General features: G+C 37.3%; 7 protein-coding genes and 1 pseudogene across 10 annotated transcripts; 6 read left to right on the forward strand and 2 right to left on the reverse strand.

Annotated features, from left to right (window-relative positions):
- Positions 1-39,411: 39,411 nt before the first annotated feature.
- Positions 39,412-46,078, forward strand: LOC125262824. 2 transcript variants are annotated; one of them, XM_048181686.1, is made up of 5 exons: positions 39,412-39,510; positions 41,924-42,250; positions 44,598-44,903; positions 45,121-45,255; positions 45,608-46,078. In XM_048181686.1, exons 1-5 carry the CDS (start codon positions 39,462-39,464, stop codon positions 45,793-45,795), a joined length of 1,005 nt encoding a protein of 334 aa, XP_048037643.1. In that variant the 5' UTR covers positions 39,412-39,461; the 3' UTR covers positions 45,796-46,078. The 2 variants fall into 2 exon arrangements, with proteins under 2 accessions (XP_048037643.1, XP_048037644.1); XM_048181687.1 differs by having other exon boundaries at positions 45,148-45,255; positions 45,608-46,077.
- A 1,991-nt stretch (positions 46,079-48,069) lies between these two features.
- LOC125263523 lies at positions 48,070-54,682 on the reverse strand. The gene is made up of 7 exons (XM_048182527.1): positions 54,524-54,682; positions 52,981-53,319; positions 51,903-52,229; positions 51,680-51,820; positions 51,146-51,487; positions 49,841-50,131; positions 48,070-49,250 (listed from the first exon to the last, which is right to left on the reverse strand). Exons 1-7 carry the CDS (start codon positions 54,564-54,566, stop codon positions 49,144-49,146), a joined length of 1,590 nt encoding a protein of 529 aa, XP_048038484.1. The 5' UTR covers positions 54,567-54,682; the 3' UTR covers positions 48,070-49,143.
- Positions 54,683-59,554: 4,872 nt separating this feature from the next.
- On the forward strand, positions 59,555-62,796 carry LOC125263524 (oocyte zinc finger protein XlCOF6-like). The gene is made up of 2 exons (XM_048182528.1): positions 59,555-59,793; positions 60,607-62,796. Exons 1-2 carry the CDS (start codon positions 59,685-59,687, stop codon positions 62,568-62,570), a joined length of 2,073 nt encoding a protein of 690 aa, XP_048038485.1. The 5' UTR covers positions 59,555-59,684; the 3' UTR covers positions 62,571-62,796.
- A 3,998-nt stretch (positions 62,797-66,794) lies between these two features.
- On the forward strand, positions 66,795-75,010 carry LOC125263525 (zinc finger protein 501-like). Of its 3 annotated transcripts, none has more exons than XM_048182529.1 (2): positions 66,795-67,110; positions 72,133-75,010. In XM_048182529.1, exons 1-2 carry the CDS (start codon positions 66,987-66,989, stop codon positions 73,440-73,442), a joined length of 1,434 nt encoding a protein of 477 aa, XP_048038486.1. In that variant the 5' UTR covers positions 66,795-66,986; the 3' UTR covers positions 73,443-75,010. The 3 variants fall into 3 exon arrangements, 2 of the variants coding, with proteins under 2 accessions (XP_048038486.1, XP_048038487.1); XR_007183837.1 differs by lacking the exon at positions 72,133-75,010 and adding an exon at positions 71,712-71,770 and having other exon boundaries at positions 66,972-67,110; XM_048182530.1 differs by lacking the exon at positions 66,795-67,110 and adding an exon at positions 71,755-71,815.
- Positions 75,011-77,435: 2,425 nt separating this feature from the next.
- On the forward strand, positions 77,436-81,706 carry LOC125263526 (zinc finger protein 239-like). Its single transcript, XM_048182531.1, has 2 exons — positions 77,436-77,936; positions 79,181-81,706. Exon 2 carries the CDS (start codon positions 79,747-79,749, stop codon positions 80,812-80,814), a length of 1,068 nt encoding a protein of 355 aa, XP_048038488.1. The 5' UTR covers positions 77,436-77,936; positions 79,181-79,746; the 3' UTR covers positions 80,815-81,706.
- Positions 81,707-91,848: 10,142 nt separating this feature from the next.
- On the forward strand, positions 91,849-99,492 carry LOC125263528 (gastrula zinc finger protein XlCGF57.1-like). Its single transcript, XM_048182532.1, has 2 exons — positions 91,849-92,375; positions 97,767-99,492. Exon 2 carries the CDS (start codon positions 97,812-97,814, stop codon positions 99,384-99,386), a length of 1,575 nt encoding a protein of 524 aa, XP_048038489.1. The 5' UTR covers positions 91,849-92,375; positions 97,767-97,811; the 3' UTR covers positions 99,387-99,492.
- Positions 99,493-103,543: 4,051 nt separating this feature from the next.
- Positions 103,544-112,135, reverse strand: LOC125263529. The gene is made up of 8 exons (XM_048182533.1): positions 111,877-112,135; positions 109,459-109,803; positions 107,909-108,232; positions 107,512-107,604; positions 106,630-106,947; positions 105,109-105,414; positions 104,593-104,916; positions 103,544-104,514 (listed from the first exon to the last, which is right to left on the reverse strand). The coding sequence occupies exons 1-8, from the start codon at positions 111,920-111,922 to the stop codon at positions 104,483-104,485; spliced, it is 1,788 nt and encodes a 595-aa protein (XP_048038490.1). The 5' UTR covers positions 111,923-112,135; the 3' UTR covers positions 103,544-104,482.
- Positions 112,136-115,121: 2,986 nt separating this feature from the next.
- Positions 115,122-119,664, forward strand: LOC125262825 (annotated as a pseudogene).
- The last annotated feature ends 24,515 nt before the right edge of the window (positions 119,665-144,179 follow it).

The following is a 144,179-nucleotide window of genomic DNA, read 5'->3' on the forward strand; positions in this document are numbered from 1 at the left end:
CACAGACATCAAGTATCAGCCTGTGAATCTCAACAACGGTGACAAGCAACATATTCTGATCAACAGATCAACTCTGAACATTAGAAAACAAGCTACTAAAAAGTCACAGAAAAACAGCAAAATTTTAATAGTGAGAATAAATGAAATTACTAAGACAATTTAGCTCATAATTTATTCATACAGCAATGCATGATGGGAGCCATGGATGAATTTTGATTGGTGGCTCCCAGAATGCACTGCAACATGCTTTATGATGGTCACCACTGTTGAGATTCACAGGATGATTCTTGATGTTTGTGTGTTTAAATGAGTGTGGTTTTTTTTTAAATCAGAACTCTAAAAAAAAAATAATAATAAAAAAAAAAAAATTGTATTGATAAAGCTGATCTTATGCTGTAAAATCACAGTGCTGCTATAATCAATAATGTAAATCTAACTCAGAGATTGGGCTCTAAATGAGTTCAGTGATTCAGATCAAATAATGATTATGTAAAAACATAACCAACAACTGATCATCTTTTAACTTTGCTTGTCTGTTTGGTTTTAATGCAGTTAAAACTGCCCAAACAAAATCTAATACTAAAAAGGCAAGGGTCAAGAGCTCAACAAAAAAAACCCTGACCTCGATGATGGTAACTTAAAAATTGTGATTTTCTCCTTTGGTGATTCTGCTTTTTATCATCAGGTGTCTTCAATAATGGTCAATCATCACTCAATTTATCACTTAATTATCTCATTAATGCTTCAGTGGATGAGATAAAAATATGGCAGGACTTTTACTTTCTGACCCCTGGAATGTCCACCTCTGGTGTAAAGTCCAGGGCTGCATTTCCCAAAAGCATCGTAAGCCGATCGTAGCTCCATTGCCACCAATATGAAAGGTCCTCCTCAGTATTTTGTTCCAATCACCTGGATTTGCTAATTAGCACAGTTTTTCAGCCAGAAGGTAGAACTAATTTGTGAAATCAGATGGCTGAGTTTATGGGTGACCATTGTTGAGATTCATACGCTGATTCTTGATGTCTGTGTGGGTCAGCAAAACCTTTTTTTTTTTTTTGCCTAATGACTTCATAAAATTGTTTATAGTATCACACCAATGTTTATATATCACAGTAATATATATATAAGCATGTGAAATTAACAACTAATATTCAACCTTTAAATCAAACTTTAGTATCTGAATCAGACAATTTCATGATGACTTTATCAACAGATCTGATTTTTTTTTTTTTTTTTTTTTTACAACAAACATCTAAACCTCTGTTAATTCTTAATAAGAACTTTAAAGAAATAAAGTATGGATTGCAATAAGTGAAGATGCTGAGATCTTGAGAGATCTGTTAGTGTTTCATGTTCTATTGGGATTTATAGGGGTGGTTTCCCGGACAGAGATTAAGCCTAGAATGAAATGGCCCTTTAAACCAGAAATCTGCTTTCTCTGTCATGGTTTAAAATAGTCCTAGACTTAGTATAGTCCAGAGTTTAATAAACTGATTTCCTGGAGGAAGATTAGAGCTACTCCAGGACTAAATTTGAGGCTTAAATTAAACCTACCAGGAGGCAGGTTTAACTTCAGATTAACATTGTGTTTCAAAGAAGATGTATTATTTGGAAATTTTCTAAAATAAGCGTTTTTATCAAGCTTGTATGTCTATGTTCAGTTATTTCACTTTAATGGCAAAGAAAATGACCTATTAATTGCCATTAAAGTGGAATTACTGAAACTAAACATACAAGCTTGATAAAAATGCTTATGCTTGTTGGTGATTTTAATATCCAGGTAATGAAACAGACACATTGGGATTTGCATTTACAGACATTCTAAACTCTATTGGAGTTAGACAAACATGTGATATGGGTGATATGCCAGCAGCCATATCACCCTGTAGACCAAGACTGGTTGCCCACTGAAGCTAAGCAGGGCTGAGCCTGGTTAGTACCTGGATGGGAGACCTCCTGGGAAAACCAGGTAGGTGCTGGAAGAGGTGTTAGTGAGGCCAGCAGGGGGTGCTCACTCTGTGGTCTGTGTGGGTCCTAACACCCCAGTATAGTGACAGGGACACTGTACTGTAACAAGCACCGTCCTACGGATGAGACGTTAAACCGAGGTCCTGACTCTCTGTGGTCATTAAAGATCCCATGGCACTTCTCGTAAAAGAGTAGGGGTGTAACTCCGGTGTCCTGGCCAGATTCCCTCCATAGGCCCTTACCAATCACAGCCTCCTAATAATCCCCATTCATTGAATTGGCTCTTTCACTCTCTCTCCTCTCCACCTACAACTGATGTGTGGTGAGCGCACTGGCGCTGTTGTACTGTGGCTGCCGTCGAATCATCCAAGTGGATGCTGCACACTGGTGGTGGATGAGGAGAGACCCCTGATATGATTGTAAAGCGCTTTGGGTGTACAGTTGTACATAGGAAAGCGCTATATAAATGCCTCATTCATTCATTCATTCATTCATGTGTCAGGACCCACTCATTGTCGTAATCATACTTTAGATCTAATATTGTCACATGGAATTGATATTGATTGCATTGAAATTCTGCAGCAGAGTGACGACATCTCAGATCATTATCTAGTCTTGTGTATACTACATTTAGTCAAGGCTGCAAAACTGCCTCCCTGCCATAAATATGGTAGAACCATCACTTCTACCACTAAAGATCATCTTATAAATAATATTCCAGTTTCATCAGTTTCATCGCCTTAGCATACGAGACAGCTTAGAAGACCTCGATGTTGCAACAGAAACTATTGCCTCTGTCTTTTCCAGCACATTAGACTCAGTTGCTCCTTTGCGCGTAAAAAAGATTAAGGAAATTAATCCAACACCATGGTACAACAAGCACACTCAGACCCTTAATGGGGCAGGCAGAAAAATGGAGCGCAGCTGGAAGAAAACAAAACTAGAAGTTTTTCACATTTCGTGGAGCGAGAGAATGATTGAGTACAGAAAGGCCTTAAAAACGGCTAGATCTGCCTATTTTTCAAAACTTTTAGAAGAAAATAAAAACAACCCTACCGTCTACTACAGTATCGCATCAAACAGTGCATTTTAGTATCCCTGAGGAAAAATTCAATTCATTCACTGCTTTAGGAGAGGAAGAATGTCTAAAATTGTTAAATCATCAAAATCAACCACATGTATGTTAGACCCTATACCGACTAAGCTATTGAAAGAGATGCTTCCAGAGGTCATAGATCCTCTTCTTTATATTGTTAATTCATCTTTATCACTAGGATATGTACCAAAAACCTTTAAGCTGGCTATTATTAAACCTCTTATTAAAAAAAACACAACTTGATCCTAAAGAATTTGTCAATTACAGGCCGATCTCAAATCTCACTTTTCTGTCAAAAATACTAGAAAAGGCAGTTTCATCACAACTATGTTCCTTTTTAGAAAGAAATAGTATCTGTGAGGATTTCCAGTCAGGATTTAGACTGTACCATAGTACTGAGACTGCTCTCAGAGTTACTAATGATTTGCTCTTATCATCAGATCGTGGTTGTATCTCTCTATTAGTGTTACTGGATCTTAGTGCTGTATTTGACACTACTGATCACAATATTCTTCTAAATAGACTCGAAAACTATGTTGGCATTAGTGGAATTGCATTGGCATGGTTCAAATGATACTTATCTGACCATTATCAGTTTGTAGTAGTAAACGATGAGATGTCATATCAATCACAAGTTAAATATGGAGTACCGCAAGGCTCAGTACTAGGACCATTGCTTTTCACTCTGTACATGCTACCCTTGAAGCATGGCATTAGTTTTCATTGTTACGCTGATGATACTCAGCTCTATATTTCTTCGCGCCCTGACGAAACTTACCAATTCACTAAATTAACAGAATGTATAGCCGATATAAAAAACTGGATGACCAGTAATTTCCTACTACTAAATTCAGAAAAACAGAGATTCTAATTTTTGGACCAAAAACTACTTCACGTAGTAACCTAGAATACTGTAACACTTGATGGCTGCTCTGTTAAGTCTTCGTCGTCAGTTAGGAACCTGGGTGTGCTCTTTGATACCAATCTTTCATTTGAAGGCCATGTTACTAGCATCTGTAAAACCGCATTCTTCCATCTTAAAAATATATCTAAACTGCGACATATGCTCTCAATGAAAAATGCAGAACAGTTAGTTCATGCGTTCATGACCTCAAGGCTAGATTACTGTAATGCTCTACTGGGTGGTTGTTCTGCTCGCTTGATAAATAAACTACAGCTCGTACAAAATGCAGCAGCTAGAGTTCTTACTAGAACTAGGAAGTATGACCATATTAGCCCAGTTCTGTGATCACTGCATTGGCTTCCTGTTAAACATCGTATAGATTTTAAAATCCTGCTAATTACTTACAAATCACTAAATGGTTTAGCTCCCCAGTACCTAAGTGAGCTCTTAATGCATTATAGTCCTTCACGTTTATTGTGATCTCAGAATTCAGGCCAGCTGATAATACCTAGAATATCAAAATCAACCGCAGGCGGTAGATCCTTCTCCTATTTGGCACCTAAACTGTGGAACAATCTTCCTAGCATTGTTCGGGATGCAGACACACTCTGTCAGTTTAAATCTAGACTAAAAACGCATCTCTTTAACCTGGCATACACATAACACATTATCAATTTATATTTTCAAATCCCTTAAAGGATTATTAGGCTGCATAAATTAGGTCAGCCGGAACCAGGAACACTTCCTATAACACCAGATGTGCTCGTTACATCAGAAAAACAATGGCATCTACGCTAATATTAGTCTTTCTGTTTATCCTGAGGTTGACCATAGTCAACTGGATCCGGGCCGTATCCAGGTGAGATCGAGGACCTGCACCTTGACACAACCACAACGCAGCCCTGAAGTATCAGCAGAGATCGAGTCGACTAGATCATCCATTGTGAAGGCCTTATCAACACAACAGCCAGTAGCACAGTTTCTCAACAGACCGTCTATACCGGCGTGATGAATACGATCCTCAACTGGACACGACCACAACGCAGCCCTGAAGTATCAGCAGAGATTGAGTAGACTAGATCATTCATTGTGAAGGCCTCATCAACACGACAGCCAGTAGCACAGTTTCTCAACAGACCGTCTATACCGGCGTGATGAATACGATCCTCAACTGGACACGACCACAACGCAGCCCTGAAGTATCAGCAGAGATCGAGTCGACTAGATCATCCATTGTGAAGGCCTTATCAACACGACAGCCAGTGCCGCAGTTTCTCAACAGACCGTCCATACCGGCGTGATGAATACGATCCTCAACTGGATTGAACTGGAATAAATACTTTGAATGTTGCGATCCCATCATACTTATGATAGCTGCCTGAATCATAACAAAGCACTGTTCGCCAGAGGAGAACTGGCCCCCCGACTAAACCTGGTTTCTCCCAAGATTTTTTTCTCCATTTTAACACGTTTGCCACCTGGTGTCACCTGTTGGAGTTTGTGATCCTTGCCGCTGTCGCCTTTGGCTTGCTTAGTTGGGGACACTTGACATTTGACTTGACATTTGATATTCAACAGTGTTTTGATCTGCCTGCACTGACACCATTGTATGTGAACTGAACTGAGCTTTATGATGACATCACTGTTTACTCCAGTGCTGATATAGATAAATTAACTAAATTAATAACTATTGTTTCTTACATTGGAATAAATCAATACTGATTTTACTTACGATGGATACTGACACCATTTTCTATAAGAGCTGGTGTGCAGCCAAAATTATGTACCACACAGCAAAATGCCCAGTGTTAAATGAACACCCAAAGTGTACATATGACTCCATCTTACTGGGAGTTAAAAAGTAACACTGAAGCAGTGTTAAAGTTAATGAGATAATTGATTGATAATTGATTGATGATTGAGTGATGATTGACAATTAGTGGAGACACCTGATGATAATAAGCAGAATCACTGAAGGAAAGAGAGAAAAAAGGTCTTAATTAATGATTTATGGAATGTTTTATTTCAAGTCACCATGAAAGAGGTCAGCGTTTGCTTTAGTTGGGCTCTTGACTCTTTACCTTTTATTATTAATTTTCTCTGACTGCTCCAACTTTGTGTTTGTAAAGCACATTTGTTATAGTCAGAGAAAAAAAGGATCTGGTCACAATATAATTTTATGAATGTTGAATTAAGCCAGTTGTCATTTAAAGTCTAAATCTCTGACTGTGTGCTTGATGTGTAGCTTTAGTGTTAATGATTGTAGTCATGTGAGTTTACAGCTTGAGATCCAACAGCAGGAAGACCTTTTTTTTCTCTTTTTTTAAGAATAATACATTATGCACTGAAGCTTCAGTGTTTAAACACACAGACATCAAGAATCAGCATCTGATTCTCAAGAACGGTGACGATAAATAAATACAAAATACTGACAAACAGATCGACTCTGAACATCACAAAACAAGCTACTGTCACAACAAAACAACAGAAAAATAAAGCAAACATGAACAATCTACGAAAATTACAGGACAATTCAGCTGCATAATTTATTCATGCAGCAATGCATGATGGGAGCCATGGATGAGTTTTGATTGGTGGCTCCCATCATGCACTGCAACATGAAGCACTTTGTTTGATTGTCACCATTGTTGAGGGTCATATGCTGATTCTTGATGTCTCTGTGTGTTTAAAAATAAAAACTTTTCAGATTGTAAGAGCTCTGCTGGATCTCAACAGATTTACTGTAAAGACATATAACATCTATATCACCAGTTAATGCTGGATGTCACCAATGAATCTGACCATTTCACAATGAGAAAACACAACCATTATGACTGTGATTCCCAAAGCATTGTAAACCTAAACTGATAACCTTTGGCTTACAGCACTATTGGGAAACACAGTATAGATCATAGTTTTTCTGACTATAACAAATGTGCTTTACAAACACAAAGTTGGAACAGCCAGAGATAAATTAATGTTAATAAAGAGAGTCAAGAGCCCAACTAAAGGAAATGCTTTTCACCATCATGGTGACTTCAAACTAAACTTTCATTCAAACATTAACATCTAAACATCTGTTAATTCTCAGTAAGAACTTTTGTTGATGTATGACAGAAATCAAATCAAACTGGTTAATAATAAGTGTAATAATGTTTAATGGCTGGAAGTCAGTTGTAGTTGTTGTGTCTCTCTCTTTTTCTCTTGTTGTTTCTTCAGTGATTCTGCTTATTATCATCAGGTGTCTCCACTAATTGTCAATCATCACTCAATCATCAATCAATTATCTCATTAACTTTAACACTGCTTCAGTGTTACTTTTTAACACCCGACAAGATGGAGTCATATGTACACTTTGGGTGTTCATTTAACACTGGGCATTTTGCTGTGCAGTTATCACTGTAAAGCTGCTTTGAAACAATCTGCATTGTAAAAGCGCTATATAAAGGTGACTTGATTTGACCTGACTTAGAAGAAATTTTCAGACGGCACACAGACATCTGAAGTCTTCATATATATATATATATATATATATATTTCAGTGATAACATCACTCACTAGTCACTACCTTTTACATTAGCTTTTACAGTTTTTGTTTGGCAACTGTTGTTGAAAGTCATTTGACCATTGTTTTAAAAGATGATTTTTTACAGCAAAGGGTTTTATTGTAATAATTCAGGGAATACCTGTAAAATAAGAGTGTTTTTCTCTTTTAATGTTTTTGCACTTTATTTAAATTAGAATATTTTACTTTAATTTTACAAATTGTGTTTGTCAGCCAGCTGACAGTCATCGACCATTTTTTATGATTGAATTTTTTACAGTGTACAAAGATAATCTAAAAAACAATTTATTGTAATATTCTATACCTGAACATTATTAACTGCCTTAAAACAATAAACGCATTATGGGTGATTCTGCTAAAACACTGTTAGTTCTTAGAAGTGTAGTGAAAAAAACACTGAGTGTGAAATGAGAAGCTGTGAAGAAAAGAAAAATGACCTCAGTCACGCAAACACAAAAAGTGTGAACTTTATTCTTCATGTTGTATTCCACCCTGTGCTTACTTTGATCTTTATCTCTCATTACTATTTCAGCATGTTTGCATTCGTGTCTGTTGAACCCCCTGATCCACAGATGTCTGGCCAGATCAAGTCTCTCTATTGTCCTGTTAAAATCAGATTCTTGTGTGTCTTTTAGTTCAGATCTGTCCACACAAACCACACTCAACAAAACCACTGACATCATCTGTTCCAGTCAACAGACTCGCCACATGAAAAGGTTTTCAGAAAGATGACAACCACAGATGAGTTCAATACAACAATTAATACAGTTTATTCTTTTAAATCAACTACATTTTTGTGCAAATATAATATCAAATGATCAACTGAGATCAGATAAGAGAAAAAAACTGTAACTGAGACACTTTAACCATAAACATGCTGTGGTTTAATGCGCTTCTGATGAAATACTGATAAGCATTCCTTCACGAAAAAGAAACTGTCAGGAGCTAAAAGTGTCAAAAAAGCTGCAGTTACTTCTGCTTTTATGCATGTGAATATGTGAGAGAGATGAAGTGTGAAAACCACAACAGAAACTGACCAGTGCAGTGGAAAGTTTCTTCTTAACACTGAACATTTACATTAAAGTATGCTTTATAACATAATCATATGTCAATACATCAAAATTTTACATGTACATGATCAACATTTCTGTGTTGACTGAAGAGACAAATTAATTCTGATGAATCAGTGATTCTCTTCTGCAGCAGTATTGAACACGAACCATTTGAACCATTTATAATTTCTGACATGTTTAAAGTGATCCTGAATGTCACTGTGTGATTAATTTAGACTAAAGGTCAAACATCACACAGAGAGAGCTGATCATCATAGTATATTAAACTCTTATGAGGAATTTACGAGTTATTTTAACTGAATTTGTTTAAGTTTAATGGTGTACACACAGTACATCTCTTCTAAAGACCCCGCTGGAGCGCCAACTAGTGACTGAACACGGAAAAACAACATGGTAATTTATGGAGTCAGAGGCCTCAAAGACTATTATGAAAACTTATTTTTTCAATTGTTCATTAACTCTTCAATATTTCAATAATCTGTTAAAATATAGTTATGTGATTTTGATTCAGATTTTATCTGATCATCATCACTAGATGCTCCTGTGAAAACTGTTCATATTTTCATTGATCTGCAGTGTGTTTGATGAAATATCAACAGACTATTATACAGCAGCTCCAATTCCTCACTGAACCATGATTAAACGTTTTTAATGTTTATCATATTGAAGGTTATCGAAATCCTTTCCAGAGATGGATTCAAATGGGTTGAATTGGTCTCCTCCCAGTTACTGTAAATACAAGGACATTCATAATACTTTACATAATACTTACATTTTGAGGATTTTCAGAGTATGTGTATTTTCATGGTCCATGGCTTGTTTGCCTCTGCTGGTAGATGTTGTAACTACACTTATCTGGGAACACAAGGCATCTTCCTTCTTTTAAGACCATTCAGAAGTAAATGTGTAGTCTGATAATACTAAAGTATTTTCAAGCAACATATAATATTGCAATATAAAATTTAAAAAAAAATTACTGTGATATTTTACCAGTAAATAATATGTTTGAATGCTTTCAGAGTGATGGTGTCCAGACGTTCCTCCTTGTGGCTGAATATGGAAACACATTCTGTTTTAACGGGTTTCTCAAGGAAAATGCACTTCTAGGACAGAAAAATAAGCAAAAGAAGAAAGCAGCACAAACATACTAGAGTTTTTTTACATAATTACACTAAATGTCAAAAGGTCACATATCACACAGTTGATCAAAGGTTTATATCAAGTAGATTTTTATCAGGAGTTTATGATCAGTCAACATGTCAGAATCATTTTTGATGTACATGGTGTACAGACAGTATGTTGCTCCTAAAGACCCTGCTGGAGCGCCAACTAGTGACAAAACATGGAAAAACAAGAGTGTGAAGGCCTTAAAGGGATAGTTCACACTAAAATGAAAATTCTGTCATCATTTGCTCAGACACAAGTTGTTCCAAACCTGTATAAATTTCTTTCTTCTGTTGAACATAAAGCAAGTTATTTTGAAGGAATGTTGGTGACCAAACAGTTTGTGGACCCCATTAACTTCAAAGGTTTCTGTGGAAGTTCAGTTGTTTTTGTATATTGCTGTTAGATCAAAATCTCAATCATAGGTAGAATATTTGTAGTCTCAGTCATCAGTTTAGAAACAAGCGCCTCAACCCCTGTGATGTGTGGCAGCAGCAGCGCGAGATCTCTAGAGAATGAGCAGACACAGATCAAGTGTGGTATAAAGCATTCTCAAATTTATTCAGGAAGAAGGGTCATATTTATAGACAAACAACAATCTACAGGATGGCTTGAGTATCCAATCATACGACTTAAGAACCAATGTATGGTATTTCAAGAAATATAATAACAAATAAGAAATGTATGTGCGTAAATGTGTGTGTGTGTGTGTGTTCACTTCTGGTTATTTGTGAGAGTGTCAGTGTGTCTAATACTACTTTTTGTTTTGTCTAGGTAGGTACATCCCAGCTAACAGAATTTTGTTATAAGAATGTTCTCTAAATATTCAGTGTTGGTTCTAGGAAAGTAAAAATCTTCCAGTTTTCTTGACGTTCCAGGAACGTTTTTATAAGGCATAATGTCCCTCAAACGTTCTTTCAACTTAATTTTGATGTAAAATTCAACATTGTAGGAACATTGATTTGTAACATTCCAAGAACATGAAAATGTCCAGTTTCCTTAATGTTAGTAGAATGTTATTTAAAGGTTAGTATGATGTTCCTCAAACATTCTTTCCATCATTCAAACACCTGCTGTGAACAAACACTGAAAGAAAGAGAAATAAGAACACAAACTACAACTTTCTTCAGCCACAGCCTTAGATGAACTGAAGATAAAAGACATTAAATCTCTGAAGATCTGATTAAACAACTCCACAAACAGCATTATCAGCTTCACTTATTACTAACCAGACTGACTTTATTTCTGTCACACGTCTACAGAAGATCATACTGAGAATTAACAGGTTTAGATGTTTCGTTTGAGGTCACCATCATGGAGATTAGTGTTTGCTTTAGTAGAGCTCTTGACCCCTGACTACTGTAATGTTGCTTCTTTATCAGAAATGACATGCTTTCAGAAAACATTTCTGCAAAATAAAAATAAAAAGTCCAGTTGCTATTCAGATTTTATTAATGATGTATGGGATATTTCAATTTAATGCTGGTAAATGACATTATTGACAAATGCTATTTTACCTTCCATAGACGTCACTAACGAAAGTCAGAGAGAGAAAAGACCTAGAGTGGACTTCGCTGAATGGGCTGATGATGCCGCTGATGTGGGCCTAACGAATGAATTGGAGCGGTACCGTGCTGCACACTTTACGCTGGATGACTGTGACGAGGACCGGTTGCTTGAATTTTGGGAGAGACAGGCATCCACCTTCCTGAGGCTTCGTGCATTGGCAAGGAGGATCCTCTGCATTCCAGCATCAAGTGCAGCCAGTGAGCGCACATTCAGCTCCGCAGGTCGTGTCATAGAGGCAAGAAGAAACCGTCTCAACCCAGGGACGGTTGATTCAATGTTATTTCTACACAGCGCGAGGAAAGCTAAAAATAAGTAGGCTAATCTTCTGTTTTAGGCCACCAACGGCACCTTATAGCCCTTTTAAGCCCAAGTTAGGCTTACTGTATCTGATTTAGGTTCCTGTTTTAGTTTTATGGATATTTTTGTGTAGGCTAAACAATGCAGCCTATTTTATTTTCTTATACAAATGCATATATTGCGTTTATCTTGTATTAGGCTACTTTTTTTCTTTCTTTTTTTTTTTACCAACAATTGGCACCCTTTAGCCTTCTTTTTAAGCCCAGGTTAAGTTTACTGTGTGTTTCAGTTTTCAGTTTTACTTTCATGGGTATTTGTGAACATTTATTTATGGATATTGTAGCCTCAGTCTTTGGCTTAGCCTACCTGTTTTTGTTCGTCTAAAAAGCGTTAATAAAGACTTTATTAACATATTCTATGCCTGCATTTTATGCTTGTGAGAGCTTCAATTGGGCATCCACTTGGCGAAATAGCCTAAGCCTGCTAATACAAGTGGGAAATCCTTATTTACCTTTTGAATAAATGCTGACGCGGGACAAAATGCCCGATTTCCCAACACGTTGAACTGAGCAATGTCATTGTACCATTTTAATAGGCTATTTTTAAACGCATATAGCTCAGTAATGTCAGTTTTATGTATTTTCTGAGAGGGGCGAGATTTTTGTTGGGAAAGTCGGGGGAGAGACGCACACTTCGATTAGTCTGGATAAACACATGCAGCATCTTAATTGTTAAGAAAATGAAACGAAATAAATGAATAAATCAAGCCTTTATTACATAACACTAGGCTATATCATACAACATTCAGAAAAAGAGCAGTTTGCGCTCCTAAGGGCTTTCACACTTTTCCAAAAGTGGGCCTTCTCTCAGTTGACCTGGTGATGAATTATTCAAGCAGGGTGGAAACATAAACATCGCATTCATCAATAATATGCAGCTGAAATGGAAAATGATGGGCCGCCTCAAGAACTGCCTGCTCTTGCCGCTGCACCTCTGAGCGCACCACATCAGCGTCACGTCGTAAAAAGCAGGTCGGGTACAATATTTTCTTTTTTTTTTTTGCGGTCCGAGTTGCGGGCGGGTTAGTTGAAAACGTCGGTCGGGTGCGGGTTGTTTATACATTGACCCGCGCATCACTGATAGTGACACTGATAGTGGCCTTATAATGGCAGTAAGTGATACCAACGAGTATGAAGCTAAAAAATTGCATCCATCCATCATAAACGTATTCCACATGGCTCCGGGGGGTTAATAAAGGCCTTCTGAAGCGAATCATTTAGACACAATCCTTTAATCCTTTCATTTCATTGAAAGTCTTTGGGTTGTGCTGGAGGAGACTTTACAGAGTGTTCGACTCTTGCATTGTCAATACACAAAACTGATGCACCTCTTGATGGAAATAATATGACAATATAATAGCAAATGATCGACTGAGATCAGAAGAGAAAAGAACTGTGAGAGACTTTAACCATAAACATGCTGTGGTTCTGATGAAATACTGATAAGCATTTCTTCACAAAAACTAAGCTGTTAGGAGCTAAAAGTGTCAAAAAGCTGCAGTTACTTCTGCTTTTATGCATGTGAATGTGTGAGAGAGAGAGATGAAGTGTGAAAACCACAACAGAAACTGACCAGTGCAGTGGAAAGTTTCTTCTTAATACTGAACATTTACATTAAAGTATATGCTTTATAACATAATCATATGTCGATACATCAAAATTTTACATGTACATGATCAACATTTCTGTGTTGACTGCAGAGACAAATTAATTCTGATGAATCAGTGATTCTCTTCTGCAGCATTACAGTATTGAACACGAACCATTTGAACCATTTATAATTTCTGACATGTATAAAGTGATCCTGAATGTCACTGTGTGATTAATTTAGACTAAAGGTCTAAAGGTCAAACATCACACAGAGAGAGCTGATCATCATAGTATTTAAAACTGACTCTTATCAGGGGTTTACGACCAATATGCATGTCAGAATTATTTTTAAACTTCAGATTCAGTCATTTTAACTGAATTTGTTTAAGTTTAATGGTGTGCACACAGTACATCTCTTCTAAAGACCCTGCTGGAGCGCCAACTAGTGACTGAACATGGAAAAACAAGTCAGAGGCCTCAAAGACTATTATGGAAACTTCTTTTTTCAATTGTTTATTAAATATTCAATATTTCAATAATCTGTTAAAATATAGTTATGTGATTTTGATTCGGATTTAATCTGATCATCATCACTAGATGCTCCTGTGAAAACTGTCAGTATATTATTCAGTGATCTGTGTGTGTTTGATCAGGAAATATCAACAGACTTTATTATACAGCAGCTCCATTTCCTCACTGAACTCTGATTAAGTGAAGTTCCTAAACGTAATTTAGGGAGGAGCGAGCCCATCTAATCTTCCAATCAACAGCCAGAGTATATAACCAGCTGCTTACCTCTCTTCAGTCTCAGCTGTTTCAGCATCCCTCCACCTCCCCAAACTCCACCTTCATCTCAGGTACCTTGCCCTATGTAATCATATCCTGTATTTACATATATATATATATATATATATATATATACACATATCAAAGCTCGAGTTGAAGCTGCTTCATCGAGCCCCTCCTCAGTGGACAGCAAGCCAAATTAGTTAACCTAATACCCTAAAGATTATATGGGCAAACAAACTGTTTTTAATGTTTATCATAGTGAAGGTTGTTGAAATCCTTTCCAGAGATGGAAAGGATTTGCAAGCAACATATAATATTGCAAATATTTCACTATGTCACATTTTACCAGTGACTAATATTGTTGAATGCTTTCAGAGTGATGGTGTGCAGTAACATGACTCTCCAGCTGCAGATGGTGCTGCTTTAGCTCCCCCTTGTGGCTGAATATGGAAACACATTCTGTTTTAGCCGGTTTCTCAAGGCCTTCAAGACCTGTTATATGGAAACTTTGTCAATCATCACTTATTTGCTTATTAGAATGTTAATATATAAATTAATATACACTTCACTTACCTAACGAATGTGTTGAATTTGCTGATGTAATTGTTGCTAAATGTTAGACTTTCACCTCTGCTGTATTTCACTCTCTCTCTCAGTCTAAGCCAATCACCATCGAGTATTTCACTTTCAAACACATTAGAGACGTTATTCTGAACACCTCATCAAGCAATTACCTAAGGATATATTAAATATTTGATCATTTAACTTGCTACTAAATAGCAGCTACAAATAAAAGAAGACTGTAAGTATACAAGAAACCAGTCTGCTCAAGATATGACCAGCAGCCTCATCTGATCCTCCACATTTCAGCAATGATGTTCAGCTCCATCAGTTACATTGTTTCTTGTTCAATGAGATTTTAGTAGCCACAAGATGGCGCACAGCCATTACTAAAGCACTGACAATACAATAATGAATTACCATGACAAGGGTCCTCATTTATTAAATGTTGCACAGAAACTGTCTTAAATTTGATGTTACGGTCATTTCTCAGATGTGTGTACATGTGATTCATAGAATGAATGTACACACAGAAAATAGTCAGGTATAAATATTGGGACATCGACACAATTTTAATCTTTTTGGCTCTATACACCACCACAATGGATTTGAAATGAAACAAACAAGATGTGCTTTAACTGCAGACTTTCAGCTTTAATTTGAGGGTATTTACATCCAAATCAGGTGAACGGTGTAGGAATTACAACAGTTTGTATATGTGCCTCCCACTTTTTAAGGGACCAAAAGTAATGGGACAATTGGCTGCTCAGCTGTTCCATGGCCAGGTGTGTGTTATTCCCTCATTATCCCATTTACAAGGAGCAGATAAAAGGTTCAGAGTTCATTTCAAGTGTGCTATTTGCATTTGGAAACTGTTGCTGTCAACTCTCAATATGAGATCCAAAGAGCTGTTACTATCAGTGAAGCAAGCCATCATTAGGCTGAAAAAACAAAACAAACCCATCAGAGGGATAGCAAAAACTTTAGGTGTGGCCAAATCAACTGTTTGGAACATCCTTAAAAAAAAAGAATGCACCGGTGAGCTCAGCAACACCAAAAGACCCGGAAGACCACGGACAACAACTGTGGTGGATGACCGAAGAATTCTTTCCCTGGTGAAGAAAACACACTTCACAACAGTTGGCCAGATCAAGAACACAAGATGTAAACCATTGGTGAGCCTCGAAAACAGGAAGGCCAGATTAGAACTTGCCAAACAACATCTAAAAAAGCCTTCACAGTTCTGGAACAACATTCTATGGACAGATGAGACCAAGATCAACTTGTACCAGAGTGATGGGAAGAGAAGAGTATGGAGAAGGAAAGGAACTGCTCATGATCCAAAGCATACCACCTCATCAGTGAAGCATGGTGGTGGTAGTGTCATGGCGTGGGCATGTATGGCTGCCAATGGAACTGGTTCTCTTGTATTTATTGATGATGTGACTGCTGACAAAAGCAGCAGGATGAATTCTGAAGTGTTTCGGGCAATATTATCTGCTCATATTCAGCCAAATGCTTCAGAACTCATTGAACGGCGCTTCACAGTGCAGATGGACAATGACCCGAAGCATACTGCGAAAGCAACCAAAGAGTTTTTTAAGGGAAAGAAGTGGAATGTTATGCAATGGCCAAGTCAATCACCTGACTTGAATCCGATTGAGCATGCATTTCACTTGCTGAAGACAAAATTGAAGGGAAAATGCCCCAAGAACAAGCAGGAACTGAAGACAGTTGCAGCAGAGGCCTGGCAGAGCATCACCAGGGATGAAACCCAGCGTCTGGTGATGTCTATGCATTCCAGACTTCAGGCTGTAATTGACTGCGAAGGATTTGCAACCAAGTATTAAAAAGTGAAAGTTTGATTTATGATTGTTAATCTGTCCCATTACTTTTGGTCCCTTAAAAAGTGGGAGGCACATATACAAACTGTTGTAATTCCTACACTGTTCACCTGATTTGGATGTAAATACCCTCAAATTAAAGCTGTAAGTCTGCAGTTAAAGCACATATTGTTCATTTCATTTCAAATCCATTGTGCTGGTGTATAGAGCCAAAAAGATTAGAACTGATCTTGAACTTGAGCGCAGCTGAATGGTTTCAGTTCTCTGCGTTGTAAACGACACCTAATTAATGTCATTTCCATATAAAAGATCCAAATCCTTAGCGAGCTGCAAGAATAGCTTAGATTTATAAACACCTGCAGTAATCTGACCAGGAAAAGTGCGTAGGCTTATGTCGGCACAGACCTCGATGTGGCTCTAAGCACTTTTTCCATGTCAAAGACCATTTTTATAAATATGAGCATTGGCTTGGATTTAAGTGTACACACAAGATCAAATCTGTGCATACACACGCTTTAGAAATGAGGCCCCTGATCCTTACTTTACTGTAAGTGTGTTTGGAGATGGGTCTGTGTTCCAGTGAGTTAATTTGAAGTTTTTAAATGAACATATAAAGTTTGAATAGACATTTGACCTCTGTAGAGGACATTAGCTATTTAGCAAATTTCTCAGAAAGCATAGCCTACACAGAAAAAAACAGGGTTTAAAATTGTACCTTTAGGGGTGCAACAGCTTGTCGCTGGGGCAGTACATTTAGAGGGACATTTCTGTACCTTTTTTACTCCCAAATGGTACTAATATCAGAGGTGTAAAGTCCAGGTTCAGAAAGTAAAAGTCCTCCTCAGTTTTTTGTTCCAGTCATCTGGATTTGCTAATTAGCACAGTTTTTCAGCCAGGAGATACACAGCAAAAACTCCAGTGTTAAATGAACTCTCCTGGGAGTATATGTGAAACCAAAGCCACCCCACTGAGCAAATTACGTCCAGAAGACGTCTTTTTTAGGTCTTGTCTCAGGTTGAAAAGACGTCCACTGAGGGGCCAGAATGAAAGTTTTTATGACGTCTTTTTTGGACGTCTTCTGGACATCCGATATAGACGAACACGCAGAATCACCAAAGGAGAAAAATCACAATTTTTAAGCCACCATCGTGGAGATGAGTGTTTGCTTTAGTTGGGCTCTTGACCCTTGCCTTATTAATATTAGAGTTTGTTTGGGCAGTTAACTGAGTCATAACAGCCAGACAAATAAAGAGAAATGATCAAGGTATTTGTTATGTTTTCACATAATCATTATTTGACCTGAATCATTTAGAGCCTAATCTCTGAGTTAGATTTATGTTATTGATTACAGCAGCACTGTGATTCTACAGCACAAGATCAGCTTTATCAATATAATCTGAAAGATTTCACATAATAAAAAAAATTTCTCTTAAGCACACACAGACATCAAGAATCAGCCTGTGAATCTCAACAACGGTGACAAGCAACATATTCTGACCAACAGATCAACTCTGAACATTAGAAAACAAGCTACTAAAAAGTCACATAAACAGAACAAAATAAAATATGAGAATAAAGGAAATTACTAAGACAATTAAGCTCATAATTTATTCATGCAGCAATGCATGATGGGAGCCGTGGATGAATTTTGATTGGTGGCTCCCAGAATGCACTGCAACATGCTTTATGATGGCCACCACTGTTGAGATACACAGGATGATTCTTGATGTCTGTGTGTGCCTAAAATGAGTATTTTTTTTGTTCAACATACCTTTTCTGAAATCATTTGAATCATATTGTAAAAGCTGATCTTCTGCTGTAGAATCACAGTGCTGCTGTAATCAACAATATAAATCTAACTCAGAGATTGGGCTCTTCATGAGTTCAGTGATTCAGATCAAATAATGGTTATTTGTGAGACCATAACCAATACCTGATCATTTCTCTTAACTTGTCCGGCTGTTATGGCTCAGTTAACTGCCCAAACAAACTCTTATATTAATAAGGCAAGGGTCAAGAGCCCAACTAAAGCAAACACTCATCTCCACGATGGTGGCTTAAAAATTGTGATTTTTCTCCTTTGGTGATTCTGCGTGTTCGTCTATATCGGATGTCCAGAAGACGTCCAAAAAAGACGTCATAAAAACTTTCATTCTGGCCCCTCAGTGGACGTCTTTTCAACCTGAGACAAGACATAAAAAAGACGTCTTCTGGACGTAATTTGCTCAGTGGGACTGGAAGGCAAGCCTGCAACTTTTAGCCAAAAAAGCGTAACGGCTGATGCTAAAAATATGGCAGGACTTTTACTTTTTGAACCCTGGAATTTCCACCTCTGCCAGAACTATCCATTTTATAATGTTGAATTTCAAATCAAAATTAAGTTGAAAGAAGGAACATCATGCCATATAAAAGTGTTCCTCTAATGTCAAGAAAACTGGACATTTTTTACATTCCCAGAACCAACACCAAATATTTGGAGAATGTTTTTATAACAAAATTCTGTTAGTAAGGATGTCAGAGTTGTGTTAATATATTTAAAGTTTTGTTTATTTTTATTTTTTTATGAATAAAAAATTGAGAGGTGCCCTTTTTTCCACTTGAGTCACTTCCTCACAAAATGTATGTGCATGTCTCTGCAAGAGTCAAATTATGAATCCTAAATAACACCGTGAAGCCAACAGACTTCCTGTGTGTCTGTATTTTAAATGACAAGACTGCTGTCAATTGAAATTATTGGCAGATTCTATGCAATTTTAGAAACGTATCATTGCGAAATCAAAAGCTGCCCTTTCTGTAGCTTTAAAGCAGCAGAAATCGCCACTGGTTTGGGAGGATTCACTTCATGAGTTTTTCTGACATTAACACTGTAACTGAGTGGTTTGCAAACGCTCAAGGATTATGGTTCATGCTTTTGTTTTGTTCTTTTTGTGCTTGTGGCGTCTGGTTGGTAAGTTGTGTATTTTTATGACTTCTTCTTGTATTTTTCTAGAATTAACCCAGCTAACAGAATTTTGTTATAAGAACATTCTCTAAATATTCAGTGTTGGTTCTGGGAACATAAAAAGCGACCAGTTTTTTACATTCCCAGAACCAACAAAATTGGTTGATATTTTTCAGATTATTTTTGACTGCATTACAGTATGACTATTATTTAAACATGTTGCTTTGGAATTATATTCATTAGAGAAAAAAAGTGATACATCTGTAATTAATGTTTAATTTTATTCAAGTGTGGTATATGTGTATATATATATATATATAAATATAAGACTTAATATGAAATAAAAATTTCCAGATAATATTTTTTTTAAAGATTTGCTTCGGCATTAGTGACAATATAAAATCCAATTATTCAAGGGTATAGTTTTAGGTGTGAACATTAAGTAAAAATTAGGAGTCTGAGTTTCACAAACAAAAACTGCAGCCAGAATGAAAATTTTAATCCACACTGTTAGACCTTGCCAGGCTTTTTACAGTAAAATACTGGCAACACTGTTGCCAGTAATTTACTGTTGATTGTACATTTATTTACTGTAATCTACAGTGTGTTACTGTAAAGATACCATACTCTAAATTAAAACTTGTGTTACCTCATTCCATTGGCAGAAACCAACTGCCTCAAATTGTCTGACTGCCATTTAAATGTACAAACTAGTATTATATGCTAATAAAGTGAACAGATTACCACTATGAACTTATTTCATTAGAGTTCAATAAAAACATTTTAAACAAAGAGATTTTCACTGAATCAGCAACTACACAGTCACCATCTGTTAAATAAAACAACATGCAGCATATCATCAATGTCTCTTGATCTTCTCCTGAACTTAAGCACAGGCTCTACTCATTCAGCACAATGGTGACCCACAAAACTCAATTTTACAGTAAACTACTGTCAACAGTGTTCCCAGTTTATTACTGTTTTTTAACTTACAGTTTGTTACTGTTAAAATACATTTTGTGGGTGTGTCTTTTTATCTTACATCTTTAACCCTTTCAGCCCTACAGGAACATCCTCTAGTGTCCACACTACAGAGTAAAAGTAACATTGACGCTGTGTTGCAGTGAGATAATTAAGTTAATATTTAAGTGATGATTGGGCATTAATGATGAACACCTGCTGTTAACAAGCAGAACCACTGAAAAGAGGAACAAGAATGAAGAAAAAACGAGCAGAAACACCAACTACGAGCAGAACTACAACTGTCTTCCATCTAAGATCTTTATTGAGAACTAACAGAAGTTTAGACGTTGATGTTTAACTGAAAATGTTTGGTTTTATGTCACCATTAAGGAGATCAGCATTTTCTTTAGTTGAGCTCTTTACCCTTGAATTCTAAACATCAGTCTTTCACTCTGGCTGTTTTAACTATTTTTGCAAGCCATGTTTAATATGAAGAAGAAAAAACAGATGTTGAGTGCTGATAATGATGTAACCGTTACAGCCTCTTGATTCACTGATCTCACACTGTTTAATCCCTTGTTACGTTATTAAAAAGCTTAAGTTTCAGTTGCATTGAAGGAATGTTTTTGAACACAAATGGAAAAAGAAAAAAAAACATCTGCAGCATTATGTAGATACGCCACACACAGATATCAAAAATCAGCATATCAATCTCAACAATGGTGGTAATAAAAAAGACCATTCAGATGCATAATTTATTCATGCTGCAGTGCATGTTGGGAGTTTTGCACTATGCTGGCACCCAGGATGCATTGCAACATTAAACTTTTAAATGTCACCAATTGTTGAGATTCATATGCTGATTGTTGATGTCTATGTCTCAGTTATGCAGGAGCTCCAAAAGTCTTATGCACTTATATGACTTTAATGTTTTTCTAAATAACCGATTACTGAGACATTGCTGCATTTCATTATTTTAAGACATAGACATAGAATAATAAATAAATATAAAATACCCATGAGATCAAAATTAGACATAGAAACTGATCAGTGAATTGCCCAAGTCTAAGATGATTACAGCATCATCATCATTGTGTCATAATAAATGTGTTTTATAAACACTCAGTTACAGCAGCTGCTAATGTTAAAGAGTCAAGAGCTCAACTAAAGCAGACACTGGTCACCACAATGGTGATTACAAACTTCAATACATTTTTATTTTCAGTGCTGCTGTAATCAATAATGTAAATCTAACTCAGAGATTGGGCTCTAAATGAGTTCAGTGATTCAGACCAAAAAAAGATTATGGTAAAAACATAATCAACAACACCTAATCATCTTTTAACTTTGCTTGTTTGGTTGGTTGGTTGGTTGGATTTAACACAGTTAAAACTACCCAAACAAAATCTAATATTAAATAGTCAAGGATCAAGAGCTCAACTAAAACAAACTCCTGACCTCGATGATGGTAACTTAAAAATTGTGATTTTCTCCTTTGGTGATTCTGCTTGTTATCATCAGGTGTCTTCAATAATGCTCAATCATCACTCAATTAATCACTTATTTATCTCATTAATGCTTCAGTGGGTGGAATAAAAATATGGCAGGACTTTTACTCTTTGACCCCTGGACTATACACCTCTGCCCTGGACTATACACCTCTGGAAGTATCTGCCAAAATAGCAGATGGTTTTCTTTAATTAAAAGGTCCAAACATGTCATGTCAAGCACATCAGGGCAGATTAGCAGCTGGTTGCCTCCCTCCTTTCACCTGCATCCAAATCCACCTTTATATTATCTCTAAAAACTTGCTTTAGTTATTTCAGGAGTGTATTTAGCCTGTGTTAAGTCAACTGCGTCTCATATTTGAGCCCATCCTTCAGACAGCAAGTCAAATGTGTTTAACCATAGCAATCTGTTTACCTTCACCATTTTCAAAGATTATGAACTCATGAAAGAAAGGAAGGAATTATTGAAAAATGTTTGTTGGCTTTCATGCTACAAGTTTTTGCATTATGGGATGTTTTAGTTGTTTTTTTCTGTCATAGCAAAGAAACAGATTGATTAAAAAAGACACAAAACAGCATCATTTTACGCTCTGTGTTTGTTAAGCTACTGTTATTTGTCATCACTACAATGAATATATGAAGTTTAGTCACCAATAAACAAACTTATTTGGGAGTTTGTTACAAAATAAGTTTCTGTTTGTTCTCTAGATGTGAAAGCTGAAGTGAAGTCAGTGTCAGTGATGGAGGGAGATTCTGTCACTCTGAACACTGATGTTGCTGAAGTACAGAAATATTTGTCGATAAAGTGGACGTTCAGAAGCACTCGAATAGCTCAAATCATCAATTCGACCCAAACCAGCTCTACATATGATGGTCCTGATGGGAGATTCAAAGACAGACTGAAGCTGGATCAAACTGGATCTCTGACCATCACAAACACCAGAACCACAGACTCTGGAGTTTATAATCTATCACTTACTAGAGAAAAGACCAAATACAAGAGTTTCAATGTTCAAGTCAATGGTAAGTGGAGAAAGTAACTTGCCATCACTATTGCTTTGAAATATTATCTCTTAGCCATTGTTATTTATGATTGACACTGACATTACTACATCTGTGTGGAAGTCTAGTGTGGAAATCCAGAGATGGAGATGGTGTAAAAAGCTTCTGTTTTACTTTTCCTTCTCACTCACACACCTCAACACTGCCTGTGTCAGAAATCTCCCCCTATTAAACAGGTCACTAACGGTGGTGAGAATAATAAAGCATGTTGCAGTGCATTCTGGGTGCCACCAATCAAAATCCATGGTTCCCATCATGCATTGCTGCATGAATAAATTATGAGCTGAATTGTCTTAGTAATTTCCTTTATTCTCGCTATTTTATTTTTTGCTGTTTTTATATGACTTTTTAGTAGCTTGTTTTCATAAAATCGTGCAGTCTGAACTCGGCTTTAGATGAAATCTACTGAAGATTAAAGACAAGATCTGATTAAACAACTCCACAAACAGCATTACCAGCTTCACTTATTACTAACCAGTTTGACTTTTTTATACATTTTTTTAATATATATTCAGCAATCAGATTTTAACAAATATGAGCAGACAAAAAATTGTCTAGCATGACACACACAAACATCAATAATCAGCACATGAATCTCAACGATGGTGACAATCAACAAAATATTCAGATAAACAGATCAACTCTGGACATCACAAAAAAAAAAAAACCTACTAAATGTCACAACAACAAAAAATAAAAGCAAATATTTACAGTTAAACAAAATAATAGTACATTTATTTATGCTATAAGGGCCCAACATTTTGCCAACGAGCAAATTCTCAGGGGCTCTATGCTGGCAGCCCTTAGTGGGCCCGTAAAGGGCCAGTGCAGGCTTTTTTGCAGGGAAGATTCTTACCAGACACCCTGCGGCAGGTTTCAAACCTATCTAGAAATATACTCAAATAAGAATGTGCTACCAATAGCTAATAGGTTTATACAAGGTTTCCAAGACAGAGTTCAAGATAAATTCTTTCATTACTGCAGCTGTGAGTTTGTTGTTTCAAATGATTATTAAACAGCAAGCGCAAACTATGCAAAATCATTGTATTGTATTGTTTTACAATACAATTTTTTTTTTTGAGAACACAGAACCTTCTGATTTAAACCTCTTGGGAAAAAAAAAAAAAAAAAAATCGGTGCAGTTAATGAGATAATGTAGGTGATAACGAGCAGAATCACTGAAGGACAGAGAAACAACAAGAACTATGACTTTAGCCACAGCCTTAGATGAAATCAACTGAAGATAAAAGACATTAAATCTCTCAAGATCTGATTAAAAAACTTAATTTCCAGCTTCACTTATTACTAACCAGACTGACTTTATTTCTGACAAACATCTACAAAAGTTGTTATTGAGAATGCAGAGGTGGGTAATCCAGGGGTCAAAGAGTAAAGCCTGCCATATTTTTATTCCACCCACTGAAGCGTTGCAGTGATTAATTGAGTGATGATTGAGCATTATTGAAGACTGGATAACAAGAGAATCCAAAGGAGAAAATCCAATTTTTAAGCAAAATCAGGGTTTGTTTTAGTTGAGCTCTTGATCCTTTTTATATTAGATTTTATTTGCTCCATTAAATCAACCAGACAAGCAAAGTTAAAAGATGGTCATGTTGGTTATGTTTTCACATAATTATTTGATCTGAACCACTATCTTTTAGAGCTCATCTTTGAGTTAATTTGCATTATTGATTACAGAAGCACAGTAAAGCACAAGATTGTCTACAGTAGTTTTTAAAAAAAAAGTTTATATATTTTAGGCACACACAGACATCAAGAATCAGCATATGAATCTCACAACGGTACAAGCAACATTTCTGAAAATCAACTTGAACATGAAAACAAGCTACTAAAAAGTCACAGAAAAACAGCTAAATTTAAATAGTGAGAATAAAGAAAATTACTGACAATGACTTTTTAGTAGCTTGCTTTCTAATGTTCAGAGTTGATCTGTTGATCAGAATATGTTGCTTGTCACCGTTGTTGAGATTCACAGGCTGATACTTGATGTCTGTGTGTGCCTAAGAGATTTTCTTTTTTCTTTTTTTTTGTGATAAGGAAAAAAAATTACAAAAAATTTCTGTATTGTATAAGCTGATCTTCTGCAGAATCACAGTGCTGCTATAATCAATAATGTAAATCTAACTAAGATTGGGCTCACATTTAAAGTACATTTTAAAGTTCATTCAGATCAAATAATGACTTTGAGAAAACATAACCAACAACACCAGATCATCTTTTAACTTTGCTTGTCTGGTTGGTTTTAACGCAGTTAAAACTGCCCAAACAAAATCTAACACTAAAAAGGCAAGGGTCAAGAGCTCAACTAAAACAAACCCTGACCTCGATGATGGTAACTTAAAAATTGTGATTTTCTCCTTTGGTGATTCTGCTTGTTATCATCAGGTGTCTTCAATAATGCTCAATCATCACTCAATTAATCACTTATTTATCTCATTAATGCTTCAGTGGGTGGAATAAAAATATGGCAGGACTTTTACTTTCTGACCCCTGGAATGTCCACCTCTGGCTATAAGCAATTATGGAGATATAAACACAATCGAAGCCCTTACAGGATTTTCATTCAGGATTTCACTCTTTGTGATGTCTCGTTTTGCCGCGTTTATCTAGTACGTGTCTGTGGGAGCACCACAACAACAATCTGTGACGCTGTACCCTGACAGCAACACAATGTCGGCCCAGATCTGGTCCACATCTGGTCCGTGTGTAATCCACATGTATCAGATGTGGGCCACTCGGCTAATAGCTGCCCTGATTGCTGCCTCGCGCTAGGAAATAAATTAATTACTGTTATAAATACAAAACGTCACTAAAACATATAATTTTCACAATCATTTTTAATGTAAAAATATATTTGTCAGGGACCCCCCAAAATCCAAAAATTAATTCTTATGGGGGGTCCCTAATGACTTATGGAGGGTCCGGGACCCCCCCAGACCCCCCTCATTTTGAACCCTGCATCTGCCCTTTCCAATGAACACAAGAACGCACAGTAATCTCAGGCAACTTAATCCAGATATTTTAATCCAATACGCAAAATTGTTTGAAAAAAAAACAAAAAAACAAATTAGCCAGAGTTCAGTTATAATGATTAGAAGATCTGGCATCTGTCAAATTATCTCAGATGTCTTAAACGAGGTACGAAGAACGGACCCCTGTGTGATGATACTAATGCCACTGTAACATCTGTCATTATTAGGGACTCCACAAACCTCCTCATCACCAGAAGGAACATCAAGCTCAAATTATGTGTTGTCTAGCAGCATGGTGAACAATTCGACCTTCAACCCGGATGAGGATTCCAAGACAGATCTAGCAGGTAGGTCAGCTGTGTACTAGTCCCTGCAAACAAGCCTGCACTGGCCCTTTACAGGCCCACTTAGGGTTGCCAGCGCAGGGCCCCTGAGAATTTGCTCATTGACAAAACACTGGCCCTTTAGCACTGGCCCTACACGGGCAGCCCTCACCCTTTATTGAAAATAATAAAGCTTGAAGTCACCGTTACGTAAGCGGGCCCGTAAAGGGCCAGAGCAGGCTTGTTTGCAGGGGTGCCTTCATTCAAACCCACATAGAAGGCGACATTCTCGTGACCTTGCACAACATTCCCTAGAATTTCTCTAAAGGTGACAAAAATTCTGAACCTTTACAGAACATCAGGGATGTTCCTAAAATGTCCTCTTTTGGTAATGAAAGTGCTGCAGCTCAAGGTTCCTTATATGACTTTAGAGGTACGTACCATTTTGGTTATTTTATGGTAACATAAGAATGTTACAAAGAGGATATTTGGGACATTAACTGAACGTTCCCACACGGTCCTCTGTTGGTCATTTAGTAACATTCCGATATATGAGTTTAGGGGGACGTTCTATTTTGGTTATTTTATGGTCACGCAAGAACATTACAAAGAGGACATTTGGGAAGTTTACAGAACGTCCTATAGTAATAGTCCCCTATACATTCCCAGGACGTCCTGAATGTTACCTGAAGGTCCACCAAATAACGTCCCCCAAATCATAAAAGAACTCCACATCGTGACCGTCTCTGAACGTTCTGGGAACGTTACTAGACAACGTCCTTAACACCAGTGGGAACATTCTGAGAATGTTCTGGGAACGTAAAATTTTTAGCAGGGAGGCCTCTTAAAGTTGCTCATATGTGTGTTTGCACATATAGGATAATTGTTTGGCTTAGCTAAAGGCTAAGGGGACGTTCTGTCACGAGGTTCTGTCATATTTTTATCTCATCCACTGATAATGAGATAATTAAGTGATAAATTGAGTGATGATTGAGCATTTTTTGATGATAAAAAGCTTAATGACCTCACTTTTGTTTTAGTTGAGCATAGCGGCCCAACCAGACAAGCTTCATTTTATTGATCACTCAATTTGAGTTAGATTTACCTTTGTTTATACAATACAGAATTTTTTTTTTTTTAAAAAGTCCATCACAAAAAAAAAAAAAAAAAATGACAGACAGAATGTGAATCTCAACAACGGTGACAAGCAACATATTCTGATCAACAGATCAACTCATAAGCACACAGAAAAACAGCAAAATTTAATAGTGAGAATAAATGAAATTACTGTTATTTATTCATACAGCTGCATGATGGGAGCCATGGATGAATTTTGATTGGTGGCCTGTAATTCATCACTGTGCACTCTGCTTTTTTTTTTTTTATAGCAAAAAAAAAAAAAAAGCTGATCTTGTGCTGCAGAATCACAGTGCTGCTGTAATCAATAATGTAAATCTAACTCAGAGATTGGGCTCTAAATGTCTTATGATTAATACATGCATTTCTTTGCTTGTCTGTTTGGTTTTATTCGGCCCAAACAAAATAGAAAAGGGAAACTTAAAAATTGTGATTTTCATGAAACTGTTATATCAATTAATCACTTATTTATCTCATTAATGGAATAAAAATATGTTTTACTTTCTGATGATACCTCTGTCTGTCATCTATTCTATAGCGGCCTTCAAAAAATTTCCTTTGTTGTCCAAAAGTTATTTTTCTTGATTTCTTTGATGAATAAAGATTCTGATTTCTTTCTTTTAAGTTTGTTCCAGACTCTGTCAAATTTTGTTAGTGTTGTTTAACCAAGCTCATCTCTCATGTCAACAGTCAGTGGTATTAGAAGGGACAAAATTACTTTTAAATATCATGTCGTATCTCAATCAAGTAATATAACGTTTCAAAAACTATGATTATACTTTCCTTCTTAGTTCATGGTGGCTTGATTAAAGTCTAAAAGTCACACTGATTGTTTTGTCCAAACACAGCGCTGCATTCATAGTATTACATTCATGGATGTTGATTCATATTAGTGCTGGGTGTCATAATTTTAAAGGACTTTCAATTATTTTTTTCTCTGGGAGCTGAGAATAAAGATGGGCAGAAGCCCTTAAACAGTGTAGATTTGCTTACATTACAAAAACAATCCTAGCTAATGTTATTTGGCCAAGCAAGGAAAATGTGCATGTTCAAATGAATGCTTGAGCTCATAATAACCCACCAAAACCACATCTGTTTGAAAGAGACTCTAAATGCACAATTCTTATTCAGTGCTCTTATTTTTGTATCCTCTGTTGTGATACTTTTGAAGCTGTGATCCGATTGGTCGTCGCTGCTCTGGTGGGCGTGGCTGCTGTTGCTGTGGTGGTTTATGACATCAGATCTACAAGAAGTGAATAACATGGTCTAGACATCGACATCAGACCCATGGAGTAAAATCAGACCAATGGTTTGAGTTTACAAGAAGTGGAGATACAGATAAGCTTGCTGAAGGTTGCTGTTTAATCCCCCAAAAGACAAAACATACATTAATGCTAGCACAGATGTTTATTAACATATTTTTGCATTCATATTTATTGTTCGAATCTGCACATAATGGGGCGGTTTCCCGGACAGTGATTAAGCCTAGTCCTAGAATAAAATGGCCCTTTAAACCAGATTAACAGAAATCTGCTTTCTCTGTCATGGTTTAAAATAGTCCCAGACTTAGTATAGTCCAGAGTTTAATAAGCTGATTTCCTGGAGGAAGACTAGAGCTACTCCTAAACTGTGGCTTGAATTAAACCTACCAGGAGGCAGGTTTAACTTCAGATAAACGTTGTTTCAAAGAAGATGCATGTATTACTTGGATATATATCGATATTGATATACACTGTGTGTGTGTGTGTGTGTGTGTGTGTGTATGTGTGTGTGTGTGTTTTTCTGATGCTGTTCACTTTAATTAAAACAATTTGTTTGTGTACAACACCATTGTTTTTGGTTCAAATGTGATTGCATCATGTTAAATTGACTTGAAATGGTTACTAAAACTTACTTGAAGTTTTCATTTTGAAATGACATGTTTCAGTCAAGTAACCCAATCAAACAGGACTTTCACTTCCCATCATGCTTTGCAGAATTGGGAGAGTAAATGTTGAAAAAGTGTTATTTTATGCATTTTTTTTAGAAAGATGAGAATATGGAGAGACTTCTTACTGTTTAATGTTCTATTATGTAAAAGTTTTTGACGTTAGTTTTTTTTGGAGATTACCGTTGTGGTGAAGTGTTGAGCTTGTGCTTGGGTTGAGGACCTGCTGATTTTTTTTTTTTTTTTTTTTAGTATATTGAAGCAGCTATTGTAATAGTGCTTTGAATCAAACCAGTGTTATTTCTAGACTGCTTATGTATTTTGCTTGCTTTAAAATAAATGTTTCTAGTTTAGTTTTTATATTGGAGTCTTTTTTGCAGCTATTGTTTTCCTTGGATTTGCTTCTCAGTTCTATGCAATTTTAAGCTTTTCTTGGTTCATTCCATGTTTTAAAGATAACCTCTCTCATGCTAATTCAGATTAGCACAGTTGGTTTTAAATTAATCTGGTTTATTTTAATTCAAGACTCCTGGCTTAATTTAAACCCTGTCCAGGAAACCACCCCAAAGTTACATTAATTTATGCATGTGTGTTTTTTCTGGTTGAATGCATGGCTCACATTTTACAGTGAATGTGCTTTGTTAGTAATAATTCAGTAAATACCTATAAAATTTTTTGCACTTTTTATTTCAGTTAGGATATTTTATCTTTACAGTTTTTGTTTGGCAGCCATTGCTGAAAGTCATTTGACCATTTTTTCTTTAAAAATGTTTGGGTTTTTTTTTTACAACAACAACGGGATTTTATTGTAATAATTCAGGAAATACCTGTAAAATAAGTGTTTTTCTGTATATAAAAAATAAAGTTTAATGAAAATTTCTGTTGACTTTTTTGCACTTTATTTAAATTAGAATGTTTTACTTTAAATTTTACAAATTGTGTTTGTCAGCCAGCTGACAGTCATTGACCATTTTTTATGATTTAATTTTTTACAGTGTACAAAGATAGAGAGTAATCTCAAAAACAATTTATTGTAATATTCTATACCTGAACATTATTAACTGCCTTAAAACAATAAACTCATTATGGGTGATTCTGCTAAAACACTGTTAGTTCTTAGAAGTGTAGTGGAAAAAACACTGAGCGTGAAATGAGAAGCTGTGAAGAAAAGAAAAATGACCTCAGTCATGCAAACACAAAAAGTGTGAACTTTATTCTTCACTTTGTATTCCACCCTGTGCTTACTTCGATCTTTATCTCTCATCACTATTTCTGCATTCATGTCTGTTGAACCCCCTGATCCACAGATGTCTGGCCAGATCAAGTCTCTCTATTGTATTGTCCTGTTAAAATCAGATTCTTGTGTGTCTTTTAGTTCAATTCAGTCCACACAAACCACACTCAACGAAACCACTGACATCCACTGTTCCAGTCGACAGACTCGCCACATGAAAAGGTTTTCAGAAAGATGACAACCACAGATGAGTTCAATATAACAATTAATACAGTTTATTCTTTTAAATCAACTACATTTTTGTGCAAATATAATAGCAAATGATCAACTGAGATCAGATGAGAGAAAAAAACTGTAACTGAGACACTTTAACCATAAACATGCTGTGGTTTAATGCGCTTCTGATGAAATACTGATAAGCATTCCTTCACGAAAACGAAACTGTCAGGAGCTAAAAGTGTCAAAAATCTGCAGTTACTTCTGCTTTTATGCATGTGAACGTGTGAGAGAGATGAAGTGTGAAAACCACAACAGAAACTGACCAGTGCAGTGGAAAGTTTCTTCTTAATACTGAACATTGACATTAAAGTATGCTTTATAAAATAATCATATGTCGATACATCAAAATTTTACATGTACATGATCAACATTTCTGTGTTGACTGAAGAGACAAATTAATTCTGATGAATCAGTGATTCTCTTCTGCAGCATTACAGTATTGAACACAAACCGTTTGAACCATTTAGAATTTTTGACATGTTTAAAGTGATCCTGAATGTCACTGTGTGATTCATTTAGACCAAAGGTCAAAAGGTCAAACATCACACAGAGAGAGCTGATCATCATAGTATATTAAACTGACTCTTATCAGGAATTTATGAGTTATTTTAACTTAATTTGTTTAAGTTTAATGGTGTGCACACAGTACATCTCTTCTAAAGACCCTGCTGGAGCGCCAACTAGTGACTGAACATGAAAAAACAACATGGTATTTTACAGTGTCAGAGGCCTCAAAGACTGCTATGGAAACTTCTTTTTTCAATTGTTTATTAAATATTCAATATTTCAATAATCTGTTAAAATATAGTTATGTGATTTTGATTCATATTTAATCTGATCATCATCACTAGATGCTCCTGTGAAAACTGTCAGTATATTATTCAGTGATCTGTGTGTGTTTGATCAGGAAATATCAACAGACTTTATTATACAGCAGCTCCATTTCCTCACTGAACTCTGATTAAGTGAAGTTCCTTAACGTAATTTAGGGAGGAGCGAGCCCATCTAATCTTCCAATCAACAGCCAGAGTATATAAGCAGCTGCTTACCTCTCTTCAGTCTCAGCTGTTCCAGCATCCCTCCACCTCCCCAAACTCCACCTTCATCTTAGGTACCTTGCTCTATGTAATCGTATCCTATATTTATTCACTGGAGGTTGTATATCAGAGCTCGATTTGAAGCTGCTTCATCAAGCCCCTCCTCAGTGGACAGCAAGCCAAATTAGCTAACCTAATACCCTAAAGATTATATGAGCAAACAAACTTGTTAAATGTTTTTAATGTTTATCATAGTGAAGGTTATTGAAATCCTTTCCAGAGATGGATTCAAATGTGTTGAATTAGTCTCCTCCCAGTTACTGTAAATACAAGGACATTCATAATACTTTACATAATATTTGCATTTTGAGGATTTTTAGAGTATATGAATTTTCATGGTTCATGGTCTGTTTGCCTCTGCTGGTAGATGTTGTAACTACACTTATCTGGGAACACAAGGCATCTTCCTTCTTTGAAGACCATTCAGAAGTAAATGTGTAGTCTGATAATACTAAAGTATTTGCAAGCAACATATAATATTGCAAATATTTCACTATGTCATATTTTACCAGTGACTAATATTTTTGAATGCTTTCAGAGTGATGGTGTGCAGTAACATGACTCTCCAGCTGCAGATGGCGCTGCTTTAGCTCCCCCTTGTGACTGAATATGGAAACATATTCTGTTTTAACCGGTTTCTCAAGGCCTTCAAGACCTATTATATGGAAACTTTGTCAATGATCACTTATTTGCTTATTAGAATGTTTCTATATAAATGAATGTACGCTTCACTTACCTAATGAACGTGTTGAATTTGCTGATGTAATTACAGCTGTTGCTAAACGATAGACTTTTATATCCGCTGTATTTGACTCTCTCTCTCAGCTTAAACCAACCACCATCAAGTATTTCACTTTCAAACACATTAGAGACGTGATTTTGAACACCTCATCTAGCAATTACCTAAGGATATATTAAATATTGATCATTTAACTTGATACTAAATTGCAGCTAAAAATAAAGGAAGACTGTAAGTATACAAGAAACCAGTCTGCTAAACAAGATATGACCAGCAGCCTCATCTGATCCTATATAAATATCTGAACTTAATATATTAAAATATCTGAAATATCTGAACTTTTTTTCATTACTAAAGCACTGACAATGTAATAATGAATAGCAGACAAGGGCCTCATTTATTAAATGTTGCGCAGAAACCGGCTTAAATTTGATGTTACAATCATTTCTCAGATGTGTGTGTGATACATAGAATGAACATACACAAAGAAAACGAATGTACGCCTCTCTTTCAGATGTGAAATCTATAAATCACAAATTATTTTGAACTTGTGTGCAGCTGAATGGTTTCAGTTCTCTGCATTGTAAACAACACCTAATTAATGTAATTTCCATATAAAAAAGATTGTCCAAGGTGGACATTATCTATATTTTAGCAAATTTCTCAGAAAGCATACACTGGAGGAAAAAGAAAAAAAAAAGAAAAAGGGTTTAAAATTGTACCTTTACTGGTGCAACAGCTTGTCACTGGGGCAGTACCTTTAGAGGCATATTTTTGTACCTTTTTACTCCAAAATGGTACTAATATCAGAGGTGCAAAGTCCAGGTTCAGAAAGTAAAAGTCCTCCTCAGTTTTTTGTTCCAGTCACATGGATTTGCTAATTAGCAAAGTTTTTCAATCAGGAGGTACACAGCAAAAACTCCAGTGTTAAACGAACTCTCCTGGGAGTATATGTGAAACCACACTCAAGAGTGTTAAAGTGTTAAAATAAGAGTGTTAAATGAAGTAATAAAATTAATTAGATAATTAAGAGATTAATTGAGTGATGATTGAGCATTATTGAAGACACCTGATGATAACAAGCAGAATCACCAAAAGAGAAAATCACAATTTTTAAGACACCATCACAGAGATCAGGGTTTGCTTTAGTTGAGCTCTTGACCTTTGACTTTTTAATGTTAAATATTTTTTGCCTGCTGTAACTAAATTATGACAACCAGACAAGCAAAGAGAAAAGGTGATCAGGTGGTGTTGGTTATGTTTTCACATAATCATTATTTGATCTGAATCACTGAACTCATTTAGAGCCCAATCTCTGAGTTAGATTTACATTATTGATTACAGCAGAAAAATGCAGATTGCTGTATTATAGCACCATCTAGTGTTGGAAGGGTGTGTGTGCACCTGACACGATTGGGACCATCCTGCCAAGTTTGGGGTCTCTATGATTTACAGTCTTTGACACCCATACACTTCTAGGACAGAAAAATAAGCAAAAGAAGAAAGCAGCACAAACATAATAGAGTTTTTTTTTTACATAATTACACTAAATGTCAAAAGGTCACATATCACACAGGTTTATATTAAGTAGATTTTTATCAGGAGTTTATGATCAGTCAACATGTCGGAATCATTTTTGATGTACATGGTGTACAGACAGTATATTGCTCCTAAAGACCCTGCTGGAGCGCCAACTAGTGACAAAACACGGAAAAACAAGTGTGTGAAGGCCTTAAAGGGATAGTTCACCCTAAAATGAAAATTCTGTCATCATTTGCTCAGCCACAAGTTGCTCCAAACCTGTATAAATTTCTTTCTTCTGTTGAACATAAAGCAAGTTATTTTGAAGGAATGTTGGTAACCAAACAGTTTCTGGACCCATTAACTTCAATAGTATTTTTTTTCATCAGTGGAAGTCAATGGAAGTTCAGTTGTTTTTTGTATATTGCTGTTAGATTAAAATTTCAATCATAGGTAGAATATTTGTAGCCTCAGTCATCAGTTTAGAAACAGGCGCCTCAACCCCTGTGATGTGTGGCAGCAGGCCTCGGGAGAATGAGCAGACACAGATCAAGTGTGGTACAAAGCATTCTCAGATTTATTCAGGAAGAAGGGTCATATTTATAGACATAGGTCAAACAACAATCTCCAGGATGGCTTGAGCATCCAATCATACGACTTAAAGGTGATAGAGAGGATTTTTTCGTCGACTGAGAATCCAAAGACTGTTACTGAGTTTTTTAAATGAGCGCATGCGTAAGAACAGCCCCCCTCCTTCACAGCTCATTTCAAAGGAACGCCTCCCAAAACTCGGAACACGAGTGTTTACCACCGGCATTCGCTGTGTCGTGTTTTTTGGATTCATTATGTCGGACTCACCGCAAGTAACTCATAATCTGCAGTTGTTACTCCTGTCTCCTGACAAAAACATTGCATGCGGCGCCTGTAGAGTGTGGAAAGTTACTGGAACGCGCAGCCGCGCTTGTCTCTCACAAGGAACGTCACGGCAGTGATTGACAAGCCAGAGGGCCAATCGTTTACGCGATGATCACACAAACGATTGGCTGATGTTTTTAAGGCCCTACCTCGTGCACAGATGATGTATATTAATATTATTCCTTTCAGTGCACCTAATAAATAGTCTTTTATCAGTTAGTAAAGACAGTTTCAAGTAATATTGCAAAAATGTATAAAACAAAACATCCTCTTTAGCACCTTTAATAATCAAACCTTACCATGTATGGCATTTCAAAAAATATAATAACAAATAAGAAATGTATGTGCGTAAATGTGTGTGTGTGTCTTCAACGTCTGGTTACGTGTGAGAGTGTCAGTGTGTCCAAGGACTACTACTTTTTGTTTTGTCTAGGTAGGTACATCCCAGCGAACAGAATTTTGTTTATAAACGTCCAGTTTTCTTGATGTTACAGGGTTTTACAAGGTATAATGTTCCTCAAACATTGTTTCAACTTAATTTTGATCTAAGTTTCAACATTCTAATAACGCTGATTTGTAACATTCCAAGAACATGAAAAAGTTCAGTTTCCTTAATGTTAGTAGAATGTTATTTAAAGGTTAGTATGATGTTCATGAAACATTCTTTCAATCATTCAAACACCTGCTGTGAACAAACACTGAAAGAAAGAGAAATAAGAACACAAACTACAACTTTCTTCAGCCACAGCCTTAGATGAACTGAAGATAAAAGACATTAAATCTCTGAAGATCTGATTAAACAACTCCACAAACAGCATTACCAGCTTCACTTATTACTAACCAGACTGACTTTATTTCTGTCACACGTCTACAGAAGATCATACTGAGAATTAACAGGTTTAGATGTTTCGTTTGAGGTCACCATCATGGAGATTAGTGTTTGCTTTAGTAGAGCTCTTGACCCCTGACTACTGTAATGTTGCTTCTTTATCAACAATCACATGTTCTCAGAAAACATTTCTGCAAAAAATAAATAAATAAATAAAGTCCAGTTGCTGATCAGAATTTAATATGCATATACTTGAGAGTCTATGGATGGATCATTATTACAGTGATTATAATGTTTCTAGCATGTTATACTGTATCATGGCTATATTCCAGGATGACAATGTCGAGATTGATGAGACTCAGATTGTGAAAGAATGTTTGGGAGGGAGCATGAAGACTCATTTTCACACATGAATTGACATCTCTAAGTCCAGACCTTAAAGGATGGCGACGAGCTTACTGACAGCCCACAGCAGCGTCAAGGAAGGGAGGAGCCGAGATTGTGTAGAGGTATCTGACGGCATCTGGGGACGACTGACAGAGACTCAGCAGATGGATCCAAGGGCACAGACGGAGAGCTGATGAACTCCCTTGACATCACTGGCTTGGGAGACCACGGCGAAGTCACGGTGATGATCGACGTAGGCGGAACCCGAGGGCTGCGTAGGTGGGAGGAGCCAAGATGGAGCCGGCAGGTCGACAGGCTGCAATGGAGCAAAGTGGTCTAAGGCGGGAGGCGGAGCCACAGGATCCTCTCGCACGGACGCAGCAAGACATCACAGGGACTCTCCGGAGACAGCGCAGGGCTGTAGACATCCATGGTGACTGATGAGTGGTGGCAATGTGGAACAGGGAACACGAACAAAAACAGAACATAATACTGACACGAGCCTTATAATGGCAGTAAGTGATACCAACGAGTATGAAGCTAAAAAATTGCATCCATCCATCATAAACATATTCCACATGGCTCCGGGGGGTTAATTAAGGCCTTCTGAAGCGAATCATTTAGACACAATCCTTTAATCCTTTCATTTCATTGAAAGTCTTTGGGTTGTGCTGGAGGAGACTTTACAGAGTGTTCGACTCTTGCATTGTCAATACACAAAAATGATGCACCTCTTGATGGAAATAATATGACAATATTATTTGGTAATGTGATAGATAGTCCTGACTCAAGTTAAATGGGTTCATCGACAACAAGTGTCTATACTAATCGACACTTATAAAATCACCCTATAGTGCACATCTCTTAGTTAACACCCTGTTGAGCACCACTATCACTTCGTAATAAGGTGTCTTGAGTGAGAGAGAATTCACCAACAAAAAGAATACAACAGTTAATATAGAATAAGTGTATGGCAGTGGTTACATGATCCATTACATAATTTTTCTCTATTATGATTGGTTCATCATATGTTTAATACATCAAACCCCCTAGTTTTTAAAGCAAATCTGGATTTCTTGATTACTGCAGCTTGTTAGTCACGTCATGAGTTTTAGCTGTCTAGTTTTGTTTCCTTTTTTGTTGTTGTTATATTTAGCACAAACTAATTTTGGCCAAAGAGTTGGGGACATTTTGTACATAAAAGCATATAAATGTTAATCCCTGCAAGGAAAAGGAACGTCAGTTATGTTTAATTAAAAAATTCTCCCTCATAAGTCTTGTTCCAAGGGTCATTTGAAATAGTCATTGAGATGATCAGGATAACAAGATATAGCTGAGAGTTTTAGTGCAGACAAAGCGACCAAAATTTTATTATCACATTTTTTATAATGCATACAACTTCACTTTGATCTGAGGTAAACAAACATACTCTCATCTCTCTTTCTAGTGTGTACTGAAAAGTCAAATTCATTCTAGTAAACTGGTTTGTTTTAAACTGCCCCCCTCTGTCATATTAGATTCATTCTATCGAATCAGTTTGTTTGGACATTTCTTGTAAATAAACAGATTTCATGAATACACATTTAAAACTTAATACGTTTTTAAAAAGTGACATTAAAGTCATAATTTCTGCAGGTTTTAAATTTTTTTAACTGGATGAATGAAAACATTATTTCAGTGTATAGGCACAACTTGCATACACAAACAGGCAGCACACAAACATGCAAAATATTAAAAATAAAAGGATTACAATGTAAAAGATTATTATTGTGTATATAAAAATAAAATATGTCATAATGGATAGTTATTGCATATATCAGAATTACCTATTTGCAGTAATGACGAATGAGGCCTCACGAAGCCATCAGATTTCAACTAAAATATTTTAATTTGTGTTCCGAAGATTAACAAAGGTCTTACGGGTGTGGAACGGCATGAGGGTGAGTAATAAACGAATAAACTAACCCTTTAATGTAGTAATGACCTCATCCTCGGTTAAGGATCTGGCTGTGCTTTTTTTTTAACATAACACTGTAAAAGTGTAGACTATGCTTTCAAATTTGCCTTGATCTTTTGACATATAAGAGGTGTTTGTACCATTAAAACATCCTTCAAGTTTCATAACTTAAAATGTCCTCCTCATTATAAATGAAGAATTTAATCAAACTCCTCGTTTTGATGTTGTGACATCACACAGGCAAATACATTTACATATGACCACCTCACATCGACCAATAATTATACATAGGCTCCGCCTACTAGTCATTTAACAGCTGCCATTTCTGGATGTGAGCGTCGCGCCAAAAGAAAACAGAAGCCATTATAATCAGTGTTGCTGTCTACATTGAATAGAGCATTTGGTTTCTGACTCTGTGCACTTGAGTCAGCCGATAACACGACACATGAAGAGTGAAAGAACGTTCGCTTTGAGGCGTCCAGTTTAAACAGCTTGTCTGCATCTCTATACAGACATCAGAAGGATCCCAGTGTTGGAAAGAAGTGGATGGTTTATTTTAATGCCGTCCTGGATCATGCCAGATGATTATGTTTGTTCGGAGCATTTGACTGCAGATTGATTTGTAATCAAGGTACAGTGTAATGGAGAGTTCTCAAAGAAACTTTGTTTAATGATAAAGCTGCGACTGTATTTGATCTGACAGCAGCTGCATGACAAACTGTAAGTAAATGATTTTATAATGCTTTGTCTGTAAATGACAATTTTATATGGATGTTTTCGAAACACTCACATGCAATAGCGAGTGGATATTGATACATTTCATGCAGTGTTGTTAGTGATGTTCATCTCAGCTTTGTTGCTTTGTTTAATAAAGTATTATTTTGACTTCTGGAACACTGCCTCTTAAACTTCATTTGCAAGAAAGAGAAGACTTTTCCCCAAACCTCGCAATTCTGAGGGAAAAAAGTCAGAATTTGAATTTGAAATTTGAAAACTTGAAATTACCTTTTTATTCCATAAACTGATACTGCAGAACTGTCACATTCTGCCACTAGGTAGGCTCCGCCCACAAAACACATCATCGCTGTTTGTAAACACCCAAATGCTCTACTCAACAAAATCGCCTGTGGTGTTTTTAGAGTAAGAGTGGTGGGCAAACGGCCAGGGAATATGGTTCTAGCTTTTATTTTGTTCTCGTTGTGCTTGTGGCATCTGGTTGGTAAGTTATAAATGTGTTTTTATGACTTCACTTCTTGCTGTTTTAGTAGAGTTTCACTGTTACAGTTATTTTCACAAAAAGCTTCTCAGACAGTATATACGTTGAGTCATTTATCTGAAGGGCCTTTTTATTTGAAGGACTTCTAGAAATGTAGCAAAACAAAATTTGTAATCTTGTTTTAAAACACTGATCATTAATTACACAAATTGAAATCACTGTTATGTTTCAACATGCATTAAGCTCATTTAAGGCCATTTATAGCATTTCATTTTCTCAGTATAAAAAATAAATTAGTCCATGAGCCAATCAGTAATGGTAATTAGTCAGCTGAATAAGATTAAAGCAGTCTGATCCACAGATGATGGTTTACGTTTCACTTCTGTTTGCACATGAAAATGAGTGCAGAAAAAAACAAATCAGTTCAGCACTGCTCATCCTCTTTTCAGTTTTGTTCTGCACAAACTCTGATCTACCATGTGCAGAGTTTTTTCTCCCATTATAATCAAAAGTGGCCTAGACCAGATATTTATTATGCACAGAAATGGATTATGAATTGAGGCCATAGCCCAGGGGCCCAGGTTCTCATTTTGTTGCATCTTTTATTTAGCATCTTTAGAGTGCGTTGCACCAAAAAGGATTAAATTAAGCAAAGTTTAGAGCTAATCTAGGATTTGTTGATCTGGGTTTTATTTTAAATCGAGTTGTGTTGCAGCACTTAATTTTTAACTCAGATAACCCAGTAGTAATAGTATTTATTCACTGAATAAATGTTTGAATTTGGATTGAATTTGAATTTGAGGTTGAATTTTCTGTTCCTGTCATAACTTGAGAGAGAATTAAAGATTGATCATTTACTGAGTGAGTTCAACAGCAGCAGTGCAATCAGCCACATCACAGGTGGATCCACATCCACAAACAACAGCTTTTTCTTTGCTGCTTTTTAAGCTAAGTTGAACTGCATTAGACTGTCATAAATATTCACATACAACTCTTCAACAGTTCCTTACACAAAACATCACATCCTGAATATTTGGATTAAATGATCACAGAAATTTTAATCAATTCAATATTTTAAACTGTGTTTAAAATTAATGTTTGAAATGCCAAGTCATAACAGATGTAATGTTATTATTTCAAATTAAGTAATTTGTAAATCAGTCAAATCAACTGCATTAAAGTACACCTAATTGGCCCAAGGTCACAATCTCGGTTTGGAGCAGATGATCACTGGATTGCCCTTACGAAAAAGAAGTTTATTCAAGTGTGCAATTAGTATACTTCTTTTAAACTAAAAATAAGAAAGTATACTTTCAGTCTACTCTTTATATACTTCTCAGAAATATACTTTATGTACTTCTGAGATATATACTCAAAATTGCACTAAAGTATACTTGACAAAAGTCTAAGTATATTTGGCCTATACGTGGACTTGTTTATGGACTCGGTCTACTTTAAATAAAAAATTAAAAAAAATTAAACTTACTTATATTTAAGTGTTGATAAAAAGGATTCATGAAGTTAGAATAAAATGTTTTTAAAATGGAAAGAGTTAAAGTACAGTTCAAGGTATTTCAAGTATAAAAAATAATACCTAAATAGAAGTATGCTTAAAGTGCAAAAATAATATATAAAAAGTAAACTATAAGTGTGATGTCATGTTCACTTAAAGAAAACTTAAAAGTATACTTGCACTAAACTAGCAGTTTACTGAGAGTATATTTCAAAGTGTACTTTCGTATACTAAAAATGTAGCTACTACTAGTATTAAAATAGTAAACTACTAGTATGCTAGTATAAGTTCACGTTTAGTACAGATGCAGTACAAATGAGAAACGTAGCTGTGAACTAGTTACTGTTACACTTATAGTACACTTAAGAGTATACTTCAATTGGGCCAATTTAGTCCCAAGCGGAATTAAAATAGTACACTTACAAGTTTACTACTAGTACATTGATATTATACTTACTACATAAAGTATACTTAAAAAATATACTTGAACATTACTTTAGTATACTTGATCAAATGAACTTGAAGTATACTAGTTTTTCGTAAGTGTGATCAGGGGAGCGTTTCCCAAAACCATAGTTGCTAACTAAGTTAGCAATTTTGTTGGTTGCAATACAATATCCCATTGCCAACCAACTAAGATGCTAACAGGTTAGCAACTATGCTTTTGGGAAACGCACCCCTGGGTCACACTCCTCCCACCAACAATCGATTACCCATGCTGTGCCATCACTGCCACACATGGCCCAGCTCTGGCTGACAGGATACATGACATTGATGACAGGAGGCCAGCAGTGCCAGCTTGAGGCTTATATTTGGGCCAAGCTCGCTTGCTATGTGGTATTTGTAATTTAATTTGAATTTTTTATAGTCTTTAATAATAACACATTTCTGCTTTTTCATCAGGTGTGTTTGGTGATGATGCAGATGAAGTGAAGTCAGTGTCAGTGATGAAGGGAGATTCTGTCACGCTAAACATTGATGTTACTGAAGTACATAAATACTTGTTGATTCAATGGGCATTTGGAAGCACACGAATAGCTGAATTCAACAGACTCACGCAAACCAACTCAACGTATGATGGTCCTGATGAGAGATTCAGAGACAGACTGAAACTGGATCAAACCGGATCTCTGACCATCACAAACACCACAACCACAGACTCTGGACTTTATCAACTAACAATTGTCAGCAGAGGGTCAAGTTACATTAATTTCAATCTTACAGTTTATGGTAAGAGAATTAAAGCATAATTTGCCCTTCATGTCAATATATCTGCATTATAATGGTTCTTTTCTATTTATTTCAATATTCCTTAGTGATGTCTTTAACTCCATCTGAACAAATGAACTGTCACAATTGCTGTGTAATCCAACATGAATGACATAAAATGTTAATTTCATTATAATAGTCGTTAATCCAAGGAATCAAAATACTCAGGATTGTGATCTTGGGCCAATTAAGTGCACTTCAATGCAGTTGACTTGGCTGATTTAAAATGTACTTAAAATGATAGATTTGAAATGATAGCATTTCATCTGTTATGACTTTTTAAAGATTCATTTTAAACACACAAACAATACAGTTTAAAATATTGAACTGATTAAAAATTCTGTGATCATTTAATCCAAATCTTCAGCATGCGATGCTTTGTGTGAAGAACTGTTGTAGAGTGAGATGTATGTGAAAATTTATGAGAGTCTAATGCAGTTTGACTAAAAAAGCAGCAAAGAAGAAGCTGTTGTTTGTGCATGTGAACACACCTGTGATGTGGCTGATTGTACTGCTGCTGTTGAACTCACTCAGTAAATGATCAATCTTAAAAAGGTGCTAAAGAGGATCTTTTCGTCAACTGAGAAACCAATAACTGTTAGTGAGTTTTTGAAATGAGCGCATGCGTAAGAACAACCCCCTCCTTCACAGCTCATTTCGAGGGAACGCCTCCCAAAACTCGTGCACGAGTATTGGAACATGAGTGTTTGTTTACCACCGGCATTCGCTGTGTCGTGTTAGTGGATTCATTATGTCAGACTCACCGCAGGTAACTCATAATCTGCAGTTGTTATTCCTGTCTCCTGACAAAAACATTGCATGCGGCGCCTGTGGAGTGTGGAAAGTTACTGGAGCGCGCAGCCGCGCTCGTCTCTCACAAGGAACGTCACGGCAGTGATTGACAAGCCAGAGGGCCAATCGTTTACGCGATGATCACGTAAATGATTGGTTGATGTTTTTAAGGCCCTACCTCGTGCACAGATGATGTATATTAATATTATTCCTTTCAGTGCACCTAATAAATAGTCTTTTATCAGTTAGTAAAGACAGTTTCAAGTAATATTGCAAAAATGTATAAAACAAAACATCCTCTTTAGTACCTTTAATTCTCAGACCTATCTCTCTCAAGTTATGACAGGAATAAATACTAATTCAAAAATGTTGTTATGGGACATTTATCTCCTAGTGATATTAAAATAATGGTCAAATGACTGGCAGCAGTGCCTGCCAAACAAAAAAATGTAAAATTAAAGTAAAATGCCCTAATTTAAATGCCCAACTAAATCAAACACTGATCTCAATAATGATGACAGATCAACTTTAAAAAAATAAATAAAATAAAACATAAACATCTAAATCTCTGTTTATTCTCAATAATAATTTTTAGTATGAAAAAAAAAATAATAATAAAGTCTGGATTGTAATAATTGAAGATGCTGAGATCTTGAGAGATATGTTAGTGTTTAATGTTCTGTTGGGATTTAAAGAGTTTCTTGTTGAATTTTGTGGGTCACCATTGAGCTGAAGAGTAGAGCCTGTGCTTCAGTCTAGGATGAGCCAGAAAACACTGATTTTATGCTGCGCATTGCTTTATTTAAAGGCAGTAAGTGTGTAGTTGCTGATGCAGTGACATATAATTACATTAATTTATACATGTAGTTAATTCAGTATATACCTATAAAAAAGTGCTTTTCTCTAAAAAGTTTAATACATTTTATTGTAAATGTTTTTTGCACTAAATTAGGATACTTTAATTTTGCGGTTTATGTTTTGCAACTGTAGCTGTCAGTTCTGGTTTATTTAAGGCTGAGAATCGGTACCAACACTAAAACCTTTTCAGGCCCAGTGCTGGGCCAGTTATGGGCCATGTGTGACCCTTGTCTTTAATCCATATCTGGGACACTCCAAGGCCGTCATTCTATGCAGCATGTGGGCCGAGGGAAATGGGGCTGTGTGGACCAGAGCTGGGCCAGAAAAACATTGCTATGTGGGTAATCACAAACTGTAACTGGTCCACTGAACAAGGTTTAGTGACCGCTCTAGTCTAATCCACAGATGAGTGTTTTATGTTTCACTTCTGTTTGCACATGAAAGTGAGTGCTGAAGAAACCTCACCTGATACTGAACTCCTGAACACTCATTATTATTCATCTCTTATAAGATCCCATTTCAAAGTCTTGGTTCACTGAAAATCATTCAACATCCATGCTAGAGGAAAACATCTGCATAATACAATTGTAATTTGGTCATTAATGATCAACATAATGATCTTAGTTTTTGACAAAACATGTGTCTGTTTGTTTTCTAGATGTGACAAATGAAGTGAAGTCAGTGTCAGTGATGAAGGGAGATTCTGTCACTCTAAACACTGATGTTACTGAATCACATAAATATTTGTTGATACAGTGGACGTTCGGAGGCACTCGAATAGCTGAAGTCAGCAGGCTCATGCAAACCAGCTCTACATATGATGAGAGATTCAGAGACAGACTGAAAGTGGATCAGACCGGATCTCTGACCATCACAAACACCAGAACCACAGACTCTGGACTTTATCAACTAACAATTGTCAGCAGAGAGACCAGCTACATGAGTTTTAATGTTAAAGTCTTAGGTAGGAGAATTACAGAATAATTTTCCATTCATTTAAATTATATCTTTGTCATATTAATATGTTAAAACGTTTCTTTTCGTTTATTTTCAATATTCCTTAAATCCATGATATTGACTGCTTTAATTACATTTCACATATGAATCTATTATAAAGCTCAGTATAATCAGCACTGATCTGTATATGTGATGAGACTGACGCCACAATTTGTCATTATCAGTGACTCCACAATATTCTTCATCATCAGAAAGATCATCAAGCTCAAACTGTGTGTCGTCCAGCTCTGCTGTGAACAATTCCACCATCAACCAGACTGAGGATGCCAACATTACTGATCTCTATCAGCCAAGTTCAGGTACGTCACTGAGCATTTATGGGGCACATTTGCTTACATTTTCTTGTGTGATTTCACAGAAACAGAAAACAGATAGCAGACAGAAGTCAGAGAAGTGAATTGCAGGTCTCAGAGTAGTGTGTGTGGCGCCTCATGCTGCACTATGCAGAGAACATTAACACTCTCTAGGCAATAATCATGGAGAAAGAATCAAAAGATCACACAGATTCCTCAAGGAACCCTTTAAAGAGTTTTGAATTGCTTCTGTTAACCATACAATAGGCCTACTAGCTAAGATTATTTGGCTAAGCAAGGGAAGTGTGCATAGCAAATCTATATGAAAGAGCTCTAAATTCAGTGTTTTTCATTTCAGATCACATCCACTGTTGTGGTTTTACTGAAGCTGTGATCCGATTGGTCGTCTCTGCTCTGGTGGGTGTGGCTACTGTTGCTGTGCTGGTTTATGACATCAGATCTACAAGAAGTGAGCTGATCAGAACAAACAATACCAGACATCACCATCAGACTCATCAAATAAATCAGACCAACAGTGTGAATTGAGCAGAAGGTTTAGTTCCAGATATATCAATATATAAAGCATAACATATACTAATGCTTATTAAAGCTCTGCACATTTCCTGTTCCTTGCACAGCTATTTATTGACATATCATTTTTACATTCTTTGATTAATTTGATCTATTAAATACATCACTCTAATTAATTACTAAATATAATTACTGTAAGCAAAATAATAACTAGCAACACAAATAATGGCATAGAATGATCTCATAAGCTCAATCAGAGGTGACTGATCTGCATTTTTGGTGACTTTTAATAAAAATTTGGTTTTACAACAGGGTGTAGAGCTTGTGTATTTCTCTGTTCTCCTGTCACTAAACAATTCATTCAAATAGCAGTTGTGTGTGGGTATGTAATTCACTGAATGCACGATACACTAGCAGCTCAGTTTGTGAGGCAGAAACCTGCTGTGCTCTCAGTTATTTACATAATTTAAATAGTTATTTACTAATTAAGGTCAATGGGTAAAAGAAAACCTACGTCAAATTCTCCTATATATTCAAAACTGTTTTAATTTACTTAAAGGTAACAGGTCTGATTAATAGGATTTAAAGCGGAACTCAGTAAGATTTGTGAAGCTCCCCCTACAGGTTCCTTCAGTGAATCACAGTGTCGTAAATACTCCAAGCGCAGCTCTGGACTACAACGACTACAACGCTCACCAGCGTAGTAGTTTTGCAAATACAGTACAAGAAAGAGGAGGTGGGTAATTTGCAAATACAGTACACTCGATGGAGGTGGGTAATTCTCGAAATTGTCTTGTAAAGTCATAATATATACATTGTGTTTGAATTACCGTAAAGCATTTTGTCACTCTCGCGTGAACGTGAACATGAGGCGAGATTGTGTCGGGTTGGCGCAGCTCAACTTGCAAGTGCTGTTTTCTGGCGTAGACGTGCCAGAGGGGGTTAGTGCACCTCAAACACACCACTACAAGTCAATTAACCATCTTAAGGACTTAGAAAGCTATTTATAAAGGTAAAAAAAGTTACTTAGTTCTGCTTTAAGCAAACTGTCCAACAGCAATGATTCTAATGAACATGATGCTGCTTTGGCTCCCCCTTGTGACTGAATATGGAAGCAAATAAATAGTCATTATAGTAAATAAACGTACTACTCACCAGTGATAGTCACATTTAATCTCCTAAATGTGGTCTGTTTGCTGATTTTTGCTGTTTATCTGAATGATGCCATAGTTAAAATATGTTTTGTAAATTATTTATAAAAAAGTTTAAAAATCCTTTTTATCTGATTGCTCAGCACTGCTTGATCACATGCTACAGTAGCACAGTGTTGGCAATATAAAATTACATTTATTTACAAACAACAACAACAAAAAAAAAACATTTCTGATAATGGATTTGACACTGGACGACTGAACCAAACATTATATGACGATTACAATCGAAACATAGCCAACACCTGAGCACAATTATTCTTGGCTTTTATGCCACAACAAATGTGTCTTAAAAACATGGTTACAGCAGCAAAAAACTATTATTAAAACTATTAGAAAAACTAATGTTAAAAAGTCAAGGGTCAAGAGCCAAACTAAAGCAAACTCTGACCTCCATCATGGTAATGTCAAGTCACCTTTATTTATATTTACACTTATTTACACTTTTTACAATGCAGATTGTGTCAAAGCAGCTTTACAGTGATGACTGGTATATAATTTTGGCTGCACAGCAGCTCTTAAAGAAAATGGTGTCATTGTCTATCCTAAGTAAATTCAGTATTGATTCATTCCGTTTTAAGAATCAATAGTTATTAGTTTAGTTCATTTATCTATATCAGCACTGGAGTAAACAGCGACGTCATCATCCAGCTCAGTTCGGTTCGCATACAAGGGTGTCGATGCAGGCAGATTAAAACATTGTTGAATATCAAATGTCAATTAAGCAAGCCAAAGGCGATGGCTGCAAGGAACGCAAACTCCAATAGGCTCAGTCGGGGGGCCAGTTCTCCTCTGGCCAACAGCGAACAGTGCATGATTATGATTCAGGCAGCTTCCATAAGTCCGATTGGGATCGCAACAGTCAAAGTATTTATTCCAGTTCCATCTAGTTGAGGAACTTCTGAAGCTCTGTTAATTCTCAGTAACAACTTCTGTAGATGTCTGACAGAAATAAAGTCAATCTGGTTAGTAATAAGTGAAGCTGGTAATACTTTTTGTTGTTGTTGTTGTTGTTTAATCCTCCTCTGCTGAGATCTTGCGAGATTTAATGTCTTTTTTCTTCAGTTGATTTCAGGCTGTGGCTGGAAGGCTGGAAGGCTGTTGTAGTTATTGTGTTTCTGCTTGTCTTTTTTTCTGTTCTTGTTGTTTCTTTTCTTTCAGATGCTTGTTAACAGCAGGTGTTCATCATTCATTCTCAATTATCAATTAATCACTTAATTATCTTATTATCTTCAACACTGCTTTAATGTTACTCGAACACTCTGTAGTGTGGACACATACAAGTGTTCATTTAAAACTGAAGATTTTGCTCTGGGGTTAAAAGGGTTAAAGGTTTAAGATAAAAAAAACAGAGGGAAATGTAATTTAACAGTAATCAACTGTAAAATAATTTATGGTAACATACTGTAAAAAAAAAACACAGCTGCCAGTAGATTACTGTAAAATCAAGGGGGGAAAACAATAATATACTGTAAAATGTAAAAGTCAGATTTTCTAAATTAAACAAGAGTGGTTCACAAATCACAATCAGTGAATAGCGCACATTTATGCCAAGCGATTGCTTATGAACTAATGTTGATGAATTATGACAATGTCTACTTTACAATATTTATATAATAACATGTTTTAGATGATTGTAAGAATGCATATTTTATCTCCCTCATCTGAACTTGAACGAGCAGCCTGCATCCTAGCCTGGATCCTAAAGGAGACTCGATTGCTGTGGGGGACTTGATTTCTCATGACACCAGTGGAGAGAAATCCCTCACAACTGACTACAAACTGGCATTCAGAGCTGCCTCCATTTTGTTAGCAATGCCCAACTTCCAATGATCCAATCAATTCCCGAAGGACTCCCGTCCCGCCCTCTCATTTCAAATGCTCGTTTTACCCATTTCAGACGTCACAGTGGAGAAGAAAACAGAATGACAACTTCTGTTTCATGCCAACTTCAAGGCTCGAATCTCTTTCTGCTCATGCCACATCAGTTATTGAGTCTTCTGTAACCAGCTGTTAAACATGCTCATCACACAAGAATTCATTCAAACTATATCCAGCATGTGGGTTCATTTTTCACATTTTTTAACAACAGCAGAATTGTTGTTGGGCTTGATTGTCGATGATGTCGCAGTGGTGGGCGTGTCTTATCTAATCAAACTTGACTTGCTGCCTGCAGCTCATTCGTTCCGTCAGTAACTTCCTCATTCAACAGTGGTGTCACTACAGTTGTTTGTCCATTCACCTGTTCGCCTGTAGAATCTGAAAGAAAATACAGAGACAATCGTAGTAATTAAAGCAGTTAATCTTCCTGTTGATTTCAGATTATACAAAAAGATTATCAGTGAATAAAGACTAACTTGTTCCTCACAAACAGCATCTTTAGGACTATTTTTGTGGTGGTTTGACCATTTGAAACACTTAACAGATGTGGTCACTGAACCTGAACAGGTTTATTTTGTTATAATAACCAGCTGACTGTACATTTTACCTTACATAATACATACAGACACTCAAAAAATAATAACACTTATTTTTCATTAAATGTGCAATAAGAATAAACACTGTAAAATCACAGAATAAAGTTTTATCTGAACAATTTAAAAAAAAAAGGAAACTAATGCAAAAACTCTATTGACATGACCCCCGGATATAGAAAAATGCAGAGAGATGCTTTTTCACATTTTTGAAATGTTATAAAATTATTTTCCTTGCAACATTTTTGCAAGTTCTTAAAACTTGAATTTAAAAAAACTTTATATATATATATATATATATATATATATATATATACACACATATATACATATACACACACACACACATGAATGCTGTTCTACTGTTCTACTCACCAGTGACAGTCACATTGAATCTTCTGAATGTGGTCTGTTCGCTGTTGATGATCTGTAGTTTAAAATGTCCAGAGTCTGTGGTTCCGATGTTTCTGATGGTCAGCGATCCAGTCATCTGGTTCAGATCCAGTCGGTCTCTAAATCGCTTACCATTATTCATCTTTCCCGATTCACTTTTAACAACAAGACGGTTTTTAGGTCCAAATGTCCACAGTATTATATCATCGGTCTGAATTTCAGTACCAGTCTGGAGAAGGACAGGATTTCCCTCCTTCACAGACACTGACTTCACTTCATGTCAAAACAACACACAGAAACAGAGAAATACAGAAAAACAAGTGAATGAATGAATTTTGTTTGTATTTTCAATATCACATACATTTACATGAGATTGTTTTAAAAAGTAATGGCTAATGCTACAGGTAATCATCTCAGTCCAGATTTATTTTTTAGATAAAATAATCAACAGTCAAATTTAAACTGATTTTTAAACAATGTTTTATTTATTTTTTTTAAATCATTTTTGTTACTATAATTATAATTACGACTGAAAACACTGTATTATGCTACCAAGCCAGTAGATGGCAATGTCGCTTTGTAAAGAAACACTACTGCACATGTAATATGCATGTATATGACATGAACATTTTCACAAATTCATGCATTTGTATTTTACACAGAGATCATAATGGTATCGTTATCAAGAACGTTGCACTTTAAAACCTGTTTTCAAGTTTGCATTTTCAGGCCCCCAAAATATTGCTGTTGTGTAAAATGAAAGGCCAAAATGCATACAATTTTATGTTTTTAGTTGAAAACGGTGTCATGTAAATGGCTCATAAATGGTATCATCTCGTGAGCTTTTATGTTTTAAGCATACACAGTAAAGCGATTTAAGCATTTTCAGATCAGTCTCAATGTGGATGAGCAACTTCTGGAAAATGCTTACAAAGCTAGTGTGGACGGGTTAGCATTTTTAAATAAAATCGCAGTTTTCAAATGTATCTCGATTAATGTAGACGTAGCCTCAAGAAATCAATCTATTAAAATTGGGTAAATCGATATTGACAAACCAGCGTAAATCGATTATCCATGTTTCCTGAACATGCCTTTTATTGTTTTGCGACTTACTTGTTCTCGAAATATGCCTATTTATTCCTGCAATATTACAACTTTAATCTCCTAATTGTATATAGGCTTTATTCTCATGTCATCTAAGAGAAATTTTATATTTGAGCACTCTGAGCATGTGTTAGTGTGGATGTGTTTCAAATCATTTGGTACATGAAGAGTTGATATACTTACCATTGACAGTCAGAATGAATCTCTTGTGTTTGGTTTTTATGGTGCTTTTGCTGCTGCTGCTGCTGATCTTGAGTTTATAGAGTCCAGAGTGAATGGTTCTGACGTTACTGATAGTGAGATCTCCGGTTCTCTCATCCAGCGTCAGTTTGCTTCTGAATCTCCCATCAGTACCCGCCAATGTAGATGGCTTTCTGTTTCCTCCACTGATTTCAGCAATGTGATTGTCTTCAGCTTCATAGCACCACTCTATTGCATCGTTACCATGTATTTCAGTAAGACCAGTGTGTAGAGTTGGAGAATCTCCCTCTGTCACGATCTCTTCCTTCTCTTCACATGCCACAGCTTCACATAGAAAGAGAACAGAAATGTGTTCATGAGTGTCAAAGTTCCTTTCACAGTCCTCATTTAAGTTTCTCAGGCAGCTATTTCAGTCATGCACGTGCAGCTTTTATCTCTCTGAATGGGGACATTAAATTCTCCAAAGCTGTTCACCAAGCTTACAATTAAATCCTGTTTAAAGTATATAACACTTACCCATTTCCTTTTTTAATTTAGAGATCCTGTGGCGATAGTAAATCATACCAAAGGCTACAGCCACAAGCAGCAGAACAGGAATTAAAACACCAAAAAAAATTCCTGCTATAGCACCTGAAGAAAGACCTGGATCTGGGAGGGCTATTAAAGAGAGACAGTGAAGAGACGTTGAAGTTATATATACTAATAATACTTGCTCTTTCATCTATTCAGAGTTACTCACCATTGACTGAAAGAAGGAATCGCTGTGAGCTCTCACTGCCTCTGATTTGTAGCTCATAGAGTCCAGAGTCTGTGGTTCTGGTGTTCTTGATAGTCAGAGACCCAGTCTGATTCAGCTGCAGCCGATCTCTGAATCTCTCATCGGCATTGTTTAATGAGATTTCATTCGTTTCAACATCGATTTTAGCTAGGAGGATGCCCTTATCTCCAAACCTCCACAGCATCAGAGCATCTTTGTGCATTTCAGCATCCATGAGTAAAGTAACAGATTGTCCCTCTGTCACTGATATTGACACTGACTTCACTCCATCCGTCTCACCGACCACACCTGCAAAATGAGCAGAATGTGAACAATATGTATTTCACAACATTTCACAAATTTGGAAAGAGAGTGGATCATGAAAACCTGCTTGTGTGGTGCAGAATCAAGAAACTCTTACTCAATTATTGCTTACACACAGATATTCAAATGTTTGAGTTGAAATCATGAAACCTGAATAATCATAATTACATTATATTTCTAAATCCGGATCATTAGCTGCAGTTCTAACAAGGGTAAGGAATGGTTCCAGTTACATTTCCACTTGAGCATGGTTCAGCATGGCAAGATTACAAACTCTTCTCGGTCTGGAATTCTCAGTACAGTTGGCTAAATTGCATATAGGTACTTATTACTAACGCGCTCCTTAAATTAAACAAAACAATACTGTGCCATTTTCCTTTTAGACCAGGTTTCAGTTGCCTCTCGCCAACAATGTGCCTGAACACAGCAGAAACATGCTTCAATGTGCAATTTGAGCAAAGTTAATAATAAAATTTGAAGAAATATCTGATCATCATCCATAACATGGTTATTATTTACATCTTATTGTCTGTAAACTCATGTGTTGCAAGGTAATGACTGTAGCATTTATATGACATGCCAAAGAGCTCTTTTACCAGCCCTGCAGTAAAAAATAAGACCATATCCGTACCGGCTGGGCTGGATCAGCACGGAATGGAATGGTTAAGCAATGGAAGAGCAGCTAATGTTATGAAATTATAATATAATAATAAAATGAAAGACTTGAGATACTCACCATTGACAGTAAGTCTAAATATCTTTATTATTGTAGTCTTTTCTCTAGAGATGGTGACTTTATATTGTCCTGAGAGTCTGATTCTGGTGTTTCTGATGGTGAGAGATCCAGTCTTTTGGTCCACTTGCAATCTGCCTCTGAATCTCTCATCATCAGTGACAAAAAATGAGGTCAGGTCATCCTTTCTCTTTATCTGAGATATGAGAAAGTCTTTAGGTCCAAACATCCACAGTATCGTATCATCGTTCAGTAGTTCAGAAAGGTTAGTGTGTAGAGAGATAGAATCTCCTTCAATCACGGTCACTGGTTCAGTTTCATCCACCGCTGCACCAAACACTCCTGGAAAACAAACAGAATACTAACTTCAGCACATTCAACTCATTGTGTGAGCTGCTGAAAAGACAAACAGATATGGAATTACTGTTCAGATTGTGAAGGTAAAAAAAAAAAAAAGACATTCTTTATTCAATACCAACATTCTTCAAATTATCTTATTGTATTTATAACAGAGCAAAGAACCAGATGGAAATATAGTGTTTTCTAGTACATTATATTTCAACAAGAACTTTTGATACTTTTAATAATTAACTTCTAAATGCACCATTATGCAAACACATGAGGATAGTTATCAGCATGAAAGACGTGATCAACGTGCAATACATTTCTCTCCAATAAAATGGAATGTGGGAGATTTTAACTGTGACAAGATGATTGACAGACAGGCCAGTAAACTGTGTCAGAATGCATGAAGCTAAGCGGCGCAATTATGACGAAGGAGGCTAGTATATCCCAAAGCCTGCCTACTATTTGGTGTTCAAGTCATGTCTGAAAGATCGTATTTACGAGCTGAACGCACATGAACACCATCACGATGTCGTAAATACGAGTGGGAAGCTCGGGATTGTCTTTAATGCTGTCTTCGCGTGCTCTAGGAATTATCATAATTACAAGTTTCCTAGGTAAAAATTGCACATGAATGCCTCCTATTTCAACGAAAGTGACTTGAACACACCTGCAGTCGTAAAACACTTGGGTAAAGTTGGTTTTATATTCGCACATTCGTATTCAATAGCCTTGTTAATCACACTACATTGGACATTCAGTGGACATTCACAAGTAAATATGCCATTAAAACAATACTTGCCTATTTTGATCGACTGTGAAAAATGTTGTAAGTTGACAATCGTTGGTTGTCAATATCATGTCGCTGCTTAAAATTCGCAAACATTAATATATTGCACATTTATTGGAAAGCCTGAATTTATCAGAAGTCTGAATGTGCGAATATAAAACCAACTTTACCGAAGTTCGTAAAACTTCGCAGGAGGACTTGAACGCACCTGCTACACAGTCAAAAGTATACGCAAATATTGCTTCTCAAATATAGGCTAGCCTACCTAAATGCATCGTATACTTATCAAGAATAAAAAAAAAAATGTCAGTATGCTATCTGGATTTGTTAGTTCTTCTGTCATCAAGTCAACCTCAAATCTAGAAATCTCCATACAAACAAACATGTCTATAAATCGAAACGAAAACTTACCGTGAATCAATAATAAAAACAGAAACAGTAACCAGTTGCACATGTTGTTGTTGAGCTGTGAAGAATCTGAATTTAATAAAGATGATCAAATGTTTTTTTGTGTTCCGCCGAATCTCCACTGTTTGTCGTCTTAAAGCCGCACCCACTGATACTGAACTTGTCACATGACACCCACCTGGAGGCTTTTGCTCTATTGCCCGACAGTCGTTTTTACCAGGTACTGAGAACCAGTGGCGTAACTTTGTTTTAAAAAGTGGGTGGGACAGGAATGTGTGTGGTGGGGGGTGGGGGTATTGTAATTGTATCATTACAATAATAAATGCACAAAATTTATCGATATAGACCTCATGTTTAAAGGTGCCATAGAATTGAAAATTGAATTTACCTTGGCATAGTTGAATAACACAGACATCCCAACCTGCAAAAAGTCATTTCAGGGAGGTACCCCCCACCCCCCCCCCCCCCCCCCCAAAAAAAAAAAAAAAAAAAAAGAGGAAGGAGCTATAAGCTATAGGCATATGCAATTATTTGTTAATTGTTTAAATATGTAGATTACTTTTACTATTTATATAAGCTGCTTATACTATTTATGTAAACTGCTTTTATTTATTTTCCATTGCAACTTTAAACAGGTCTAAGGAGTTTGCTGTTTTCATGTAGCCTTGGCAACTTTCCTGAATAACATGCACATGAAATGAAACTTGTCAACTCACCTCACTGATAATTGATTGGTTGATTTGCAGAAAAAGGCCATTCGGGATGCTCTCTGTCATACATGCGCTTCGCACACACACGCAAGGTCTCTCTCTCGCTCCCTCTCCCTCTCTGCCGTGCGCGCGCTGGTTTGAAACACAGTCTCTATGCGCGCTCTTGCTCGCTCGCTCTAGATTCCGGGAGATTTTAACTAATTTGCGGGCATCAGGGAGCCGCTATCAATATGCGGGAGACTCCCGGAACTTCCGGGAGACTTGGGATGTCTGAATAACAAGAGTTCAGTACATGGAAATGACAAACAGTGAGTCTCAAACACATTGTTTCCTCCTTCTTATGTAAATCTCATTTGTTTAAAAGACTTCTAAAGGCGATTCTCAATATAACACTGACTGTTACGCCCCCAATATTTGCATATGTCAGCCCATGTTCAAGGGCAGTATGTATTAACGTCTGGAGCTGTGCTCAGCTGAATCAACAGACTAGGTAAGCAAGCAAGGACAATAGTGAAAAATGGCAGATGGAGCAATAATTACTGACATGATCCATGATATCATGATATTTTCAGTGATATTTGTAAACTGTCTTTCTAAATGTTTCGTTAGCATGTTGCTAATGTACTGTTAAATGTGGTTAAAGTTACCATCGATTCTTACAGTATTCACAGAGACAAGAGCCGTTGTTATTTTCATTATTAAACACTTGCAGTCTGTATAATTCATAAACACAACTTCATTCTTTATAAATCTCTCCAACAGTGTGTAATGTTAGCTTTAGCCACGGAGCACTATCAAACTCATTCAGAATCAAATGTAAACATCCAAATAAATACTATACTTACGCGAATTGTGTGAACTTTGTTTATGCAATGTGTTATAGAGTCGCGAGCTCGGGGGCAGGGAGCGCGAGGATTTAAAGGGGAAGCACGCTGAATTGGCGCATTTATAATGATGCCCCAAAATAGGCAGTTAAAAAAATTAATTAAAAAAAATCTATGGGGTATTTTGAGCTTGAAACTTCACAGACACATTCAGGGGACACCTTAGACTTATATTACATCTTGTGTAAAAACATTCTAGGGCACCTTTAATATGATAGTTACATCCTTACATCTGTTGTTAGTCCTGAGAGCATTTACATTAGTCAATAAATCCGCTGCTATTGTTAGATTGGCCACATGGACGAGGGTTAGGATTTTTGTTCAGCATGCCAGTGGTTCTGGGTGCTAATCCGCCCTCGCGTAATTTATTTATTTATTTATTTTTCTCATTAAAACCAAAGATGTTCATCAGTGATTGTATATCAAGAGCAGGGACACATTTATGTGTATTTTATTTAGTGATTTCACAGGAAAGAATAGAGTCTCTGGCCGCAACAGCGTTAGCGATAGATTGAAGTGCTTGTCCGTGTGAAGACTAGGTTTGGGTATCGTTTTAATTTTAACGATTCTGATTCTGATTCTGTTATTGAATCCGGTTCTTATCAATTCTCGATTCCAATTCCAATTCAGAGAAAATAATGTTTTTACCTTTTATTCTTGCCACATAGGCTATAACCAGTAGGCTTTAACTGTTTTTGTACCTGAGTGTGATACGCTGCTATTGCTAATATTAGCTGTATCTGGTGCTTTAGGACTCGCGGCTGGGTTAGAGTTCACATATCGCGTCTTTTGCACGCGCAAGTTCGTTATTATGTAGGCGCGTTATTTCAAATGTTTCCAGGCATGCCTATATGCTTTTTAGAATGCCTCAAGCGCACCGCAGGTCATGTGACAAGAACCAACCGATCAGCTTTGGCCTTTCCGTATAAACATCAGAAGCTCAGCCGGGTTTTATTTCTCATCTCCATAAATATATATCTTGTAAAGCTAATGCAAGGGCTATAAATCAACAAAGACTATAGTATAACACAAGACGTGTCACTCGTATTGTTTTGAATGGGAGAAAGTGCAACACACAATATGGCGGAATAAGTCCCACCTTCTAAATAAGAGCCAATCGCCGACTGGTAAAGTCATCACGTCACTGCAGCGGCCATTAGAAGCACCGGTTTCTATAGAAAAAGTCAGACGCGCGCCTCCGAAATGAGACACAAAAGATGCGCATTTAAGTCTGCGCATGTTCATTAGCTTGATCCAGCCTAAAAAAAGACTGTTTTTTTGCCATGATTCGAGCGTTTGGGAAAAAAAAATTTATGAGACAGTTGTTGTTAGATTTCATTGGTGATTACAAATATGAAATTTAATCGAAAGCTTGGCAAACAGCTTTCCACACGTTTTTAAGGCAGGAACACACCAAGCTGACGGTCGGCCATTGGGCAGTTTTTCTTCGTCGGACGACGTTTTCTCAGTGTGTTCCATACCGTCGGCTGAAGTTGGTCCTTGTCGCCTTTTTATCGGCCGATTCGAAATGTTGAATCGCCATCAGATCTCGTCGGTCTGTCGGGCCATCTGATTCTGATTGGTTGTTCAGATACTGCCACCTGCTGGTTCGGAAAGGCATTTCATCTTGCGCAGGCGCAGAACTGACATGCTACTTGGCTGTTGGCTGTTTAGCGTTGGTTTGGTGTGTCAGGGCAACTTTGGACACATGACGCTGTCGACGTGAGCCAACCCCACAGTCTGCTTTCGTCACCACTAGTTTGTCGGCGTCGGCTTGGTATGTTCTGGCCTTTAGACGCGACATGTGAACGGCCCCAAACTCGGTGCATTCCTTCAGATTAATGCCGCGTTGAAGCAAAAGTCAGTGCCGATTGTAATGAACTGCGTATGTGCGTGATGAGGTCCTTGTCGCAGGTCCTAGCAGATAGATACAACTGTAAAATGCTCACTGCTGTTCACCGTGCGAGAATGACTGGGAAAAAAAGTCAGGAATCAATAAACAGAATCGAAATGCGCGCATCATATCGAATACTCGGTTCTTTGAAATTTGGAACCGGTTCTACAATGGACCCGGTTCTCGATACCCAACCCTAGTGAAGACTGCGCAGTGTACACGAGCGCCAAGAGCACACTGTTGTGCAAATGATAACAGCTGCAACGAACACTCATGATTTCAAAAACAACACATCCCAGTGACAGATCGCCTATTATTTATCATAAACGAATGAATTGCTAATCATCTAGAGATGTTTTTTTTGTATTAGTATACATACGTGCCGCAAGATGTTTCAAAAAGTGGTGGGGACAATATCGACCCTGGCAAAAAGTGGTGGGGACATGTCCCACCTGCAAATTACGCCTATGCTAAGAACTAATGTAAAAGTGATATTAAAAGACCGAATTTACCGTAGTAATGATGTTTTTTTTGTTGTTGTTTGTTTTTTTGTTTTTTTTGTAGACATTTAATAACACAATATATAATACAAAGAGTTGTAAAAGTCTCTTATTGGTCTGATAACCAAACTCTCCATAAATAAAGAAAACAAGCCAAACAATTTAATAGCACATACTCTGAAGACACTTCATGTTAAATGGTATTATATTATTTCTTTATATCTTTTAATAGATTACACTTTCAATAAAACATTGCAATTGTTGTAAAAGGTGTTTTTTCTTACAGTGCATTTACACTGTTTTGACCAGCAGGCATCATCCGTGTATGGCGGAGCGCTTCCCAGATAGCAAGAACATTTGGGCCAAATTTGAGCACATATGGGCCAAAAGTTTTGAGGGAGTTTTCTTTTGGCTCACTGTTTGTATTGAGGTATATGGCCCAGATGACCACACACAACTGCAGATCATTTGTGGCTTAGTTATGGCAACACAATGGAATATTTTAACTTATGGTTAACGGCATACTTGGAGAAAACATATGTAACCTGTGCAGCAGTTCTGTGGCAGCCCACAATTTTTTTTTTTTTTTTTGAACCAGGAGCTATTTTATCATTTTTCTATTTTTAATATTAAATCAAAAAAGGAATGAACGAATAATACACGGATTCATAAGATATGGGATAATTAGAATTAGATATGGCAATAGAAAGAAGGATAGCATTTCAAGAATGGGAGATATGGGTAAATTACAGTTTGCACAAAATAAATAAAAAATAATTGTGACAAATATGGACACTTAGAAACGAATAAAACATATTCTTATACAATGCATGTGAAAGAGAAAGCCCTAAAAATTAAGTCCAATGGAAATAAAAGGCAAATTTGAAGTATATGAGGAAATGTTTACATATTTTAAAAATACTACAGAAAGCATTTATCTGTTTTCTCCTTTTTCTCTCTCCACTTTTCTCTTTTCTTTACCCCCTTATTAAAATGTACTGTATGTGCTCTTCACTCTGCAGACCAGTAGGTGGCGGAAAGGCAACTTTTACGTTGGTTTCCACCAAAAGCAGAAGAAGAGACGCGCTCTGTATTGCTGTTTCAAAACAAAAGATTTGTCAAGTATTTGAAACTTCACGAATCAGTTTTAAGCGATCACTATTTACAAAAAAAGACATGCATTCAGACCAGCAGGAAGAGCAGAAATTTGTAAAGATGTTTATTGAAGATTACAGCGAAAACTGGACTGATCCAGTGAAACAAGAAGAGACTAAAGAACAGAGAGGTTGGTGTTTATTATCTTCATAATGCTGTGAAACATGAAGCTTATAAAACTTTAGCAGTTCTCAGCCTATATAAAATTAAAGTTTCATATGGAATTTGACTGACGCTAAAGATGCTAAAGATGTTAGGTTAGTTGACTTGGGTAAAGTTGGTTTTATATTCGCACATTCGGACATCCGTATTCAATAGCCTTGTTAATCACACTACATTGGACATTCAGTGGACATTCACAAGTAAATATGCCATTAAAACAATACTTGCCTATTTTGATCGACTGTGAAAAATGTTGTAAGTTGACAATCGTTGGTTGTCAATATCATGTCGCTGCTTAAATTCGCAAACATTAATTTATTGCACATTTATTGGAAAGTCTGAATTTATCAGAAGTCCGAAATGTGCGAATATAAAACCAACTTTACCCAAGTGGTTAGTTGTAAGGGTTAGTTTAACGTTACCCAAAAATGAAAATTCTGTCATTAAAAGATAGTTCACCTAAAAAATGAAAATTATCCCATTCTAAATCTTGGAGGACTAAGGATGTTTTTAAATATATCTCTGATTGTGTTCGTCTGAAAGAATATAGTCATATACACCTAGGATGGCTTGAAGGTGAGTAAATCATGGGATAATTTTCATTTTTGGGTTAACTATCCCTTTAAGTACTCACCCTCATGTCGTTCCTCACCTGTAAGACCTTTGTTCATCTTCGGAACACACATTAAGATATTTTTGATGAAATCTGAGAGCAAATGTTTAATATCAAATATTTTGTGATGATTTAGTGAAAATTAAACCTTTTTAACTTTCATTTTAGACCTGATGGAAGGAATTAAGGAGAGTGAACTGAATGAAGCGGAGGAGGAACATCATGTCAAAACTGAAGATAAACCATTGAGTTGCTCAGAGGCTGAAAGTAAATGTGTACAGAGAGGAGCCATCAAAAATTTCACTTGTCCTCAGTGCGGGAAAACATTCCCATACAAACAAAGTCTTAAACGTCACATGACTGTTCATACTGGAGAGAAGCCTTTCACATGTGATCAATGTGGGAAGAGTTTTACACTAAAAGGAAACCTTATGGAACACATGAAGATCCACACTGGAGAGAAGCCGCACACATGTGATCAGTGCGGGAAAACATTCTTATACAAACAAAGTCTTAAACATCATATGAGTGTTCATACTGGAGGGAAGCCGCACACATGTGATCAATGTGGGAAGAGTTTCACAGTAAAAGGAGCCCTTATGGAACACACAAATATCCACACTGGAGAGAAGCTGTACACATGTGATCAGTGCGGGAAAACATTCTTATACAAACAAAGTCTTAAACGTCACATGAGTTTTCATACTGGAGAGAAGCCGCACACATGTGATCAATGTGAGAAGAGTTTCTCACAAAAACGAAGCCTTACAGATCACATGAAAATCCACACTGGAGAGAAGCCACACACATGTGATCAATGCGGGAAGTGTTTTATACAAAAAGGAACCCTTATGGGACACATGAGGATCCACACTGGAGAGAAGCCTCACACATGTGATCAGTGCGGGAAGAGTTTCACACAAAAAGGAAACCTTAATGATCACCTGAAAATCCACACTGGAGAGAATCAGCACACATGTGATCAGTGTGGGAAGAGTTTCACAGTGAAAAGAGCCTTTGAAGGACACATGAAAATCCACACTGGAGAGAATCTGCACACATGTGATCAGTGTGGGAAGAGTTTTACACTAAAAAAACTGCTTAAGAGACATGTAAAAATCCACACCGGAGAGAAGCCGCACACATGTGATCAGTGTGGGAAGAGTTTTACACTAAAAGACCAGCTTATGAGACACATAAAAATCCACACCGGAGAGAAGCCGCACACATGTGATCAGTGTGGGAAGAGTTTTATACAAAAATCAGGCTTTAAGGAACATATGAAAATCCACACTGGAGAGAAGCAGCACACATGTGATCAGTGTGGGAAGAGCTTCACACTAAAAAAACAGCTTAAGAGACACCAAAAAATCCACACTGGAGAGAAGCCACACACATGTGATCAGTGTGGGAGGAGTTTTACACTGAAAGACCAGCTTAAGAGACATATCGAAATCCACACCGGAGAGAAGCCGCACACATGTGATCAGTGTGGGAAGAGTTTCACACTAAAACAAACCCTTAAGGATCACACGAGGATTCACACTGGAGAGAAGCCGCACACATGTGATCAGTGTGGGAAGAGTTTCACACTAAAACAAACCCTTAAGGATCACATGAGGATCCACACTGGAGAGAAGCCGTACACGTGTGATCAGTGCGGGAAGAGTTTCAGATTGGCAGATTCTTTTAGAGTACATATGCGTTCTCATTCTAGAGAAAAAACATTTAACTGTGATCAATGCGGTAAAAATTTTATTTGGGCAGTTTCCCTGAAGAAGCACCTCAATGTTCATACAAAGGAGCTTCACATGTGTTCTCTGTGTGGAAAGGGGTTTTTACAGCTGAGTGCTTTAAAATTACACCAAAAAAGACACAGCGGTGTGAAGAATTATGTGTGCTATATGTGTGGAAAAACCTATTTTGGAGAGGGTGAACTGAATAGGCACCAGAAAAGAAGCTGCACACAAAAAAGAACCCTTAATGATCACATGAAAATCCACATGGGAGAGAAGCTGCACACTTGCAATAAGTGCAGGAAGAGCTTCAGAAGTGTTCGAGCTTTGAAATTACATCTGTGTTCTCATTCTGGAGAAAGAAAGAAGCATGAAAAAAATCTTTTACTCGACTGAGCACTCTTAAAATACACAAGAAAACACATACCAGTGTGAAAAGACACTTGCTACAGCTGACAAAACGTCCCCAAAGAATTCACTTTGGAGAAAAACCTTACAAGTGTTCACATTGTGACAAGAAATTCAGTCCATCAGGACAACTGAAAATACTCAAGGGCATCCACACTGAAGAGAAGCCATTTCACTGTCCTTCGTGTGAGAAATAAATGAGCTTCTCTACTCACTTATAATGTCTGAAATCATAGTTCCTGTTCAGATCCAGAACTTTTAGGTTCAAACGTAACACAATATGTCGAGCAGTAAGAGTTGTTTCTTCTTTGAGATTGAGATTTACTCAAAGCTTCTCCCAGAGGAATAATATCTAAGAAATTTACTTTCATTTATGAAAAATTAATTAATTTATTAATTTATTAATTTATTTATTTTTTACATCTGTACAAAATGTTTGTGTGCTCAAGTGTACTTCAGGAAGCTGAAGAAGAGGCTATAACATTTTTAAGAGAGACATGTCTCTGAGATTTTTTATTAACTTGTTCTTCATTGATGTGCTTAGAATAGAATATCTAGTTGCTCTCCAACTTTTGATGTATTTTAGGGCTGCACGAATTGGAGAAAAAATCTAATTGCGATTTTTTTTTTTTTGGTTAAAATTGCGATTTGCTATTTAAAATGTGATTTTATAAAACAAATGAAAAAATATATATAAACAATACCAGGCTTGTTTTGCTTGTTTGTAGGGCTGCACAATTTGGCCCAAAATTTTGTACTAATATATTATTTTGACTAATTATTTTTATTATTATTATCATTATTGCTACATAAATATTCTAAACCAAATAAGAAATATTACTGTTGTAATAACTTTCATTATTAAAGTATTTAGCATTAGTATTTAATTATAAATATGACTATAAATAAAATTAAAACTTGTATGACAAAATGTGGTTAACGTGGTTACCTGTTAACATGCAAGCAGTATGTCTAAATCATTAGAAAGGTCTAAGGATTTATTATCAAATATTATATTATTATGATAAAAATCTGTCTCAATAATTTCTTTATTTTTGTCAGGAGTCCATGTATTTAATATGAGCCTCTTATGCATCCACCATGGGGAAAAAAACCCTGTACACTTATGTACGCTGGAGAAAAACATTTTGATTATATGTTTCCCTCAAAGTTCTTTAGAGAGGAATTATTTTTCCTATTTTTATCCTGAATAGAATTGACTGAGCTTTATTTTGGCACTAAACATGTCTGTTTCATACTGAGTAGATACTCCAAATACACGCAATATAACAAATGTTGTTCCAGGAAATCCCCAATGGGCATCATGATATCGCTATATTGACTATAGTCGCTATAGTGACTGAATAAAAAGAAGGTAGAATAAATATAAATATAGGTATGAATAAAATAAACAGACAACTACAACAATACGTGATTTATATGTTTTCTTCATGGGTATGGGTATATGGGTATTTCCGTAATAATAAAGTATATAATCCAATGCTAATCAAAATGCTATGTCAAACGCTCAACTGACGTTATGAAGTGAGTTTGGAGTAAAAACACATTAAATGTTGTCTTTTATTAGAAAAGAAGTTCATAAAGGCTTCTCATGTTTGGAAAGTTTGGTATATTTGACGTGTGTTTTTTTCTAATGCAGTGCTCTCAGATGGAGTGTCATTTACTACTGATCACAGAGCAGCTCTTCACTAACACGCTGTGTACATATTTATATCATTAAAAAGCGCACCCTTTGCTATGTCATAATCGCACTAAAGCCAAATCGCGATTTCGATTCGATTACGATTAATCGTGCAGCCCTAATACAGGTGCTGGTCATATAATTAGAATATCATCAAAAAGTTCATTTTTTTTTTTAATTGTAAATTATTTTTAAAAATGAAACTTTCATATATTCTAGATTCCCTACATGTAAAGTAAAACATTTCAAAAGTTTTTTTTTTTTTTTTTTTTTTTTTGATGGTTAGAACTTGCAGCTCATGAAAGTCCAAAATCCAGTACCTCTCAAAATATTAGAATATTTCCTAAGATCAATCAAAAAATGGATTTGCAAAACAGAAACAGTTCAAGTTCTTTAAAGTATGTTCATTTGTGCACTCAATACTGTTCGGCATTTACAGCAAATAACTTGCTCCTAGCACAAATTACAGCATCAGTGAAGTGTGGCATGGACGTGATCAGCCTGTGGCACTGCTGAGGCACTATTGAGCCTTCAGATCATCTGTATATTGTTGGATCGACTGTTTCTCATCTTTTCTCTTGAAAATGTCCCATAGATTCAGGGGTCAGGCATGTTGGCTGGCCAATAAAGCACAGTAATATCATGGTCAGCAAACCACTTGGAAGTGGTTTTTGGACTGTGGGCAGGTGCTAAAGTCCTGCTGGAAAAGGAAATCAGCATCTCCATAAAGCTTGTCAGCAGATGGAAGCATAAAGCTCCTGGAAGATGGATGCATTGAATTTGCACTTGATAAAACACAATGAACAAATCATTACTGAACTTCAGAAACTTCCACTAGACTTCAAGCAGCTTGGATTCTGTGCCTCTCCAGTCTTCCTTCAGACTCTGGGACCATGATTTCAACATGAAATGCAAAATTTACTTTTATCTGAAAAGAGGACTTTCGACCACTGTTCACTGTCCAGTTCTTTTTCTCCTTAGCCCAGGTAAGATGCTTCTGATGTTGTTTCTGTTTCAGAAGTGGCTTGGTAGTCCTTTTCCTGAAGATGTCTGAGTGTGGTGACTCTTGATGCGCTGACTCCAGGCTTCATTCTACTCATTGTGAAGCTCTCCCAAGTGTCTTGAATCGTCTTTACTTGACAGTATTCTCAAGCTTGCAGGTCATCCCTGTTGCTTGTGCACCTTTGCCTACCCAATTTCTTCCTTCCAATCAACTTTGCATTCAATATGCTTTGATACATCACTCTGTAAACAGCCACCCCATTCAGTAATGACCTTCTGTGACTTACTCTCTTTGTGGAGGGTGTCAATGATTGTCTCCTGGACCATTGCCAAGTCAGCAGTCTTCCACATTAGTGTGGTTTCAAAGAACAAGAGATACCCGGAATTTATACTGTAGGGATGGTCATTTAATGAAACTCAAATGTAAATATTCTAATATTTTGAGATACTGGAATTTGGACTTTCATGAGCTGTACGCTCTAATCAACAAATTAAAAAAAAAAAACTTTTGAAATGTTTTACTTTACATGTAGGGAATCTAGAATAAATGAAAGTTTAATTTTTTTAAATAATTTACAATAAATTATTTACAATGAACTTTTTCACAATATTGTAATTATATGACCAGCACCTGTATTTGCCAAAATAATGTAAAATAAACTATCATGTAAGCTTTGCAGCTGTATGCTTCTTTAATTCTCTCCTTGTCTCCTTGTTGGACACCTTTTAAGTCAATAAAGAGAGAAAAATCTAATTTGTTTTCATTTTCCCTCAAAACAGCCTTTGGGCATGACGTCAGAGGCTGAAACTAGCAACGGAAGATTTATTTATTTTTTTGCAGAAATGCACCTCAAGTTGGTCTCCAACTGCAAACAAACAGAAAAGGAGACACCATCACCACTAGTGCCCTCACTTTCACTCACGCACTCACAATGTTGAGGGTGATGCATTACAAGTAACTTGGAAGCAGCTGCAGATTAAGGGAGACATCCAGATGCACAAAGGAACAGTTAAAAACCAGCCGATCTTTGCTATTGTAGTGTACAAGGTGATGTGGTATGAACCAAAACTTACTGATACATTGAAGGCTAAGTTGGGCATAGTGAATGTGCAAAATTGTTGAGTGATGGAAGTGTGTTGGTGTTTTTAAGAGAGATATAGCAAACGTTATGACATGGCTTTATGACTAAAATTGATGATAGGGAAAACAGTTAAATGTCAGTAGTGTGACAGGAGTAATTTTATATTCCATGTAATAAACTCAAAAAGAGACTCTTGAAAATTGTAATGTGTTTTCACTTTATTTTTTTTGAGGAAATAATGGATGAACTGGGATTTTACATGAAAGTGTTTCTTCATTCGGCAGTCCTGCAGCCAGCCTTACAGTGTTTCCCTGGTCCTTTGAAGAATTATCAGTAAGAAATCAGAAACCACAACTGACGTTTTTTCTCCAATGATCCACCTCTTAGCTACTCAACTATTGCAATGTGCGCTCTATACTCCAGACCAGTGGGTGGCGGAAATGCGCTTACCAAGAAGCCAAAAACATCCAAGAAGATGAAGAGACGCGCTCCGAACTGCCCATTCAAAACAAAAGACTTGCAGCGTTTTTGAAGCATCACGAATCAGTTTTAACATAATAATAATAATAATAATAATAATAATAATAATAATAAATAAAAAACGATCAAAGTAAAAACATGCATTCAGACTATGAGGAAGAGCAGAAACCTGTAAAGATGGAGTTTATTGAAGATTACAGCGAGTACAGGACTGATCCAGAACCATTCAGAGTGAAACAAGAAGATACTGAAGAACAGAGAGGTTAGTGTTTATTCTTGGTTCTTCATCAATGATGATGCTGTGAAACATGAAGGTTATAAAACTTAAAGCAGTTCAACAGACTGTCAGTTAGTATAACGGAGCTTGTCCAATCATTAGGCCTTTATATAAACGTGAGGTACTTTACTTGGGTAAAGTTGGTTTTATATTTGCACATTCGGACTTCTGATAAATTCAGACTTTACCAATAAATGTGCAATAAATTAATGTTTGCGAATTTTAAGCAGCGACATGATATGACAACCAACACTTCGGTAAAGTTGGTTTTATATTCGCATATTCGGACATCCGTATTCAATAGCCTTGTTAATCACACTACATTGGACAGTCAGTGGACATTCACATGTAAATATGCCATTAAAACAATACTTGCCTATTTTGATCGACTGTGAAAAATGTTGTAAGTTGACAATCGTTGGTTGTCAATATCATGTCGCTACTTAAAATTCGCAAACATTAATTTATTGCACATTTATTGGAAAGTTTGAATTTATCAGAAGTCCGAATGTGCGAATATAAAACCAACTTTACCGAAGTACAACACACGTTCATTACAACATTTTTCACAGTGATCAAAATGCAGTTTGTTTTAATGGCATATTTACTTGTGAATGTCATGAATGTCCAATTTTGATTAACAAGGCTTTAAACGGATTCCGAATTGCGAATATAAAACCAACTTTACCCAAGCTGTGCTGCATTTAGTCATCTTTTGCTTTAAATTCTTGAGCTCTATGAAGTCTGGTGAATTCTGATAGATTGTCAATGTTTTAATCATTTATCACCTGAAAAAGTTCATTCCAGAATATTGCTCCTGTGTCATGATCCCAGCCTGTGTTCCCCTGTCTGGTGTAAGGACCTTTGTGTTATTTCCTGTCTTGTGTCACGTTTTGTAGTCCTTTGTAGTTTTTCTTGTTGATTAGTTCTTGATTGTTCCCATGTGTGTCTTGTTTGCCAGTCACCTCTTGTGTATAAATACCCCAGTGTTTCTCATGTTTCTTATGTAGCATTGCCATTATATGGTTGTAGTGATGGGAAACCAAGGCTTTCTGACGCATTTGAGGCTCTCATCAAATTGTGCCGAAAAACTGTTCATTACTCAAAGCTTTTAACACAGTGCAGATTAGCGACATCTGGAGGTCAGACTCGTTTTCTCCACCATGTCTAAATCATCGCGGAGCAGATCTACGGTTTGAAAAAGCACGTGACCAAACAAAGCTTCGGAAGTCTGTGACATTCACATATTGATCGATAATATAAAATATACAATGATGTATGAAAATAATATTTTGGGTGAGCTGTTTAACCCTTATATTCTGTTTGGGGTCTCTGAGACCCCAGCAATAAAACACTTGGGTAAAGTTGGTTTTATATTCGCACATTCGGACATCCGTATTCAATAGCCTTGTTAATCACACTACATTGGACATTCAGTGGACATTCACAAGTAATATGCCATTAAAACAATACTTGCCTATTTTGATCGACTGTGAAAAATGTACTTGGGTAAAGTTGGTTTTATATTCGCACATTCGGACTTCTGATAAATTCAGACTTTCCAATAAATGTGCAATAAATTAATGTTTGCGAATTTTAAGCAGCGACATGATATTGACAACCAACGATTGTCAACTTACAACATTTTTCACAGTCGATCAAAATAGACAAGTATTGTTTTAATGGCATATTTACTTGTGAATGTCCACTGAATGTCCAATGTAGTGTGATTAACAAGGCTATTGAATACGGATGTCCGAATATGCGAATATAAAACCAACTTTACCCAAGTGAAAAATGTTGTAAGTTGACAATCGTTGGTTGTCAATATCATGTCGCTGCTTAAAATTCGCAAACATTAATTTATTGCACATTTATTGGAAAGTTTGAATTTATCAGAAGTCCGAATGTGCGAATATAAAACCAACTTTACCGAAGTCAATAAAACATGATTAAATGCATTTTCCTTTGATGCATCAGGTGAAGTGCCAATTTTTTCACACCAGCTGTCTCGACTTTCCGATACTGCATGACGTTCGAAGCTTCAAACGTCATCAATCACGTGGTTTTGTCATTTCGATACAAGCATCGGTACAGTGTGTGAAACAATAGTGCTTTGAAAACTGTGTCGGAGCATCGGAGCCCCGGTATCAACCGTCCCATCACTATATGGTTGTATTGTGTGCATTTGTTTCAGCTTCATGTTCATGTGCCTGGGTTTTTCTTGTTCCTTGTCTAAAGTTATTTCAGTTATTTTTGTTTCAATCATTTCTACTGCATTTGGATCCAATGGTCCTGCTGCAGCCGCTTTACAGTTATCATTATAGTTGTGGACGATTCTATTCTTTTAAATTTAGAACGATTTTTTAAACTTTATAGTTAACTTATCATTCTTGGTGTGATTCTTTACTCTGTTTACCCACAAATTAACAATAACGGCTGCTTAAGTATTTAGCAAATAGCATGTGCACATTATGTTTTAAAGGTGCCCTAGAACCCTTTTTCACAAGATGACAAGTCTAAGGTGTCCCCTGAATGTGTTTGTAAAGTTTCAGCTCAAAATACTCCATAGATTTTTTATTATTAATTTTTTAACTGCCTATTTTGGGCCATCATTATAAATGCGCCGATTCAGCGTGCTTCCCCTTTAAATCCTCGCGCTCCCTGCCCCCAAGCTCGCAACTCTATAATACATTGCATAAACAAAGTTCACACAGCTAATATAACCCTTAAAATGGATCTTTACAAAGTGTTCATCATGCAGCATATCAGATATAGTATATAGTATTTATTTGGATGTTTACATTTGATTCTGAATTAGTTTGATGGTGCTCTGTGGCTAAAGCTAACATTATACGCTGTTGGAGAGATTTATAAAGAATGAAGTTGTGTTTATGAATTATACAGACTGCAAGTGTTTAATAATGAAAATAGCGACGGCTCTTGTCTCCGTGAATAAAGTAAGAAACGATGGTAACTTTAACCACATTTAACAGTACATTAGCAACATGCTAATGAAACATTTAGAAAGACAATTTACAAGTATCACTAAAAATATCATGATATCATGCATGGATCATGTCAGTTATTATTGCTCCATCTGCCATTTTTCGCTATTGTCCTTGCTTGCTTACCTGCATAAAGTCTGATGATTCGCTGTGCAGCTCCAGACTTTAATACTGGCTTGTCTAATGCCTTGAACATGGGCTGGCATATGCAAATATTGGGGGCGTACATATTAATGATCCCGACTGTTGCGTCACAGTCGGTGTTATGTTGAGATTTGCCTGTTCTTTAGAGGTCTTTTGCACAAATCAAATTTACATAAGAAGGAGGAAACAATGGTGTTTGAGACTCACTGTACACTACCGTTCAAAAGTTTGGGGTCAGTAAGATTTTTTTAATGTTTTAAAAGAAGTATCTTCTGCTCACCAAGCCTGCATTTATTTGATTAAAAATACAAAGAAAAACAGTAATATTGTGAAATATTATTCCAATTTAAAACAGCTGTTTTCTATGTCAATGTACAGTAAAGTGTAATTTATTCCTGTGATCAAAGCTGAATTTTCAGCATCATTATTCCAGTCTTCAGTGTCACATGATTCTTCAGAAATCAATCTAATATTTGATGCTCAATAAACATTTATGATTATTATCAATGTTGAAAACAGTTATTTACATTTTTATTTCATGATGCTATGATGAATAGAAAGTTCTGACCCCAAACTTTTGAACGGTAGTGTATGTCATTTCCATGTACAGAACTCTAATTATTTAACTATGCCAAGCAGGGCTTGACATTAACATCCACCAACCCGCCAAATGCGGGTAGATTTCAGCTGAGGCGGGTAAGACAGCCACTCCCACTAGCCACTTTGGCAGGTTAAATATAATTTCAGCCTACAGCCTAATCAAAGGTAGCCAAGCTCGTCGTAGCACAAAATTACAATCCAATCATAATTCATTATCGATTAACTTGCAGTTAGTGAAGGCGGGATCGCGTTGAATGACACACAACAAAAGCGCTCTCTCTCTGTCCGAGCACACGCAATCAGATCTCTGCGCGTCAAATACACGCACACACACACACAGATGTCAAAATGTCCATTGTGTGGAGTATCTCGTGTATATACAGTCGGTTATGGCTTAAGTGGATGTAAACAGGTTGGTAAAAACTGGATATGTGTCAGTATATTACATGCATTCAGCAGCCCAATTAAATACCTGTCTGTCATTAATGTTAATCAAACAACAAAAGATGTTAAATGAAATGTTAAATAAACTTACTGTATCTGAAAAAAAGTTTAGGCTATTTCATTTACTATTGTATTTGTAATTTGCTAATTTGCTTCTTTGTTCTTTTTATATAGCCTTACAAAAATAACTTTTGTTGTTATTGTTATTGTCATATTACCCACCCCTTGCCCACCTGTACATATTGCCCTTGTCTTGATTTTGGTGGTCAGTCTGCATTTGAAAGTTTGAAATGGTTTTAAATCTAGCTAATCAAGTACAATGACTTAAAATCAAGTAATTTAAGCATGCCAGAGTCAACTTTAATCATATAAAATGTAATTTTCCAACAGCAAAATTGTGGCCAGTGAAAATGCTGAGTGGCTAGTAACTTTGGAAAACCACTAGCCACAGTGGCTGGTGAGCAAAAAAGTTATTGTCAAGCCCTGATGCCAAGGTAAATTCAATTTTCAATTCTAGGGCACCTTTAATAATGTCTTTTTCTTCAATAAAGTCATTACTGATTCATATGTGACACCTTGATTACATGTATGGTAATGAGATTTATTTAACTTTTTTAACACTAATTTGCTATTACAAATCAGGGTAGTTGCTAGGGTTGGAAGAAGTTAAATTGCATATAATTAAATTATTTTAAAAACACGCCAATTATTTTGTACAGAAATTGTAGCAAATATCCTTGACCTTCACATTTCTGTCTTTGATATTTTTTATGTGTGACTTCAAATTACATATTTGTTTCTTTCATTTTAGACCTGATGGAAGAAAATGGGGAGAGTGAAGAACTGAATGAAGTGGAGGATAAATATCATGTCAAAACTGCAGAAACTTGCACACAGACTGAAAGTAAATGTGTAGAGAGAAGAGCCATCAAAAATTTCAACTGCCCTCTGTGTGGAAAAAGATTCTCATACAAACAAAATCTTAAATGTCACATGAGAACTCATAGTAGAGAGAAGCCGCACACATGTGATCAGTGTGGGAGTGCTTTTGCCACAGCAGCTGTATTGAATCGGCACCAGAGGATTCACACCGGAGAAAAACCTTACAAGTGTTCACAATGTGACAAGAGATTCAGTCAGTCACAACATCTGAAAAGACATGAGATGATCCATGCTGGGGAGAAACCGCACACGTGTGATCAATGCGGGAAGAATTTTGCACAAGCAAACTGTCCTAAACTATATCCGTGTTCTCACTCTGGAAAAAGACCATTTAACTGTGATCAATGTGGTAAAACATTTTATAGGGCAGATCACCTGAAGGACCACCTGAAAGTTCATACAAAGGAGAAGCCTTACATGTGTTCTTTGTGTGGAAAGAGTTATTCAAAGCGAGGTTATTTTAAAATACACCAGAAAACACACTGTGGTGTGAAGGATCATATGTGCTTTGATTGTGGGAAGACCTTTACTAGATCTGACATATTGAAACAGCACCAGAGAATTCACACTGGAGAAAAACCTTACAAGTGTTCGTACTGTGACAAGAGATTCAATCTGTCAGGAAATCTGAAAACACATGAGAGGACCCACACTGGAGAGAGGCCTTTCACATGTGATCAGTGCGGGAAAAGTTTTAAAGAAAAAGGAACCCTTAAGTCACACATGAAAATCCACACTGGAGTGAAGCCGTACACGTGTGATCAGTGCGGGAAGAGTTTCACACATTCTAACACTCTTAAGTTACATCTGCGTTCTCACTCTGGAGAAAGACCATTTAACTGCGATCAATGTGGTAAATCATATTTTTCGTCATCATCCCTGAAGATCCACCTGAAAGTTCACACAAAGGAGAAGCCTTACACTTGTTCTTTGTGTGGAAAGAGTTTTACTCAGATGGGTACTTTAAAAATACACCAGAAAAGTCACACCGGTGTAAAGAATCACATGTGCTTTGATTGTGGGAAGACCTTTTTTACAGATGCCGTATTGAAACAGCACCAGAAAATTCACACTGGAGAAAAACCTTACAAGTGTTCACACTGTGACAAGAGATTCAGGCAGTCAGGAAACCTGAAAAGACATGAGAAGATCCACACTGGAGAAAAGCCGCATACCTGATCAGTGTGGGAAGAGTTTTACTCTCTCAGGTTCTCTACTGCGTCATACTAAAAACAAATGTGGTATACTGTTGGTGAACATTGAGACCATTAATCCAGCTCCTTCTGGTTGAAGATCGAGTGAAAGCAACAATGTTCTATATGAATTATTTTTGATTTTGGCAGATCTGGTCTTACTACACAGCAGTAACTTATATGGAGATAGAATTGTTCCGTTATTCCAAATAAATAGATTATAATCCACAAATAAATAAAGAGATTCACAAAAAAATAATCATATGCAATTATGCACAAACATATAGAATGAGATCCAGAAATATATGTTAGGAGTTTCACAAAAAAATTAATTTAAGACAAAGAAGGGAAGATAATGTTGAATAAAGTCGTTATTTTTGTTTTGTTTTTGTGCACAAAAGTATTCTCGTCACTTCATAACATTAAGGTTGAACCACTGCAGTCATGTGGACTATTTTAACAATGTCTTTAATACCTTTCTGGACCTTGAAATTGGTCTATCGAGGATAAAAATAACCTCTTGAATTACATCAAAAATACCTTAATTTGTTTTCCGAAGATGAACTAACCCTTTAAAACACTAAAACTGTGCTTATATATTTAGTTAATTTGTGTTCATTTGTTTAGTTCAAATGTTTCCAAGAATGTTTAAATCCAGAGAAATGAGCAATTTTAGTGCCCCGACCCATCTCCTGTCAATGACATTATACCCACGTTACCCTCAATTACCGACAGGTGACCAACTGTATACGAACAGAAAACTAATCATATAGCTCAACACTGTTACTGTACTCGTTTTCTTGATTTACCATGTTTTTACTATGCATCAGAGACAACACTATTTTGTCAAGAATCAGATGCAATTAATTTGCAGTAATAGTAGGCTAATACAGCATTTTATTCATCATACAATATATTTTAAAATTAATTGCATGCCATTCAGAAACACAAGCCATCCAGTATTTATTAATATGATATTCTAATATCGATCTTGCTTACTGCAGCATGCAACAAGTGTCTCAAAGCAGCCGCCGAGTGAACGCTTAGAGTAGCATTATAGCAGAACTTTCAACACACTCAAATGTATCTAGTATGATAAACAGCATTGCGTTAACCCAGATATGCCTGACCGGTTACAAGATATTTGGTTTCTAAGATTTTCAGTTTCAGTGGGTGGAGCTTACATGAATATTCACGAGTTTCCCGGACATGCGTGTGGAACTGTGAATTTTATTTCAGCTCCTCTTTGTATCTCAGCAGGTTTAATAAATTATTTCAAAAAGGTAAATAGTTTCAGTGTTGCATGAACAAATGGGTAAACTTTAACTGTTTATTGTTTCGTAATCCTTTTATGTTTTTAATTAGTTTGCACTGTTTTGTGCAGTCATCCCTGACTTGATATGACTGCAGGCATTAAATTAGGGTAAAGCAGCAAGTTAAACTAGTTGTATGCATTGATTTTCATTGTGCTCTTCCTTTGTACTTTATGATGCTTTAAAACTGTCTTATTTGTTGAATGCAATGACTGAAATAAACCTGTATGATGTAGACTAAGTTCTTAAGTTCTTTTTCATTTTGTAAATATAAGCCAAATAACCCAATACCATACACAAGCATGAAGCATTTAATACTGAAGTAAAATTAAACAAAATTGTATAAGTGTAAAAATTACATTTGGTACAACTACTGTAAGTGAGAAAAGTACTTCACATATTTTTACAGAACAGCAACCAGATTGATGTTTACATAGTTTTATTTACAAATATGCGTACTGTCAAAATAATATGAAATATATATTCTTAAAAAGGTTTTGAATTGATAAGTGTGAAAATATTTTTTACCAACTGTTTTGATAAAATAATATGAATACATTTCAAAATGGTTTTTTTTTTTCTGATTATTATCACAGTTGAAAATGTTTGTGCTGCGGAGAGTGGAAACCATTTTACAGTGTCTGTTTTTTCATTATGAATAGCAAGTTCAGAAGAACAGCATTTATTTCAAATAGAAATATTTTGTAAAATGTCTTCATGTGTCATTTTTGATCAATTTAAAAATGACACATTGTGCATCCTTGCACAATAAAAGTATATTTCAAAGTGTATTTAAAATTTCTCAAATCATAGTGATAAAAAAAACAAAAATGCCAGAATCAAGTTGACAGAAATGATCAGACAGAGTTGACAGAGATGTCATAAATGTTTTAACATAGATCCAACAGTTTAGAGAAGTTTCATTTTTCAAGATGTCAAGTCAAAAGTGCTATTCTAATTGAACCCAATTAAGAACATATATGTTTATGAAACTTTGACTTGAAAAAATGTTGAATGAGTGTTTGTTGTTCATCAAGATGATGCATTTGTATCAGTGAACATCAGTGTGTTATCATGTACACACTGTGCAAAGAAAGAACGAAACAGATGACAGAGTAACAGTGTAGGTTGCAAAATGTTTATTAGGCCACTGATATGGTTGTGGACATTATTTCAGTAATTCCGGGATGACACAGTTTTAAAGCTTCAAAAGGTAATAGAAGAGCATTGCAATAGATAAATTAAATGGTAGAAGGTTAATGTATTTAAGAATACTCTATATCTGCTCTTCGATTGGAAATCAGTAAATCAGTCAGGTGTTCTTGGAGTTATTGGTTTCACAGTGCAAGTGGAACCTTAAACCTTGTGATAATTTTAATTTGTAAATTTACATTTGTTTGTAAAAAAAAAAAAAAAAAAGAAGAAATTTCAGCAACATTTTTTAGCACTCTATGACTTTTACAACCAGACAGTTCACAGCCAGAGAACATGGAGAATGTTGAATATGGCTTGGAAAAGGGTAAGTTAAACATCATATGGATCATCACACCAGTAGCCTATGTTACAAAAAAAAAAAAAAAAAAATAATAATAATAATATATATATATATATATATATATATATATATATATATATATATATATATATATATATATATATATATATATATATATATATATATATATATATATATATACATACACTCAGCAAAAAAAGAAACGTTTGACTTTCAACTGTTTTTACTTTCAGTAAACTTAATGTGTAAATATTTGTATGAACACTAAAAGAGTCAACACCATAAGACATAAACTAAAAATGTTTGACAATGTGTCCCTGAATGAAGGGAGGCTCAAAATCAAAAGTACCAGTCAGTATCTGGTGTGGCCACCAGCTGCTTGAAGTACTGCAGTGCATCTCCTCCTCATGGACTGGACCAGATTTGTCAGTTCTTGCTGTGAGATGTTACCCCACTCTTCCACCAAGGCACCTGCAAGTTCCTGGACATTTCTGGGGGGAATGGCCCTAGCCCTCACCCTGCGATCCAACAGGTCCCAGACGTGCTCAACACGTGTCTTCCACTGCGAGGATGATCAGCTGTCCTTCCTGTCTCCCTGTAGCGCTGTCTCAGGCATCTCACAGTGCGGACATGGCAATTTATTGCCCTAGCCACATCAGCAGTCCTCATGCCTCCCTGCAGCATGCCTAATGCACGTTCACGCAGATGAGCAGGGACCCTGGGCATCTTTCTTTGGGTGTTTTTCACAGTCGGTAGACAAGTCTCTTTAGTGTCCTGCGTTTTTAGAACTGTGACCTTAAATGCCTACTTTTTGTAAGCTGTTAAGGTCTTAACGACCATTCCACAGGTGCATGTTAATTAATTGATTATGGTTAATTGAACATGCATGGAAACATTGTTTAAACCCTTTACAATGAAGACCTGTAAAGTTATTTGGATTTTTACAACATTATTGTTGAAATGCACAGTCCTGAAAAAGGGACGTTTCTTTTTTGCTGAGTATATATATATATATATATATATATATATATAGCCTATATATATATATATATATATATATATATATATATATATATATATATATATATATATATATATATATGTCCACAGATACATTTAGGCTACAGGTTTATTTCAGGTGTTATGGCAGGTAATGTATTCAACAAATGATAACAACTAATAGACACCATTTTAAAGCATTTGCAAGGTTAAAAGTAACAGCACAACTAAATGAAATCAATGTATATGCTCATACATACATGCTGTGCTTTATCCTAACATTACACGAAGTGAATGTCTGCATTCAGCCAGGCGACGACATAATGCACAAAACGTGCAAACTAATAAAAACATAAACGGTTACAAAAAAGATAAACAATTTTAGTTTAGGCATAAGTTCGTACTTTAATTATCCACTGAGATATGAGGAGCAAGCTCCACCCACTGGAACCGAAAATCTCGTAACGGAAGCGGTCGACTGGCATAATAAAAGCTCCGCTGGTCGATTGTGTCTCCGGTGAAGCTGAACTCTCTTCCTGTCACGTTCACCTCGCGCGGACCGACCGTTTATTTACATACAGTCACACGTTCACACAGTAAACTAATGCACACTTCTGAAGATCTGACTGCTGGATTCGATTAAGTCTGCAAGGTTTGTGAAATTAAAAGTTTATGATATATTCAGAGATTTGGTTAAGTTAGATGTTGAATATATTTTCTGAATGTTGACGGTAAATGAGAAGGTTTGCCTTTCTGTACCTATAATAATATCAAAGCAAATGTTATACACTTTCGCATACTCTGCTGTTTAACAGTTATGTCTAAAGATGTATTAATTATATATAACTGTTAAACATAAATCTTAAACTATAAAGACCAGCTGCATGTTTGAGCTGTTTTAACTGAAAGTAGCTTGTACTGACAGATCTTAAAATATGTCAGTGTCATTGTTTTGTCTCGAGATGCAGCACACCAGTAATGATTTTTTTTTTTTTTAGTAAACGTTCATAAAAGCTACTTAAATGCCATAAATGAACTAAAGCCTAATCCTGGCTAAGGAAAGCCCTGCCTGTGAAACACGGCCCAAGTGTTTTTCGGAAAAACTTATCGGCCAATACTGATTTTTAAAAAAAAATACCAAATATCAGCCGATATATCATCCTTGATGATATATCAGTGGACCACTACCTGTCCATTCTGCTTTCTGTTTGTTCTGTTGTCATTATTTATTTGTGTATGCTGCACACACTTTATTTTTTTATTAATTTATAGTTAATCAAAATTATCATAATTGACCCTTTGCTGGGAGTTTGATTGACAAGCGATGTAACCAATCATAACGCTGAATCCACCATTTTGTCTGACAAAGCAGTCAGGAGTTGGAAGATTAACCTCGGTGGACTTGAACTTGAAAAATGGTGTACTGACATCTTTCTGTGTTTTAAACAACATTCCTTCTCATGTTCATTCATGTTTATTTGAGGCTATAAATTAAGAGATGATCGGTTCACGAGCTGCTTGAGCTGAGGTGCTACAGCGATCTGTCACGACACAATAAAGAGCCACAAAACGGGTTTTCTTTATTGAAATTACACAATTTGAAAGCTGGGACTTTATTTAATATCATAAGTAACCTGTTCTGTCTTGTCTGTCGACGTGTTGTCAGTGTCCTCTTTGCTCCGCGATGTATTTTTTACACTATTGTGTGGCATGACAGAGCCATGGCTTATCAGACAAAACAACAGTATCTAAGCGGGGCGGGTCTTTGTGAAGGGTCAATTTTGCAAAGCATTTGTCTACTTTCTGTTATTACATCTTTTATGTCCTTTCCCTTCATGTTCCCATCTTTTAATTTTTTTTCTTCTTAAAATTTAACCTTTTTATCTTTTATTTTAGACATATTGGAGGAGAAAGAGGAGAGCGAATAACAGCATCATCATCATGACAAAACTGGAGAAATCTTTGAGTTGCTCATTGAAAGGAGGAGCTAAAAAATCTTTCACCTGCCCTCAGTGTGGAAAGAGTTTCCTGTACAAAAAAAGTCTTAAACCTCACATGAAAATCCACACTGTAGAGAAGGCGCACACATGTGATCAATGTGGAAAGAGTTTTTCACAAGCAAACGCTCTTAAATTACATCTGCGTTCTCATTGTGGAGAAAGACAATTTAACTCTGATCAATGCGGCAAAACAATTCTTAGTGCAGAATCCCTGAATGTTCATGCAAAGCGGAAGCGTTACGCGTGTTCTTTGTGTGGAAAGAGTTTTTCACGAATGAGTAATTTAAGACTTACACCAGAAAAGACACAGTGGTGTGAAGGATCATGTGTGCTTTGATTGTGGGAAGACCTTTACTAGATCTGACACATTGAAAGAGCACCAAAGAATTCACACTGGAGAAAAACCTTACAAGTGTTCGTACTGTGACAAGAGATTCAGTCGGCCAGGACATCTGAAAAGACATGAAAGGACCCACACTGGAGAGAAACCTTATAAATGTGATCGAATGTGGGAAAAGTTTTACACAAAAAGGAAGCTTAAATGATCACCTAAAAATCCACACTGGAGAGAAGCCGTACACGTGTGATCAGTGTGGGAAGAGTTTTGCATGTGCAAAAACTCTTAAATTACATCTGCGTTCTCATTCTGGAGAAAGGCCATTTAACTGTGATCAGTGCGGGAAAAAATTTCTTTGGGCAGATCATCTGAAGAGGCACCTGAAAGTTCATACAAAACTGAAGCCTTACGTTTGTTTGTGTGGAAAGAGTTTTTCACGAATGGATTATTTTAAAATACACCAGAAAAGTCACAGCATTGTTAAGGATCATATGTGCTTTGATTGTGGAAGTACTTTTACAACAGCAGCTGTATTGAATCGGCACCAGAGGATTCACACTGGAGAAAAACCTTACAAGTGTTCACACTGTGACAAGAGATTCAGTCAGTCTGGAGCTCTGAAAAATCATGAAATGATCCACTCTGGAGAGAAGCCGCACACATGTGATCAGTGTGGGAAGAGTTTCACACTAAAAGGATCTCTTAAGTCACACATGAAAATCCACACTGGAGAGAAGCCATATAAATGTGATCAATGTGAGAAGAGTTTCACACATGCATACACTCTTAAAGTACATCTGCATATTCACTCTGGAGAAAGACCCTTTAACTGTGATCAGTGTGGTAAAACATTTCCTGTTGCAGAAAATCTGAAGAAGCACCTGAAAGTTCATACAAAGGAGAAGCCTTACACGTGTTCTTCATGTGGAAAGGGTTTTAGCCAGCTGGGTAATTTAAAAGTACACCAGAAAAGACACAGTGGTGTGAAGAATCATATGTGCTTTGAATGTGGGAAGACCTTCACTGTAGCCGAGACACTGAGAAAGCACCAGAGGATTCACACTGGAGAAGAAACGCATGAGAGGATCCACACCGGAGAGAAGCCGCACACATGTGATCAGTGCGGGAAGAGTTTCACTCAGTTAGGATCGCTACATCGTCATACTAGAAACAGCTGTCTGAAATTAAACTAGTTCATGTTCAGATCCAGCACATTTAAAGTGTTGCTGCGTCATCACCGAATGTGAGCCAATAACACACTTGGCAATAAAGGCTATCTTTCATAACTATCTTAATCTGTCCCAACCAGCCTCATTAAAACATTGTTAAGCTTTAAGACCAGCTTCAAATAATATTTCTAAAGATGTTTTCTACAGAAGAAGTGACACAAATCAAAGATGTCCTTCTGTATGGATTAAAGCTGAATGTTATTACTGTGGACCATGGTTTCATAGACAAAATTCATCTGCATTCTCATTCTGGTCTTTTCGAATTCAGTAGCTTCTTTTTGACTTAAAGAAAAAAAGACAAACATTTTGGATGACATGAGGGTGAGAAAATTATCAGGGAATTTGAACTTGAAATGAACTGATCCTTTAATCAGTTAATTGGTGAAGCAACTACAAAAATCAGATGAAAGACCAGAGTGAGAATGCAGATGAATTTTGTCTATGAAACCATGGTCCACAGTAATAACATTCAGCTTTAGTCCATACAGAAGGACCTCTTAGATTTGTGTCACTTCTTCTGTAGAAAACGTCTTTAGAAATATTAATTGAAGCTGGTCTTAAAGCTTAACAATGCTTTCATTCGAAAAGAATAGCTTTAAATTTTGATAAATGGATATAAATATAATACATAAATGCCTCTGGAGCATTTTGCATTTGGAGCATTTTGAAGGTGAGTAAATAGGCCTAATGGATTTTTCTTTCTTTTTTTTTTTTTTTTTTTTTTTTTTTTTTGGTGAACTAAATCTGTATATAATTACAAACCATGGGGTTAGCGCCATCTAGTGTGCGTAAAGATGACGTAGCTCTTACTGCATCTGTTTTGTTATTCAAAATAAATACTAAAACTATATTGTCAGTCATGTATGTGTATTTCTGACAAAGTGTGTATAGCCTACTAAATGACCAAAGGCTATGTTGTACAAACGAAAGTGTTGAAGACGAACGCAGTGTAGGCCTATATAATCTTGAAGTAATGAAAAATAAATTAAAATGAGCTTCGTGTTATTTTATGGTTTAGGCTAGTACAGATTCAGTCAAATTAGCCTGCTGCTTATTAAACCTTATCCCTATGGAGGCACCAGAACATCTCCAAGGCAGGTGATTTTTTTTTTTTTTTTTTTTTTTTTTTTTGACATAAAAAACTATTTGGTGAGAGGATATTCTGTTATTCTGTCACTTCTCAAATGAACGCATCTAATAACTGCATGATTTGCACTTGATAAGGATCTTGATGAAGACATAAAAGTTATGCTTTTCTGATTTATTAAGGCTTAAAAATGAGGATGTATAACCCTTTATGGATTCTTCCTCAGCCAATAGTAGATTTAACATTACTGAGGATAAGAGAGTAATGAGATAAGTAATGAGAGCAAAGTAATTTTTAGGATTTAAGTCCTAGGGAAATAATATAGCCTACGGATATACACAGATGCTTCCAAAAAAGGAAGAAAAGTAGGAATGGCAGTCAGTGTTCCAAAGTTAATGATAAAGAAAAAAGCAAGAATAAGAGATCAACTGTCTACAGGTGAACTGATGGCTATTCTGCTAGCTGTACAGCTGGAAAGAGAAATACAAAATGCGGTCATATGTTCAGATTCATATTCAGCAATAGTCAGTATTGATAACCAAAAGTCAGAATCAAGGCCAGATTTAGTCATGGAAGCCCTTCAAATTTCATTGAGTTAAAACAAAGTCTATGGGTTCCAGCACATTAAGGGAATGAACAAGCAGATAAATTTGTTAAACAAGAAGTAGATGCTGAAATGGTAGAAACTGAGCTACCACACAGTATAAGAGAAATAAAATCAGTAATAAAAGAGAAAGTGATTGGAAAGTGGAGCAGTACTAGGATAATGAGACTAAAGGGAGACATTTATATGCATTAAGAAAATGGGAAAAAGTAAAAAGAGTGGGAGGAATATATAATTAAGGGTTAAGAATGGGACATACAGGTTTGAATAAAATATGATTGTGTTACAAGTGTTGATAGAGTGAAAATGTTTAAAGCTGCAGTCCGCAACTTTTTTGTGTTAAACATTTACAAAAATATATAATGAGAATATACAACATGAATCCATTTTCCAAACCGTGTTGTTGTCTTATCCTGAATCATTATTACGGTGGCCCAGTAGTGCACAACACAGCGAAATTAAAAAAGCAAACATAAGTTCACAACACAACGAAATCGAGCCACAACGCAACGGAATAAAGCCACAACACAACGGAATAAAGCCACAACACAACGGAAATGCTCCCGACCACTAGGGGGCTCTCAGAGCTCGGTAAAGTTAGTTTTCCTTGCCAATGTTCTATAGAGCCGGCAGTAATCATAGACATATATACGTAGACGCCTCATGACGTGCTGGAGCGTGATCCGGCGTCGCCGCCATATTGGTTGGGTCTCTCCACTCAACGCTAGCATCGGAGTCAACGGAGAGCGAGACATTATGCCCGTATTTTGTGCAGCTTACGGTTGCAATAACCGACGCAGTATTGATACCAGATCGCATGGGATTACATTTCACAAGTAAGATTGAACAATGATTTAGGTTATTTTACCATTTATAAAATTATGTCATCTCTTGCTGTTTTTTTTCTCTTCACACTTTGAAGGTTTCCCAGTGATACAGGCTTGAGGAGGCAATGGGAAGTTGCTATAAGACGGAGGGTTTTGTTGTGACTGAGTCTTCAAAGCTCTGTAGTGAGCACTTCAAGCCTGATGATTTTGACAGGACGGGTCAGATTGTCAGGCTTAGAGAGGGTGCGACCCCATCTGTCTTCAACTTCCCATGTCATCTCCAAAGAGTAGGTGTATTTTACTCTACATGCTAACAGAGATGTCTATGATTCATATGTAAAACAAAAACGGTAAAACCGTTAGATATTTCTGCATGTATAGGAATTAGTGATGTATTGTGTATTAAAATACACTGTGGGATACTAAAACCTTTTCAAGCGTTTTTAATGAAGTTGTTTTTAAGTATTATGTTTATGATATTTTAGCCTGTAGTGACAAGGAACACAAAAACTTCAAGGAAAGCTGAAGAGAGCCTACCAGTGGACCTTTCTCAGCATTTTCCTGAAAGAAAGCCTCAGCCCAATGATGTGAGTATTTGTAGGCTATTTGATATGTCCCATACAGCTGTGAGCGTCATGGCTGTGGTCATATCAAAATCTCTCCCTTGCTTTCTGCAACTCTTTTCAGAAATACTCATACACTTATATGTGTATGAGTATATGTTATAAATAAATACCCACATGGAAAGAACCAATATGTGGATATATGCGCATATATGAAACCTAAATGCAGTGTATATGTACATATATGCTGCATATATGCACATATATGATAATATATATGCTGCATATGCACATATATGCTCCATATATGCTTATATATATACTGCATATATACTGCATATATGCTGCATGCGTATATATATATGCGTATATATGCCACATATAGGCAAAATTGAGGTGTATATATGTGCATATACAGGAAATATAGGTCTCCTGTATTGCTTCTTCATATCCACATATAAGCCCTATACATACAAGATATGTCTTCTATATAGCTAATGGCAGGATCTGGTCATTTTGTAGCTCATATCTCATTTTTGACTGTCATGCATGATGCCTAGCTCATATTTTCTATTATTAAGGCAAAAACTAAGAATTAACGAAAAAAATTATGCAAGAACTTCTGTATGTGTGAACACGTGAAATTGTTATCACATGTAATTGGCATGTTATGGAATTTAACTATGGCAATATATTAACCCACATGGAAAAAACCTATATAAACATATATGTTTCAATATAGGTTTTGATATAGGTTTTAAATATATGTGACATATATAAAATTGGCCGTTTTCCTATATTATATGTACATATATGCACACATATATATGCACACATATATGTACATATAATATAGGAAAATGGCCAATTTTATATATGTCACATATATTTAAAACCTATATCAAAACCTATATTGAAACATATGTTTATATAGGTTTTTTCCATGTGGGTACACACCTTCTTTCACTGACATTCTCTCATACACGCACCCTTTCTCTCTTTCCCATACTCATGGTGCTGGCAGTGATATTACGGGTAAGAAATTAAGAATGTGTGCCTGCACATATGCAGTGCTATGCACCAAACAACTGTGAGTGGTATGATATAAACATCACTGAAAATATTTTCATCCTTCTTTCTACTAGGACCACTCCTATGCATTGCCCAATTCTCCTACTCATCTAAAGGCCATACTCTGTGAAGCTTTGGCTAGAGTGGAGAGTCTAGAGCGGGAGAAGCAAAATGCAAAGACCCGGGAACGGAGAGCAAAGAAAACCGTAAAGAGTCTTCTGGAAGATCTGAAAGAAAAGAACCTTATAAATGAAGAGTTGAATGAAAGGCTTGGCTTCCACTCTGGTAAAAATAAATTGATAATACAACCTTGAATTGTATGTTGTTTACACTCTTTGTCAGACTTTATAAAGGTATTATTTCAAGGGAACTTTCTAACTAGTTTGGCTAACTAGTTTAACTGAATTTCAGATCTTCAGGTAGACCTCTTTTCAAAGCGGGGCCATGAATACACCAAGGACCAGAGAGAGTTTGCCCTCACACTGCACCTCCATGGTCCGAAAGCCTATAGTTACCTGAGGGATTCTCTGCATCTTCCCCTGCCACATCCACATACATTGCAACGGTGTAGTACATGTTTTTTTTTTATTACACTTTTTAAACATACTGGTTAAAATACTTAAAACACTTCAGCCCTACATAATGTACAACAAACAGGGAACTGATGTAGAAGTTTTGAGCGTATATGTGCTATTTTCACTATTTTTTTCTTGGAAAATGTCTTCCAAAGTATTGGAAAAAAGAACAATCATAGAAAAAAATGAAAAAGTGCCCAAAATAGGGATCCAAGGGTTGAAGCACTTAAATAGCTATTTATTTTCTTTTTGTAAAGGTGGATGCAATCAGTGGATGCCAGGCCTGGGCTCAACACAATGATGTTGGACATGTTGAAGAGAAGACGTGAAGAAGACCCTGCTAAATATGGCTCTGTGGCCCTCATGTTGGATGCCATGGCCATCAAAAAACATGTCCAGTACAATCCCCATACCCAGAAAATGTCTGGATATGTGGATATGGGGAATGGCATGGATGAGACCGATTTAGCCACAGAGGTGCTTGTTTTTATGGTGGTAGGAATACAGGGTCATTGGAAAGCTCCAATTGCCTACTACCTCACAAAGTCTCTGTCTCCAGACACACAGAAGGTCCTGGTTGTCCATGCTCTGGAGGAATTGCATGCACGTGGCATAAAAGTGGTCTGCATGACAATGGATGGACATGCCTCCAATGTCAACATGTGCAACCAGCTCGGGTGTCAGCTAAAGGGAAACCCCCATGAGCCGTTAAAAACCTTCTTTGAACATCCAGTGACCGCTGACAGGGTGTTTGTGTTGATGGACGCTTGTCACATGTTGAAACTGGCACGCAACATGTTGCAGGCTTACAGCCCGATAACCAGCGCCACTCGAGAAATCAGCTGGTCATACATCGTTGAGCTCAACAATGTGCAAACAAAAGATGGACTGCATGCGGCCAACAAGATAACAAACAAGCATGTTCAATTTGATGGCCAGAAGATGAAGGTGTCCTTGGCTGCTCAAACATTGAGTCACTCTGTAGTGGTAGCACTGCGCACACTGAGGGACCTTGGTTATTCACAGTTTAAAAACTGTGAAGCAACAGCAGAATTCATTGAGGTAACATAACATGCAAACATTGTTATATAACACTGCATATTCTGCATGAAAGCCATCTCTGTTTATACTTACCTGTAGAGGGAAATCCAAGCAGAGCTGTGTACTAAATAAAAGATTATAATTTGATTTCCATGATACGATACTACTGTTATGGGTGATATATCAGTTAACAGAGCCTTATGCTTTTTTTTAAGATGATTGACAGGTTGTTTGACATCCTGAACAGCCGCAATCCCCGTGCCAAGGGATACAAAGCTCCTCTGGGTGCTTTGAATTGGACAGAGAGAGTAGAGCTCTTGTTGAGAGGCAGGGAATACTTGCTCAGTTTGGTGATGAAAGATGGCACACCCCTCCACCAAACAAAGAGGTTTTTTTTTAAAATATCGAATGGTTTCCACGAAAAGTTCACAACATCATAAGTTAATATGATGCTCTGTTCTCTTGCTACGCATCGAGTTCATAAGATGCTCTTTCTCTGGTTTGGATCGTTTTGCTGTCTGCAGTTTTGTTTCTGTTGACTTCTGTTCAGTATTTTTCAGGTCATACAGGACAGGTGTCAAATATGGTATGTATGTTCATATGATGTTGCTGTTTGCAAAACCAGAGGCAGGAGGTGATGTGAGTCCCTCCTGCTTTAAGGAGCATATCTTGTATTGCACTTCTTGTTTATGATGTTTGTCTCTGCATGTTGGAATCTTCTTGTGTTCAGTGTTTTTCAGGTTATAGAGGTGTCAAATGGTATGTATGACATGTTCTTGTTTTTAATCTATCCTTGTTCAGTTTTAATATAGTTCCTAGTTGTTCCTGACACTGACTTATACTCTCAAGAAGCACCCAGTAATTTTGCACCCAGTAGATTTGTACTGCACTTAAATCATTTACCATTCAGGGACTTTATTGGAGCAAAACATGTATTGCTGCCGCTATCTCTGTCACCATGTGTTGAGTTACATGTTATGAATATTTATAGAGAAGTGAATTAATGTCTTTCAATAACTGCAATTACTAGGTGCTCTTGAGGTGTCTTGTTTTGCCATGATCTTTTTGATGAAACGTTTTCTTTTGAAGGTATCTGTCAGTCATTGGCTTTGTCATCAACGTGGACACATTGTTGATGATGATTCCTGACCTGCTCCAAGTTCAGCGTTATGTCTGCACATACCGCTTCAGTCAGGATCACTTGGAGCTTTTGTTCAATTCTGTCAGGGCTTCAGGTATAATTTTCATATTTATAATTAGTTTTTTTAGTCCATGGGCCAGACCGGATATTAGTACCTTCTGGGTGGGCAAATTATAGTAGAAGTTTTTTATATATATATATATATATATATATATATATATATATATATATATATATATATATATATATATATATATATATATATATATATATATATATATATATACATACATATATATATACACAGTACCTATACATCCCTAGTTTACAGTATGTTTTGATGTGATAGACCTCTCAGACTGGTCACTTATTGGTGGCTATCACTTCATGAAGTAATCCACCCCCTAAAGTAAATGGCACATCAGACACCAGTGTGTATCTTTTTTATAGCCTACCTTTGGAAGAAACACGGTTATACAGTTTCCTTACTTACCTTTTATAGCCTACCTGTGGGAAAAAAATGGTTATACAGTTTCCTTACTTACCTTTTATAGCCTACCTGTGGGAAAATAATGGTTATACAGTTTCCTTACTTACCTTTTATAGCCTACCTGTGGGAAAAAATGGTTATACAGTTTCCTTACTTACCTTTTATAGCCTACCTGTGGGAAAAAAATGGTTATACAGTTTCCTTACTTACCTTTTATAGCCTACCTGTGGGAAAAAATGGTTATACAGTTTCCTTACTTACCTTTTATAGCCTACCTGTGGGAAAAAAATGGTTATACAGTTTCCTTACTTACCTTTTATAGCCTACCTGTGGGAAAAAAAAATGGTTATACAGTTTCCTTACTTACCTTTTATAGCCTACCTGTGGGAAAAAAAATGGTTATACAGTTTCCTTACTTACCTTTTATAGCCTACCTGTGGGAAAAAATGGTTATACAGTTTCCTTACTTACCTTTTATAGCCTACCTGTGGGAAAAAAATGGTTATACAGTTTCCTTACTTACCTTTTATAGCCTACCTGTGGGAAAAAAAATGGTTATACAGTTTCCTCACTTACCTTTTATAGCCTACCTGTGGGAAAAAAATGGTTATACAGTTTCCTTACTTACCTTTTATAGCCTACCTGTGGGAAAAAAATGGTTATACAGTTTCCTTACTTACCTTTTATAGCCTACCTGTGGGAAAAAAATGGTTATACAGTTTCCTTACTTACCTTTTATAGCCTACCTGTGGGAAAAAAATGGTTATACAGTTTCCTTACTTACCTTTTATAGCCTACCTGTGGGAAAAAAATGGTTATACAGTTTCCTTACTTACCTTTTATAGCCTACCTGTGGGAAAAAAATGGTTATACAGTTTCCTTACTTACCTTTTATAGCCTACCTGTGGGAAAAAAATGGTTATACAGTTTCCTTACTTACCTTTTATAGCCTACCTGTGGGAAAAAAATGGTTATACAGTTTCCTTACTTAACCTCAGAAGATATATCTATTATGACTCTGACTGTCCTCATTAAACATCTCTGTAATCTAAGTGTGTAAAGGTTTTTTGTTTTTTTTTTTTAGGAGGCTGGAATAACAATCCAACTGCAGGGCAGTTCCAAGGCATTTTCCGTCGTCTGATGGTCCGTTGTGGTGTCTCACCAAGTGGGTCAGGCAACGTGGCAGCACAAGATGAAACTGTGTCCCTATCAGCTGCAGACATGCACTCTGTTTTAATGGCAGAGGAAGAGCTTCTGTCCCCATTTGCAAACATTCCTGCAGTCATATGTGACCACAGTTACCTGCCCACCCGCTTTGGTGGTCTTGTGGACAATGCCCTTGTCTACATTTCAGGGTTTGTTGTCAGAAAAATTCTGAAAAAACTGTCCTGTGAGGTGTGCCGTGCAAGCCTCGTCACAGCTGCTGTACCCTCATCTTTTGACCAGAGCTACCACCTGCTTGAACTTAAAAACAATGGTGGGCTGATGATCCCCTCAGAGGGAACAGTGAAGGTGGTCAGAGCAGCAGAGCGTGTGATTCGACAAAACTCAAAGGAACAAGGTGTCCGTGTGTCCTTCGTCAACCGTTTCGTTCGGGCGGAGATTGGTTCAGAGGATGTGTTCTTACTCGGGGAGCACATTGCAGACACCCAATTCGGAATTGAGAACCATCATTTCATGCTTGTGTCATTTGTGGTGTCTGTATTTCACAAAGTAAGGCTGCACCACATCGCAAAATTAACTACCCTGGAGTTACAGAGTGCAAGCATACGAAAGAAGCTGTGCAAAACAGTTCTTTTTAAAGGATTTTAGCTCCCCAGTCCCAGTTGCAAGCCTGACAGGGTAATGTAAGATGTTGGAATGACCTGGAATTATAACGTTTACTTTTCCAGGCCTTTAAAAAAAAATTCTGAGCTGGTACAGTATATATGGGAGCTTGTGTGAGTGAGTGAGTGTGAGTGAGTGTTGAATTCAAATGAACAATCAAACTTGTTTCTTTATTAAAATATAAAATTCATTCATTTATACATTTATCAATATGCCATTGTGTGTGTGAGTGTGTGTGTGTGTGTGTGAGAGAGAAAAATAAATTCAAATGAACAATCAAACTTGTTTCTTTAAATAAAATATAAAATTCATTAATTTATACATTTATCAATATGCCATTGTGTGTGTGTGTGAGAGAGAGAAAAATAAATTCAAATGAACAATCAAACTTGTTTCTTTATTAAAATATAAAATTCATTCATTTATACATTTATCAATATGCCATAGCCTACCATATGTCTTTGTTAGAGCGTAACACAAAGTCTTTCAACATGAAAGCAGAATTTTTCAATGTGTGACAGCGTCCTGTATCATAACTAAGTCTCTGCCGTTTGTAACAAACCAAACCGTGTGAAAATCCGGTAAAAACTCGGGGAGTTATAATTATTGTAGTTGAGGATAAATCTTCCTCAGTAGAAATAAATGCGGGGGGCGGCGCATTGGGGACCCATCCAAGATGGCGCCGCGCTGATACGTCCGCTCCAATAGGCAGCCTCAGTCTATGAGGCGTCTACGTATATTATGTCTATGGCAGTAATATCAATACCACGATTACAGTATGTAACCACCGTATATCTACATGAAATATTAATTCAAAATCACCTACGTGCAAATAGCTTCATATTTATATGAATGATTTGACGCGATACCACGGCGCATGATGAAGGGAACGTCTGCCAATTCCACCAAGTGGTTAAAACGTATAATTTGTATTCATTAAAATTACTTTTAAGTTTTAACATTTAAAAACAGACATATTCATATTCCAAAGCTTGTCAGTCTTACCAACAGGAACAAGCTTTGGAATTTGAACATGTCTGTTTTTAAATGTTAAACAAAGTCATTGTAGTTAATACAAATTATACATTTTAACCACTTGGTGGATGTTCCCTTCACCATGCGCCGTGGTATCGCGTCAAATATGAATATGAAGCTATTATTGTGCACATAGGTGTTTTTTAATTAATATTTCATGTCGATATACAATGATTACATACTTAAAACTAATCATGGTATTGATATCTTTGTAAGACTGTCGACTTTATAGAACAGTAGCAAGGAATATTTAATATTACCGAGCTCTGAGAGCCCCCAAGTGGTCGGGAGCATTTCCGTTGTGTTGTGGCTTTATTCCGTAGTGTTGTGACTTCATTTCGTTGTGTTGTGGCTTCATTTCGTTGTGTTGTGGCTTTATTCCGTAGTGTTGTGGCTTCATTTCGTTGTGTTGTGGCTTCATTTCGTTGTGTTGTGGCTTTATTCCGTAGTGTTGTGGCTTCATTTCGTAGTGTTGTGGCTTCATTTCGTTGTGTTGTGGCTTTATTTCGTTGTGTTGTCGCTTGTTTCCGTTGTGTTGTGCACTACTGGGCCACCGTACATTATGGTACACTTATAATAAGTGTTCATATTCGGACTATTTCAGACCGGACTGGTAGGACTCGCCGCAGAGTATCACAGCAACTGCGTGATTCACCATAGACATACACGGAGAAAAGTAGCTCCGGCTAGAATGTTCCTCCGCAAGACGCGTGCAGTTCTGTTTATTAACCTTATTAACTGACAAAAATCGCGGACAGCAGCTTTAACGTGATTATTAATTGTAAGGATTATGATGAAGAAAGAGAGGTGCAAAGAGAAGTAGCAGCTATGGAAGAATGAATGAAAAGAGTTAACATTAAAGAATATATTAGTATTAGGCATAGGGCACATGTTTACTGCGGTTTCCAAAACAAGAAAAGAAGAAGAAGACCAAAAAGACGAGTGTAAGGTCTCTGCGGAACAAAAGTGGGCATTTCTGTATTTGTGGGTGTTTTCAAACTGGTGGGTGTTTATATATCATGCAATGAAAATGATCCCCTTCACCCGTTCCCACCCCTAAACCCTACCCACACTCTGAGGTGGGCAAACCAGGTAACGCTCTCAAAAACGGTCGTGTTTATGGCCTCGCCCACTGATCATGACTGTCCTGCAGACTTGAAAAAGCGCGGACCGACCGTTACACACAGACACATGTTCACACAGGAAACAAATGCTCACTTATGCTTCTGAAGATCTGACTGCTGGATTCGATTAAGTCTTCAAGGTTTGTTAAATTAATGTTTATGAGATATTAAGAGATTTGTTAAAATGATATAGATGCGTATTTGCTGAATGTTGACGGTAAATGAGAAAGTAGCCTATTATATTATTTGCCTTCTGTCACTAATAATAATGCTGTTCACTTCCGCAAAATCGTCAACTTTCTTTGTTTAACAGTTCTGTCAAAGGCCTGTCGCAATAATCAATAGATCAACTTACAGTGTAATACACTCAGTAATATCATTTGGTGGCGATACAATAATTTTTGGTGACGCAATATTGTTTATATGATAATAAATGTCATCAACATTTTGCCAATCATGATGTCATCTGCAGTTCCTTCACAAAGCAGTCATTGACAGGTGAAATAAAGCGTTATTTGCGGCGTTATAGTGTTTTCCTGACAACTACAGACAGTTTGGTCCGAATTCTCTCGATTTCACAGCCACAATCCACTGTTCCGGTGCAAATATGAATGTCTTTGTTCATACGGACATGTGACTGCTTAGGGTTTGTGTTTTCAGCAATAGTGCATCGCTGCACCCTTACTTTATGAGAGAAGAAGGGCAGGGAAAAATCTGTAAATGGAAAATCTCCATAGTGCCTTTTGAGCATGTTTTTTTTTTTTTTTTTTTTTTTTTTCATTTAAATAACCATTTATTCAGGTTTTTTTTTTTATTTATGATATTACATGTTTGATTCTTCATTTGCATGATATAAAGAATTAAATGGTTGTTATTTGAAAGTGTGTAGGCCTACTTGCATTATTAGGCTTTTATATTATGATTATATATTCAGTGGCATAAAATGGTCTTAAAATGACAATAATATTGTTTATCACAATTATTTCTGGAACAATATATCACACAATAGAAATTAGTTATCGTGTCAGGCCTAATCTAACGATGTATTGGTTGTTTGCACATGACTTCATTGCTGTGGTGCGAAATGTAGTTGGAGTGCAGGAAGTGAATATTCTGTGGGCCATTCTACAGAAATGTCCACTTTTGGTATGGCAAGATGTCTTAAAATGTATTTCTTTTTCTTTTTCATAAATGACAGCTTAATTATTTTTTGTGTGTGCATTTATTTAAAGACTGCATGTACCATTTTTTTTTGTCACTGGTGTTACCTTATTTATTTGACCTAACTGCTTTAACTTCCTTCACTACTGTAAATGTGTTTTTAACAAACACAATTTCAGAGAAGACAAGAGCCAGAAAAGACAAATATAGAATAAGAGCCGAAATAATAGAACAACTATTCACCATTATGGTGACTTCAAATGAAACACATTAGAGTTAAACCTCTGTTAATTCTCAATAACAACCTTTGTTGATGTCTAACATAAATAAAGTCAGTCTGGTTAGTAATAAGTGAAGCTGGTAATGCTGTTTGTGGAGTTGTTTAATCATCCTCTGTTGAGATCTTGAGAGGTTTAATGTTTTTCATCTTCAGTTGATTTCATCTAAGGCTGTGGCTGAAGTCAGTTCTAGTTCTTGTGTTTCTGCTCGTCTCTTTTTCTGTTCTCTTCTTTCCTCCAGTGATTCTGCTTGATAACAGGTTTATTAAGGCTCAGATGACTCCATATTTAATATACACAGATTTTGTGGCTCAGATAAGGTCCAATTTAGGTTTATTTCTTTTCCCTAGGCTGACATGTGGCATTGCTATGGCTTGCATGGCCCAGATCTGGCAAACAAAAGCGGCCCACACAATGACCATAATTCAGTGCAGCATGTGGGCCAGATCATCATGCCACATGTGCCAGATGTGGGCCGGATCAGGGTCAACACAATGTTGCTGCACTTTTAAAGCCAAATGATAATTCTTTAATGAAGTCACCTCATTGTGGAACAAGTAATTCATTAACATGACCAGAAGCATGACAAAACAGGCTAGGAGCCTGATTATCTGCAATAGGTGGAGCATCAAGGTTACGTCTTAAAAAAAAGCCACTTTTAATTTTGCATGCAGAGAGCTCACTCGCTGCTGATTTCAACTCACCGTCATCATGATCTGAACTCTGTGAACTGCTTGAATGCAATGATAAACATAAGTAATAATAAGCCATAAATCATAATGAATGATTAATATACAGTAGGATATCAATAAAATGCATGAATATGAATATTGACCATTTTGAATCCACCAGTCTCTAAAAAATTATCTAATGGTCAGATGCACCATGCTGCTCGCCAACATGCCCAAACACAACAATATTAAGCCCGGGATACGATTTCTGGGATCATGACTCTTAATTGGTGGTCCTGTGACTTACAGTGAGAGAGGTTCAAAGACAGCTGTTTTCCCAGTCTTACAACCAAAGATAGCCTACGATAGTTTTCTGACAGTGTCAGAAATTCAGCCTGATGAAAGAACTTCTCCGCAAAGATGAGAATCGGAAAGAGAACGGACATGATGTAATGGTGTGCCTTACACCTGAGCGCCAAGGTCACGGGGTGACGACATTTGATATCTATGCTGCGTTCACTCCACCTCGTATTTACTGGAATCTTGAGATGATAACACGTAATGTAATATTCAGAGATGTTTTATAATTATGCATTTCTGAGGCACCACTATCGACGCCTAAATGAACCTATAGCGGTCAGCAGGGGAGGAGCCAGACATTGTAAACATTCAGGGCTTAGCCCCAATCTATATTTGTCCAAAGACATTTGAATTTTCTATTAACAGCTTTACTGACATGAAAGGAGCTTTTGTTGTCGTATTCTTGTTCCGAAAATGTACATTACTTGACACTGTAATTTGTAAAACTTTGTTGGATGTACCAGCTCTAGGGGGGTCCGGGCACATGCCCCCCCGGAAGAAAATTTTGTACATTTTAAGGTTAAATGCATCAATCTGTTGCACTCTGGAAACTCAAAATTAAGAGCTTTAACCCATGTACAGAATGCAAATTGAACAAAGAAACAGCTTTGACTTGTACCTGGACATTAAAAAGGTTCAAACATCTTTTTTACAAACTCATTTCTTTTTAAAAGATAAATCCTTGGGCTTTTAAAGTTTTGCAGCCCATCCTCAACCTAACCACATGGTCTACTCTTCACCACAGTGGTAACCCTACAAAACTGACATAACAGAACCCCCTGTCAATCCCAACATAACACAACACTAAACACTAACTTATGTCTCCCTATGTTAATCTTATGCAAAAACACACAAAATAACACTTAATTTCAACATTTATACAGTCTGATGCAAAGCATGCTGGGAATTAGAAATCTGCTGCAACTAAAACAGTTTAGTTTACTTGAAATATGTCAGTGCTGTGAACTCAAAAGTAAAAGAAAGTTTTAAATACTCATAACAGTTAATTTAACTGAACTAATTTGTTTAATTTAAGTTTGTCCTACTCAAACGAATTTAAGTATTAAGCTATTGTCCAGTTTCATATTTGCTCAGTGACAGTCATTAAATAGAATTAAGAATCGGGGCTTGACTCAAAACATTCGGGGCTGAAGCCCCAGCAAAATGGGCTGGCGCCGCCCCTGGCAGTCAGGTGGTACAGCGGCAACGTGGTACATGTGGGAGCTTTCAAAAAACTCCCAGCTTACAAGCTGTAATTATGAGCTCTATGAGGACGTGAACACTTTTTACAAGCCAGAATCTCATAGTAACAGGAATTACGATGTGGCATGAATGCACCTTTATACTCATGGGCAAAGGAGTTTCTTTGAAAGGCTCACACGTGAGACTGAGCGGAACGCGGGAAATTAAGTATACAAGGGCCCTGAATTATAATGGACTGGAGCTCACGGTTCACATCGAGAGAAATAGGAACACGGGGGCACCGCGATGCGACCGCAAAGGGCACTTAAAAGTGCACGCCACTGATAAGTATTGTAAATGCAGTACTACAGTATACACACTCCTCTCGTGCGTCCTTACCACTGTGTCGATGATCGAGGCAATAACTTTAGTTTCTCTTTCAGATATCTCTTTTATAGATGCCATCAATGCTTTTAACTTTCTAGATGTAATTACCGAGATCAAATCAGTCCATAAATTATAAATCGCCACAAAAACTTCAGTCAAGCCAGCTCGCGCGTCAACCTCCTTACCTTAAAGGATTAGTTCACTTTTAAATAAACTTTTCCTGATAATTTACTCACCCCCATGTCATCCAAGATGTCCATGTCTTTCTTTCTTCAGTTGAAAAGAAATTAAAGTTTTTGATGAAAACATTCCAGGATTTTTCTGCTTATAGTGTTCTTCAATGGGCACCAAACTATTGAAGGTCAAAACTAGTTTCACTGCAGCTTCAAATTGTTCTACACGATCCCAGATGAGAAATAAGGGTCTTATCTAGTGAAACCATCGCGCATTTTCGGAAAAAATTTGAAAATTATATAAGTTTTAACCAGAAATTCTCATCTTGAACATCTTGAACTAGCTCTCTTCTTCTTCTCCTCTATTTGAATTCCAGCAGTGTAGACGCTGCTAAGAGTAATACTGCCCTCCACAGGCCAAAGTTTGAACTAATTTTATATGCAATATGCTAGTTCAATAGTATATAACAATTAGTTAAAATTTTGACCTGTGGAGGGCAGTAATACGCTTAGTAGCGTCTACACTGCTGGATTTCAAATAGAGAAGAAGAAGAGAGCTAGTTCAAGATGAGCATTTAAGGTTAAAACTTATATAATTTTAAATTTTTTTTTCAGAAAATGAGCGATGGTTTCACTAGATAAGACCCTTAGTTCTCATCTGGGATTGTGTAGAACAATTTGAAGCTGCAGTGAAACTAGTTTTGACCTTCAATAGTTTGGTGCCCATTGAAGAACACTATAAGCAGAAAAATCCTGGAATGTTTTCATCAAAAACTTCAATTTCTTTTCAACTGAAGAAAGAAAGACATGGACATCTTGGATGACATGGGGGTGAGTAAATTATCAGGAAAAGTTTATTTAAAAGTGAACTAATCCTTTAAAGTGTCAAATTTCTTGGTTTCTGAATGGATGGTTTAGCTTGATTGACAAATGCTAATGTTCGGGCATGATTTATATACCATCGACCTGTCTTACACGTTATCACGCTTTGATCGATGGTTTGGAGATCGCGTGTTTCTCCGTTTGAGAGCGCATTTCCTCTTCTTCACATCCGCGACAAAACAGTTGATCATTTGCAAACAAAAGCTCACAAAAACGTGAAAATGGTCTCATTTGAAAGAAAATATCCTAAGCTAAAAGATAATATATTGTGACTGATTGAAGCAGTCATTATCAAAGGTGCGGGGGTCGATTTCTTTTCAAAACTGTGGGGGTCCTGACCCCCCTGTCCCCCGTGTCAAAGGCGCACCTGCTTTCTGCTATTACATTTTTTATGTCCTTTCCCTTCACATTTCTGTCCGTTTTATCTTTAATTTTAGACCTGTTGGCGGAGAAAGACGAGAGCGAATAACTGAATCATCATCATGACAAAACTGGAGACATCTTTGAGTTGCTCATTGAAAGGAAGGGCCAAAAAATCTTTCACCTGTCCTCAGTGTGGAAAGAGTTTCCTGTACAAAAAAGGTCTTAAATGTCACATGAGGATCCACACTGGAGAGAAGCCGTACGCATGTGATCAATGCGGGATGAGTTTTGCACAAAAAGGATCTCTTAAATCACACATGAAAATCCACACTGGAGAGAAGCCGTATAAATGTGATCAATGTGGGAAGAGTTTCAGACATGCAAGCACTCTTAAATCACATCTGCGTTCTCACTCTGGAGAAAGACCATTCAACTCTGATCAATGCAGCAAAATAAATCAGAGTGCAGAATCCCTGAAGGTCCACCTGAAAGTTCATGCACAGCGGAAGCGTCACGTGTGTTCTCTGTGTGGAAAGAGTTTTTCATGGCTGGGTAATTTAAAAGTACACCAGAAAATACACAGCGGTGTGAAGGATCATATGTGCTTTGATTGTGGGAAGACCTTCACTAGATCTGACACACTGAAAGACCACCAAAGAATTCACACTGGAGAAAAACCTTACAAGTGTTCATACTGTGACAAGAGATTCAGTCTGTCAGGAGCTCTGAAAACACACGAGAGGATCCACACCGGAGAGAAGCCGCACACATGTGATCAATGCGGGAAGAGTTTTATACTAAAAGGATCTCTTAAGTCACACATGAAAATCCACACTGGAGTGAAGCCGTACACGTGCGATCAGTGTGGGAAGAGTTTCAGACATGCATACACTCTTAAATTACATCTGCGTTCTCACTCTGGAGAAAAACCATTTACCTGTGATCAATGTGGGAAACAATTTAAGTGGTTAGGAAACCTGAAGAGTCACATGAAAGTCCATATAAAGGAGAAGCCTTACATGTGTTCTACATGTGGAAAGTGTTTTAGTCGGCTGAGTTATTTAAAAGTACACCAGAAAAATCACAGCACTCTAAAGGATCATATGTGCTTTGATTGTGGTAATACTTTTACAACAGCAGATATATTAAAACAGCACCAGAGGATTCACACTGGAGAAAAACCTTACAAGTGTTCACACTGTGACAAGAGATTCAGTCAGTCTTCAAACTTGAAAAGACATGAGATGATCCACACTGAAGAGAAACCGCACTCATGTGATCAATGCGGGAAGAGTTTTACACTAAAAGAATCTCTTAAGTCACACATGAAAATCCACACTGGAGAGAAGCCTCATAAATGTGATCAATGTGGGAAGAGTTTCACACAGTCAGGCACTCTTAAATCACATCTGCGTTCTCACTCTGGAGAAAGACCATATAACTGTGATCAATGTGGTAAAACATTTCTTAGGGGAGATCACCTGAAGAGGCACCTGAATGTTCATACAAAGGAGAAGCCTTACATGTGTTCTTCGTGTGGAAAGTGTTTTAGTCAGCTGAATACTTTAAAAAGACACAGAAAAGACCTTCACGGCAGCCAAGACACTGAAAAAGCACTAGAGGAGAAGAAACACATGAGAGGATCCACACCAGAGAGAAGCTGCACACATGTGATCAGTGCGGGAAGAGTTTAACTCATTTAGGATCTCTGCGTCGTCATAATAAAAACAGCTGTCTGAAATTAAACTAGTTCAGATCCAGCACATTAAAAGTGTGTTGCTGCGTGCACGCCAAATGTGAGCCAATAACGTAATAAAAGCTCTCTTTTATTAAATTTGTCTCAACCAGCCTCATTAAAACATCACTAAGTTGTTACATTGAACAAAGTTCATCTTTAAGACCAGCTTCAATTAATATTTCTAAAGAAGTTTTTTTCTGCAGGAAAACTGGCACGGATCTAAGATGTCCTTCTGTTTGGACTAAAGCTAGCCTGACGTGGTCATACTCAATTCTAGTTCGAATATGAGTCTGATACTGCTCCATTGGGCTTTGATTATGGGGGCGTATTTCAACCGATCCAGGAAAGACCTCAATTGGATAGACCTACAACCAATCAGAGCTACAGAGTAAGTGACGTATGTTGAGCGACGCATAGTTGTCAACAGACTCTTCTTAGCAACCATCGGGGCCAGCTGATAAATCAAACTTTTGCCGAATCCCGTAGGAAGGACGGCAAAGACATCTTTCCCATCGACAAATGCCTTGATCGCGGTCCTCTGTTCCTTTTTTAAAATTAATGCGCTGTCGATATCTTCTATAACGGACGCGATGGCGGAATCTACACATCTCAGTTCTTCAACAGCCATCATTGTTGTAAACTAATTGACCTTTCGCAAAGACCCGCCCCCCTTAGTTACTGTTGCTTTGTCCGACAAGCCGTGGCGCTGTCACGTCACACAGAGTGGAAAATACATCGCGGAGCAAAGAGGAAACTGACAACACATCGACAGACGAGGCAGAGCAGGTTACTTATGATATTAAACAAAGTCCCAGCTTTCAAACTGTGTAGTTATTAAAAAAAATTCAAACAATAAAAACCGTTTTGTGGCTCTTTAATGGGTTGTGACCATGATCGTGACAGATTGCTGTAGCGCCTCAGCTCAAGAGGCTCGTGAACCGATAATCTCTTCCTACTAATCCATTTATAGCATCAAATAAACATGAATGAACATGAGAATGAATGTTGTTTCAAACGCGGAAAGACGTCAATATGCACAATTTTTCAAGTTTAACTCCACTGAGGTTAATCTTCTAACTCCTGACTGCTTTGTCGGACAAAATGGCAGATGCAGCGTTCTGATTGGTTAGATCGCTTGTCAATCAAACTCCCCAAGCACTCTTTGATGACGTGGCTGATTACGTTTTTGGTGATAATCTGTCAATCATCGCCCTGACAATGTGATTGGTCCGAACAGTTTCTGTTCGGGAATAATTACTCCTCTACGGATCGAGTCCAGACCGAACTCCCCGACCTCAAAATGTTGTGGGCGGGGCTAAGTTCGGCTGGCATCCAGTCTAGACTAAAGCTGAATATAATTATGGACAGTTTCATGGACTTGATGTCTCAAAATTCATTTGCATCCTCACTCTGGTCTTTCTTCTGATTTTTGTAATTGATTAAATAAATTTCTTATTTCATCATCAACATTTGATTGCTAATTTTTTATTGCTAGCTGATTCTACTTTCATCAAGCAGTCTCGTAATTTTTCTTGTGGTGATAATGCCATTGACACTATCCCATGTATAATTCTTCTGAGGTGATCTGAGAAGTTCATGTATTTACCATAAAATACACTTTACAGTTTTATCAATATTTTCAGCATCTTTAATATTTTAATATTTGTTAGGAGGGTGGTACAATGTTATTCATGCCTATTTTCTGGTGTGTTCTGATTTAAATAAAGGTTTAAAAGGGCATGATAATTGCCATTTTCACATACAAAAGTGAAAGATGTAAATGATCGAATTCCCTTATTGATAGTAATTAGAAAATTTAACTATATACCCTTACAGTAACATAGTGTTGGCCCAGATCCGGGCCACATCTGGTCTGCATTTAATCCACATATGCTGGATCTGGGCCAACAGCAACACTAAAACTGTTCTAAAATGCTTTTATAACAATTACTGTATAAGGAGCATACAATATCTATATATATGCTCATGAGTTGAATCAGGTGTGATAGATATAAATCAGATGTTTGACAAGGCCATGGTGTTAAGGATGTCACATTATGTCTCTCCTGCAGATGCTGCTGGAGTGCCAACTAATGACTGAACTTGGTAAAACAACAGTGTTGAAAGCCTTAAAGGTGCCCTTGATTCAAAAATTGAATTTACCTTGGCATAGTTAAATAACAAGAGTTCAGTACATGGAAATGACATACAGTGAGTCTCAAACACCATTGTTTCCTCCTTCCTTATATAAATCTAATTTGTTTAAAAGACCTCTGAAGAACAGGCGAATCCTAAACATAACACCGACTGTTACGTAACAGTTGGGGTGTATGCCCCCAATATTTGCATATGCCAGCCCATGTTCCCAACATTATGAAAGGGATTACACGTCTGGATCTGCACAGCTGAATCATCAGACTAGGTAAGCAAGCAAGAACTATAGCGAAAAATGGCAGATGGAGCAATAATAACAGACATGAATCCATGATATCATGATATTTTTAGTTATATTTGTAAACTTGTCTTTCTAAATGTTTCGTTAGCATGTTGCTAATGTACTGTTGAAATGTGGTTAAAGTTACCATCGTTTCTTACTGAATTCACAGAGACAAGAGCCGTCGCTATATTCATTTTTAAACACTTGCAGTCTGTATAATTCATAAACACAACTTCATTCTTTATAATCTCTCCAACAGTGTATAATGTTAGCTTTAGCCACGGAGCACTATCAAACTCATTCAACCAAATGTAAACATTCCAAATAAACACTGTACTTACGCGATTAGACATGCTGCATGACGAACACTTTGTAAAGATCCATCTTGAGGGTTATATTAGCTGTTTGAACTTTTTTTATGTTGTTTAAGGTAAGCGCGAGCTCTTGGGGCGTGGAGCACGAGATTTAAAGGGCCACACACCCTGAATCGGCTCATTTATAATGATGCCCCAAAATAGGCAGTTAAAAAAATGAATTAAAAAAAATCTATGGGGTATTTTGAGCTGAAACTTCACAGACACATTCAGGGGACACCTTAGACTTATATTACATCTTTTTTTTAAAAAAGTTCTAGGGCACTTTTAAGCTTTTCAAATCGCACTTTAGTTTGGAGATTTTTCACAGTATATGTATTTTCAGAGGCTCATGTATTCTCTTTTGGTTAGCATGGCCTGTTTGTTTCTGCTGGTAGAGGTCATAACAATACAAAATACACATCTTTTGTGTCCTGATGACATAAGAGTATTTGCAAGCAACATATAAATTGCAAATATTATGTTATAATAGATATTTTACCAGTGACTGATTCTTTTTGTATGCTTTCAAAGTGATGGTGTGATGGTGACTCTCATAATGCAGATGATGCTGCTTTGGCTCCCCCTTGTGACTGAATATGAAAACACATTCGCTCTCTCAGTGATTTGCTTCATTGAAAATTATAGTACATTAATCAATCGATCAACCAGACAAGTCTGGGAAAGAGCAGGAGGAAGGAGAAGAAGTGATGGTAAAAATTTGTTTATTAAATAATCTTAGTTGCGTCTTTCTCAGTGATCAGTCGGATTTTATCTGACCAGCACAAATTCAACAAGTGCTATTATACCAAAGCAAATTACTGCTTCACAACTTGTGAAGTTACAAACCTTGAGGTGGAGACATTTTATCATTAACTTTTAAAGACAACACAGCATAAAACTAACAGAAAAAATATAATTGAAAAGCAATAAGTGAACGAATAATAAAAATGTAATACATAATTATATACAGGTATATACAAAAAGAGAAAGATGAAGTAATAAGAAAGAGATTTTTCATTGAAGCCACAAACATGCACAAACCGTTCATTTCCATATTATAAAACATTTGATTGCATTGAAGCAAACCTTCATAATCACAAACATTCCCAACTACAAGTCTTCACAGTAAATTCCCCGGGGTTAAATCAACACCGCTCAGTGTGAACCACCTAACCCCCAATCGCTCAAAAATCAGCATATGAATCTTAATAATGGTGACCCAGGGTGGGGGGAGTGAATGAACAGCGATCGCCTCCACTCTTATTACCTACAACTGAGGTGCCCTTGAGCAAGGCACCTAACCCCCAATCGCTCACTGCTGCCCACTGCTCTGGGTGTGTGTTCACGGTGTGTGTATGTTCAATACTCACTGCTGTGTGTGTGCACTTGGATGAAATGCAGGGCACAAATTCAGAGTATGTAACATCATACTTAGCTACACATCACTTTACTTTCACTTTCACTTCACCAACAGCAATTATTCTAATGCAGAAGATGCTACTTTGGCTCCCCCTATAGTTCAATGAGAGTCTATTACCACTTACAGTCACTAGGTAAAGCTCCAGCAGTGTCATTACAGCAGTATTCATCATTACAGTACAGCACTGACAACACAATACTGAAAAGCAGACAAGAGCCTTACATTACACTAAATGTTTTTTTATATATTAGACTTTATGTTTAGATATAAAGGTATATATAGGTTAATCTGTGCTAACATAGATGTAGACCATCACTGTGTGGGTTTCCGTTGATTTCTATATAAATATTTAACCTACTAATTAAGATAAAATACTTTTTTTTTTGTCTTTGCTGGTAGATGTCTAGATGTTATGATGCTTTTGATGTTTGAACAATATGATCAATCAGAAAGCAGAAACCATTTTGTCATATATCATATAATCTTTAGTAGCTTTCTGGGCATTGACTGCATTGCAGTTATTTTAAAACAATTTTAAACCTAAATATGAATGGCAAATTACAATAACATAATGTGCACAATGTTACTCCAGTGTAAATCTATGTTCATTTCAATGCAATGATTGCTTCAGATTGCTTTAAAACTGATCTAACGTGCATGCGGGTCAGCGACTCAACAGGTTTTAGCTAAATTTGATAATTCAGACAAACTGTAACACTGAAAACAGATGGAGATTCACAACAATATTATTTTCAATGCTGAGTGAAGTGAAATGCATCCTATACAGAAAAGATCTGATTTCGTGCAAGAAATGCACCTTTAGCTTTTCAACTTCAACTCTAAAACCAACTCCACCAGCTCGTCTTGTGCTCTGAAAAAGAAAAAGAAAAACTGAATGTATGAGGAAGAATGGTGAACATTATTACATGGAAAAACTTGAAATACTCACGTCTGAAAGAAACAGTGAATCTCAAATACTTGTTTTTTCTGCCACTGCTTCTGTTGATCCATACTTGATAAAGTCCAGCGTCTGTGGTCCTGATGTTTGTGATGGTCAGAGATCCAGTCTCCTTGTCCAGCTTCAGTCTGTCTCTGAATCTCCCAACAGCAGCACCACCATATGTAATGATCTCTCCTGTCCCACCTTTGATTTCAGCTATGAGAGAGTTTTCTTCTCCAAACAGCCACCATACCTGATTGTTTTTCTGCATTTCATCATCAGTGTTTAGAGTGATAGTCTTTCCCTCCTTTCCTGACACTTCCTTCTCTTCATCTGCCACAGCAAGATATAAAAACAGAGAAATGAGGAGTTTATAACTTTTGGTGAGGAGTTTATAAGTCAGTAAAGCTCCATTGGATGTAAAGAGACAGAAGGTGTGTGTGTGTGTGTGTGTGTGTGTGTGTGTGTGTGCAAGAACAAACTGCAAAGATGACTTGCACTTCAATTATGTGATACTATACTTACCATAGATACCAACTCTGAATCTCTTGTTTGTGGCTCCTTTAACACTTCTGATCTTCAGTTTATAAACTTCATTGTCTTCAGTTTCAGTGTTTTTGATGGTCAGAGATCCAGTCATATTGTCCAGCTCCAGTCTGCCTCTGAATCTCTTATCAGCAACATTAGTGATCTCTCCGGTCCCTCCTTTGATTTCAGCTATGATAGTGTTTTCATCTCCAAACAGCCACTGTATCTGATCATCTCTCTGTATTTCAGTATCAGTCTTCAGAGTGACAGATTCTCCCTTCTTCACTGGCATCTTCTCTTCATCTGTTACAGCAGCACATAGAAACAGAAATGAGGAGATTGTAAGTGAGTATCAAAGACTTGCATTTTCGAAAGACCAGTGACCAAACTCTGCCTCTTACTGGAAATTGAGGAAGACATAACCTATAAATGAATAGCCAAGCCATATTGGATAAAAACTTCCCTCCACCTCCCCAAACTCCACCTTCATCTCAGGTACCTTGCCCTATGTAATCATATCCTATATTTATTCACTGGGAGGTATATCGGGGTTCGAGTTGAAGCTACTTCATCAAGCCCCTCCTCAGTGGACAGCAAGCCAAATTAGCTAACCTAATACCCTAAAGATTATATGGGCAAACGAACTCGTTAAGTGAAGTTCCTAAATGTAATTTAGGGAGGAGCGAGCCCATCTAATCTTCCAATCAACAGCCAGAGTATATAAGCAGCTGCTTACCTCTCTTCAGTCTCAGCTGTTTCAGCATCCCTCCACCTCCCCAAACTCCACCTTCATTTCAGGTACCTTGCCCTATATAATCATATCCTATATTTATTCACTGGGGGGGTGTATCAGAGCTCGAGTTGAAGATGCTTCATCGAGCCCCTCCTCAGTGGACAGCAAGCCAAATTAGCTAACCTAATACCCTAAAGATTATATGGGCAAACGAACTCGTTAAAGATTATATGGGCAAACAAACTCATTAAAGGCTGTAATTTCAGTCCAGCAGGGGGTGCTGATACCAGCGTATCAGTCATTGACCACAAGATGAGTGCAGATGAACGTTTGGAAGTGTGTTGTTGGAGTGATTAATCTTGCTTACTTGATTAAACTTGATTAAACTTTGTGGCAAAACTTAAGACAACTTAAAGACAACTTTTACCTAAGAAGAGTGTATGAATTTTTAGATTTTCTTTTATATATTTTGGTAAAGTTGTCCACGATTGCCTGAAATCACAGACACCTGCTGAAATTTATGTCAAACTGGCAAAAACATTTAAATATTAATCAATAGGAAGTAAATATTTCATATTAATAATGCTTAAATCATACCTAACAAAAACATATCTGAATTATATTTTAATTTTTGCTAAACTAGGTTTAACTACATGTAATACATTGATGCAAATTAATCCAATAAAAAAAAACCCAGATTTTCTTAATTGCAAATAAAATTTGGGTTAATTTTGAGCACTTTGAGAACTTCATTATTAACACAATAAAAGACTTGATCTACTCACTATTGACGGTAAGAATGAATCTCTTGAATTGGGCGATGCCGGTGCATGTGTTGCTGCTGATCTTTAGTTTATAGAGTCCAGAGTGAATGGTTCTGATGTCTCCGATGGTTAGATCTCCAGTTCGCTCATTCAGCATCAGTCTGTCACCGAATCTCTCATCAGCAACATCATGTTTCTTACCGGTTCCTCCTTTGATTTCAGCAATGAGATTGTCTTCATCTTCATACCACCACTGTATCATACGATTTTTATGTTCAGTTACATCAGTGGGTAAAGTGAAAGAATCTCCCTCTGTCACCGACACTTTCTTCTCTTTGCCTGTCACGGCATATAGACACAGAAAACAGAAATGTGTTCATGAATGTGTTGGCTATCTCAGTTACAGGGTCAAACATCAAAAATCTAAAAGGTGTGCACAATATAATTGAAAATTAAAGTTTTGTAATAAAAGTCAATGGTCAAGTGCTCAACTAAAACAAACACTTTTCACTATAATGGCGAATAAATTTTAATTGACTGCAAATCATATCAATTACATTTCTCAAGGTCTGCAGAGGATGATTAAACAACTCCAAAAACAGCTTTACCAGCTTCACTTATTGCACACCAGTTAGAATTAACAGAGGTTTAGCTCTAATTAATGTAATTTTTTTAGGGAGAATTTTTGAAGTCCTCATTATAGTGAAAAGCGTTTGCTTTAGGTGAGCACTTGACCCTTGGCTTTTCTTAAGTGCACTGCAGGATGAAGCTTTTTGATGATTGTCACTATTGTTGAGATTCATACACTGATACAAGCAGAATTTGTGGTAAAAAAGCTGAAATTACAACTGAAAATTACACTTTTAGATTTAGGTTTTTTCTTGATGTAACAGCTATATTTACCCACTCTCCGGTGATAGTAACAGGCAGTTATAGTTGCAGTCAGAAAAACAGAAACAGCAACACATATTCCTGTTACAGCCCATGGAGGCAGACCTGAATATGTAAAGAAAAAGACACCAATCATTAGTGTGAATGTGTCTGATCACTATAAACATCAACACTATATAACCTGAGTGAAGATCTGATACAATTTCTAAGGGGTTTTCTGTTCAGTGTCAAAAAGTCAGTTTGTATCTAACCCTTAAAATACTGTTAAATTTGCAAATCAATCACAAACCTCACATCCAGGCAACTTTTTTAACTGAAGTGTATCTAAAAGTGTATTTATCTAAGTTTACTGTATGTGTAATTGCATTAAAGACATGCTCTATATAACATTTGGAGTTACAGTACTCACCACTGACAGAAAGGAAAAAAGTCTTGTGTGAGCTCTGACTGCCTCTGATCTGTAGTTCATAAAGTCCAGAGTCTGTGGTTCTGGTGTTTGTGATAGTCAGAGATCCAGTTTGATCCAACTTCAGTCTGTCTCTGAATCTCTCATCAGCATAATTTAATGAGGTCTCATTAGTCTCTACATAAATTTTAGCTAGGAGGATGCCATCATTTCCAAACCTCCACACTATCAGATCATCTGTATGTATTTCAGTATCAGTGTTTAGAGTAACAGATTTTCCCTTCATCACTGACACTGACTTCACTCCATTTGTCTCACCAACCACACCTGAAACAAACAGAAACTGATTATCAAACCTATAAACCCTCATGCCACCTCCCACATAGCAATGTTTTTGTCCACACCGCCCCTTTTTCCTCTGCCCATATGCCGCAAAGAATTACGGCCCTGGGGTGTCACAGATCTGGATTAAAGACAAGGGCCACACATGGGCCATAACTGGCCCGAGTCTCAGCCAGTTACTAACCCATAACTGGCCCAGCACTGGGACTGAAGAAGGTTTTAGTGTTGGTACAGATTCTCAGACTTAAATAAACAAGAAACCCCAAAACTGAGCCACACCTGAGCCTTATCTACTGTAAAAAACAAAACAAACAACAAAAAAACAATCATTGACTGTTAGCAAACTAATCTCTCAAGATCTCAGCATCTTCACTTATTACAATCCAGACTTTACTTCTGTCATACTAACATTCTTATTGAGAATTAAAAAAGGTTTATATGTTGATGTTTTATTGAAAATAAAAAGGTTCACCATTATGGTGGTCAGTGTGTGCTTTAGTTGGGCTCTTTGATCATTGGCTTTAAAACATTTGCTTTAGATAATTTTAATAGATTTTTACTGTAATTGTTTTGAATTCACTGTAATGGTGATTAGTGTTTCATTTGCTTAGCAACTCTGACCTTGTAAATTCATATTCAAATTTCTGTTCTAGCCGAGTCAGAAGTAATGATGGGAGAAACAGAGCTTTTCAAAGCTTCAAATCAGTTGAACCAATTGCTTCACAAAATGATTCACTGTTTCACTGTTCAAAATGCCACATGCTGGTGACCCCTGCTGGTCAGTACACTGTAAATGCAACAAAATCCCAGGCCAAACATGCATAAGAACTCCTTTTACAAACCCATTGCAAATGATCTATTGCAAGTAAAATCTATCAAATGCAATTAATAATCATCTAATAAGAATTAATTTCAAGTGTCTGTACAATGTGTTCTTTACCAATTTTCAGGGCTTGCTTTTTTTTTTTTTCATCAATGGCTATATATACTAATATATAGCCATTGATATAGAATAACTATATACTATTCATTTTAATTATACTAATGTCAAATTAAAATGTGTACAAATGTATAAAACTTATCAGATCAGGTAAAACCAATAGACACTTGTTCAGAGGTTTGTGCTAGGGGGCGATCTCAGTGAATCTGAATGATTCATTGGTTCACAGAGATCGTCATGACTATCATATTGAAAGACTTGAGATACTTACCAAAGACAGTAACATTAAATATCTTGGATCTAGTCTTTTCTCTAGAGATGGTGAGTTTATATTGTCCTGAGAGTCTGATTCTGGTGCTTCTGAGGGTGAGAGATCCAGTGTTTTGATTAACCTGCAATCTGCCTCTAAACCCCACATCATCATCAGTCACAAAAAATGAGGTCAGATCATCCTTTCTTGTTATTTGAGATATGAGAAAGTCTTTAGGTCCAAACATCCACAGAATCGTATCATCATTTTGTATTTCAGTAAGATTAGTGTGTAAAGTAACAGAATCTCCCTCCATCACTGACACAGGCTCAGATTCATATTCATCTGTCTCTGCACCAGACAAACCTGCAGAACAGAAGAACAATTTTACAGACACACACAGTAAATTCGCCAGTGTTAAACCAACACTGCTCGGTGTTCATATGGAACCACCAGCAGGGTGTTAAAGTAACACTGAAGCAGTGTTAGAGTTAATTAGGTACATAAGTGGTTAATTAAGTGATGATTGATTGAGTATTGAAGATACCTGATGATAACGACCATAGATGTAATTTCTGGGTGGGGCGGGTGGGACATGTCCCCACCACTTTTTGAAATATCTCACGGCACGGATGTATATTAAAGGTGCTAAAGAGGATCTTTTCGTCGACTGAGAAACCAAAGACTGTTAGTGAGTTTTTGAGGGAATGCCTCCCAAAACTCGTGCACGAGTATTGGAACACGAGTGTTTGTTTACCACCGACATTCGCTGTGTCGTGTTAGTGGATTCATTATGTCGGACTCACCGCAGGTAACTCATAATCTGCAGTTGTTACTCCTGTCTCCTGACAAAAACATTGCATGCGGCGCCTGTGGAGTGTGGAAAGTTACTGGAGCGCACAGCCGCGCTCGTCTCTCACAAGGAACGTCATGGAAGTGATTGACAAGCCAGAGGGCCAATCCGCGCACGTCTCTCACAAGGAACGTCATGGAAGTGATTGACAAGCCAGAGGGCCAATCGTTTACGCGATGATCGTAAACATCGTGACTGATGTTTTTAAGGCCCTACCTCGTGCACAGATGATGTATATTAATATTATTCCTTTCAGTGCACCTAATAAATAGTCTTTTATCAGTTAGTAAAGACAGTTTCAAGTAATATTACAAAAATGTATAAAACAAAACATCCTCTTTAGCACCTTTAATACAAAAGAACAAAAATTCTAAAGATTTTAAGCCTGATTTGCTTTCATTCTTCCAAATATCTTCCTTTACGTTCAGCAGAAAAAAAGAAATTCACAGGTTTGGAACAACTTGAAACCATATCACCTGATTGCTCTTGATGATGGTTTCCTTTGTAACAAATCATGTGTTTCTGTAAACACTGTTCCAAAACCACAGACTCACATGAAAAGTCAAGTCAAACTGCCCAACTAAAGGAAACTCTGATTACCACAATGATGACTAAACATTTTGACTAAAGCAGTCTGTTTGAAATAAGAGAGATTTGTCCTTCAGTGATTCTGCTCATTAACTCCAGCATGTTTCAGTGTCACATTTAACAGCCTGTAGTGTGCACACTGAGCAGTGTGAAAACTGCGGACTTCATGAAAACTGCAGACAAAACTGGCTGGGCCCCAGGTCAACGTCTTGTGCCTATATTTCATTACCATTATTTACCACTCACACGTGATGTGTCGTGTCAGCATCCTGCCCAACCCTAACTAACACATAACAATCCATGTACTTTTTTTTGTTCGTTTGTTTAAATCAAATGATTTCTTTTAACCTTTTTTTTTTTTAAGAAAAATAAATAATTGTGTAATTAAATCATTATCTATTTGATTGGATAAAGCAAATTATTTCTAATATGTTTTTCTTAAACGAGAATTTTAGTTTTGATTAAATCTTCATCTTTTTGTTTAGGTCAAAAATAGAATTTAAATTAATTGACTTTCTTCAACAAGAAAAATATACTTTGTGTCAGGTTTTATAAAATAGTATTCATATACATAGAAAATATTGTTTAGGGTAAGTTGTTTATTTTTCATTGGCTCAAGTTATAAAATAGGCTATAGATGTGAATCATTACCCTAATTTTTTTTTTTTTTTTTTTTTTTCTATTTAATTGGTTGAATGAAAACATTTTTTTTTTTCAGTGTAGGAAATAAATAGAAACTTAATTTAGCTGTAAAAGCGCAAAATGCCAAATTAAACGTTACAATTATATATTTTATATAGGCCTACATTTTATTTAAGCAAATATAAATATCATAATTCTTATTAATATCAATGATCATAAATGTAAAATACCAAATCAATTATTCTAGGCCTACTTAAAATGATTTCGTTATTAGACGAGTTGTTTCTTCACTGTCAGTTCACATGCATTTGTTACAGAATTGGTGTCTAAAATGAAACAGACAGAAATCCACTTACCGTGCATGAATAATAAGAATAGAAAAAGTAATAATGTGCTCTGCATGTCTTATGTAGAGTTGTGTAGATTCTGAATTCAATGAAGATAATCAATGGAGATTATTTATATCATTCTGTTCCGCAGAATGTGTTCGTAATTCCTGAACCGCACCCAGACCTATAGGCTACTGCAGCTAGAGAGCGAGTTTCAGTTTCAGTCTATCTCCGAGTCCGAAAAGGAGAGATGATATAGTACCAGCGGTTTATGCGAGCTGCCAGCTAGAATCACTCCCGTTACTGTGAACAAAATTAAGCATAGGCCCTATATTGTTCATTTTGTGATTATATTTAAGTTTCATATTCATCGGTGTAAATTTAGTAATCAGGAACCTCTTTCTGTGGAATTAAAAAATTATACGGTTTCTATTAAGGACAGTACAAATAATAAAGCCTTTTATTGTTTTTTTTTTTTGGATTATTATTTAGTTTTGTTTTTATTTACTTTCTCATTTGGTTGATATTGTATTTTTGCCCCCTGGCATTTTTGTTTCTGTTTTATAATTGTTGTTCAAGCATAAAAAAAAAAAAAAGGCTCCAGTTTACCTGTGGTTCTGGCTCTAACGCCAACCATTCTGGTGAAAAGGGGATGAAAATGTCATACCTTTTGACTGTGTTAAGCAATGCTCTTGATCTAACCTATAAAAATTATGTTTGTCAAGTTGATTGGCTAATTCTGGCAAGGTTCTCTCAAAGTTGAACAAACGTTCTTCCAGTAAAATTAATAGAGCATTTGTTCAATGTTATCTGTTCTTCAATAATGTTTTCAAAAGGTTAGCACAAAAACATTATTTATATATTGTAAGAAATTCTTGGAACAACATTCTTCAATTGTCCTTTAAACATTTGGGATCTCTAAACTTTTTGGCTAATGAAATGGTGGGATGCTACACAGCAAAATATTGGGTTTCATGAACAGCGCTCATTGTATATGTCCACACATGTTAAAATAACACGTAAGCGATTTTGGAGTTTATTAGATAATTAAGTGGCGGGCCTCAAGAGTCTCATTCGGTTTGGTTGAAGGGTTTTTGAAATTATATAATATTACTCAACTTAAGCACATTTGTCAGCTAAAGATTCATTCAGTGTTTCCCATTAAAGGATTAGTTCACTTTCAAATTAAAATTTCCTGATAATTTACTCACCCCCATGTCATCCAAGATGTTCATGTCTTTCTTTCTTCAGTTGAAAAGAAAATTTAAATTTTATACATTTTAACCATAAATGTTCATCTTGAACTAGCTCTCTTCTTCTCTATTTGAATTCCAGCAGTGTAGACACTGCTAAGTCTATTACTGCCCTCCACAGGCCAAAGTTTGTCATATACAATATGCTAGTGCAAGTATAACAATTAGACCTGTGGAGGGCAGTAATACACTTAGCAGTGTCTACACTGCTGGAATTCTAATAGAGAAGAAGAAGAAGAGAGCTACTTCAAGATGAGCATGGTTAAAACATATATAATTTTTATTTATTTTTTTTAGAAGATGAGTGATGGTTTCTCTAGATAAGACTCTTATTCCTCGTCTGGGATCGTGTAGAACGCTTTGAAGCTGCACTGAAACTGTAATTTGGACCTTCAACCGTTTGGAGGCCATTGAAGTCCACTATATGGAGAAAAATCCTGGAATGTTTTCATCAAAAACCTTAATTTCTTTTCGACTGAAGAAAGAAAGACATGAACATCTTGGATGACATGGGGGTGAGTAAATTATCAGGAAATTTTAAATTGAAAGTGAACTAATCCTTTAATGACCCTGCACCGCCACTGTTTCATGTTTCAAATGAACTGAAAATTTAAAACTTATAGTCTAACATAAAAGGTCTCTAACATTGTATTTTGTCAAAGAACTAAATCTGGTGATCTGATGTTAGTTTTCTCCAAAATAAAAGCTCATAATAAAAGGGTTAATCTCTTGCAAGTTACTTGCAAGACTAAAGTAGTAAGTAAAATATACTTATGAAATATTTATTTTCATTTATTTTGCAGGGCATTTGCGCCTACTGTCATAGGAATAATTATATAAATCATTATTATGTTATTGTAATAATTGTATGGCATAAAACACCCTGAAGAAGGCAATACCAGCCTGTACGTGTACGTGTGCAGCCTGTAAGTGTCACCTGTTTTTAAGATTTAGTTTTTACATTATTCGAGTGCCTTGGATTATCCATAAGTTTACAAGTTGAATTATCCCTTGCATCCAAAGAGCACTGAGACGGAGCACTTCTTTGGCATTGTTTTGCTTTGAAAAATAATGACTTTATTCAACAATCTTTTCTCTTCTCTGTCATTATCCTTGCCGCAGTAAGCACAGTGAAGACTTATGTGTTTACGTCTGAATGTCAGCTTGGTATTGGCCAAAGCTGTTCACATGAGCAGCATGACACATATGTGTGATGTGATGCTGGTGCAGAATAAAGTTGTTGTTTTTGTTTTGTTTTTGCACACAAAAAGCATTCTCATCACTTCACAAAATTATGGTTGAACCACTGCTGTCACGTCGACTGTTTTAACGATTTCTTAAATACCTGGACCTTGAAAGTGGTGCAAATTGTTGTCTGTGGACGAGTCATATACCTCTTGGAAATATCTTAATCTGTGTTCTGAAGATAAACAAAGGTTTTACGGGTATGGAAAGACATGAGGGTGAGTAATAAATGACAGAATTTTCACATTCCAACAAGCCATCACAGAGAGTACAGTAACAATGTCCTGTTGGAATAATGACAACAGAACATTTTGTAAACACATTGTGTCAAGTGAAGTGAACTTTAACAGATATCATCTGCTCAGTCCGTTGTTGTGCCAAATTCTGACCCCCGCCAAATATTACCCCCTAGTATTGGTTTAGGATTGGGGGTGGCATTAGGATTAGGAAATCAGGTGACTTAAACGAGGGGGGTAATTATTTGGCACAACACCAGAATACAGCTACTGTCACATATAGATAGCCTCAATGGCAAAGAGCACACATTGTTCCTACTTCATGTTTGATATTTAGCATTTTATGGACTTATTCTATTTATATACTATATTCCCCCTCCAAAATGCGGTAAGTGGTAGAAAACGGTAAGAAAACGTTTTCTGTCAACAACATGGTATGACACTGGCAACTGCCACAAACGTTACTATAGGCTGCCAGCAGTGGGAACGCCTACTAACAACCCAACCTTCTGGGGACTGCGTTTGTGTTCAGGTCATATTCAGACATGTCAGGTTATTAGAGTGGTGGGCAAACAACCAGGGAATATGGTTCATGCTTTTGTTTTCTTCTCTTTGTGTTTGTGGCATCTGGTTGGTAAGTTATAAATGTGTTTTTATGACTTCTCTTCTTACCGTTTTAATAATAAGCTTCTGTTTATGATCAGGATTTGCGCATAACATTAGCATAAGATTATTCCCATAAAAAAGTTTCTCAGACAATCACTTTAATATAAAATCTAATAGAAATGTACCATAACAACATGTATTATTTTGTTTTAAAACACTGAAAATTAATTTCACAACTTCAAAAGTACTTAAAATAAATGTTATAATATTCTACTTTTTTATCATGCAGCTTAATGATGTGTATAACATTGTATTTTCTCAGTATGAAATTTAAATAACTACATGATCCAATCAGTAACTAAAACTTGTCAAATGAATAAAGTTAGAGCAGTCTGATCCAGAGGTGAGTGTTTTATGTTTCACTTCTGTTTGCTGCAGCTCTTCTTTCAGTTTTGTTCAGTGCAAGCTGACTCACTCCGGCAAATGCTGTCCTTATAATCAACAGTGGCATAGACATGGTGTAATAAGATATTTATTGTATTATGTATCATGGATTGGGGCCAAAGCCGAGGAGCCTTTGACATGGGGACATAGATACTGATCTAATATCTAATGTTTGCCCCATAGCCTGTACGAGGATTGTCTTTTCATTTTCTGTGTATAATTCATTAAAGTTTTCACTGACGGTTTTGGTTAGTAATTCAGCATGAGCGAATCAGACTGACAGACCGTAACCAATCACAGACAAGCCCATTTAGCTCATAAATGCAGTGACCAATCAGGAATGTTAAAATTAGCCCAACAATAACCCACAGATGAGTGTTTTATTTTTCACTTCTGTTTGTACATGAAAGTGAGTGCCTAACCTTACCTCCACACTAAGCAAAGTTATGTTCAAAAGATGTCTTTTCGACATTGAAAGATGTCCACTGAGGAGCCAGAATAAAGTATACAAGCGAAGTACTTTGCAAGGTTGTTCATTTCACTGTGCGTAAAAAAACAAAGTATACTTTCTGCTTTAGTGTGTGACAAAACATCTGTATATTCTGTAGATGTGACTGATGAAATGAAGACAATATCAGTGATGGAGGGAGATTCTGTCACTCTAAACACTGATGTTACTGAAGCACAGAAATATATGCTGATACAGTGGATGTTTGGAAGCACTCGAATAGCTGAAATCAACAGACTCACGCAAAGCAACTCAATGTATGAAGATGAGAGATTCAAAGACAGACTGATGCTGGATCAGACCGGATCTCTGACCATCACAAACACCAGAACCACAGACTCTGGACTTTATAGAGTAACAGTTATAAGCAAAGAGACCAGCTACATGAGTTTCAATGTTAAAGTCTATGGTGAGTAGAGAACTACAACTTAATAGGTCCCCTTTAAAAGCCTTTTTTTTTCTCCACTGAAATCCACTGTTAGCTCATAGTTGCCTGATTGAAGTAAAATCAATAAGACAGTTGTGTTCAAACACAGCCCAGATCTGGTACATGTGGGCTGGATCTGGGCCGACACTACGTTGCTGTTAGTTCATAGGTGTTAATTCATGTTACTGCTGGTGTGTGTGCTTTAATTGACCACATAAACCAATAAAAACTGTAACATTTACATTGAAATTACATTTATGCATTTGGTAGATGCTTTTTTCCAAGCGACTAGAGTTTAAGCATTAAAAGTTTACATTTGATCAGTGCTGGATGTTTATGGATATGGGGTTAGGGTGCATTTGCTTGTTTTTTTTTTTTTTTTTATGTTTACATAAACAGAGAATAAACCACAGGCGAGCGACAGAGAAGTGAAGCGTGAGTCTGAGATTCAAGTGTGTGGGTGGTGACCAATGCTGCTTTAGAAAACATTAATTCTCAAGGCAAAAACATCATAGAGAAAGAATCACATAATCACACAGTTGCTATGAGAGCTGAGAAGAAGGATGGGGCTAAAGAGTCTAGAATTACATGTATTACACAAACAATCCTTGTTAATATTATTTGGCTAAGCAAGTGCGTAAGTGTGTACCCAGCTAACAGAATTTTGTTATAAGAACATTTTCTAAATATTCAGTGTTGGTTCTGGAAACATAAAAAACGTCCAGTTTCCTTGATGTTAAAGGAACGTTTTTGATGTTCCTCAAATGTTCTTTCAACTTAATTTTGATTTAAAATTCAACATAGGAATGTTGATTTGTAACATTCCAAGAACATGAAAATGTTCAGTTTTCTTAATGTTAGTAGAATGTTATTTAAAGGTTAGTATGATGTTCTTTTCTGAAACATTCTTTCAATCATTCAAACACCTGCTGTGAACAAACACTGAAAGAAAGAGAAATAAGAACACAAGCTACAACCTTCTTTATCCACAGCCTTAGATGAACTGAAGATAAAAGACATTAAATCTCTGAAGATCTGATTAAACAACTCCACATAACAGCATTACCAGCTTCACTTATTACTAACCAGACTGACTTTATTTCTGTCACACGTCTACAGAAGATCTTATTGAGAATTAACAGAGGTTTAGATGTTTATGTCTAATTGAAAATGTTTCATTTGATCACCGTCATGTAGATCAGTGTTTGCTTTAGTTGAGCTCTTGACCCTTGACTTTTGTTGAATAGCTTCTTTTTCAGCAATTGCAGCTGTTTTCAGAAAACATTTCTGCATTGATAAAGCAGATCAACATGTTTTAATAACAGACATATGACTGTATTAAAAGAACACACTTTTTAAAAACAAAAACAAAAAAAAAAGTGGAGTGTTCCTTTAAAGTGGCTTAAATAACTACCTTTTCTGTAGTTTAAAACAGACATGTGGATCTGCTTTGTCAATGCATAAATGTTTCTGAAAACACCTTGCTGACAAAGAAGCAATTCAACAAAAATCAAGGGCCAAGAGCCCAACTAAAGCAAATGCTGATCATGATGATGGTGACCTCAAACTAAACATTTTCAATTAGACATCAACATCTAATCCTCTGTTAATTCTCAGTAAGATCTTCTGTAGATGTGTGACAAAAATAAAGTCAGTCTGGTTAGTAATAAGTGAAGCTGGTAATGCTGTTTGTGGAGTTGTTTAATCAGATCTTCAGAGATTTAATGTCTTTTATCTTCAGTTCATCTAAGGCTGTGGCTGAAGAAAGTTGTAGTTTGTGTTCTTATTTCTCTTTCTTTCAGTGCTTGTTCACAGCAGGTGTTTGAATGATTGAGTGAAGTCAGTGTCAGTGATGGAGGGAGATTCTGTCACTCTGAACACTGATGTTACTGAATCACAGAAATATTTGTTGATACATTGGGCGTTCAGAAGTACTCGAATAGCTGAAGTCAGCAGGCTCATGCAAACCAACTCAATGTATGGTGATCCTGATGAGAGATTCAGAGACAGACTGAAACTGGATCAAACCGGATCTCTGACCATCACAAACACCACAACCACAGACTCTGGACTTTATAGAGTAACAGTTATCAGCAAAGAGACCAGCTACATGAGTTACAATGTTAAAGTATATGGTGAGTAGAGAATCATAGTAATATTTTTAAATGTTTATTTTCTGTTCTTTTCACTATTCCTCCATTTTATGATCTTTCAATGGCTTTAGTTCCATTTAAAATATTAATTACATAAATAAAAACATATAAATAAAATAAAAGGTGTGTGTAATTAGACTAATGTCATTATCAGAGACTCCACAAAGTACTTAATCTCCAGAAAGATCATCAAACTCCAACTTTTTGTCGCCCAGCTGTGTGGTGAACAATTCAAACATCATCCAGATTGAGGATGCCAACATTACTGAACTCCATCAGCCAAGTTCAGGTGCGTCACTCACATGTACTCTGATAAACAGTGCAATATTAGTTTTTGGAGAGCTTTAAAAGATGATGTCACAATGGAAACCACATGTGCAGTTGTGGCCAAACATGTACACAGGTGTTGTTTTATGTTACAGCTGATGTGTGCTAAACATTCAACCACATAAGCCAATTAAAACTGCAACATTTATATTGCATTTATGCATTTAGAAGATAAAGAAGGGGCTAAAGCATTTTTTAGAAGACTCTAGAGTTATATTATATTAAACAATTCTAGCTAATGTTATTTGACCAAGCAAACATATTCACGCAGTCAAGCTTGTGAAGGCTTTGCATTAATGTATGCTTTAAATCCTAATAATAACCCACAAAACATATTTGAAAAGGAGCTAAATGCATAATTCTGATTCAGCATTTTTCTTTTTTTCAGACCACATCCACTGTTGTGGTCTTATTGAGGCTGTGATCCGATTGGTCGCCTCTGCTCTGGTGGGCGTGGCTTCTGTTGCTTTTTTGGTGTATGACATCAGATATAAGACACACTACAAGAAGTGAGCTGAACAGGATGGAAGAGACTAGACTTCACCGTCAGACCCATCGAGTAAAATCAGAGCAGTATGAAATGAGCAGAAGGTTTAGTTCCAGATATGTTTGCTAAAGTTTGCTGTATAATCACGAAAATAAAATTGTACAGATTTCCTATACTTACACAGCTATTTGTTTACACTACAGATTATTTTTCTTCCATTTCATGATTGTATTTGCACAGAATATAATTTTTATGGAGCTATTAAAGGATTAGTTCACTTTCAAATGAAAATTTCCTGATAATTTACTCACCCCCATGTCAACCAAGATGTCCATGTCTTTCTTTCTTCAGTCGAAAAGAAATTAAGGTTTTTGATGAAAACATTCCAGGATTCTCCATGTAGTGGACCTCAATGGAGCCCAAATGGTTGAAGGTCAAAATGACAGTTTACAGCGATCCCAGATGAGAAATAAGGGTCTTATCTAGAGAAACCATCGCTCATTTTCTAAAAAATAAAAAATGTTATATGTTTTAACCATAAATGCTTATCTTGAACTAGCTCTCTTCTTCTCTATATGAATTCCAGCAGTGTAGACACTGCTAAGTGTATTACTGCCCTCCTCAGGTCAAAGTTTGAACTAAATTGTCATATACAATATGCTAGTGCAAGAATAGCCTATAACAGTTAGTTCAAATTTTGACCTGTGGAGGGCAGTAATACACTTAGCAGTGTCTACACTGCCGGAATTTTAATGAGCATTTATGGTTAAAACGTATATAATTTTTTTTTCTTTTAGAAAATGAGTGATGGTTTCTCTAGATAAGACCCTTATTTCTCATCTGGGATCGTGCAGAACATTTTGAAGCTGCAATGAATCTATAATTTTGACCTTCAACCGTTTGGAGGCCATTGAAGTCCACTATATGGAGAAAAATCCTGGAATGTTTTCATCAAAAACCTTAATTTCTTTTCGACTGAAGAAAGAAAGACATAAACATCTTGGAAGAAATGGGGGTGAGTAAATTATCAGGAAATTTTAATTTCAAATTGAACTAATCCTTTAAATTAAATGGCTCCAAACATAATTACCCTAAACAAAATAATAATTAGCATCACATATGACACCATAGAATTATCTCATAAGCTATTTTGTCTGTTGAAACCCTTAAAATGACATTTATTGAATGTTTGTGGTGACTTTTAATAAAGATTTAGTTTTACAACAATTATTGTCCACTTTTATTACACCCTTATAGTTCAAACAGAGGTTGAATGTGATTCACCGAATTCACGTGAGCAGCTCCAGATTGTGAGTCGAAACCTTTTGTGTTCTCAGTTTTTTACATTTGTACAGCTGTGGTTTAATCTGATGGCTGGACAAAAAGAGTTTGTTTGTAAAAGAGTCCAACTAGTAGAAGCATTAAGGATATTGGGAAATGAAAAACATAATTTGTTAAAAGGCAACAGGCCTGATTAATTTTAATTAAGCAAATTTCTATGCAGATTTTGGAACCGCACACAATATTTCTGCCCAATACTTACAGCCACTAAGTGGCACTCCAGCAGTGTCATTTGTTTCAGGAGACTCTTGAACTGGACACCATGACTAAAGTATACTGAATAGCAGATACGATAATCTTGCAGACTATTATGCTCCTGTGAGTTTTTAATTTTTAGATGAAAATGAAAATAATGTTAATTACATTGTCTGTTAACTGTGCTAATAAACCATTAGTATGATTATGATGTTTGAATTTTTGACTTTTATTTTGAACATATTATATATCAACATTTATTATTTCCATTTTATTTTTAAATCTTTGATTTCATTAGTAGGGGTAAACACCTGCTCTCAGGGATGATGGCTCCTCAAGAAAAATGTGGATTTACTGTTAAATTGTAACATATTTAGATATAAGTTTAGCATGTGCATCATGATGATGCATCAGCCAATGTATTATTATAGGGAAAAAGTTAGGTCACCCTAACACGGTCAGTACTCCTTCTGCATAAGTCCCATAATTATGTTTAATCATGTGTAGTAACATTTACTACATTGATTACACAAATTTCTGCAGTTTTCATCAAATAATCTTGAATCACATGCATGTCAGGCATATATGTTGCACCTTTCCTATCCTTACACATTGCACGTCTTACACAACTCACCCTTTCTGTTCTTCACCAAATACGTCATTATAGATGTTATTTTCAAACCCTCAGACATCTTCATTTACCTTTGACTGATTTAACACTATAGTACTTATGTAACTTATGTGAGGTTTATTCTAGCAGGACAGGAAGAGGTTCATAGAAACTCTCTAAGATGTGTCCATCTATCAGACCAAAACCACATTTCTTTCCAGATCTAAAGGAATCAGGCCACATCAGGTTTCGTTTTGACTCTAAACTGAACATGCCCAGATAGCACATGTGTCTGTAGGACGTCTGTTAAAGATCACTTTATCTAATGATGAAGATACCCTGATAGCACATGTACTCGGAGACGTCTATTTGATGTGTGAGTTTACATCTGCAATAATCTATAGGATGTTTCCTTTTAAATAGACATTTAAAAAATGTCTTTAAGATTTTAAATGATTTATGATTCAGAATGTATGCGAAACTGAAACCTTTAACACTTTTATCAGATGTTTGTAAACAGCAGATGCTTTCTAGAAGAAATGATCTTTAAAAGACATCTCACAGACATTGTGTGCTATGATATCTGGGCTTAGGCTTATTGCAGATGAGATAACACTCTAAAAATACGTCTTCCAATTGTAAACACTCACATCTCTTTTGTTGACAATCATTATTTGCTAGAAAACCACTGAGACGTCTTCTGTTGGTCAGCCTTGATGACTTATGATGACTAGAGAGAGAGAGAGAGAGAGAGATTTGAAAGATGAAATTCAATAAAAGTGAGCAGGTGAGTGAAAGCAGATGAAGTTCTAGACAGATGGTTATCAAGACAGTGATACTTGACTTGATCTTCACTCCCTGATTCAATGAAGGCAGACAGACATTGCACAGATGATACACAGAGACACTCACAGAGGACTGGAGAACACAGAGGATCTAGGAGACACACTGGAGACAGGTAAGTAGTCTTTAAGGTAAGCGTTCAGGTTAGTATGCGTTAACGAGACCGGACAATGACTGAGTGACTGTGAATGTCTTTTATAGTGCTGCTGATTGGGATGGTGATGAGTATCAGGTGCGTGTGATCAGAACTCTCGTGAGGGAGTGCGACGTGATTGGTTGGGTGCAGAGCCTGGCGTGTCTGTGACATTACCCCCCCTCCACGGTCCGCTCCTGAGGACCCCACCGACGTGGTGGTCGGCCTCTGCCTCTTGGAGCTGGTCTGTTGGTCTGGCATGGAAGTCTTCCAGAAGGCTAGGATCGAGAATGTCAACTCTGGGAACCCATGACCTTTCCTCGGGGCCGTATCCTTCCCAGTCGACAAGGTATTCCAAGTGACCACCACGGTGACGGGAGTCCAAGATCTTCTTGACCAGATAAGCTGCTCCGTCCTCTACAATGATAGGAAGGGGGGGTTCTTCTGCATCACCAGGCTCTGTGAAGGGAAGAACAGAAGGGTGTTGAGGTTTTAATAAAGACACATGGAATTTGGGGTGGATTCTGAATTCAGGTGGTAGTTGCAGCTGGTATGTGACTGGGTTGATCTGTTCACTGATGGTGTAGGGCCAATGAATCTGGGACTCAGCTTTCTGCAGGGAAGTCGCATCCGGATGTCTCTAGTGGATAACCAGACCTTATCTCCAGGTTGATATACAGGTGCTTGGGAACGGTGAAGATCCGCTGTTAACCTGCGTCTCCTGAGGGCCCGCTGGAGCTGGAGATGCGCTGAGTCCCAGACCGCTCTACCGGAACCAGTAGTCCACTGCTGGGACATCTGATGGTTCCCCATCCCAGGGGAACAGTGGGGGCTGATAGCCAAGTACGCACTGGAAAGGGGTGAGACCAGTGGTGGGTTGACGGAGGGAATTCTGGGCGTACTCAGCCCAGCCCAGGAACTGGCTCCAGGAGGTACGCAGGGGATGGTATCCAGACGAGAGGCTGATGGTCACATCTAGGAGTTTGAAGAACGATTTCCAGATGTGGGAAGTGAATTGTGGTCCTCTGTCAGATACTATATCCTCAGGCAATCCAAAGTATCTAAAAACATGATTGAAGAGAAGTTCTGCTGTGACCATTGCTGTGGGAAGTCCTGGGAGAGGAATCATTCGGCATGACTTGGAGAATCTGTCAACCACAACCATCATGCAGGTATGTCCATTGGAGACAGGGAGATCCATGATGAAATCCACTCCTAGATGTGACCATGGGCGAGTTGGAACGGGCAGAGGTTGTAGTTTCCCGGAGGGAAGATGACGGGGGCTCTTAGATATGGCACATTCCCTGGACCCCTTAACGCACTGTTTTAGCAGCGAGAGGGTTTCATTGACCCCTGTGTGGCCAGTGCCCAGCGACGCGTGAGAGGAGTGGATGATGGGAATGCATTGTGTCCGTGGGATGTATAGCAAACCTGGGGGGCAACCTGGCGGAGTGTTGGTGGAGGCATTGGACTCGGGCAGTGTTTCCTCTGACCAGGTTATGGGACTGACTATGAGATTCTCTGGAAGAATGGGCTCAGGATCTTCAGAACTTTCCTCAGGACTGTGGATACGTGATAGAGCATCGGCTTTGACATTCTTGGAACCAGGACGATAGGAAATGGTGAAGTTGAATCGAGTACAAAGCATTTATGGTTCAAAGAACAAAGCCCATCATGCTTGACGTGGATTCAATCTTTTTGCATCACGCAGGTACTCCAAATTCTTATGGTCTGTTAGCACCAGAAAAGGATGACGGGCTCCTTTGAGCCAATGCCTCCACTCCTCCAGGGTGAGCTTGATGGCGAGCAGCTCTTGGTTGCCGATGTCATAATTGATCTCCGCCGGGTTGAGTTTGCGGGAGAAGAAGGCACATGGATGGAGTCTACTTGGTTTCCCCTGCTGCTGGGACAGGACCGCTCCCACTCCTGTGGTGAATGCATCGACCTCGACCACGAAAGGAAGTTCTGGATCAGGATGAACAAGGAGGGGAGCGGTCGTGAAGGCGGTCTTGAGGTCCTCGAAGGCTTTCCTTGCTGCCGGGTTCCAGGACAGAGACTTGGGCTTGCCACGGAGTAGGTTGGTGAGTGGAGAAGTGATGGTACTGTAACTCTTGATGAATCTTCGGTAGAAACTGGAGAATCCTAGGAATCTCTGCAGTTCTTTGACAGTTGTAGGAAGGGGCCAATCCTATATAGCTGAAACCTTCCTCTCGTCCATGCGGACGCCTCTGTGATCGATGTTGTATCCCAAGAACTGCACTGAGGGCTGATGGAACGTACATTTTTCTACTTTTAGGAACAGGTTGTAGTCCCTCAGGCGTTGGAGGACCTCTGCAACATGTTGGTGATGTTCGGCCAGGCTCCGGGAGTAGATGAGAATGTCATCTATGTAGACGATCACGAACTTGTGCAGGAACTCCCGGAGCACCTCAGGCATGAAATCCTGAAATACGGAGGGGGCGTTGACGAGTCCATACGGCATGACGCAATATTCATAGTGTCCAGTACGGGTCACAAAAGCCGTCTTCCATTTGTCCCCCTCACGTATTCGGATGAGGTTGTATGTGCTGCGGAGGTCCAACTTGGTGAACACAGTGGCGCCGCAGAGATGTTCCAGGGCAAATGGGACGAGAGGAAGTGGATATCTGAACTTGACTTATCTTGTTGAGTGCTCTGTAATCAATACAAGGCCGCAAGCCTCCGTCCTTCTTGGCAACAAAGAAGAAGCTGGACGCAGCAGGGGAAGTAGACGGGCGGATGTAACCTTGTGATAGCGCCTCAGAAATGTATTCTTCCATGGCCTTCTCCTCTGGGATGGACAGGGAATAGATTTTCCCTCTGGGCACTGGCTCACCGGGGATGAGATCTATAGCACAGTCCCATGGCCGATGGGGAGGCAGCTTGGAGGCCTTCTTCGGACAGAAGATGTCACTGAAGTGGGAGTAACAGTCAGGAATGTCAGTGGATCTTTTTTCCAATGGACTCTTAATAGATGTAACACAGACTTGGATCTTCTTTGAGCTAGGATTCCTTAGAACATGACTGGGTACTTGACTGGGTACTTGACTGGGAACTTGAATAACCTGAAAACATCCAGGAAAACACTGATTACCCCACATCCCCTGTCCGCCAGGAGATGATAGGATCATACTGCTCTAACCATGGGTGCCCCAGAATCACGTCAGATGTTGAATCCTCCAGAACCAGCAGATGAATCTCCTCTTGATTCAGAACGCCAATCTGTAGGTTAAGGGGACCCACCATGTGACGTACTTGACGGAGAGGACGACCAGTTACTGCATGGATCTGGTAGACTTTTGGCGAACTGACGGTCTTGAGGTTAAGCTGGCGACAGAGGGCTCCGGAGATGAAATTTCCAGCTGACCCAGAGTCAGTGAAGGCATTAACTGGAATACAAACATCAGCAGCAGTAAGGTTGGCGATAACAGTGAGTGGATTTTAATGATTTAACGTAGGAAGGATGACACTCACCATAGATCGCACTGGACGAGTGGGGCATTCAGCTCTGAAATGCCCAGGATGACCACAATACAAACATAGACCCTGGGTCAGCCTCCTCTGTCGCTCAGTTGGTGAAAGACGTGATCTGTCGATCTGCATCTCATGGCTGGCTGGTTCTGGGGAGCTGACAGATTCGGGCTGGCAGAGGAGGGATGGAAATAGTTGCTGGCTTTGTTGCTCTTCGATGCAGAGCTGCATACGAGTGGCGAATCTTATGAAGAGTTGGATGAACTTCTCGAGCCCAAAGGTATCCTCGTATGCAGCGAGAAGCAACCGCACACGTGGATCCAAACCCTGATGATATCTGGAGATGAGGGCTTATTCATTCCAACCACTCGCTGCCGATAGGGTTCTGAACTGTAAAGCATAATCAGACACAGATAAAGCACCTTGCTTCAAATTGCACAGTCTCTCACCTACGGAGGAATCCCATGAAGGCTTTCCAAAAATTTCCTTGAAGTGATTAATAAAACTTGCACGACGGGACTGTTCTGAGTCCAAAGGGGTTCTGCCCAGCGGAGTGCTTTACCGTCCAGTTGCTGAATCATAAAAGCGACTTTCGCTTTATCGTCAGGGTACAGGTGCGGTTGCATCTCCAAAACCAGCGAACATTGCAGGATGAATCCGTTGCAATCCTCCGCCGAGCCAGAGAAGGGTGCCGGTTTACTTTTCACCGCTGTGTGCACCAAACCCATCTTAAGTGTTTGCTGCTAAAAAAGCTATTTTTTTGTTTCATCTGACTATTCAGATGACATTCTGTTTAAAGTTCCAGTAGTGTCAGTTACTTTTCAAATGTCCTATGGTCAGATGAAGCAAAAAAATTAGCTTTTTTAGCAGCAAACACTTAAGATGGGTTTGGTGCACACAGCGGTAAAAAGTACCCCATGTGTACAATGAAATATACTGCTGTATCTTTAATGTTGTGGGCTTATTTTTCTGCCAGAGATCCTGGACATCTTGATCAGATACATGGAATAATGGATTCTATCAAATACCAACAGATAAAAAAATCAAAACCTGACTGTCCCTGTTAGAAGTCATATAATGGGCTGTGGTTGGATCTTCCATCAGGACAATGATCCAAAACAAACATCAAAATCAGCACAAAAATGTGTCACTGAGCACAAAATTAAGCTTCTGCCATGGCCATCCCAGTTCCCTGACCTGAACCCTAAAGAAAATAAGTGGAGTGAATTGAAGAGAAGAAGCACCAACATGGAGCTGGGAATCTGAAGGATCTGGAGAGATTCTGCATGAAGGAATGGTCTCTGATCTCTTGTCAGGTGTTCTCCAAACTCATCAGGCATTATAGAAGAAGACTCAGAGCTGTTATCTTGGGAAAAGGAGGTTGCAAAAAGTATTGAATAAAAGGGTATGATTAATTGTGAGTAGTGTGTATTAGAGAAAAACAGAGATTTTCCCCCCATTTAAAATTATTATTCTCCAATGAAAGTTTGGATTTTTGTAGATTTTTAATCTAAAAGATCAAAATGATTAATGATGCAGATTTATTTTCATAGCCTTCTTTGGTCATATTTACCAAGGGTATGAATAATTTTGAGCATGACTGTATATAAAATATATTACCTTTTATTGAATTTCATTTTTCAAATCTCTCTCTACTAATATATGTGTGTGTGTATGTGTGTGTAAAACCTTCCTGCCAATCGAGCGCGGTCACAAGCGCGCGCACACACTCACGCCAGCGCGCAGAGAACTTCAGATCCTCTGAGAGTTTTGACGTTGGTTACTTATTTCGCTACAGACTACGAGGCTTTAAGTTTCTGTTTAAATGCAGAGAGTATTTTAAATATAAAAGATTAAATATCCTAATTAACACACGAGAGCCATCCTTAGCAAAGTTTTAGGAAATTCGTTTTTATTGCGTTTTTGCATTTTTAAGTTCTTCGAATTAGAGAGTAATAAGCTTTAAAACTTTAGAATTATGCCATAAATCTAATCTAATACATTTTAAGTGTTGTATCACAATAATTAGAAGTTTCCACAAATCCCTTCACTCGATTGGGATGTTATCTTTTATCCTGAACGGCAAGGGCAGCGACTGTAACATCAAGCGTATTTCGCAGTATTAAATACCTATTTATATCGACTTCATCAGGCTCTGCAAATTATTCTAAAAGAACACAAAGAATGGCCTTCTCAGCTGCCATAGTTGCAACTCCTGCGTCATCAGAACAGGGTGTTCAACGCACCTCCGTTTCCATTTAAAAAACGTTTTGCAACGTTTTGTCAGGGCTGAACGCAGCCCTGGTCTACCAGCCTGTACCAAGTAATGAGAAATTTGGACTTAATAATCTGTTATTGAGTGACAGTTCCTGTTCCATTGTTCTCCAGGTGTGTTTGGTGTTGAGACGGGTGACATAAAAAAGGTGATGGAGGAAGATTCTGTTACTCTAAACATTGAGGAGCAGAGAGATAAAGAACTACTTTGGACGTTTGGACCTCAAGAGACTCTCATTGCACAAATCAATAAGAAGGAGGGAGTCTTCAACACATATGATGGTGCTGATGCTGTGAATGTGAGTCATGTGACTCTCTCCTGGTACAAAGGAAACAGTTTATTGTCCAGCATCAGTGTGTCTGATCTCAGCATCAGTCTCTCTCTACCTCTGGAGGTGGAATCTCAGGATAAAAACACCTACAGCTGTGTGATCAACAATACCCTCGGCAACCAGACTCAACATCTGGACAACAGTGGACTCTGTTGGCCATGTCCAGGTACAACAGTGGTGAAATAGCTCATATTTAATATTCAACTCTATTTACAGTAATGCTACTATATTAGTAAAATAAACTATATTTTTTCCCCTATATTTTGTCTAATTCTAATGCATAAGATTGTTTAAAAAGGTGTGATTCCAGTAGATGAATTAACCCTGCAAACTGCACGTTGTGCTGCACTACAATTTTAGACCACATGTAAAAAAGAAGAGTCTGTGGAACATCTAAATGTGTCATTTAACAAGACTACATATGTTTTAAACTAAATTCTTTGTAAGATTTCTCTTCATTCGCTCTTTTTCCAGTGCCTCTGCCGATTCCTGTCATCATCAGTAACTCTTCACAGTGTTCTTCATCATCACCATCATGTTCATTGGTGTGTTCAGCTGTGAATGTGAGTCATGTGACTCTCTCCTGGTACAAAGGAAACGGTTTATTGTCCAGCATCAGTGTGTCTTATCTCAGCATCAGTCTCTCTCTACCTCTGGAGGTGGAATATCAGGATAAAAACACCTACAGCTGTATGATCAACAATACCCTCGGCAACCAAACCAAACATCTGAACATCAGTGGACTCTGTTGGCCATGTCCAGGTACAACAATGGTGAAATAGCTCATATTTAGTATGCAACTCTATTTACAGTAATGCTACTAAATTAGTAAAATAAACTATATTTTCTCCTATATATTTTGTCTAATTCTAATGCATAAGATTGTTTAAAAAGGTGTGATTCCAGTAGGTGAATTAACCCTGCAAACTGCACGTTGTGGTGCACTACACTTTTAGACCACATGTAAAAAAGAAGAGTCTGTGGAACATCTAAATGTGTCATTTAACAAGACTACATATGTTTTAAACTAAATTCTTTGTAAGATTTCTCTTCATTTGCTCGCTTTCCAGCGCCTCTGCCGATTCCTGTCATCAGCAGTAACTCTTCTCAATGTTCTTCATCATCATCATCATCATCATCAAATTGTTCATTGGTGTGTTCAGCTGTGAATGTGAGTCATGTGACTCTCTCCTGGTACAAAGGAAACAGTTTATTGTCCAGCATCAGTGTGTTTGATCTCAGCATCAGTCTCTCTCTACCTCTGGAGGTGGAATATCAGGATAAAAACACCTACAGCTGTGTGCTGAACAATCCCATTAGAAACCAGACCAAACATCTGGACATCACTCAGCTCTGTCACACATGTGCAGGTACATAACCTGTGATATTAGAACTGTACAAGCATGCTGATCTTGAACTTTTTTCAGTAGTTTTTCTCTTTCTTCAGGCCCCGCCCACTGTTGTGGTTACACTGAAGCTGTGATTCGATTGGCTGGCTCTGCTCTGGTGGGCGTGGCTACTGTTGCTGTGCTGGTTTATGACATCAGATCCAGAAGAGCTTATCAGAAGCGGAGAGAGCAACCTGCGCCAGCACATGCAGATGAATATGATGATGTTGTATTAGGACAATGATGTTGAGCTGTCCTTTATGTTCCTCAGGAATGTAAATAAGGAATATACCAGGCATCTCAAACTATTGACAATTTGCATGCTGTCAATAATACAGCGAATAATAAAATACACAAAATGAAAACATGAAAATCAATGCTATAATGGACACTTTTTGAAGTGTGTCATAACTGATCGCCATTTGGTGGTTGATTTGTTGCTTACTGTGTTGCTTTTACTGTTGCTCCAATCATTTTCTTTTACTTTTAATGTAAAATTTTATATTTTTCTATACCAAGATTTTTTTTTTATTGGTTCATAAAGTTTTTGTATTTACATTTTAAGTGTTGCCATGTGAAATTCTTGATGTATGAAAACAATGATTTATTTGAGTACCACTTGTTCATGTTTTTTCCCCTGTATTTTCAGTTTTACATATGAATTATTGTAACATCCAGCAAATTTATTAGAGCTAAAAATGTCTGGAGAATTTTTAATGAATAGGCTATATTAACCTGTTATAAGGCTGTCTTGTTCAGTATATTGTGTACTCATGTTGTTTAGTTATATATTGGTATGTTTTTTCTTTCTTTTTTAGATACAAGCAGGGCCGCTTCTAGACATTTGGAGGCCCTAGGCATAATTTATGTTGGAGGCCCCTGACTCTTCTCCCCTCTTTAATATTGTAATAATTTTACCGTTACTCTCCAAATTAATGTAGAAACAACTTAAAGCAACAGCTTAAAAAAAAAATTTATCTGTGGCCTGGCCCAAATAAATGTATCCATATATTTCCTACCTTTTAGACAGGTAGGAAATATATAGTAATTGAATAAATTTATCAAACACTTTATGCAGTCTTCACTGCATAAATTATAAATTAAACATAAGCCTTATTAAAGCAATTGTCTCTGTTGGCTTTGTTCTTTGATGAACATTAATGACAGACATCACAGTAACTGGTTTATTAGGCTGCTGTCACTTTAAGAGCTCCCGCTGATGTGACGCGCATCTCATTTTCTCACAACTCTTTAAGTTCATTTAAGACGTTATTTAACTCTAAGACTACTCTAATGAGGATACTTGACAAAACAGGCATAATTCTGTGTGTTATTGTTTGTTCAAGAGTGAAAGGGAACTTGATATTGCTGCGCATTTCTGTCTTTTCTTTTCTGTGAGTCTTGTGTGTCAAATGCAGTGCACGTTATTAAAAAAGTAATTAGTTATAGTTATTAGTTACTTCTCACAAATAGTAAATGAGTTAATAACCGAGTTACATTATTATAAAAGGAACTAAATACCAGGGAAAGTAACTATTGTTTTTTACTTTTAAAAAAATGCCCCCAATATTGAATATGTTAAATAAATGAAATGGACATGCAATTTCTCTGTACTGTATACGTGTTGGTAGCCATTAAATACGTATTTAGTTTAATATTTATGTTTAAATAGGCCTATTATATTGTTATTTTTAAATTTAATCTATTTGATTATGAAAAGTGAACAGCATGAGTAAGATGCATCATGCGCAATATATCGGGACACATGGAATGGGTCAGACATGATTTTAAACACTTCATTAAGTTTTGTTTTGTAGAAAGCCTTTCTTTAAAGTGAATTTCGTTTTGTAAAATTGTATCTTAATTTTAATCAATGTTTCATCAACCAATTGCCTGGATTTAATAAATAAGAAGCAAATATAGCAGGCAATATAATAATGACATGGAGGTGCCGGCGCGATCACTGGCGCGATCACTGGCGCGTCTTATAAATGAACCGAAACTCAGCGGCTGCTTGCCTCACAGACATGAGAAATATATAGAAAGCTTGAAATGTCTACTTTTAAACGAAATAATTCAAAACGAAAAGAAATAGGCTCTCTGATGATCATCCGAATGAAATGTGCATTCTCTCTCTAAGCGCGTCCACGGAGATGATGCGAGTCAGTAATGTCAACTTCATCTTCGCAGCCGACATTGATTCAGAAAACATTAGTTTATTAATAAACAATTAAAATGTCTCCTTGCTGTTTTTGTCACTTTCATAATCATTACTTTTGCAGGCTTTTTATGGCAAGCTTTATTTAGCATTTTGCTTCGCAACACCCACAGGATGTGTTCGTTTTGGCGAGTCCATCGGACCCACTCTGACTATGGTTAAGATAAACATCGTCACTATTTTTAGTTAATTAATAAATATTGAAATAAATTGTAGATAGGACATTTGTACATTTTATTTATTTATTTTTATTATTATTATTATTTTTTTTTGTTTGTCCCTCTGTCTGGGCCCCATCCCGCCAATCGGGCCCTAGGCACGTGCCTAGTTTGCCTTTGCTTTAATCCGGCTCTGGATACAAGTCAGCATTATTGCAGTTCCTCCTTTTTGCATCCCAAAAGAACTATAAGAAAAGTATTTTAATGATCCATTTAAAGATTATTTTGATAAAGTTCAGTTTCAATCATGCAACCATTTCATTTGGATCATACTTTTTTTATATGCACAGACAAATACTTCTTTATGTAATCCAGTGGTCGCCAACCCGTCGATCGAGATCGACTGGTCGATCTTTATCACTGTTCCAGTAGCTCGCAAAAATAACAGAAATTAGTACAAAAATACATTACATTTCTCCAGTCTTTGTAGCCTACTGTATTTTTGTATTTATTTTTATGTTATTTTCTGGAGCTACTGGGACATACAGATAAAGGTAAATAGCCCACATTATGTCTGAGTCTGTAAACGGCCGTTGACAAGAGGCCAGAGACGCTGAAGACGGACGCGAAGAGGAGACAATTCTGTAGCAGGCAGAGCAGCTCACTGTTCACGATGCTCGAAATATAGGAAGAAAATATAAATATTGAATTGGGGATGAGGGATAATGAATTCAAAAGGAGATCAGTCTTCAGGAAGATTTCGATGGCAATACCATTTTATTTTCCTCTTACCTCCGAATAAAGTAGCTAATTATTAGCGCATTTCAGCTTTGTTTACAGCGGTAACCAAGGAAACGCTGTATCACTGCTGCTCCATAAGCGCCACCTGCTGTCAGAGAGTGAATTTGCGTCTCATTCAGCCTGCTGTTTTTGTTTCATGCTTTTTTTGTGTGTGTAGCATTTATAATTTCACAAAGATAAAGTTAGGCCGTTCTGTTTTTGCTTTAAATCTTGAACTTAAATCTAATTCAAATAAAAAACAACTGCTCATGTAACATGCGTAGCATCTTTGTTTGGATTGTGATTAAAAAGCAGTGGTTCCCTCTAATTTGAAATGGCTATGTATTTTTGTTTATTATAATAATATTAATAATAAATATCTGCAACCAGTATCAGAATCGGACAATTTGCTTGTAAAAATAAACAAATAAATCAGAATCTACATTGACCACGAAAAAAATACTAAATACAATCTGGGCTGTCTTTTTCTATCAAGTAGATCTTGTCTTTCAAAAAGGTCGAGGTCAGGGATCTTGGGCTTAAAAAGGTTGGTGACCACTGATGTAATCTATGACAATACATTAGAATACTATTAACAGGACAAAGTGCAGGATTTATAGAAATTATTTTATTTTCTATTAACACCACAACAGAAAACACATACAATATAACTGACAAACAGCAAAATCAAAATTAAAGTTTAGAGAGTTAATATAGAGATGATAGAAGAATCAAAAGCTGATACATGACCATAGATAATATTAACAAAGACAAAATGTATAAATATTTGGTTTGAATTTACAAATGTTCTGAGATTCCTCACTAACATCCTTTATATTTGGACTTTAAACAAAAACAAGCACCTATGTACAATCTCAGTTTACATCAATGTAATTTTTACAGAAGAAATTAATTTATGAACACATGCATAACACATCATTCTAAATTAGTGATTCTCTTACATGTTCTATTTTTTTTATTAAAGAATACAAGCAGATCTGCTGAAGTTTCATAGTGTTTGTCATAGATCAAGCCAACACATTCAGGTACACTAATAAATGTCTCTCTTTCTCAATTTCAGAGCTCATTTCCAGTCTCCACTTATCAGATGTCAGGTGCTGCTGGAACCCTGATGTTCATGGCTGCAGAAAAGAGAGAAAAAGTGGTCAGGATTTTCTTACATATAATACATTTGTAGAAATACAATTGATAGCAATTGTAGATACGATTATGAATAGATATACTCAAACCTTTGGTTTCAGAATTTAAAATGGGCTGGATTTTTTATTAAGATTGTGGGACAACCAGACAATAGTGCATTACAATAATCTATTTTTGAAGTTATGAATACATAAACTAACTTTTCTATTCATTATCAGAGAGAGAATCCATAGCATGGCAATATTTCTGATATGAAAGCCTTAATAGGGACATTAGGTCCAATCAGGCCCAACACTACTTAGTTAACACAATTTATTTGTATTGATCATATGTAAATAAATCAATATCTAGTCTATAATGTGCTTATTGCAATACACTAGCTTTAAAGGAGGAAATATAAAGCTGAATTTCACCTGTGTAATAGTATCTGAATGATATCAATTGAAGGGAACATGTAAATTGAGAATAACAAAGGACCCAAGACTGAGCCTTGAGGCACACCGCACTTTATCCATGTTACACAGGACATCTTTTCATTTACAAAAATGACTTGGTAGTTGTCGGACAGATAAAATCTTAAGCAGGCTAGCACCTGTCCACAAATGTCAATATGATTCTTAATATTCTCAAAAGAAAGTCATGATATAGGGCCAAATACAGTGCTAAGTAATCCTAAAAGATACTGTCAGAGTGAAGTGCTAAAATAAGTATTTTGACAAGTATAGGCCCAACTGGAATAGTGGTATTTAATAGTATGTTTTTATTCTTAATGGCATTTTCATTTCTTATGAGTTCTTACAATTAAAACCCAAGATTTCCTCACAGTATTTCTCACGAAACTGAGACTGATGTCCACTCATATTGTCCAGACAGCGCAGGTGTACAAGGATGTTTTTAGGGGGGCGAGTTGGTTGAGTATGCATGGTTTTTGTACGGTAGGTGGCGTTATGAGTCTGTGTCGTCCCCGCGTCACGTTACCTGCCAGACGGAAGATTCAGCCATTTCGAGCGAGTTGTGCGCTCTCTTGTATTTGTAATCTTTAGGGAACCTAACCCATTTTCCACATCACGTCAGACCCATCAAGTAAAATCAGAGCAGTATGAAATAAGCAGAAGGTTTAGTCCCAGATATGTTTGCTAAAGTTTGCTGGTATAATCACGAAAATAAAACTGTACAGATTTCCTATACTTACACAGCTATTTATTTACAGATTATTTTTCTTCCATTTTTTGATTGTATTTGCACAGAATATAATTTTTGTTGATCTATTAAATTAAATGGCTCCAAACATAATTACCGTAAACAAAATTATAATTAGCATCACATATGATGCCATAGAATTATCTCATAAGCTCTTGTGTCTGTTGAAACCCTATGAAATGACTTTTAGTGAATGTTTGTGGTGACTTTTAATAAAGATTTAGTTTTACAATAATTATTGTCCACTTTTATTACACCCTTATAGTTCAAACAGAGGTTGAATGTGATTCATTGAATTCACGTGAGCAGCTCCAGATTGTGAGTCGAAACCTTTTGTGCTCTCAGATATTTACATCTGTACAGCTGTGGTTTGATCTGATGGATGGACAAACTAAAGAGTCCAACTAGTAGAAGCATTAAGGATATTGGGAAATGAAAAACAGTTTAATTTGTTAAAAGGCAACTGACCTGATTAATATGAATTAAGCAAACTTTTATGCAGATTTCGGAACCGCACACAATATTTCTGCCCAATAAAGTTATTACTACTTACAGCCACTAGGTGGCGCTCCAGTGGTGTTATTTTTTTCAGGAGACACTTGAACACCATGACTAAAGCATACTAAATAGCAGATACGATAATCTTGCAGACTATTATGTTCCTGTGAGTTTTTAATTTTTAGATGAATATGAAAATTTTTTAATTAAGTTAACTGTGCTAACAGACCATTAGTATGATTATGATGTTTGAATTTTTTACTTTTATACATATATATCAACATTTATTATTTCCATTTTATTTTTAAAACCTTAGATGTCATTAGTTGGGCTAACCACCTGCTCTCGGGGAAGATGGCTCCTCAACAGAAATGTGTATTTACTGTTAAATTGTAACATATTTAGATATAAGTTTAGTATGTGCATCATGATGATGCATCAGCCAATATATTATTATAGGGAAAAAGTTAGGTCACCCTAACATGGTCAGTCCTCCTGCATGTGTCCCATAATTATGTTAATCATGTGTAGTAAAATTTACATATGGTCACTCAGTCTGTAGTGATCAGATTTTATTATTACTTACAACCACTAGGGGGAGCTCCAGTATAGTCTGATGCTTGCAAAAAAATGTATAAACCAGAGGTGTCCAATCCTGGGCCACTGTCCTGAGAGTTTAGCTCCAACACCAATTAAACACACCTGAACCAGATAATCAAGGTCTAATTAGCCATACTAGAAACTTTCAGACAGGTGTGTTGAGGCAAGTTGGAGTTAAAGGTGCCATAGGATGCTTTTTTCACAAGATGTAATATAAGTCTAAGGTGTCCCCTGAATGTGTCTGTGAAGTTTCATGAGCATCGACATATTGCAAGCCCAGTGGGCAACCCGGCGGAGTGTTGGTGGAGGCATTGGAGGAGGGCAGAGTTTCCGCAGACCAAGTGATGGGGCTGACGACAATCTGCTCTGGGAGAATGGGTTCAGGTTCCTCTGTATTTTCTTCTGGAGCATGAAGTCTTGATACAGCGTCTGCTTTGACATTTCTGGAACCCAGTCGACAACTTTACTGCAAGAAGTTCTTGGTTGCCGATGTCGTAGTTTCTCTCCGCCAGGTTGAGCTTGCGGGAGAAGGCGGCGCATGGATGGAGGCGACTCGGATTCCCCTGCTGCTGAGAAAGGACTGCTCCAACTCCGGTTGTGGAGGCGTCCACCTCCACCACGAATGGCTTGTTGGGATCAGGGTGTACCAGGAGAGGAGCGGTGGTAAAGGCTTCTTTTAGGGTGTTGAAGGCCTCCGTGGCAGCTGGGGTCCAGGATAGAGACTTGGGGTTGTTACGTAGGAGACTCGTGAGTGGGTTGGTGATGGAGCTGTAATTCTGAATGAATCTTCTATAAAAGTTGGCGAATCCGAGGAATCGTTGGAGTTGTTTTCCTGTAGTTGGAGTGGGCCAGTTCTTAATGGCTTCCACCTTCCCCTCGTCCATCCAGATGCCACTGTGGTCGATGTGATACCCAAGGAAGTGCATTGAGGATTGATGGAAGGAACAATTCTCGGCTTTGAGGAAGAGCTGGTATTCTCTCAGGCGTTTCAGGACCTCCGCAACGTGGTGGCGATGTTCGGCCATGCTCCAGGAGTAGATCAGGATATCGTTGATGTATACCAGAACGAACTTGTGGAGAAACTCCCGGAGCACCTTGTGGATGAAATCCTGGAATACGGAGGGGGCGTTGACCAGGCCATAACGCATTACCAGATATTCATAGTGGCCGGTGGGTGTGACGAAGGCGGTTTTCCACTCGTCCCCCTCACGTATCCGGATGAGGTTATACGCGCTGCGGAGGTCCAACTTGGTGAACACAGTGGCACCGTGGAGATGAGAGGAAGGGGATATCGGAACTTGACTGTTATGGAGTTATGGAGAAGAAGCTGGAAGCAGCAGGGGAAGTAGATGGACATATGTAGCCTTGAGCCAGAGCCTCCTTGATGTACTCCACCATGGCCTTCTCCTCCGGGATGGATAAAGGGTATATCCTTCCCCTAGGCACTGACTCACCCGGAAGCAGATCTATAGCACGATCCCATGGCCGGTGTGGAGGCAGCTTGGAAGCTCTCTTGGGGCAGAATACGTCGCAGAAGGGGGCGTAACACGAGGGAATATCCACAGACCGTTTCTCGATGGGACTTTCAATGGAAGTGGCACAGACAGGGAGATGATTGGAGCTTGGAGATCGTGGAACTGGAAGTTCAGAGAAACAGGATGGAAAACGAGTGTCACCCCTCTTCAGGACTTCTCCAGTCTTCCATGAGAGGATGGGATTGTGCTGCTCCAACCACGGGCACCCTAATATCACGTCAGCGGTGGATGCCTCCAGAACCAGCAGATGAATGTTTTCCACATGAAGAATGCCAACTTGAATCTGTAGTGGACCAATGCTCCGATTCACATGTTTTCTGCTCACAGGTTTGCCAGTTATTGAGTGGATCTGGTAGGTTGACGGCGTATTCTTGGTCTTGGTCTAGTGGTAACTGGAATGGAGATATCAGCAGCAGTAAGTTGAACAATCGTGGTGAGTGGTTTCATTGTATTGACATTTGGGATGATGGCACTCACCATGGGACGAGGAAGATGTGTTGGGCATGCAGAGATTACATGCCCAGGAGAACCACAATAGAGACATAATTTCTGGGTCAGCCTTCTCTGCTGTTCAGCGGGTGTCAGACGAGTAGATTCCACTTGCATGGGTTCGTTGGCTGGTTCTGGAGCGCTGACGGATTCTGGTCGGCAGAGGGAGGTGTTGAGCTGTTGCTGACCCTGGTGCTCTTCGAGACACGACTGCATACGAGTGGCAAAACGGATAGAGAGTTGGATGAAACATTCTAGGTCGATGGTATCCTCGTATGCAGCGAGATGCAACCGCACTTGACGATCCAAACCCTGGCGATATGTCGTCAGTAGCGCCTGTTCATTCCATCCGCTTCTGGCAGCGAGTGTTCTGAATTGAATTGAATGGCATAATCGTTAACAGACATTTTTCCTTGCTTCAAATTATAAAGCTTCTCACCAATAGATGAATCCCATGAGGGTTTTCCAAAAACTTCTCTGAAGTGATCGACAAAGCTGGAGTATGACTGAAGCACAGGGTTATTTTGTGACCAAATGGAATCGGCCCATTGCCAGATAATTGTGAGATCAAAAACGCTACCTTGGTGTAGTCATTGGGGAACAGGCGCAGTTGCATCTCCAGGGTCAGAGAACATTCCAGGAGGAATCCATTGCACTCCTTCGCCGAACCAGAGTAGGGCGCTGGTTTGGCCATGGGACTGGCATACACAGGTGGTGAAGAAGAAGTGGCGGTGTTTAGTGAAGGTGGGTGCTGACGGTTGTGGATGAGTGGTGAATGTGCGACGCAATGTGTCCACTAAATTCTGGAACTGATCGGGTTGACTCATGCTTGTGTTCCGCTGTCTTGGTCCGGTCTTCTGTTACAGTAGGACCAGCCAGGAGACAGAAGATAGGTTAACAGGTAGTTTATTGAACACGAGCAGAGTATATGGTGACAGCAGGTGAGTATGCAGATGCAAAGTTCATGACTGATGAATGGTATTGAGAATGATACTGTCCTTTGTGGTTGCAGAGTGACGATGGTGAATGACGGTAGCTGTATGGAGACGATGACTGCAGACAACACTTCACACACAGACTGGAAACACTGGAGGTAACTCGGAGACAAGGGAAACAGGTAAGTAGCGAGGAGAGTCCTTGAGGTAAGCATACAGGTAAGTCCTTAGATGCGAACGAGATCGGTGGCGGTGATCAGTACTCCGGGGAAGGTGTGCGCTGTGATTGGTGGATTTTGGAGCCCGGCGTGTCTGTGACACAGGCAGTTATAGTCGCAGATATAATCGCAGTCAGAATAACAGAAAAAACAACACATATTCCTGTTACTGTTACAGTACAGGGACACGGAGGCAGGAGTAAAACACACAGTGGTATTTATTGATGTTCAACAGAGTCAAATGGTAATGCAGGTGAGTAATACTGAAGTATACTGATGAGTAGAAAGCAGAGAGGTAATACTGTCCTTTATATCCGTAGGAATGGAAGACGATGCTGATACAGGTGACTGGAGACAGGGAACACTCACACACAGGCGGAGTAGCACACGAGGAACACAGGAGACGTTGGAGACAGGTAAGTAGATCGAATGGAGTCCTTGAGGTAAGCATTCAGGTGAGTGAAGTGCAAACGAGACCGGACGAGGAGTGTGTGTGAGTGTTAGTCTTTTATGGAGCGGTTGATGATGGTGCTGATGATGAACAGGTGGCGGTGATTAGTAGTCCGGGGATTGAGTGTGCTGGTATTAGTACTCTAGTGACTGAGTGATTGATCATCTTGAAGATGGCGCCTGTGTGCTGGGCCTGCCGTCTGTCACTCTTGTGGTTGCTTGTCCGGTTGTCTGCTTTATTTTTAAACTGTTACACGCTTTTAACCTACGACCGCCAAGCACAAACATCCCTGCTGACTGTACTTTTTTAAACTCTTCTCGTCCGAGTGGACGCGGGGGCGGCATAGTAACTATTTTAAAGAACTCTCTCTCTGCACGCTGTCGACTGGTCCCTGGAACGGCCTTTTCCAGTTTTGTAGCTCAGTTTCTTCATTTGGACTGGAATGGTCCTGTATGTCTAGTGGTGATTTATCGTCCTCCGCACTCCACTAAGGATTTTATACAGCATTTCACTGAACTGATCGGCAATATTGCCACAAATTACGACCGCTTTGTATTGGTGGGCGACTTTAATATTCATGTCTGCTGTCCGTCTAACCCCTTATCACATGAATTTCTTAATATTATCAATGCTTTTAATCTTTCCCAGTGGATCAGTGACTCTACACATATTTTGGGTCATACGTTGGATCTTGTACTATCATATGGGTTTGATGTGACTGATGTTGTGCTCTCAGATTTTATGATCTCTGACCATAAGCCTATATTATTCATACTATCCCTTCCAGAGCTCTCTCATTCTTCTAGTACAACTGTAAGTCTTTCTCGTTTCTACTCTCCTCAGTTTAGCACAAATTTCAACTTGTGTTTTGCTGAATGTTGCTCACAATTGAACTTGGATCAACCATTATCTGACTTGGATGCTGATCAACATCTGAGCCTACTGAACTCTGCTTGGCTTAAGGCTTCCCAACTGCCCCCCTTAAAGGTCCCATTTTTCGTGGTTTTTTGATGCTTTGATTGTGTTTATAGTGTGCAATATAACATGTGTTCATGTGTTCATGTTTCGCGTGTAAAAAAACACAGTATTTTTCACATAATTTACTTATCTGTATACCACTGTTTCCACTGTAATAAAAACGGGCTGATGACTTCCTTGTTCTATGAAGTCCCTCCTTCAGAAATACGTAACAAGTTCTGATTGTGCCAGCGGTTCCTGTGTTGTGATTCGACAGCAGCTTAGCAAACCTTGCCCGGAAAGGTCACGCCTCTTACCATAACGTGGAGATGCACGCGCTCAGTGTTATTGTAAACATGTCTTTAATTTTACCCTATCAATTTGAGCCGGAATCAGACCCGGTGATTGGACTGCGGGATGAAAATAACAGCGTTTCGACGACATGGCGACAAACACACTCTACAAACGCAACTCTTGTGTATTCCTGTGGGCGGAGGTTAGTCAAAAAACTGTTTTAGTGACGTCATTAAAGAAGGAAGTAGAGGGATGTAGTCCAAACTGGCCGTTCGACGTAGGTGACTTCTGTTAAATAAAATATCTCACTTGGCATTGAACTTTGAGCTTTAAAATTTTACAGATTTTATTTATACTCTAACAACAACATTACACACTAACTAAAGTTTGAAACATGGGATCACGAAGAACGGGACCTTTAAGCCTCACAAACAGAAAACTACATCTGCACTGTGGCAAAACTCTGATACCTGTCTCTTAAGACAAAACTGCAGGAAAGCAGAACGTAAATGGAAACAAGACAGGCTGCATATCTCTCTTCAAATGTTCAGAGACTCTCTTACATCTTATCAGACTGCAGCTAAGTCTGCAAAAGCTGCATACTTCTCTAACCTAATTGAAACTAATCAGTCTCGACCTAAGGTTTTGTTTTCAATTATTCAATCTGTTACCAATCCTTCTGTGAACACCTTGCCTGTTGCTTCTGATGCTCTCTGTGAAAACTTCTTGAGATACGTTAGTGACGAAATTACGAACTTAAGACTTGGTGTCTGTCCCACCTTAACGTTAGCCAATTCTCCAATCATGTCACCTGCCTCTGCATTTTTGGATGCTTTTGAACCCCTCAATCTCCAGGAATTGAAGGAGGTGACTGACAATCTTAAACACTCATTTTGTCCTAGTGATATTATTCACCCCAATTTTTTAAATTTAATTATTGATTCGATTGGGCCTGGTCTGTTATCTCTTGTTAATAAGTGTCTCCAAACTGGATCTGTTCCTGCTGACCTTAAAGTCCCTACAGTCACTCCTCTGTTCAAGAAGCATTCACTGGACCCCACTGTCCTAAAAAAATTTCGTCCAATTTCTGTTTTGCCTTTTATTTCAAAAGTTTTAGAGAAAATTGTGCTGAATCAACTTCAACACTTTATGACTAGCAATTCTATTTATGAGGTTTTTTTAGTCTGGTTTTAAGTCTGCTCACAGCACTGAGTCCGCCCTTTTGAGAGAGTTAAATGACATCTACCTCTCCACTGACTCTGGGGACTCTGTGGTTCTTATTCTTTTAGATTTATCGGCTGCTTTTGATACCATAGACCACTCCTTACTATTATCTAGACTTGAGTCTTGGGTAGGTCTAAAAGCTAACACTCTGAAATGGTTTCATTCATACCTATCTGACAGAAAATGTTTTGTGAAACTGGGTAACTTTTCCTCTTCCCCTGCTCCTCTGACCTGTGGCCTTCCACAAGGCTCTATTTTAGCTCCCTCTCTATTCTCTCTGTACATGCTCCCTCTGGGCTCTATCCTACGAAAGCATGGAGTGTCTTTTCATTTTTACGCGGATGACACTCAAATATATCTTCCAGTCAAGAAAAACAATTCCACTGCGATCACGTCTCTTCTCCAATGTTTAGAGGAGGTTAAATTATGGCTAGCCCAAAACTTCCTCTTCTTAAACGAGGACAAGACTGAGGTAATTGTGTTCGGTCCTAATGAGAACTCTCAGTGTATAAGCCCTGAGCTAGAAAGTTTATCTGCTTTTAGATCAACACGGGTGCAGAACCTAGGTATTATTTTTGACCAGCATTTAAAATTTGACAGACATATCTCCTCTGTCATTGGATCCAGTTTTTATCAGCTTCGTTTACTGTCTAAAATTAAAAACTTTCTCACCCCAAAAACTCTCGAAATGGCTGTTCATGCATTTGTTACGTCGCGTCTAGATTACTGTTGTATTGATTTTGGATTAGCCTCACATGAGGGCACCACAAATATAGTGATTTTGGTCTTAAATATTAATATTAATATTTTGTATTAATATTAATATTGAGTCAGATGATTCCTTCCAATATTTTGGGGCACCAGTCAGGATTCTCACCTTGACAATAAAGAACAATCATGAAAGATTGTTAACTGAAATAATATTTTATAAATTGGAGGAAGTTTATCATCTGACCAATCTGAAGGATTTAGTGAGATTCGGACGAGCTTGTAGAGCCTCTGATTATCAACACAAGAATGACACAGTTTGCAATAAAATGAATTTATTAACAAAAAGATATACAAGAGTAAAATATCACACTCACTAAATACTACGAAGGAAAATAACTAAACTACTAAGGAAAAATGACTAAACTACTAAGAAAATTGAATCAATAATCAAACAGAGACTACAAACTACAACACAAATGGATGTTAACAAAACTGAATGGCAAGTAGATGAGCAACAGATTGGACGAAGCAATGAATGGGTAATTAGCAGTCTATGAGGGAGTCAATTGTGGTCTTTCTGGATGCTGGTATTGAAAATAAGTAAATAAGC

Source organism: Megalobrama amblycephala, linkage group LG2 (genome assembly GCF_018812025.1).
Source record: "Megalobrama amblycephala isolate DHTTF-2021 linkage group LG2, ASM1881202v1, whole genome shotgun sequence".
In the NCBI taxonomy this organism is placed as follows: domain Eukaryota; kingdom Metazoa; phylum Chordata; class Actinopteri; order Cypriniformes; family Xenocyprididae; genus Megalobrama; species Megalobrama amblycephala.

Bases quoted from the DNA above. Each gene is read 5' to 3' on its own strand.
- LOC125263523 (XM_048182527.1), bottom strand. From the start codon at position 54,566: ATGTGCAACTGGTTACTGTTTCTGTTTTTATTATTGATTCACG. The intron at 53,320-54,523 runs GTAAGTTTTCGT...TTTGTTTTCCAG, and splicing joins GTTTTTATTATTGATTCACG to GAGTGTTTGGTGCAGCGGTG. The intron at 52,230-52,980 runs GTGAGTATCTCA...CTCATTTTGCAG, and splicing joins ATTTAGACTTACTGTCAATG to GTGTGGTCGGTGAGACGGAT.
- LOC125263526 (XM_048182531.1), top strand. From the start codon at position 79,747: ATGAAAGGACCCACACTGGAGAGAAACCTTATAAATGTGATCGAATGT.
- LOC125263528 (XM_048182532.1), top strand. From the start codon at position 97,812: ATGACAAAACTGGAGACATCTTTGAGTTGCTCATTGAAAGGAAGGGCC.
- LOC125262824 (XM_048181686.1), top strand. From the start codon at position 39,462: ATGGTTCTAGCTTTTATTTTGTTCTCGTTGTGCTTGTGGCATCTGGTT. The intron at 44,904-45,120 runs GTAGGAGAATTA...TGTCATTATCAG, and splicing joins TTTTAATGTTAAAGTCTTAG to TGACTCCACAATATTCTTCA. The intron at 45,256-45,607 runs GTACGTCACTGA...TTTTCATTTCAG, and splicing joins TCTCTATCAGCCAAGTTCAG to ATCACATCCACTGTTGTGGT.
- LOC125263529 (XM_048182533.1), bottom strand. From the start codon at position 111,922: ATGCAGAGCACATTATTACTTTTTCTATTCTTATTATTCATGCACG. The intron at 106,948-107,511 runs GTAAATATAGCT...ATGCCGTGACAG, and splicing joins TTACTATCACCGGAGAGTGG to GCAAAGAGAAGAAAGTGTCG. The intron at 104,515-104,592 runs GTGAGTATTTCA...TTTCTTTTTCAG, and splicing joins ATTCACTGTTTCTTTCAGAC to AGCACAAGACGAGCTGGTGG.
- LOC125263525 (XM_048182529.1), top strand. From the start codon at position 66,987: ATGCATTCAGACTATGAGGAAGAGCAGAAACCTGTAAAGATGGAGTTT. The intron at 67,111-72,132 runs GTTAGTGTTTAT...CTTTCATTTTAG, and splicing joins AGATACTGAAGAACAGAGAG to ACCTGATGGAAGAAAATGGG.
- LOC125263524 (XM_048182528.1), top strand. From the start codon at position 59,685: ATGCATTCAGACCAGCAGGAAGAGCAGAAATTTGTAAAGATGTTTATT. The intron at 59,794-60,606 runs GTTGGTGTTTAT...CTTTCATTTTAG, and splicing joins AGAGACTAAAGAACAGAGAG to ACCTGATGGAAGGAATTAAG.